General features: G+C 44.6%; 10 protein-coding genes across 17 annotated transcripts in view; 4 read left to right on the top strand and 6 right to left on the bottom strand.

The window, feature by feature from the left end:
- Nucleotides 1-2155: 2155 nt before the first annotated feature.
- LOC117401077 (leucine-rich repeat-containing protein 3-like) lies at nt 2156-9634 on the top strand. 2 transcript variants are annotated; one of them, XM_059013400.1, is made up of 2 exons: nt 2156-2419; nt 7532-9634. In XM_059013400.1, exon 2 carries the CDS (start codon nt 7602-7604, stop codon nt 8358-8360), a length of 759 nt encoding a protein of 252 aa, XP_058869383.1. In that variant the 5' UTR covers nt 2156-2419; nt 7532-7601; the 3' UTR covers nt 8361-9634. The 2 variants fall into 2 exon arrangements, with proteins under 2 accessions (XP_058869383.1, XP_034770202.2); XM_034914311.2 differs by lacking the exon at nt 2156-2419 and adding an exon at nt 2688-3668 and having other exon boundaries at nt 7532-9633.
- A 685-nt stretch (nt 9635-10319) lies between these two features.
- Nucleotides 10320-19013, bottom strand: LOC117966989 (aladin-like). 2 transcript variants are annotated; one of them, XM_059013386.1, is made up of 17 exons: nt 18916-19012; nt 18342-18468; nt 18119-18246; nt 17709-17764; nt 17110-17201; nt 16836-16882; nt 16555-16653; nt 16232-16375; nt 15991-16111; nt 15621-15745; nt 14991-15051; nt 14404-14494; nt 13901-13994; nt 12625-12692; nt 12324-12405; nt 11022-11106; nt 10320-10612 (listed from the first exon to the last, which is right to left on the bottom strand). In XM_059013386.1, exons 2-17 carry the CDS (start codon nt 18450-18452, stop codon nt 10460-10462), a joined length of 1557 nt encoding a protein of 518 aa, XP_058869369.1. In that variant the 5' UTR covers nt 18453-18468; nt 18916-19012; the 3' UTR covers nt 10320-10459. The 2 variants fall into 2 exon arrangements, with proteins under 2 accessions (XP_058869369.1, XP_058869370.1); XM_059013387.1 differs by lacking the exon at nt 11022-11106 and having other exon boundaries at nt 18916-19013.
- Nucleotides 19014-19421: 408 nt separating this feature from the next.
- On the bottom strand, nt 19422-28936 carry LOC131720853 (tigger transposable element-derived protein 4-like). Its single transcript, XM_059013044.1, has 3 exons — nt 28872-28936; nt 19700-20732; nt 19422-19430 (listed from the first exon to the last, which is right to left on the bottom strand). Exons 1-3 carry the CDS (start codon nt 28934-28936, stop codon nt 19422-19424), a joined length of 1107 nt encoding a protein of 368 aa, XP_058869027.1.
- On the top strand, nt 22021-46889 carry LOC117966950 (mitogen-activated protein kinase kinase kinase 12-like). 2 transcript variants are annotated; one of them, XM_059013016.1, is made up of 14 exons: nt 22021-22459; nt 32087-32596; nt 35102-35285; nt 35921-36112; nt 36481-36639; nt 39335-39493; nt 39816-39924; nt 40946-41055; nt 41538-41654; nt 41778-41915; nt 42292-42949; nt 43049-43116; nt 43475-43760; nt 44592-46889. In XM_059013016.1, exons 2-14 carry the CDS (start codon nt 32143-32145, stop codon nt 44688-44690), a joined length of 2733 nt encoding a protein of 910 aa, XP_058868999.1. In that variant the 5' UTR covers nt 22021-22459; nt 32087-32142; the 3' UTR covers nt 44691-46889. The 2 variants fall into 2 exon arrangements, with proteins under 2 accessions (XP_058868999.1, XP_058869000.1); XM_059013017.1 differs by lacking the exon at nt 22021-22459 and adding an exon at nt 30164-30450.
- Nucleotides 46890-47597: 708 nt separating this feature from the next.
- LOC117962554 (poly(rC)-binding protein 2) lies at nt 47598-58895 on the bottom strand. 2 transcript variants are annotated; one of them, XM_059013018.1, is made up of 12 exons: nt 58692-58895; nt 57315-57457; nt 56220-56243; nt 55960-55992; nt 55555-55671; nt 55074-55205; nt 54480-54614; nt 53830-53904; nt 52980-53021; nt 52135-52263; nt 50965-51134; nt 47598-48150 (listed from the first exon to the last, which is right to left on the bottom strand). In XM_059013018.1, exons 2-12 carry the CDS (start codon nt 57381-57383, stop codon nt 48114-48116), a joined length of 963 nt encoding a protein of 320 aa, XP_058869001.1. In that variant the 5' UTR covers nt 57384-57457; nt 58692-58895; the 3' UTR covers nt 47598-48113. The 2 variants fall into 2 exon arrangements, with proteins under 2 accessions (XP_058869001.1, XP_058869002.1); XM_059013019.1 differs by having other exon boundaries at nt 54486-54614.
- A 1128-nt stretch (nt 58896-60023) lies between these two features.
- On the bottom strand, nt 60024-63470 carry prr13 (proline rich 13). The gene is made up of 4 exons (XM_034914198.2): nt 63346-63470; nt 62285-62322; nt 60901-61373; nt 60024-60596 (listed from the first exon to the last, which is right to left on the bottom strand). Exons 2-4 carry the CDS (start codon nt 62301-62303, stop codon nt 60555-60557), a joined length of 534 nt encoding a protein of 177 aa, XP_034770089.2. The 5' UTR covers nt 62304-62322; nt 63346-63470; the 3' UTR covers nt 60024-60554.
- Nucleotides 63471-63877: 407 nt separating this feature from the next.
- Nucleotides 63878-71468, bottom strand: LOC117400940 (bone morphogenetic protein receptor type-2-like). 2 transcript variants are annotated; one of them, XM_059013415.1, is made up of 11 exons: nt 71292-71468; nt 70612-70776; nt 69967-70098; nt 68460-68579; nt 67650-67768; nt 67331-67552; nt 66040-66154; nt 65580-65725; nt 65143-65302; nt 64567-64703; nt 63878-64150 (listed from the first exon to the last, which is right to left on the bottom strand). In XM_059013415.1, exons 1-11 carry the CDS (start codon nt 71350-71352, stop codon nt 64049-64051), a joined length of 1479 nt encoding a protein of 492 aa, XP_058869398.1. In that variant the 5' UTR covers nt 71353-71468; the 3' UTR covers nt 63878-64048. The 2 variants fall into 2 exon arrangements, with proteins under 2 accessions (XP_058869398.1, XP_058869399.1); XM_059013416.1 differs by lacking the exon at nt 68460-68579.
- A 1244-nt stretch (nt 71469-72712) lies between these two features.
- LOC117967032 (cell division cycle-associated protein 7-like) lies at nt 72713-77201 on the top strand. Its single transcript, XM_059013020.1, has 9 exons — nt 72713-72791; nt 73486-73614; nt 74339-74605; nt 74899-74979; nt 75299-75466; nt 75965-76108; nt 76225-76374; nt 76489-76625; nt 77073-77201. Exons 1-9 carry the CDS (start codon nt 72762-72764, stop codon nt 77104-77106), a joined length of 1140 nt encoding a protein of 379 aa, XP_058869003.1. The 5' UTR covers nt 72713-72761; the 3' UTR covers nt 77107-77201.
- Nucleotides 77202-80563: 3362 nt separating this feature from the next.
- LOC117966968 (transcription factor Sp1-like) lies at nt 80564-89570 on the bottom strand. Of its 2 annotated transcripts, none has more exons than XM_034913951.2 (6): nt 89476-89570; nt 88783-88877; nt 87079-88474; nt 84566-84728; nt 83247-83443; nt 80564-82419 (listed from the first exon to the last, which is right to left on the bottom strand). In XM_034913951.2, the coding sequence occupies exons 1-6, from the start codon at nt 89480-89482 to the stop codon at nt 82097-82099; spliced, it is 2181 nt and encodes a 726-aa protein (XP_034769842.2). In that variant the 5' UTR covers nt 89483-89570; the 3' UTR covers nt 80564-82096. The 2 variants fall into 2 exon arrangements, with proteins under 2 accessions (XP_034769842.2, XP_034769843.2); XM_034913952.2 differs by lacking the exon at nt 89476-89570 and adding an exon at nt 88989-89238.
- An 18639-nt stretch (nt 89571-108209) lies between these two features.
- The window catches only part of LOC117966932 (transcription factor Sp7-like), a 9360-nt gene continuing 5204 nt past the window's right edge, over nt 108210-112365 (top strand). The window contains exon 1 of one of the 2 annotated variants that reach the window (XM_059013463.1): nt 108210-108354. In XM_059013463.1, the coding sequence (XP_058869446.1) occupies nt 108334-108354 (21 nt within the window). In that variant the 5' untranslated portion in view covers nt 108210-108333. Of the gene's footprint in view, nt 108502-112365 lie in introns of both variants that reach the window. The other variant, XM_059013464.1, reaches the window with a different exon arrangement.

Here is a 112365-nt window from a genome sequence, read left to right as displayed (position 1 = left end):
AATGACTATTTGTGTTCTAGTCTTTAGCACACATGCAATCCAGCCATGGGGTGTCCAATCCCGATCCTCTCCACCACCCCCATTGATTCACATGACCGTTCCTCACACACCCTGCTAAACTGTAGCGGAGTGTACTGTGCTTCAATACAAGAACTAGCATTTTTAAATGGTAAATGTGCCCTGCCAACAGCACCGATTTACTCATATGAGGTGGGACCGCTGACCCACAGAAATGCAGAGCGTTTATCCTAATGAATGACCGTGTCCCTATTACTAAACCCTCCATTACCGACTAGCATGGGGATTAAACACAGGCGGGATTACTTCTGTGAAACGTCTTGCGCCTGAGAGAGAGGCTTTTACACAGCCTGTACGATTTATCACCCCCTCCATACTCCCTAAGCTTGGCTGAAAAATCTGCTGTGTGGGTTTAATTGAAAAAATATTAGTCTGCAGCTTTATATTGAAAGAGCCACGTCAATGCCCCCCCCCCTCCCCTCCTGCAATGGGTTTATTTTTTCACATCGTGTTCTGGTAAGGTCTGACCTCATTTCTTTGTCTGTGCGCGCTGCAGGACCGTGCACAAGTCCACACGCATTCTAGAAGCCTTAGGCTTGCACGCAGGAAACAGTAGGTTGTCACGTTACTGAAGTTCTGTCCAGACATCACCCTGCCCTGCGGAGAATCCCAGGACTTGCTGGTGAGAACTGGGAAGCGGAACAGATAGTTACCGGCCTCTACGTGTAACTGGGCACCATGCAATTCAGCACAATCCCAGACAAGGCTAATAATATTATTATGAATGAGTCATTTAGCTGGCGCTTTTATCCAAAGCGATTTACAGAGACCAGGGGGTGAACTATGCATCATCAACAACTGCTGCTGCACAGTCACTATAGCACCTCGTTTGTTTTACGTCTCATCCGAAGGACGGAGCACAAAGAGGTGAAGTGACTTGCTCCGTGTCACACACAGCGAGTCAGTGGGATTTGAACCTCCTGGCACCAAGCCTCCTATAATAGAATTGCTAGTTGTCTAGACAACAGACCCTTGTCTTTAAATAAAGCGGTTTAACGTTTTTAATGGACCCGCTCCCCAACCTCCCTAAACGCAATAACCCAACAGCTCTGACCAGTACATACTGGCAGCACTGGTTCCGAGGGGCCTGTTCCCATCATGGTTTATCATCATTACAAAATAAATCAATAAAATACACTCCTACAGCAGCAGACTCCCTTCTCTTAATTCGTGTACAGCTCTCACACATTTAATTTGTGAAGTGGATAATCCAGGTAGAGTTTCGAATTGTACGCCCCTAGGGTTAGAGGGGGCGGTTTAAATTATTATTATTATTATTATTATTATTATTATTATTATTATTATTATTATTATTATTATTAATTTCTTAGCTTACACCGGTAGCAAATTCTGACGGAGAGCCATATTGTGACGGTACACAGGCCCAACAAGTTTCCACGTGTTTCATCAATCTTAAAAAAAAAAAAAAAAAAAACACTCACATCATTATCCGAACTACATTCAGAGAACTCTCTCTACAGTAATTGAAGCTAGCAACATTTTTAAACCTGCATTTTGTGATTTATTGATGTCTAATGATACCGCGACAAGGACAGATACAATTAGATAATTCAGCTTGATTAACGAGTGCGTGGAATGTGAGGGTAACGTTGTGAAAGATAATTAGAGTCATGTTGAGATTGAAGAATAAACCAAACTACTTCCACACGTCATTGATTTGAAACAGCCTTCAAAACATCAGTTCACGTCTGGCTAAATCAAACACGACTGGGTCTGCCTCATCCGATCAATTCCTCGATTCTACAACCAAGGACGATTACAAATAATAATAATAATAATAATAATAATAATAATAATAATAATAATAATAATAATAATAATAATAATAATAATAATAAAGTACATTTTGTATTATCAGAGGATTAGTAAGAGGGGGATTTTTGAGAGACAAATCGGATTGCAGTCTTAGATACTGTGTTGTATTATAATACCTTGTATTGAGTTGTATTCATGCACACATACAGAACGTATATAAGGTTCTAATGTGTGCACGGGCTGTTTAATATTCCATTCCATATGCTGTTCTGTTTGATTTTAATATAGTGCAATGCGCGAAGTGCTAAGGATTTGCATGGGAGTCTTAAAGATTAATATAATCTTCCGGGGACATTCAGAAATGCGGTTTGAAATTCTCTGGGCTCTGTTTTTTTTTTTCATAAAAGGCAGACACGCTCATTCTAACTAACGCAGCCCGCATAGCGCATATTAAAGCGGTATACAGATTAGGTGATGTGTCCGATATGCTCTACATGGAGTAAAGGATGCGGTCTGGCTGCGGCCGCGCTTACTCACGCCACAGCAAATCCATCAGTATTGACAGGTCTGTAAAACACAAGTCAGCGGCCTCTCTCACCATCCATATGAAAAATCGCCAGCAATTGATCCGATGCAGAAAGCTTAAGGTTCATTTCGTTGTGTATCGTCTTTAATGTGTGTTAAAATACACGTGATACTGGGATCACTTGCAGCAGTGGGAGGTTATAAGAAAAAAAAAACTCTGAGCTCTGTTATACTGCAGCAAAGGACAAAAGTGGACAGCTTTCTTTGTCTGTTTTGTTTAATTGTATTATTATTATTATTATTATTATTATTATTATTATTATTATTGCGATAACATTTTGTATTGCTGATGTTTATATATATATAACAATAAGCGTACTGGAAAAAAAGAGCTGTCTCTGCATTTTTTCAATCGGGATAGTACTAAGCGTGTCCGTCACAAACGGCACTGCGCACAGACAACATTCAGTTCAGAAGAGCCGCGTTTACTGAGAGAGCAGACAGACAGACAGACAGACAGACAGACAGACAGACAGACAGACAGCAACACCACAATCCGCTCGGAACCGAACCCCCGTCTCTCTCGCTTACAGGTTACGCAGGCACTCACAGCAACAAAACAAAATAACGTGTTCGGGTCCATTTAAACCCGAACACCCGGAGCGTCCCATCTGTACAGCTGGCGGGACGCGGAGACAAAAAAAATACATCTGCCTAAAAAATACACAGACGCGTCAAGCTCGTGTTTATTAAAAGGAGAACAACGCATTTTCTTTCGCGGTGGGAGTTAATCTGAAGACGACGCGACGGAGAAGCGTTTTGAAGGATTTATTGGACCAAGTTGCGCCTGTTTCTTTGTATTTTTTAATTTTTTGAAGCCCCCTAGACTCCAGGTGTGGATGGACTCGCCCTAATGTGCGGCTCTTCATAGAGCTGTTTTCACCCTGGCTGTACGGGAGCCGCTACCTGTCCGGTGCGCTGAGTTTCATTGAAGGGGTTCAGCGATATTAAACCCAGGTTTGGGTGACACCCACAGCGCGAAGGTGTCGGTAAAGCATAGACTCCGCAGAAAGTTGGCCACTTTTTAACCGTGTGCTTTTTTTAATCGTCTTGTTTTTCTTTCGAGATAAATGCATACGTACGTTTTGCAATCGCTTTGTTAACGTTTTAGTTTCCTAATAGCAGACTGTACAACTGCATTTAGTATTATTATCGTGTTTGTTCTTTAAATCTGGTCTCCCCCGTGGGCGCCTGTTGCAAGCAGTACACAGAGAATATATCTTCGACAGGTGAGTAAAAGTATTTTGCATTTTACACACACTTATATATGCTTTGTATTTGTCTGGATTACCACCAGTCTGCAATTTAAACGAGAGCGACAAGGCTACCTACAGTAGTGGACACGTCGCGCCATCACGTAGTATGGCACCGTCATTCAGGTATAGATGTCACACCTAACGTCGGCACTAGCATGCATCATTTCTGTTTCAATGGATGTTGGAGGCGAGAGTGTCAATCTAGGGGTCAAACTGCATCGTTACTCCCAGAAGGGTGTTTACTGGGAATCATGGTTTAGCCAGTAGCTGCACAGCGAGGACTTCCTAACTGCTCTGTCCCTTTTCTCTATACTGCAATAAAAAATAAAAAATAAAAAATTGTCTTTCCTCAGCCCTGCGTGCGGATGTAACCTGCTGGCCGCTGCCCTTCGCGGGGCTTCATGCCAGCAGTATAATGTGTACTGGGAATTTGAAACTCGCTTAAAACCGGTAGATTTTCCCACTGGTTACAACTCCTCTGTGGACTCGGACAACGGATAACCCCGTCTCAATGAAGAGATGTGTTATTATGAATTTAACATGATCATGACCCCTTTTTTATGGAGTCTGTCAAATACCTAGTTATTATTATTATTATTATTATTATTATTATTATTATTATTATTATTATTATTTTCTTAGCAGACGCCCTTACCCAGGGCGACTTAGTTACAAAATAATTAAAGAATTACAGTATAATTAAGAGCAAGATACAAAACACAATGACTTCAGTCCTAATAAGAGCGAATACAAAACACAGTACGATTTGATATCGGGGCAGCTCCAGAGCGGAGAACAGTGTTGATAGTTACACCAGGGTCAGATACGAGTGCAGGTGAAATACTAAACGCTACAGATTGGGTTCAGTGCAGGATTAAATACAGTGAAATAGGGAGCAGATAAGTGCAAGTTAAAGCGCATTAAAGGCAGCGTGCTATGCTGTCCAGTTATAGATCCTTCATTGGAATAATTATATATATTAATAATAATAATACTAAACGAGTATACAATAAATAAATATCAGTTAATAGATACAGAGACAAGCTGCGCTACCATAAAGCAGTCCAAACGAGTCAATTCAAGTTCAAAGAAATAACAAAGAAGGATTTGAAACAAAAAATACATTTGGGTAGCGCCTGCATAATATTTACATTTGAATCAAAATTCATATCCCTAAAATAAGAGGCGGCTCTAATTCCAGCGTTGTGTAAATTCGGAGTATGCATCTCATTCGCGAATTTCTTTATGATAAGACAATGCTGGTTAGGTACAGCGTAGGTAACTATCGCTTTAACATTGTGTTTGATTGGAAGCGATATATACAGGTTAGTGTGAAGGAGACGGTTCATTTGCACAGTAATTCTGCAGTACAGTATTCCTATGCTTGTACTGTGCATTAAGTATGCTTTGTCAGTGGTTTTTAAAATCTGCTTTACCATACCTCTCTGGTCTTTGCAATGCTTGCCTGTGCTTTTAGGCTTTGCTGTGGCTTTACTGTGGTCCACTAATATAAGGGAGAACAGTAATGCAATGCCTGTCTTGGTTTGCTCTCATGTCCAGCAGGGAAACCCATAAATTGCATTTCTTTTAGTTAATTCAAGAGAGACATGCTTCAATAATACATTTACATAGATTTTTGTGTGTGTTTATTTGATCTTGCTATGTATTTTGTAAGGGACCTTGCAAGACTCCTTGAGTCAGTTCAAGACGATACAAGCCGAAGATTATTGTCCTTCAGAGTTCATTTCTTGCTGCTATAAATATCTATCCATCATTAAAGATTTAGGTTGAGGATAAAACAAATCTAGGCGAGCTATTCCTTAATGTAATACACACCCGTTTTGAGTCAGCTAAAATCAACTATTTAATAAAACATACAGCTGATTCTACTTCAAAAAGAATCTTTGAGTCTCTTATGTGGGTGACCAGCGGCACTTCTCACACTTCAAACATAATGAGAAAGGCTGATGAAGAGACTTCATACAGAGCTGTCGATTCACTGTTCCAATTCTCTTTGGAGTTATAAGGCAGGGATAGAAGACTTCATTACCAGCGTCATTTAGAAAGCATTTGTTCCAGGAAAGCATTTAATAATCTCTCTCTCTCTCTCTCTCTCTCCCCAGAGGTGCAGCCCAGATGTCATTTCATTCAGTATCTGAGATGTAATGCACAGGGCTGGTTTTAAATCTGCATACCCAGCAGGAAGCTTTCAAACCTGGGGTAGACAGGGGAGGGGCGGTGGCTGGGGGACGCCTGTGCTCCGATAGTGTTTGTTAATCCTCCTTGCAGTGAAGACTCTTCAAATTCGAACAGTCCTTTGACACTTAGAATAGATTTTACATGCTGCTTAAGAAGGCTGTGTGCAATTATGATTTGTTTTGTTTTATGTAACTGCTCGAAATCTACAGCCTGTTTCAGACAGATTCCCTCTCGTGGTTTGCCATGTCACAGAACCCCTTGATGCAGTTTATTTGCTTGTAATTCAAGACAGTCTGCTTATTATGTGTGTGTGTGTGTGTGCAGAACATAATACAAAAGCATGCTGCCCCATTTCGTAGGATGGAGAAGCAATTCGACTCCCTTTAAACTAGCCAGCATCAAAAGGCGAACAAGAACACTCCGAAAGAGGAAGGGATTTTAGCCACTAAGATTAAAGACGTCAAAATTAAAACTGTATTTATTTCTATGCAGATCCGCGATAAAGTATGTGCTGCCTTTCGTAGGGAGAAGGTCCGTCTCTCAAACCCATTGCATAGCAGTTTGATCCGTTCCTGGTTTTGCCGGGAGCTTAATAAGACACACCTGAGCTTGTTACACCTATACACACTGTGGCTAATCAAGCTCATAGTAAAACCTGGAATGGGTGAAATTGCTATGCAATAGGAGTCTTATTTCTATCCCTGCTGTATACTGTGCTATATGCAATGATTGTGGAGTTTTTAACACAATTTAAGGGAGTGTTGTGTTTCACTGATTTGATGACAATCCAATTCAACACCCCTCCAGTCTGAGACTTTGCTAATTCATTTCTCCAGCGTCACTCCTGACTCTCTGTCTGTTCTATAACACTGAATCTCCACCCCACCCCCTCACTCTCTAAATTAAGCTCATACTTGGCACTTTTCTTTCTCGTTGGAAAGCTGTCATTTCCGACCCTGGCAGACGCTCCGAATCGCACTGCAGGCCGATAGCTATCTGCCGAGACACACAACACCCTTTCATTTCATATCTCATCTTCTCGTCCTCTTCATAGTCAAGCGGTCTTTACCAGCATTGCATTGCCCCAGTTAATGCAGCAAATCTACAGGGAGACGTTTCACATGCGAGAGGCAGGTGCTATCTGTGCTTCCAATTACGCGTCTCGTATAATTAACACGGCAACCGCACGCTAATGGATTTAAGAATGCAGTGCGAATGTAATTAAATGGGAGCTTCAGCAAAAAGAAACCCTGCCAGTCTTGTGTTAGCTGTGAATGGCTCATGTCCTGGCAATCGAGTGGAGAGGTGCATGGCGCTCTCTCTAATCCTGTCCCGGGGTAATCTGATTGAATCTCAATCCCAGCGGAGCCCGGGCATCGCCTTCCCAGGATTCGCCTGGCTTGTGAGGATTGATTAGGGTTAGATTGCAATCCTTAGTAAAATTAATAAACGTTTCACCTATGTGCCTTCCCTTGACTCAGATTTCTTACTTAGGCTACTTAAGCGTGTGCAGGAATGTAACAGAGTATGTAACAGAGTGTGTGGTTGGTTGTATAAAAATAAAAAAGTGATAAAAAATGCCCATAAAAGTAGCCCAAAAAAAAACCAAACCTGACTGTTGTTTTCATGTTGAACAGGTCCGCCGGTCAGTCTCGCCCCATGGGGGCTGTCTCGTAGACCCCCGAGCCACGCGGCTATGTTGAGGAGATGACCAGCCGCCAGCGAGCGCTCCCGCTGCTGCTGCTGCTGACGACGCTGTGCGGGCAGGGCTCCCTCTTGTGTCCGGCGGGCTGCCACTGCGCCTGGGACAGCGGGACAGTGAGCTGCACCAACGCCGGGCTGCAGGAGATCCCAGCCTCCATCCCGCGGGACACGGTCACGCTGCACCTGGACGGGAACCAGATCAGCACCGTGCGGGACGGGGCGTTCAAAAACCTGCCGCGCCTGCGCGAACTCGACCTGTCCCGCAACCGGATCGAGAGCCTCTCCCCGGGAGCCTTCAGGCACCTGAGCCCGGAGCTCAAGCTCCTGGACCTGTCTGACAACCAGCTGCAACTGGCCAGCAAGGAGGACCTGGGCCCCACGCGCGCCAAGACCCGCCTGCACCACAACCCCTGGCACTGCAGCTGCGCCCTGCAGGAGCTGATCGAGACGGTGAACCTGGATCCGGAGACGGTGAGCGGGATCGTGTGCGAGAGCTCGGCGCAGGGGCCCCAGCACTCCGGCCAGCCCCTGGTCAAGCTGCTGGACGAAGGGGTGAACTTCTGCAGCCTCCAGCGCAAGACGACCGACGTGGCCATGCTGGTGACAATGCTGGGCTGGTTCTCCATGGTCATCGCGTACGTGGTCTACTACGTGCGGCAGAACCAGGCCGAGGCCAGGAGACACCTGGAGTACCTGAAGAGCCTGCCCAGCCCGCTCAAGGAAGCCAGCGTGGAGGCAGACACGCTCAGCACGGGCCTGTGAGCCGGGGAGTGGGGCACCCAGCTGGCTTCACTACTTGCTCGTTCTTGGTTGACATTTGTTGTTCGGGATTTCCAAAACCAGCCATTTACCAGTCCCCTAAGAAAATCTAAAGCTGTGTTTTTTTCTGATTGGTATTTTAGGAAAACTGTTGACTGTTCGAGGACTTAAGTAGGACTAGCAAATATGTTGCCGTTGTTTAATTTACTGTCTGTGTAAGTTTAATATTTTTAAAAAATTTTTAGGGGAATTTGATTTACTCAATCGTGTAGCCTAATCAGATTAACAGGGCAGTGGAATTAAGGTCTGCCGCTGGTAAGACTATTAAAATACCAGCCCATTGCTAGCTCTGAAAGTAATAATAAATTTGGATTATAGGATGCGGTTGCTTAGCCCTGGGATAAGAACTGATTCGATTCTGTAGGATTCCCAGCAGCTAATTTCAACAACCTTGATTTCTGAATTATTTACGCTGTAATAAAATTTTTTTTTAAAAAAGTGCTGGTTTGGTTTAAATTTCAAACCGTTTCGTTTCTAGCCCCTAACGCTGCCAACGTATTGATGCGCAACTTTAGAAACTGAGCCGGGAGGCAGGCAGCACACCAGCAGTTTAACACCAGCCTGCCTGAGGTTCAGCAGCCGAGGCTTTATATATGTGTACGGGCGGTGGTGCGTTTCACTGCAGGTAACACTGGAGCCGTGGACTGGTCACTATCGGAGCTGTTTGAACGGAGGACCAGGTGTGTGTGGGATCTGTAACTAGAACTAAAACGCCACTGCAGTTCCCCAGTGTTTCCAGTTTACCAGTCTTTCTACACTTCCTTGAAGTGTATTAGCTACCCCGTAGCCCAGTGGTACCTTTGAGATCTAGTCAGCTCCAGTCCAGGTTTTACTCCAAACAGATTCTTATGTAGTTGAAGCTGCTAAGAGGCAATTAGTTCATTTACGACCTGGTTGGAATAAAGACCAGGACTGGAATAAATCTCAAGGGCCGGAGTCGAGTACCACAGTCATAGCCTTTTAAAATAATTCTCTACTCCTCCTCTCCGTCACTGACGTAGTTCAGGTTGCTAAAGGTTTACAAAACCTGATTAGCACCGAACTTAGATTTAATGTTTGAACGAGGCAGTCCGTGATTACCCCAAACCTTTTTTTAATAATAAAACTGTCCAAAATCTGTTCTTATTTTCCCCCACCCTCCTCTGGTGTCAATTTCCGTTTTTCAATTCCAATTCAATTTCCAATTTCTTTTTTTAAAATCAATTCCAGGTCCATTTTAATCAATTCCAAACACAGCACTGATCAAAACTGCAATTGGCAGTATTGTGTTAAAATGAGCTTCTCTGCCAATTAGTACGTCTCTAAAAAACATCAATTCTAATTCCAATTGGCATTGGGAATGGGTTTTAAAAAGGGATCGGAAACCGGAACTGACCCCAGCCCTGCTTGCTCTGCATTATCGGAGTGGCGGCTGGTTTTTCAGATCGAGGAGCAACACAATTGCAATTAAAATCTACACAGAATAAAATATATACAAAATGGTTATTTGGAGACCAGATCCCACGCTATCGTATAAAAATTCACAGGACTCAAACTTATTCACGCCCCCCCTCCCCCAACCAGACAGCTTTTCACAGCCTTTGTTAATGAGAAGTAACGAGCAACACATACACTGTCACCGACACAGGTTACAGGAACCACATGGCATTTTTGTAAGCGATAAAAAAACAGATTGGATGAAAAAAGCTGTTGTCTTTCAGTTAGACCCGACAGGGGAGCTGGCTGGAGTGTAGAAGACATTTCACATGATCTCACTGATATCACGATACGACATGGATCACTGTACACGTGACAGTCCTGATTGGTTACTTGAATGATGCATAATAAAGATCAAATGATCATTGATTGTGCTTTTGGACTCATGGGAGGGGACGAGGCAATTACAAAACTAGCAGTCAGAGATTATATATATTTTTTTACTATTGGTATTTTATTTATATTACAAAAAGAAAAAAAAAAAAGTACAAACACTCATCTCAAGAAAGAGACGGTATCTTTAATCCACGAAGTCTGTCTGTCTGTCCGCCCCTCTGTCTGTCTGTTCAGGAGCCCAGCTCGGAGAACAGCAGTCTCTCGCTGACCTCGGACCCCCGGGAGGGGTAGGGTACGGGGGGGCTGTACCCCAGACTGGGCCGAGGCACCCCGGCACTCACGAAGTAGAAGGGGATGTGAGAGATGCGCCCGTTACACCAGCACTGCAGAGACAAGGAGGGCAAGGCAGTGTCACCGGTGTGCATGTGCGGAGAACGCACGCACGCACATGCACACACACGCACACACACGCACACACACGCACACACACGCACGCACTCCAGCGCACACACTCCAGCGCACACACACAGGATTAAAGATCTGAAGCCGAGAGCCACATATCATTCTAGGCTTTCTGCACGTTTCTCAGTTTCTAGCAGTATTTAAATTTTTTTACATTTTTTACAGTCTTTTAAATACTACTTTAGGGAAACTGTTGTCTCTCCAAGCGCGTTAGACGTGAAATATTAATGCTGCCTTCAGCGATTTATACACCGTTTTCTCAACAGTGCAGTCCTTAAGGTTTTAAACGTTTAGGAAATGAAACGGAATCCGTCACCCCCCCCTACTTACCACGGTGAGCAGGGCTCCCTTCTGGAAGTGCGGGTGGAAGTGAATGAGATGGGGGTCAGCACCCTCCTCCCCCTGGACGAAACCGCTGTGAACACAGAGACACACGGCGTGGGCACTGGATACCCGGGCAGCAGACCATCCAACACCAGCTACCGGATCTCAACATCCAGCCCCTGCCAGCGAGGGCGTGAAGTAAGCGAGCCGCTCAGAGCCCACTTCACGGCACGCTCAGTTCCGCTCCCCCTGAGAGCGTTACAAACATAAATCTAAACCCAGGCGGGGGCGTTTTCAGTACGATCTGTATTCAGTCTAACTGGGACGGGGTTGGTTGTACACGAGTATGCTGTCTGTTCTATGAGGGGCAAAAGACAGGAAAGGAGGATGGAGAAAAAGATGGATTCTTTCTTAACACCAGGAAGCTTATTTCAAAGTGTCAGCTGCGAATCCAGGAGGAAGGGAATCTCTCAGCTGCTTTATCTCCGAGAAGCACTCAGGAGAGGGCTCTCATTTCAATAGACGTTGCTAATTCAAACAAAAAGGCCGTGTTTAAATGCATGTGTTCCTGATCTGTAATTAGAATCAGCGCAGAGCGCTGCAAATCACAGCTGTTAATTAGCGTCTCCACTTGTGAAAAAGTGACAGCTCCTGTGTTAATTAATCAAAAGGCCTGCTTTAGTTTATCTTTCCCCAAGCAAACTTCTCGTGATCAGAAGTTGAGGTCATGCACACAGACCTTTTAAATATCTTAAGCTTTGAATCTGTTAACAAAACAAAAAGGGTAGTGCAGACATAATTAAACCAACGAACGCACACACACACACACACACACACGCACCGACAGACCTCAATCTTATAATATTCACACAGTACCTGAAAGGTTATAATTGTCAGGCAGGCAGACAGACACAGTCGGTGCATTGGAGCCCCCATTTTTTTTAAACAAGGGTTCAAATAAAAGGTCATTTAGCCCCAGCGTTATGAAAATGAAACACCGAACAGGGCAGGTTTTAAATCAATTCCAGCACATCACTGATCAAAATTGAAACTGGCAGTACTGTGTTAAAACGAGTTTCTCATGGAGAGCAGCAACACAAGGACTTCAATCGAAGTCTCTGTTTGTCAGTCAATTAAACTGGCTTCAAATGAAAGCAGTCGAACAATTGTTGTGTCTCTGAAATAACCCCAAGCCTGGTCTCTACAGGGCATGTCTGCCGGTCAGTAAAATGTCAGAGAGGGTCCCAGTTTAATGATTTCATGGATGGTGGCGTTTAGATCAATTGTTAAGCTAATAAAGTTACATACCAGGGGAGCAGCTCGAAGATGGGGCTGGTGCGAGTTTTAAAAACCGCGATGATCGACCTGCTGTCTGACTTCTCAGGGTTTCCTAGCAACAAAAAAAAAAAAAAAAGATAAAGTCCATCCTAGATATTAAGAGCAGTTTTTTGGCTTGACACGGCACGACATGATTTGCAAGAATTTAAAAACAGGATTATTTACAAATCTGGTCGATCAAGTTTTTTTTTCGTGGATGGTTTGTTACCTTTAAGAAGTACAGTTTGGCCACCGCTTTATTTAGCACGGCCAAACGGTTAATGAGCATTACCTTTAAGCAGCACAGCTAGCCTCTCGCCTCTGGGGTCCCAAACTAGGGTCTGTATCTCACCTCCGACACTGCAACAGAGAGGCGACCTTGTCATTATCATCACTATCAGTATTATTAGTTTTATTATTACTGGTATTAAGACTGCTTTATACAGACAAGAGCTTTCCAGCTGGTTTACTGTAGGTCACAAGACTGAAGTATGACGCTATACTGGCAATAAGACTCCCATTGCATAGCGGTTTGATCCATTCCTGGTTTCACTGTAAGACACACCTGAGCTTGTTACCTGTACGTTGTGGCTTATCAAGCTCGTAGTAAAACCTGGAACGGGTGAAACTGCTCTGCAACGGGAGTCCCGTTTCCCTCTCTGCGATAAATATATATTTGATCGTGGTTAGACTTCAGAATGCTTGGTTTGGGCTGTCTGAGAAATGTTAAGCATGAGAAATGTTGAGTTTCAGCATGCAGCTGCGGCCCATCTGTAGAGCATCTCTCTGAAAACGTCTCGGCTGTCTGAATCTGATTTCACAAAGAATTCAATTCAGCGGCAGTCCCCTGGGGTTCGTTTGAAGAGAGGAAGCTGGACCACACAAACACAAGGAGACACACACACACGAACACAAACAGAAAGACACAAAGAGGCAGACACACACACACACACACAAGCAGACAGACAGACGCACGCACACACTCTAGAGATTATTATGAGATTCCTTTTAAGATGTAATTTAGAAAGCCAGCACTTGAAGTTTCAAGGTTCTTTCAAAACACTTTCTAACGAAAGGCTGGTGGCAGCAAATATGAAACCAGGCAAACGAGTCACGCAGAGAAATGGGAATTGGGTTCAGAGGAAAATATTCTGTGCCACGGCCATGCATGTTAATAACATACAGCATACAGCAGCCCCTTCTGCTCTCCAGCATTACTGCATCACAGCTTGCTATCTATGGTGTTATTGCTTTGTTTTATGTGATGAGTTAACAGCTAGCACACTTATATGTTAATTTGTTGTTGTTAATTGTCGGGTCAGTAGTTAGCTAACATATAGTCAACTAATTATAATAAATTTAAAATCCTGTTCAATGAAAATTGATATTTATTAACCATTTTCTTTTTAGCAATACTTGATTATTATTTTATATGGATGGTCCTGCAAAAATAAGTCATTCCTTATCAGCTGAAACTGCATTTACAGTACAACAGCACCACCTCGTGGAGAGAAGAGGATCTGCCACCTCAGGCTCAGAGATATCACGGTCTAGCTAGGCTGCTTCACCTGGTCTCTCCACTGCTGGTCTCAAAGGTGGTCTCCGACAGGTCAGCCACGATCACAGAGGACTTCGAATCCCCAGCCTGTCCGAGCAGCTCTCCTGAAACAGAGCGCGGGAATTTACAGTCACCTCCTTCCTCAGTGATAGCTAAACATACCAAATCTCATCTGTTCATATAGTGAGTCTTTATTATACAGGAGAAAGCAACTACACCCACATGCATACAGTGTGCATTTAGTACAGCTTAGCTTAGCACAGCACCCAACACCATGTGCTCTAGTGGTATGCTACAACCTAAATGAAACTCTGGAAAAAAATCGATGCAAGACCCTTAGCAGAAAACACATTCTCGGCTCAGCATTTAGTAAAATACTATGATGTTTTTTTTTCCATTGAACGTTGAACTTTCAAATATTTAAAATCTGCTTTAAGTGTTACGTTCGGCTGCCTGGGCAGAGAGGAGAGGAAAAGAGAGGGAAAGGGAGGAGGAGAGGAGAGGTGTGCTTACCGGGCGTGTTGGCGAAGGACAGGGCATAGATCACAGACTCCCCCTGTACAGAGAACAGCAGCCGACTCCCATCGGGGCTCCAGCAACCAGTCTGCACGGAAACACACAGACACCATCACACAGACACCGTCACACCACACAGACACCGTCACACCACACAGACACCATCACACTACACAGACACCGTCACACCACACAGACACCATCACACCACACAGACACCGTCACAGACACCATCACACAGACACCATCACACAGACACCATCACACCACACAGACACCATCACACCACACAGACACCGTCACACCACACAGACACCATCAAACCACAGACACCATCACGCTACACAGACACCATCACACCACACTGACACTGTCACACAGACACCATCACACTACACAGACACCGTCACACCACACAGACACCATCACACTACACAGACACCGTCACACCACACAGACACCATCACACCACACAGACACCGTCACAGACACCATCACACCACACAGACACCGTCACACAGACACCACCACACAGACACTGTCACACCACACAGACACCGTCACACAGACACTGTCACACCTACCTGGCAGCGTCCCGTCAGTGTGGGCCACCTCTCGCACGTCCACATGCTGGTCTCCCAGACCCTGAGAGAGAGAGAGAGGAGTCAAACATGGACAGAGACTCAGAGAACAGGGAGCTGAATCATCTTTTGTTTTTTTAAAAAAGGCTCAAGTGGTCTTACCCAGCCCTGAGAGCGTTTTAATACAAATCTGAAAAGGGCGTAACACAGTACCAAATGCCCTGGTTTTTATGAAGATGGTGCACTGGTTTGTATTTTCATCTTTGTAAACCACTGCAAAAAAATGAGAAATGAATATACAACAGCAAAATAGAAACTTCAGTAAATACTACATCTGCAGTCACCCTACCTGATCACGGCAGTGTAAACCACAAAGGAAATTTTAAACGAAGTTTAAATGTTTAATCTGTTAACCACAGATGTGCTGCCCGAATGCTGAGGCTGTGCAGAGATAGAAGACTCCCACTCCACAGCAGCTAGATCCATTCCTGGTTTTACTAGGAGTTTCAGAAGCACATCTGAGCTTACACTGCAGCTCATCAGGCTCGTATTAAAACCTGGAACGGGTGAAGCTGCTATGCAATAGGAGTCTTATTTCCCTCCCTGCTGTGGCTGTGGCTGAGGGGCGCTCACCTGAAGAGGGCTGATGGAGTGGCTGCCAGCACCCTGCTTCCATCGGGGGCCCAGGAGAGGAACGTGACACCCCCGCCTCCCACACGCTGCAGGGGAACACAGCTCTCCCCAGCCACGTCCCACACCTGCAGAGAGACGGGGACAGCAGGTAGATCATGGCTTTTGAGGAGTGTGATGGAGCAAGCCCAGGCAGAGCAGGCATGTAGCCCTGTCATGCATGACAGCCAGTAAACAATTTCTGAAAACGTTTTTTTCAGCTATTTTCAATATTTCATATACATGTCATATGGGGGGAAAAAAAAAAGACAAATTCAAGTCCTCCGTCTCTAAACTGGCAATACCCCTAAGAGAGGGTGGCAGCGTGGCTTACCATCATGGCAGTGTCCACGGGCGACGCGGAGAGCAGGATCGCTCCACTGGGTGACCAGGCGAGTGAGGTGACCGGGGAGTGGCCTGGCTGAGAGAGGACCTGGGCACAGCCGGAGGAGGGCCTGCGAGACAGGGACAGACAGACAGACATCAGTGCTGCCCAAGCAGCACAGCCAGAAGTGTTTCTGAAAGGCTACTGGAGAGCTGCTGCAGGAACAGGGAGGGATGGGGGGGGGTCTCACCGCGTGGAGAGGGAGGAGGGGTCGACGTGCCACACCAGCACGCAGTTCTGACACGCCACCGCCAGCGCAGAGGCACACAGCGGCTTCCAGGCCAGCGCTGACACGTTCCTCTGGAGACGGTGCTTCAGAGTGGGGGCTGTGGAGCTGAGAAGAGGGAAGAGCATCAGAAAACACAAAACATGACGATCCGTACTCAAAACGACTTCGGACAGGGTCCGGACCCCACTGCTTCAGATGAGCCTACAGTTTCTCTACCAAGCTTTTAAAATTAGTTTCCTGTATGTCTGGTAGCTGCATCTCTCCCCGCTGCTCCCTCTGCGTACCTCTTGGCGTTGTGCACTCGGACTGAGTCGTCCAGCAAAGCCACAGCGAACTTGTCCGTGTGGGGGTGCCAGGCCAGAGCACGCACCGAGCAGCCAGCCCTGGAAAAACACACAGGGGTCACACCGGCTGACACTTCCTAATCGCTCAAGCTTCAGCACTGAACACAGTGAAACTAACGTACTGGGAACCAGTCCCAAAACACTGCAACAGTTACTGCCCCTTACATGAATGCATGCAACAAACGCAGTACAGGTGAGCAAGCCTCCGAGATTAAACTTACCAGTCTGCAGCTTGGGAGAACTCAGCCACCATGTCCTCACTGCTGAGCTGGGGAGGGAGAGAGACGGACAGGTTAACATGCTTTCCCAGAGGTCATTCCAGTCCTGCACCCCCAAACCGGCACAGAATTCAATTCCAAGTTAACCCCTTCTCTCTCTTGGTATTGTAGTCCGATGGACTCTCTCACTGGAACACGTTATTTAGAGTCGTTTGAAGGATCAGACCCCTGCTGAATCTGCTCTGCAGTAATGCGAGTTTCAAACCATGCTACTCACAGTGAGGTGTGGAAACAGAGAGCCGTGCAATGAGGATACCCAGCGAAGGATGGCGAGGGAGCAGCACGCTCCCACCTTCATACACCTGGGAACTGGAAGGAGAGACAGACCGCACACACACACACATTATTATTATTATTATTATTATTATTATTATTATTATTATTATTCATTTAGCAGATGCTTTTATCCAAAGCGACTTAGAGACCAGAGGCTGAACTAAACATCACTACTGCTGCTGCAGAGTCACTTCCAATAGGACCTTGTTTGTTGTATGTCTCATCTGAAGGACGGAGCACAAGGAGGTTCAGTGACTTGCTCAGGGTCACACACAGGGAGTCAGTGGCTGAGCTGGGATTGAACCACTGGAGCAAGCCAGACATGAAAATAAAACTCCTGTTGCATAGCAGTTTCACCCATTCCCGGTTTTACTAGAAGCTTGAGTCTCCACAGTGTATAGGGGGACAAGCTCAGGTGTGTCTTATTAAGCTCATAGTAAAACCAGGGATGGATCAAACTGCTATGCAATGGGAGCTGTATTTCCATCCCTTGAGACAGCACTTGAATATTTTCCAGAAGAGACTGCGAACCACACTTACCTTCATCTGCAGAGTTGGCGATCTCATCCAGTAAGCCAGAGAGACCAGCGTCATGCCTGAAACAGACAGATGGAACTAGCTTTTTATTTTATTAGCATTCATTTGCTTATAGGGTTAGTAACGCCTGCACAGTTCCATTACCAAACGACACACAATGGAAAGGCAGGATTGTTATTTATTGCCACTCAGTGAACAGCTGTACAGCACAGGGGTAGCACAGCATGGGTCACAGAAACAAGACTCCTTTTACCCACTCCTGGTTTTAATATGTGCTTGATTCCAGATCTTTATCCACTGATGATGTGAAGACAGCTAGAAACCCTGCTGGATAGGGGCTCTCCAGGACCAGGCTTGGAGACCCCTGGTATAGCGGCTAGCTAGGGGTTAGGCTTAACGGTTGAAGCACTGACCAGGCATTGGCGCTCCTCATCCACAGGGTCTCCTGGTGGTGGATGAAGGCTGCCTTACTGCTGCTCTCCAGGCGGCTGTGAGGCTTGAGGGTCTCCTTCGGGATCAGCAGAGAAGGGGGGTCCCAGTCCTTCAACACCCAACACAGAGGAGCCGCGTTAGAGACAGAGAGCAGGGGTGGAGATAGGGTGGGTGTGTGTGTGTCCCATGCCCCTCAGTCCTCACCTGTCTCTGGTAGTTGTCCAGGCTTGTTGCGGACACCAGCTCGTTGTTGGATTCGTACAGAGTGATGTGTCCAGCGGGCAGCGGGGGAGGAAACAGCGATAGGGAACACATGGCTCTGACACGGGTCCTGAAGACAGCAAAAGAACCGCTAATATTATTATTAGAACAATCTGGAGATTTATATAGACCAAGCCCGGTCCTGGGGGACCCCCTGTGTCTGCTGGTTTTCATTCCAACTGAGCTCTCAATTATTACACTACACCCTGTGCGAGTGTCTATCGAATTGATCTATGACAAGTACTGTATATTCAAAATAAACGGTAGATAGGTTTAATATCATCGCATAATAAATAAGACGAACGATTAAGCAATTTTAGGACACTAACAGCACTGACGCAGAATTAAATGCGCAGTAGTTAATAAGACGTTTCTTTGTAGGTTGTGCATATTAATAATAATAATAATTATTATTATTATTTTGCTGTACACTGTCGCACAGCATTCATGCCCTAACCTGGTCTCGCTCAGCCCAGATACCGTTCCCCTGCCCCGGTTGGTTCTGAACCGAACTTACCGCCGACTCTCAGCTACTCCGCTCTCTCCGGTTGAATTGTGAGCAAGCCTGGGCTGCGTACGGCAGCTGGGAAGGGACAAGCCGGTCGGAACGTCGCCGGGTAAAGGAAGTTAGAATGTGACGTTGTCGAGTTCGCCATCTTCTGGACTGGAGACGTCACTGCACCTCGAATCCAGGTCCGAAGTTTCAAACCGCAGCACATCCCATGAAATGCATTATTCTTACACAGAGCAGCTGCGATTTGTAAGGATTATATTGCTGTTATACATGGCACAGAGTAATCAAATAACTTAATATGTGTTGAAATATATTTGACACAGATATATCGATACAGTTATAAATGTATCAAAGTGAACCAACACATTATTTGAATAGGTTATAAATGCATGAATACATACCGACAGATGAACTCGCTTTATATATAAACCGGGTTTCACGGTTGCCTATAACAGCATAGAAAATAACAACAAAGAAAACTAACGGTGAATTACACAGCCGTGTTTTATTTAGTCGTTCTGTACATATAAACACATGCATATAGTTTACTACAGGACAAATACGTTGTGTGCCATTAACTGCGAGGAACCCGTTTGTGTATCTAAAAAAAGGCTCGAGTTGTGGGCTGACGGGAGCTGTGAATGAAGCGTTGCACTGAAATCTCAACAACTTTTTTTTCAATCTTATTAAATAAAGCCCAGTCACTAAATTCATTCTGTCCAAGAAACTGCCGCAAAATCTCGAGTGCCCGCTGTGCTTCAGATGTGGATACAGCTGCTCCAGGTACTTCACCTTCCTCATCTGAGGCAGAAGCAGCAGACGGTTTACCCCCCACGACTTGCTCATCTTCCAACGGCTCAATGCATTCCGCATCGTTATCCGCCCCGGTGAAAGCACTGAGCTCATCCTCTGGAAACCGGTCTAGGACAATCGCTTCCTCCTTAATCACCGACGTCGGGCCGCCCTCTTTGGAAAAGCCAGCTGTGCGGAAGCAGTTAACGATGGTTTCACTTTGTACAGCGTCCCAGCTTTCCTTGATCAACAGCATAGTTGTAAACAGGTCTATTTTCCTTGCAAGCTCCGGTGCAGGCTGCACACCGTCCACCACATCCGTGCCAGCGAGACTCTTGGAAGCAATCAATCGACTGTAGTGTGCTTTTAGTGCGGGGATGACCCCCTGGTCACACGGCTGTATTGGAGCGCTTACATTTGCTGTCAGAATAATCAATTCAATGCTGTCAAGTTTGATCGCACGATGAGCAGGGCAGTTATCCACAAAGAGCGCGATATGGCGACGCTGGGCTTTGAGAGACGTGTCCCACTGTTTCAGCCACCGCTCGAAAATATACGATGTCATCCACGCGTTGGAGCTGTAAGTGTAAGAGATGGGCAGATTGCTAACTCCACGGAGACAACGGGGTTTGGGGGATTTTCCAATTAACAAAAGAGGCCTCTTTTCACCAGTCATGCTGCAGCAAACCAAGAGCGCAACCCGGTCTTCAATGTGCGCGGTTTTCTTGAAAGCGCGGGAACCACATGCCTGAGCACGATAATAAAGTCCGGTCTGGTCAGCACTGTACACATCGCCTGGCTGGTAGCGCTGAAGAACCGCAGGCAGTCCCTTTTCAACCCAGCTGTCCCCAGAAGAAACATCTGCACCTTTCTGCTCTCCCTGCGCTCTCTTCAACACAATCTCGTGGCGTTTCTTCCAACGATCAAGCCACCCGTTGGATGCCTTAAAGGCATCAACGTTCAGGTCAGCAGCAAACTCGACAGCTTTGTTTTTTAAGATGTTTCCGCTAACAGGTCGGTTGGAGGCTCTGGCGAATTGAAACCATCTCAACAGAGCTTTATCAACACCGGCTGCGTGACTGGAGCGTTGACGTTTTCGGTTGACATTTGAACTGCACTGTTGCAAAACAGTGTTTCGATTTTTGTAAATTTTGCTGACAGTAGACGGATTGATTGAGAAGTTTTTAGCCACCGCCGTAAACGACAGTGTTGGAGATGCTTCGCAGAGACGTATTATCTCTGTCTTTTGTTTGCTAGTTAAGTCAGTGCGCCTGCGAGACATTCTCGATGCTTGCAGATCACTGACGCTGTAGTTCTGGAACAGAACTGAACCCCGCTAAGACCCGCCCACGCAGCATTTGACAGGCTGCACAAAATGTCAGTTTATCAGCCGAGATGATTATTGGTTGTTAGTTGCGTTGGAAATGAATTCCGTCCCGTGGTTACTGCGTGAAGCCCACCCACGCAGAATTTGACAGGCTGCACGCAACGTGACAGTAAGCGGGTGTGAGAGAGGATATTAAGAGTGGTCATTTCTCAAAGAACCTGGGGAGTGGTTTTTGAAAAATGGTGATAATAAACGGGGTGTGATATTAGCGAGGAGATATGAAACGGGTTCATCTGTCTATTCTAAATAAGGTATTACTATCAATGTGCGGGCAAAATCTGAGAAAATATCCCCACAAAGATAGTAACTCCTGAAAAAAAACAGCTTTTTAAGAACTAAATATGCCTTAAAAAAAAGAAAGAAGTGCCTAAATATTTAGTTTGTTGTCGACTTTCACCCTGTGCGCAGTTTTAGTAAATAAAATATAGTGAGAGTCAATGAGAAGTCCCCACAAAAATAGGAATACAAACGTACGTGTTTGTGTGTGTGTGTGTGTGAGAGAGAGAGAGAGAGAGTGAATGACACTGACAATCTGTATCAAAATCACTCGTCTCAGAAATACACTGATCTATTATAGCACTTATATAGATAGATAGATAGATAGATAGATAGATAGATAAAACGTTGTCAACCTCTCTCTCTTTTTCTCTCTCTCTCTCTGTATGTATATATGAGTATAATTAAAATATTAAGCTTCTGTATTTTTATTAATATTTGTTAATATAATATTAAAAAATCGGAGCTGCTTTCATGGGATGTATATCAGATAAATACCCATGACACATTTAAACCCCTATTTTTAAATTGTGTATAGGTTTATTTTTAGAAGGCGTTTATCGATACTTTGTGTGCGTCAGTGATCCGGGGCCGTGATTCGACTGTAACGGAGACCGCTGTCCCTTTAAGAGAGAGGAGGGAGGACAGCGAGACCATTCACCGACTCCAGGGCGTGACTGCGGGTCGTGCGAGAAAAAAAACACACAGGAGCGGGGAATCATTTCTACAGCTGTACGTGCAAATCGAAAATACCGCAATTAAAAAAAAAATAAGAGAAGAGGGGAACAAGCATGAAAGGAGCGGTATTGTATTATTAAAATCTAACAAAACATCTGTGTGAAACAGGCGCTGTTGTGCCCGCTGCGCGAGTGTTGACACAGTGTACCGCCGCTGATTCTATCGGTAATATCATTAGCCAGATGGGGCTACAGCATTAATGGCTTGAGTCGGGGAAGGCTGTCCTCTCTTTCTCTTGTCTGTCTATCTCCCCGAAGAAAAGAAACCGCAGCCCAGGCTTGTAAGGGTCTGTGCATTGTGGGGCTGCAGCCTGCGTGCTCAGTGCAACCGAAACACGCGAAAATACTACAACAGGTAAGACCGCTATGAAGCTATAAATATACTGAACGCGTATAATAATGCATCTATGGAACAGTTAGCGTGTGTTCTGTGTTCGGTCTTATGCGGCTTTAGAGGGGCAATGTGGAAGATATGCTCTTTACAATGAAAATTAATCGAGATGCGAAATGCATGTAACGCGTACACCGCGAGTACTGTGTTAAAAAACAACGCGGTGTATTATTATTATTATTATTATTATTATTATTATTATAGAGATTTCGCGTGTGTGTTTGTGAATTGCTTGACGTGGGGCTGTGTGTGATGTGGAATTGTCTGTTGAATAGTGTCGTGTCGAGGCTTATCGATGCGCAAGCGTATTAATTTTGCGTTATGGATGAATGTATATATATATATATATATATATATATATATATATATATATATATATATATATATATATATATATATATATATTTGGTACAGTGTTTTCGGTTGTAAAGCTGTGTTTAACAGCGATAGGTGTTTTTATTAAATTGCTAAAATGTAACCACTAGAATTTGCCAGATTACGCCCCCAGTGCAGTGGACTCCTTATATAATGTGTTATATTCTTTGGAGATGTATGGCCGTCTTACTGGGTCTATTTATAAGCGTCATTATTCATGAACTTGGTAAATACGCTCTTGTTATAAGGAGAGTGTCATAAATCTGCGGAGTTATTAATATCGTAAAACAGACGAGGTAGGGCTTTTAAAACACAGGCACAAGCATGGAGATAGCGTGTAATCCTAAATACAAATCAACAACTTGCAGCATAGTCATGTACAAGAACCGTAAACACGCACGTGTAAGAATGAATGTGTTATAATGAACTCGCTCTGTCCTAAATCATACACGTTGCGCAGTTCATTTTTGGGGTTTTCGAGTGTGTTGGTAGATGTGTTAACTGAGATAGTTTTGCTTTTGGGAATGCGATCTGTTTTTAAATTGCAAACTGCAGTATCATCGTTTCTTGATACAAGAGCGGGCAGAGATCGATTAGCAACGTAAATGGAGCACACGTGACTTCTGACCTCTCACAGCAACGTTTCTTCGGGTGTCTGTTTATTTAACTGTTTAATACTCGAGCAAAATATGACTCAAATCGAACAGTCAATGTTTCTTCCCCACGTTCATATATATAATTTCGTTTCATTAAAGAAAATGTGCTTTATGACGTAGACTATCATACAAAACAACGTGAAGAATAAGTTCTATATAAATTGCAGAGTTGCTTGTACTTCAGGAAACTATACTGTGTGTTTTTTTAAAAGCATGACAGAATGTATTTGAAAGCACACGCTTAATACATCCCCTTGCCTTGTCCTGCAGCCAGCCCTTGTTTCATTCGTGCCTTGCAGAGATCTGTGCTGCCAAAATGCAACTGCTAACTGAGAAAGCGGCTCAAACTAACTCTGCTCTGAACTAATCACAGAGGTTATCCAACCCCAGCCTCACCTGAGCTTGGAGCTCTCCAAGTAAACAGCTACTGCGAGAGATCCAGCCAACCAGAACAATCCTCCTTTACCCGTTAGAAGCAGTCAGATCAGGCGCAGTTTGTTTGGACCTTAAACAGACTTAAACTTAGCACTGGGATACCTACTGTGCGAGCATAGCCCCTGAGCGTTTCCGTGCACTAGGTGGCGCTGTGGCCTGCGTCAGGTCACGGTCATTATTGATCAATGCATCTGCCCCTCTCCCCCCGACCCACAGGGTGATCGATACGTGTAGATTTGGAGCACATGCACTCTTAAGTGCTATGCGTTACACATATTGGCTCCATCAGCACTTGTCTTGAAACATAATTTGTTTTGATGTACCGGTCGTGTCATAGGGAAAGCAGAGCAAGACTCGCAGTCCTTTCTTGTGCATCTTATGGGCTCTGGGGACAGACGCTGTGCTGTCTATAGAGAGCTGCTTTGTAAAGAGATAGTGGGACATACTTTCAAAGATAGTCTCACTTCTGTTTCATTCTGAGAAATGAACAAACTGTATAGCGTGCTTAACAGACCTCATTATATTGTTTGGTTCATGAATAAAAAAATGGCTGTTTTTAATAGTTATCTATTATTTAATTGTTATAGTAGTATAGTGTTTGTGCTTTTAGTTCAGCTAAGTAATATTAAATAAATAGCAGGGATATTTTGCAGCATTCAACTCCTGAGTGCATCAAATCCCCCCTTTTTTAGAAACTTTGCTTAGCAAAGCGCTTTTAGGAATCTCGTTCTTTTGTGTTTGGCATTTCTGCTTTAGTCTTTTCAGTGAAAGGAATTAAAAAGGGGAGATGAGAGAAAGGGTCTGTGGATCAATAGAGCAGCACTCGAGCTAAGCAGGGGCTTAGATTACTGAACAGAACCAACAGCAAGGGCTCCTGAGTAAACTGATCTGGGCTGCAGGAGAGAGAGAGAGCCATTAGACCCCATTAGAGAGGCAAGAGCTGGCAGAGAGATCCCTGGAGGGGCTGAGAGGAGAGGAGAGGAGAGGGGAGGTCAGGAGGGAAGGGGGTGGTAAGGGGGAGTGTGTGTGAGTGGTGAGGGTAAAAAAACTGGAAGGGGGGGAGAGGAAAACAGAGTGGCGAGGAAGGAAAGGGAGAGCAGGGGGATGAGGGAGAGAAAGAGGAGTACGGAGGTCGTAATGGAGGAATCGAATAACACAAGGAAACCAAGACTATAAAACATAGAAGGCTGGTTTCACAGGCCCTAATCAGCACTAATCTTGGTCTACCTTACCTAAAGTAACATTGGACTGGTTTCACACTAATCTTTAGACCTAAGGTAGTCCCACGAAACCATTCTGGAGCAAACCAGTAAGAGGCTACGTGCGGTAAGGTTGTTAAGCTTATAAAGGGTAAGGGAATGACTGTGTTTTTGAAGCCTTGGATATGACTGTCTGTCTTTAAGCACACAGGGAGCTGTCTGTGGTGCTGAAGTTACCACAGTCACTAAAGGTTCTGACACAGGAGATGACAGCCTGAACCCTTTTCAGGGCAATTGTATTCTTAGGCGAAAGTTTTGTCATTGAAAAAAAAAAAATTGTTCAAGCATTTGTCTGCTAATAGGGATTCAGTTGCAAAGCAGTTTGAGATGAGATCATATGTGATTGACTCCTAGTAAAATCATATTGTACGTGCGTTTTAAATAGCTGGTGTAGATGTTCAATTAAAAAGCTAATTTTGCCTGGCCACCAAGGCGTATAATAAAGCATTTAGCACTGTGCTAAATTAACACCTGTTTAAAATGTATACCAACACGTTGATCTTAAACATATTCAAGCAAATGACTCCAGAGTTCAATTAAAGAATTCCTACATATACCAGAGTGGTTTACATGCTAGTTCTGAAACACTGCAAGTTTGATTTGTGCAAAAAAACGATGCAAACCTAGCTAGATGGAAGATACTTATTTTTTTGTTTAACTTCAGTTGTGTCTCATTAACAGTAATGGAATGGATCAAACTCCCCTGCAATGGGAGTCTTATTAACGACCATGTTTATATATTTAGTTTGATCCATAACTAGAAAAGATAAATATTATAAAATAGGAAAAATATATTTTTCTACAAAAAAAAGCGTTTCTGATTAAGAAAAATATTCTTGTTTTAGGGTTCTGGAATGGAGTAAAATCACAGTATAAAACTCTTAAATTCATATTTGATTGATTTAAAAACCCACAGTAACCTTGTCAATATCTGGAAAACACTGGCCTTATTTATCATTGATCAAACAGCTGCCTGGATATTATTAATATGCAAAGGAAGCACTGTAAATATTCAAAGGGTTGTCCTTGTTGTATATCTGTAATTGTTTTCCTGGCAGATCTCTTTCAGTTCCTGTGTCTCGGAACTGGTATCAGTGTGTTGCTGTAGTTGCAGGACTGGGAGGGAAGCAGCGTGGCTTAATGTTTAGAACTGAGGGACTGGGAGGTGGTATGTCTTAGAGTTTAGAGCGAAGGGATTGAAATGTATGGAAGCAGTGTGTTTTAGTGTTTAGCGCTGGGTGACTCGGATGGGCTGGGAGGGAGGGAGGGACGTACAGGGGTCTAGCTGTCAGAGCTGAGGGGCTGGGAGGAATGTACAAGGCTCTAGCTGTCAGAGCTGAGGGGCTGGGAGGGAGGGAGGGATGTACAGGGGTCTAGCTGTCAGAACTGAAGGGCTGGAAGGTTTTTTGACCAACAGGTTAGAGCTTAGGGTCTGAGAGTAAGAAACTAGAGCTGGAGGAAGGCAGTGTGGCCCTTGTAGCTACATTGAATCCACCGATAACGGGTTAGGGTTAGGGCTTTGATTCTGAGTAGGTCACATTGACAGCTAGTTGAAGTGCTAGGATCCCTGTGGTTCTGTCATCGCATGACTCATCCTCTCCTGGAGTGAGGTAGGGAAGGCAGCCTGTGATTGGCTGCCTGCGATCTCCCTCTCTCCCCTGATTGGCTGGGAGTGATGCAGTGGTGAGGATGGGGCTGTGATGCGATGTGTGTCTTTCAGATAAACTCCGAGACGCTCTGCTGCATTCTAAACGTGCCCTGCTTAACTCGGGAACAGCTGCCTCGTACGGGCATTCTTATCAAGGCATCTTCTGCAAGGGAGCCGTTTCAATATTAAGAACAGATTCAGTCATTACAAATATTGTCAATCCCAATACATATATGCTGGTGATCAAAAACATTGCTAACCAGGGCTTCAAAATCCGTAATGCAATATATTCCTACCTTTAGCAAAATTCTTACTGACCTCTCTGCAGACCAGGGGTGTATAGGAAAGATAGTTCCACTCTCAACACTGCAGAGCTGTATAGAGGGCAATAGGATAGAGATCTCAACACTGCAGAGCTGTATAGACCTGTATAGAGGTCTACAGGTAAGACAACAATCCAGTCACAGTGAATTCACATTTGCATTGCCCTCTTTTAATTCCATACCTGTATGTGAATGTATCCGTGCTGTGACTGCAGGGAGGGAAGGGTTAGTCCTCTCTGATCTGACACCTCTTCCTGGAAAGCGGATGGTGATGGAGAAGGGGGCGGGGCCAGGAGGCAGGGCTCCATTGCCTTGGAAACGGATTCACAGCGGCCCCAGAGAGTGAAGTCACAGGTTTAATATTAGACCCTTACTCCAGCCTGACTCACTGCCTCTCTCTCACACACTCACACCCGCACTGAATCCCAATGAAGGCTAACTATCACTGTGCATCTGAAACAATCTCTGTGCAAGATATAAACCGGACTCATTTCAATACCTGAACAAAGGGAGTTCTGAGACGAGAGACTGGGTGCAGCATGCAGGTCTAGGATGAGTTTCTAAATCTGTATAAACCGATACAAATGTGCAAGCTCTTACACCAAATGCAAACGCAAAACAGTTTGTAACGGGACAAAACGAGCAAGGAAGCGCCTTGCTCCAAGAAAGAAAACGTGATCATCATTCGATTCCCCCTGTTTAAAGAGAAAGTCATTTTCAAACCCCTTTTCAACCCTCCTGTAAATGTTATCACTGGCCACCCTGACCGCTGGGCTGTGGTTTTTTGTGTTTTCTTAATTTATATAGCTTTAACCCGTTGCTTCCTGCTAGCTTATATCACTTCCTGTGCGTCTTGGAGCTTGGAGCATCATTCTTAATTTATTATTATTATTATTATTATTATTACTTTATCATTTTTACTGCTTCTTTAGACTGTGTGCTCCTTTCTGTTTTAGCCAACAGGTAAAGCGCTTTGAGATACTGTGGGATGAAAGGGGCTATATAAAAAAAATCGACTGCCATTGAAATTGTGGCAACGTCACACCCGTTCGCCATTTCACCACTTTGATGTCATATGTGCTGGCAGGAGTTTACCTCGCTGGCTCGCAGTGTGTGTGTAGCGGCGGGGTACGTCTTTATAGCTACCTGTGGAGAATGTAAACTAACAGGGCACTCAACAAGATCTGGTTTCTAGTTCTCTGCACAGAATGCAGCAAACAGACCAGGAGAGAGAGCCGTAGTTGTTGAATCAAAGGTAATCACTTACACCTTAAAGGGGAACACTGTCCCATTATTTCCATTTTACAATCCTTTTATATCGTGTTGGAGATTGTGAGTGAGTGAGGGGGGGTCGGAACTTGGCGACGGAGTGGCTGGGGGAACCCTATAGATCCGGTATGATCTCACATCGGGATGCTAAATAAAGTGCTGTTTGCTTCCTCCCCCGGGACGCCCCCCCCCCACACACAGACCCCCCCCCTGCACCCCCCTCGGTTTCTGTGAATGAAACCTCTCAGACTGCCGAGCGCTCATGAGGTCATATCCGAAATCAGAGAAGCTCATTCCAAATTAGTGCCACTTAAAAAGAAATCATTTGTCGTTTGTGTGTGTGTGTGTGTGTGTGTGTGTGTGTGTGATGATGATGTCAGCTTCCTCCTGTTGGAAAGACAAGGAGATTACCTGATGCAGATGGATGGAGCCCATTCATATCCACACTGCATCAGGTTACCAGTGAAGAATGACATCCCTGTAGTGAACTGAAACAGAGAATAAAGAGAAACATTCCAGGTGAGCTAGTGCCTTCATCAGTGTTATTGAAACTAGAAGAGACCGAGTCAAGCAGACAGGCATTTCTAATGCTAGTGCCTTCATCAGTGTTATTGAAACTAGAAGAAACCGAGTCAAGCAGACAGGCGTTTCTAATGCTAGTGCCTTCATCAGTGTTATTGAAACTAGAAGAGACCGAGTCAAGCAGACAGGCATTTCTAATGCTAGTGCCTTCATCAGTGTTACTGAAACTAGAAGAGACCGAGTCAAGCAGACAGGCGTTTCTAATGCTAGTGCCTTCATCGGTGTTACTGAAACTAGAAGAAACCGAGTCAAGCAGACAGGCGTTTCTAATGCTAGTGCCTTCATCAGTGTTATTGAAACCAGAAGAAACCGAGTCAAGCAGACAGGCGTTTCTAATGCTAGCGCCTTCATCAGTGTTACTGAAACTAGAAGAAACCGAGTCAAGCAGACAGGCGTTTCTAATGCTAGCGCCTTCATCAGTGTTACTGAAACTAGAAGAAACCGAGTCAAGCAGACAGGGGTTTCTAATGCTAGTGCCTTCATCAGTGTTATTGAAACTAGAAGAAACCGAGTCAAGCAGACAGGCGTTTCTAATGCCAGTGCCTTCATCAGTGTTATTGAAACTAGAAGAAACCGAGTCAAGCAGACAGTGCTGTATTATACTTTGCTATGCTTTGATTGTGTGAATGAGGTCACTGCAGAATCTCTAGACCCACCATTCGATCGACCTTAAACCCTCTGATAAGACCCAGATCGAAGAGAGAACTATAGAAGGGGTCTCTAATCATAATCATGCAAGGAAGTTTCTGCACAGCAATTCAGCACAAGAACAGTGTGTAGCTTCGAAGCTGTCTAGTGGTTTAATCCTTATAAACCCATAGCCGTCTGTTTAGAGATATGAGATCAGAGGGATAAAGTCCATCAGATTAAACTGGGGGTGGAAGGGAGAGTAATTCACCTCCCGTTCCTGCTGCGTGTTTGAAGGATGACATCACTTATCAAACACACACACACACACACACACACTGCATATGCACAGTGTATGTAGACTGAAACGCGCTCGATTGGAATTACCTGCAGCACTAAGAACACTGGACAGCTCAACCTTCCCGATGCTCTGCCGTGATTGGCCGGCTCGCAAGCCCAAGGGGGGCGGGGCGGGTGTCTGTTGATTAATAAAAACTGGAGATTTGTCAGCGAGGCGGGGACTATGTGGCGAGTGAGCCCACTATAAAGCTTATAGCGCTGCAGGGACCCGACCGACACAACGGCAGAGGCTCGGAGCCAGATATCAAATATAGAGAGGGAAACACAAGAGATCAGGGTATAAAACAAATACATGCTAGTAATCGTCGCATGGTGGTCTTGGGAGATGGACTGAGGAGATACAACGGACATCGGGTCACTGTATTTGAAAATCTATATGCTTCAGATGGATAATTTTGCCTCAAAGTAGCCAGGAAAGCAGGTAAATAATCGCAATTGTCTTCTGTGTTAAAACGTGCATAGCACGGGTTATGTAAACGAATAAAACGGCATTCGTTTCTTGCAACACAATGTGTGTGCGTGACGATGCCAGCATACGGTCCACTGCTGCGATGCATTTTCAAAGGATGCCTTTCAATGCAATAAATGACACCTGCCCTGCTTCTAGAGAGAGAGCGAGAGCGAGAGCGAGAGAAATGGAGGCTTTATAACTCGACACCCACGTCCTGTATATATTAGGTAGAAAACGCTGATGCGGCAGTGACGGCGAGTCAAATTTACGATGGTCAGACTGCAGTAAAAACTAGAACTGGTTTTCTAGCGGCGTTTAACCCTGTAACTACCGATTCTGATACAGTGCTCTATATTATTCGTTTTTAAAGAAAGGACTAACAGGCGAGAGTTTATTTTTATAACGATTAAGAAGCTCTGAGAAGCCAGTCACATCTTGCTGTGCAATCTTACTGGTTCTAACACATACCATTGGGTAGGTGTTTCATGATAAAAATGTTCAATATGTAATTACTGAGCATTTATTAATTACAAATACATGCAAGCAGCTCCAAATAGCACAACCAGTGCCGGTGCCATCTCCGCACAGTGCTATATAGAATTCACTCAACACCAAGCATCTTTCATAATGGTAAACACTCACTAAGGTACGTTAGCATAAATAGCTGTTGAAAATACTTGCCATGTCAGAAGCATCGGGTTACTGTAAGAAACGTAATTGTGAAACACGTTAGGGTTCTTAAACAACTTCTGAAAACTCTGCGTTTTTACATCTGCGCCTCTGCAAATCTCTTCATGTTTATGACATCTCGTGATGCTAAACAGCACACTGAAGACCGAGGTTGTTCAGAGAAACGATATAAAGAAGCTGATCTCAAATTGAGCCTACCAACGCAGTACTGGGACAGAGTTTGGTGGCAGCACACTTTGATTACAAGGCATGTGTTTGCATTGCAGATTTCATGAGTCAAGGGCTTGTTTGTATTGATCAATGGGGGAATCCCTCATTTGCAATGCAGCTGTGTGTGTGTGTGTGTCTCGGTGTGTGTGTGTCTGTCTGTCTGTCTGTCTGTGTGTATCAGTGTGTGTGTCAGTGTATGTCTTTGTTTGTGTGTCTGTCTGTGTCTGTTGGGTTTATGATTTATTGTGTGGGCTTTAATGGGGACCTGCTTTGCCAGGATAACTGTCACAGACAGCTATGTTCGCTTCTGGTGTGGCAAATCTGTGCCCCAGTCTTAACATTAAAACATTTTGAACTTACATAGTTTTGCTTCTGGAGAGTTTGAATATGCCAAGGCAGTACTTCTATAAAACATACAAACAGTAGAATTGGCTGCATGTTGTATGCACAGGAATGATACCAATACATAGAATAAGAGGTGTTGGGATTTTGACAAATTTGTAACTGCGATTTCTTATGCTTGATATATATAATGTCATTTATAACCGCCCAGTGCTTCAAGAATGTAGGTTACAACCAGAACCAGGACAAACCTTCAAATAGGATAGCGAGAGTCTAAGCTGTCTTGTTGTGCTTTAAAGCACACAGTGATTCTAAACAGCGTGTGTATCAGTGCTAATGTTTCTTCCTCTCTGTCTCTCTGCAGACCCCCCACCCCTCTCATCCCGAACACAGCGGGCTCTCTCATGAGCACAGCCTCTAATGGCCTGCATCCACGAGCCCCGAGCCCCCTCTCCCTCCCTCTCCTGCTTTAGCTCCTCCCTGTCGGAGCCGCCGTTCCGCAGGCTGGACCCCGAGACTGCCCCCTGCACCCCCGAGAAGGATCTGACCCCCACCCAGTGTGTCCTGCGCAACGTGCTGCAAATGGAGCCTGGAGGGGCGGGGCAGTGCGGGGGCCACAGCCCCACCCCCAGCGACGAGCCCCCCGAGCACTTCGCCAACAGCGTGCTGAAGCTGCACGAGAACGAGGCTGGGGGCGGGGCGGAGGCGGGGCACCGCGCCGAGGGAGGGGCCGTGCGGGGCCAATCGGACGAGGGGAGGATTCAGTGTCAGTCCGGAGCCGGCTTCCTGGAGGGGCTGTTTGGCTGCCTCAAACCCGTCTGGACTATGATCGGGAAAGCTTACTCCACAGAGCACAAACAGCACCATCACCAGGGTAAGAGATCGGGAGAGGGGGCTGGAGATGAGGGGCTGGGAGGGAGGGACGGGGCTGGAGATGAGGGGCTGGGAGGGAGGGAGGGCTGGAGATGAGGGTCTGCGAGGGAGGGAGGGGTGGAGATGAGGGTCTGCGAGCTAAGGAGGGAGGGGGGTGGAGATGAGGGTCTGGGAGGGAGGGAGGGGTGGAGATGAGGGTCTGCGAGGGAGGGAGGGAGGGGTGGAGATGAGGGTCTGCGAGGGAGGGATGGGGGTGGAGATGAGGGTCTGGGAGCTAAGGAGGGAGGGGGGGTGGAGATGAGGGTCTGGGAGGGAGGGGTGGAGATGAGGGTCTGCAAGGGAGGGAGGGGTGGAGATGAGGGTCTGCGAGGGAGGGAGGGGTGGAGATGAGGGTCTGGGAGGGAGGGAGGGGTGGAGATGAGGGTCAGGGAGGGAAGGAGACAGTGTGGATGAGTGGGTAGAGATAAAGGACTGGGAGGGAGGGAGGGGTGGAGATGAGGGTCTGGGAGGGAGGGAGGGAGGGTTGGAGATGAGGGTCTGGGAGGGAGGGAGGGGTGGAGATGAGGGTCTGGGAGGGAGGGAGGGAGGGGTGGAGATGAGGGTCTGGGAGGGAGGGAGGGAGGGAGGGAGGGTTGGAGATGAGGGTCTGCGAGGGAGGGAGGGGTGGAGATGAGGGTCAGGGAGGGAAGGAGACAGTGTGGATGAGTGGGTAGAGATAAAGGACTGGGAGGGAGGGAGGGGTGGAGATGAGGGTCTGCGAGGGAGGGAGGGGTGGAGATGAGGGTCAGGGAGGGAAGGAGACAGTGTGGATGAGTGGGTAGAGATAAAGGACTGGGAGGGAGGAAGGTAGTATGACCTAGCACACCATTGGGAGGAGGGGGAAGAGGTGATCCTTCTGTTGAGTTTGAATATTAAAAGAAGTTTGAGACGAGGGACTGGGAGAGAGAAGGCAGCGTGGCCTAGTGGTTAGAGCTGAGGGACTGGGAGGTGGTGTGACCTGTCACACAGTTTGGGGGGGGGGGAGAAGTCAAGGCTTTTAATTTGTGTTTGGGCTCCTGAGCTGTACCTGAGCCTCGCTGTGCAGGTAGTAGCAGGAGTATAATAGATGTGTTTGGCTCGTGGAGTGATGTAGTGGCAGGCAGGCTTGTGGTCTGAAACCGCTGCTGTGAAACGTAAACAAGCTGACATTGTGAATTTCCATTATTTTGAAGCTTTGCCTGTGGATTTCTGTCATGACAGGAGTGCTGCCGTTATGACTAAAGCGGTCTTGTTGCTTGTCCGATTTTTGTACACACACACACACACACACACACACACACACACACACACACACACACACACACACACACACACACACAGATAGCCAGCCCGCCTGTCTCCCTGCCTGCCTGCCAGCCTGCCTGCCTGTCTCCCTGCCTCCCTGCCTGCCTGCTTGCTGTAACCCCGACACTAACAGCTCCTGTTCAGGTCTCAGGGGACAGACAGCCTAATGCTCATCATGTATAATTCATGTCCACGCACAGATCCTTGAATTCCCATCCCTCTCAGCTCGATTAACACAGCGGAGTCACAGCTCTGACGCACTCACAAATACAAAACACACACACACACACACATAAACACAAAATGCACGCACACACTGCAGACACACACACACACACAGTGACGCACAAACTGAAACACACTGTAAACTGTAAACACGCACTCAGAATCCAGCCCAATGTCTTTCAGTCCAGGCCTGAAGTGTGATTACAGGAAGTGGGGACTTTGCTTCAGGCTGATCGATACACAAACTATTTTAAGAAAAGTGCTTTAACCCCCTTTGATTCTGGATTATTCTAACCCATTACCTCTCCCTGCGATGCGGCACTGCATTATAATTAAGTGAACCCTTCAGCGTGTCCTACATCAGGTGTCTAGGCAAGGATTCAACGCTGTAATTAACTCTGGATTCCCTGCGGTGCTTTCCCTACAGCCAGGGATCCAGCCGTCCTGAATCTGTGCCCTGTAATCAGGCCAGGGGACTAGCTAACCCCCTCCCCTCCTCCTCCTCCTCCTCCTCCTCCTCCCTCTCCACGACTCGGCACTGAGTCCCAGCACCAAGCACAACAGCCCTAAGCAGGATTTACTGCCTAAGCGCATTCCACAAAGCAGATTACATCCTTCAGCACGACAGGAGCAGACTGCAGAGATGGAACCCAAGACAGCAAGCTGCAGTTACTGCAGGTCTAGACACCAGACAGCCCTCCACGGCTTACAGTGTTGTTATCAGAACACCATAGTTAAGAAGCATCTCGTTAACAGTCACTGTTGGAGCCTTTTTTTCTTTGTAAATTAGTCAGGTAGGTATGAAGCCAGTTCAAAGGAGAGCCCTTACAATATGTAGAAATAGTTCAAGTATATGTAACAAACGTTTGAACTGGAGAGGTCTCTGTCGGCGTGCTAGCATGAGCCTCGCTCTGGTGTACAGCCCTGTTTTGCTAGTGTCACCCTCTTACCTCTCCAGAGGAGTGGGAGGTCCCATTCGAGGAGATCTCTGATCTGCAGTGGGTCGGGAGCGGCGCGCAGGGCGCTGTGTTTTTGGGGAAGCTGCACGGCGAGGAGGTGGCTGTGAAGAAGGTCCGGGAGCTCAAGGAGACGGACATCAGGAACCTGCGCAAACTCAAGCACCCCAACATCATCACCTTCAGGTGAGTGCCCCCCGATCAGCTGACTGATCTCAGAACCGTGTCAAGTCCTTAAAGGATCCCAGTGTTTCTGCCATGACTGGGTAGCCCATTTATGGGAGGGGTGAGAAACCGCACTCTCTTAAACCACTCCTGCGTCGTTTCTTTAAAATAGTTTTTTAACATGATTTTGCCCTACTGTGCAAGGATGGAAATGAGCCTCCTGTTGCATAGCAGTTTCACCCATTCCAGGGTTTACTACCAGCTTGATCAGCCACAGTGTAACAAGATCAGGTGTGTGATTTAAACTCCTAGTAAAACCAGGAATGGATCAAGCTGCTATGCAATGGGAGTCTTATTTCCATCCCTGCCAACATGCTTTAAAAGAGGACCCAGAGTGCCGGATGGCTGTTGAAACAGTTTCTTAAATAATTTCATTGTTTAAAATGATTTCCCCACTTCAAACATTTCTAATACTCATAATCATTCAGAATGCCATTAAGCGATCGCCCTCTAAGCAAATAAACTGCAGTATTATTAACTATATAAATCTAACTGTTCCTTCTCTCCCCTCTTTCTCTCCCTCTCCCCTCTCCCCTCCCCTCTCCTATCCTCTCTCCTCTCCCCTCCTCCCTCTCCTCTCTCCTCCCCTCTCACAGGGGTGTGTGCACGCAGGCTCCCTGTTTCTGTCTCATCATGGAGTACTGTGCCCAGGGTCAGCTCTATGAGGTTATGCGAGCCGGGCGCAAGATCACTCCCTCCCTGCTGGTGGACTGGTCCATGGGCATCGCGGGGGGAATGAACTACCTTCACCTGCACAAGATCATCCACCGGGACCTCAAGTCCCCCAAGTAAGTCCGCCCCCGCCACCCCCACAGTCAGCATAGGTGGTACAGCCCGGCTGGATCTCCAAATAATACCGTCCTGAGACAGATACAGAAATATTATTCTGATACAAATGTTGTAAGTCACACCTCCATTAGTTGCAACTTGTTAAAGTCATTCACTTACCTGCATTTACCACCAGTAACAAAGTATGTTTTCTACTGCATACAGCTTTCCTTTGTGCAACTTGACTTCCGATCTCTTCTTTATCACATCGTAGTGAGGGGAGGATTGCTGTGGATAAATAAAGATTTTAATTGATTGAATGGTAATCTCAGGGGGCGGCCAGGGGAAACGCTCATTCGCTGTCTGTGTCTGTGTCTCGGTCTCTCAGCATGCTGATCACCTGTGATGACCTGGTGAAGATCTCGGACTTCGGCACCTCCAGAGTGCTCAGTGACAAAAGCACCAAGATGTCCTTCGCGGGTACGGTGGCCTGGATGGCTCCCGAGGTGATCCGCAATGAACCCGTCTCCGAGAAGGTGGACATCTGGTAAGAAGCTGGTCCAAGAGGGACAGGGGATCATGTCCAACTTCCTTTTGTTCCTTATAAAAGTTTACCACTGCAAAAGCACAGCAAAGTGTAACAGAGCACAGTGAAAGCATAGGGAGGCATTGTAAAGCACAGATAGGTATAGTAAAGCATAGGGGAGCATTGTAAAGCATAGGGAAGCATTGTAAAGCACAGAGAGGTCTGGTAAAGCATAGGGAAGCATTGCAAAGCACAGAGAGGTCTGGTAAAGCATAGGGAGGCATTGTAAAGCACAGAGAGGTCTGGTAAAGCATAGGGAAGCATTGTAAAGCACAGAGAGGTCTGGTAAAGCATAGGGAAGCATTGCAAAGCACAGAGAGGTCTGGTAAAGCATAGGGAGGCATTGTAAAGCACAGAGAGGTCTGGTAAAGCATAGGGAGGCATTGTAAAGCACAGAGAGGTCTGGTAAAGCATAGGGAAGCATTGTAAAGAACAGAGAGGTCTGGTAAAGCATAGGGAAGCATTGTAAAGCACAGAGAGGTATGGTAAAGCATAGGGAAGCATTGTAAAGCACAGAGAGGTCTGGTAAAGCATAGGGAAGCATTGTAAAGCACAGAGAGGTCTGGTAAAGCATAGGGAAGCATTGTAAAGCACAGAGAGGTATGGTAAAGCATAGGGAAGCATTGTAAAGCACAGAGAGGTCTGGTAAAGCATAGGGAAACATTGTAAAGCACAGAGAGGTCTGGTAAAGCATTGGTTTTTAAACTGCGGGCTGCTCTATCGCTTCTATCTTTATTGCAATTGGATTTTCTGCTTCAAAAACACTCAGGACAGGTCGTAAGGTGAAACCGCTGTGAATCGAAGTCACATGGACAACGTTTCAGCTGTGGCCTTCATGAAGCTATTAAGCCCTGTGACTCATCTGCTAAGACTTCATTTTAATCTGTTTACACAAGCACAGATTATGAAGATATTCAAACAGAATGCTCCCGGCCTGGGAAACCTCGACACACGCTTGTGTGTTTTTGTATGAGGGCATGGACTCCCATGCAGTGTAGACTTCCTATACTAAACTGCAGAGAGGCATGGGTGGAAATGGGGCTAAAGTAAATAGTCAGAATGTGTGTTTAAACATGACAGGGTCGTGTCTTCATAGGTATGTCGGATTCTTTTTACCTTGTGGGGTCTTTTGTGACCCCCTAAGCGCACACACGGACACATTTTGCGACATGTATATTTAATATACAGTTAAAGTATTAAGATACACCACTGTTTAGATCATTAAAATAGACCACAGAGACACACTGACAGAGACACACACACACAGAGAGACCGACACAGATACACGCACACCCAGGCAGAGGCACAGTACACACTCACACACAGACTCTCTGTGAGCAGTGGAGAGAGGCTGTGAATGAAATCTAATAAAGCACCCCCAGTTTAATTACCCGCTGAGTGCTTTTTTTCTCTAATGGAGCCTGTCACAGTAAGGCGGGCCGGGCCACGACAGAGGCACTAATTACCAGAGCTATCATTACATCGTTACTGCAGCTGCAGGCCTCGCTTTGGGGGTGATTAGCGCGTTGCCGTGGGGACCAGAGGTTAAGGTGACACGGAGACGGGCTGCTTGGTCGTGGAGGGGACCCCCAATCGAGAAAGGAGGTCCATCGAACCAGCCCACAGCTTCCTCCGAATGGGTTGACAAGCCAACTAAAGAAACTCGATTCAATTCCTCTCTACAAGAACTAAATAGGAGCCCGCAGTCTAAATAGTTTTATTCTAAGTCAATAGCTTGCGTCTTAGAAATGTCAGCAAAATGTATTAACTTATTATAAATCACAAAAATCAAGGTTGTAGTCACATGTTCTAAGCTGGAATTCGTAACGGCGATTGCTTGATTTTCATTGCTTGATTTATAATGTAACAGCATTTAGAAAGTAAAACTACCCTATAGACTTACTGACGCTGAATTTCGTATGAAGGAGCTTGCCTGCGGTTCAGCACGCACAGAGAAGTGGACTCAGACATGAGTGAACTGGAGCGATGTTTAATCCTGTACCATTCGCAAAGGGCTTTTCAAAACCCTGGAGCAAGATTAAAAATGGAAAAAAGCCCTGGACAAGTTAAGAGAGCCGCTGTCGCATTCTGTACTCAACAGCCCTGGGTCCTGAACTACAATAAAAAGAAAACATGTCATCACATACCACCTGGGTTTATAGTGCGAGAAACAGAACCTGGTTCAGAAAAGCTTCCTCGTTTACACAGCCTTAATGCACTCACAGCATTAGAGCAACACAGCTTGGGTCACCCCTGCCAAGGCTGGCACTTCCAGTCCTGGCTTTCTTTCCAACCCTGTTCTAAACAATTTAATTGAACCATCCAGACCCTAGAATAGTTATTGATCTCATTCTACCTGTTAAACCTGGGGTGGAATGGCCCTCCCAGACCGGGATTGGACACCTCTAGGTTAGAGACAAGGGAATTAGAGGGAGACGCTGTGGCTCTAGTGGTCAGAGCTGAGGGAGTGGGAAGGAAGGAAGCAGTGTGGCGTAGTGGTTTGAGCTGAGGGACTGGGAGGTTGGATGGAGGGAGCGAGGCAGGCAGTGTGGCGTAGCTGTTACCCCCCCACCAGTTAAAGATGTCTACTTTTTAATGCAGTCACTGCTGGTTTTTCCCCGGTGTATAGTTCACCCACCCTGGTCTCTCTCTGCAGGTCGTTCGGGGTGGTCCTGTGGGAGATGCTGACTGGCGAGGTCCCCTACAAGGACGTGGACTCCTCAGCCATCATCTGGGGCGTCGGGAACAACAGCCTGCAGCTGCCCATCCCAGAGAGCTGCCCTGACGGCTTCAAGATTCTTCTGCGACAGTGCTGGTGAGAACGGGCCAGGGGACATAACAGAAAGTGCTGTAGAATCACCTCCCAGGCAGCTCTCTCTCTCTCTCTCAGCAGCCAGAGCTGTCGAGGGCTTCAAAGTATTAGTGAAGGGTTTGTGATCCCAGTTAAGTAGAGAAACGGGTCTCCCCGACCGACACTGATTATAAAAGGAATCTTGCTCCAGAAGACAGCCTGGTTTACGGTTTAACGTCACACACAGCCATGGTTTAAAGTCTTGCAAGGCTGGCTGGTCCCGTGCTCTGGGACGCTGTTATAACTGGTTTCTCCGGGATCCGTTTTCCCGTTCTCCCTCCCCCAGGAACTGCAAGCCACGGAACCGCCCGTCGTTCCGGCAGATCCTGCTGCACCTGGACATCGCCTCTGCGGACTTGCTGTCCACCCCCCAAGAGACCTACTTCAAATCACAGGTGCGAGCCCCCGCACTGCCGGACACTAGCATGTTTATTTTTTGTATTTTCGATGGCCAGGCTTGTGTCACAATAGAGGCTTGGTCAGGCTTTGAATTCCAAGCACCACCCACTTGGAACCATCAATTATCCTCTCTGTATCATCAATGCTCAAAGGTCTAGGAGCTGCAAAAAGTGTGGATATACCCCAAGTCACTTTCCCATAGACAGGTTACCCACAGTAAAAGCATAGCAAAGTGTAACAGAGCACAGAGGTATGGTAAAGCATAGGCAAGCATTGTAAAGTGTATTAAAAATCAAACCATGGTAAATGAACCCTTCTAATAGTTTCCCCACAGTACAATCACAGCAAAGTGTAATAGAGCACATTGACAGCATGGTAAAGCCCAGAGAGGTATGGTAAAGCATTACAGCAAATCCTGCCAGTCCTGTATATGGGCTTGCCTCAGTTGTCCTTCTACTGGCCGGACGGCTCCCTCCTTTCCCTTTCTTGTTCCTCCTGATTAGATCTGATAACACAAATGAAAGCGAGCCTCCCTCCCCATCCCCTAATTGATTCCTCCTTGAGGCTGTGACGTCAATAGAGGTCCAGTGACCTGGGCAATTGATTGCTTTACTGGCAGTCTGAGAGAGAGAGAGAGAGGGGTTGGCGTTCTGGCAGACAAGCAGATACTTCCATTAGCTTAATCAACACCCCTCCCTCCCACCCCTATCAAGACTGATCCATGCTGGATGCAGTAAAAATTGAAGGTCACAGCGAGCTCTGAGCTGGCACGGTGCATTGAGAATGACCTTGTAGAGCACTTGAGAAATCCCTTTAATTCAGTTTCAAAAACCTTGATTTACACAAGCCTGCAGTTAATGCCCCGGTCTTCTGGCGCCCCCTACTGGAGAGGTGCAATAAGGTCACGTATCGGAGGGTTTCAGTGATTACTGATTAAGATGTACTGGCATTGTGATCAATGCCCCCTGGTTGATTTTCTCCGCACTGACGGCTGCCTTTACCCCGTCCCCTGCACAGGCGGAATGGCGCGAGGAGGTGAAGCAGCACTTTGAGAAGATCAAGTCCGAGGGGACGTGTCTGCACAGGCTGGACGAGGAACTCGTCAACCGGAGACGTGAGGAGCTGAGGTGAGCGAGAGAGAGCGCCGCCCTGCAGGGCTGGAGCAGTATCGCGACATACTATAAAAACTAAAATCAACTCTCTTTTTCTTGTATACAATCTATTTCTGCATACAGTGGTTTTGGGGATGGGTTGCATCATGTGTTTAACTCCTTAAGGTACACAAGAAATTGAGTGCTTTTTCAAATGGTTTCTTCTTAAAATACATGAACAAATGAAGTATCGCGAGGAGGAAACTGACCATTTGGATGACCAGATCCAACCCATATTTTAAACCCTGTTTCGTGCTCCTCATTTAAAAAATAAGACATTTAAAATAATTTTATTTGTGGGACACATATGTCCCTTGTACCTGACATTGGAAAATGACTCCCTCTCTGCTGTAGGAGAGAACATCGGCAGTGGTTTTCTGTGGGGACAGATGTCAGCTGTGATTTTGATCCGGACGGCCGCGTCTCACAGCGACAGTAACTCTCTTGTCTGTTGGCAGGCATGCGCTGGATATCCGTGAGCACTATGAGAGGAAGCTGGAGAGAGCCAACAACCTCTACATGGAGCTCAACGCAGTCATGCTGCAGCTCGAACTGAAAGAGAAAGAGCTGCACAGGTGAGACACACAGCCCTGGAGCGCTGCAGAGTGCAGGCTGGTGCTTATTAAGGTTCAGGGTAATGACGGCGCAGAGAGATGCAGTAGATTGATTGTTTGAACTCCGCTCCTGGTCTTTCGCAGACGGGAGCAGTCTATGGATAAGAAGCATCCCGGTCTGTTCAAACCTCACACCCCTCGCCCTGCTGGGCCGGCGAACTCCATGGACAAACTCATCAAGAAACGCAACGTGCCCCAAAAGCTACCGTCCCACAACAAGCGGTGAGACTGAAAACTGCCGTCTTCGCCGTGTTAAACATGATCAATATTACATCCATCAGTTAATTAAACAGTACAGTCGTTTATTCTCAGGAGCTACAGCGGGGGGACGGAAATAATGATCCCTCAATTGCACAGCAGTTTGATCCATTCCTGGTTTTACTATGAGTTTAAGACGACACTCCTGAGCTTGTTATCTATACACTGGGGCTGATCAAGCTGGTAGTAAAACCTGGAATGGGTGAAACCGCTATGCATCACACGCAAAAAAACATTGTATAAATGATGCCTATAATGCTCGATTTATGGGACACACTATGTTTTTGAGATGGTGTTTTGGAGCTATGGGTAAGCCACTCTCTCTCTCTCTCTCCTCCAGGCCGGACCTCTTGAAGTCAGAGGTCATCCTTCCGAAGCTCGACTCCTCAATGACTCAGGTGACCATCCCCGCCCATCCTAACAAGGGCTCAACCTCACCGGGCCGGTCGCGGAGGGGCAAGCCGCGTTACCGCAAGGCAGGCAAGGGCAGCAGCGGGGACCTGGCGGGACTGAAGGCTGCCCTCTCCCCTGCGCCCCTACCGGCCATGCACCTGGACCCCAGCGCCGCCCTCCGGGGGCTGCAGCACGACCTCCTGCTCAAGAAGATGTCCTCCTCCAGCCCTGACCTCATCTCCACTACCCTGGAGGCGGAGGGCAGGGCGAAAGGCGAGGCGGGCATGGACCGGGGCAGCCGTAGCGTCTCCGGAGGGCTGGGAGGGGCTGAGACCGAGGACCTCACGGAGACTCCGCCCCGCAGCGACACCCCCAGCGAAGACGCCGCCTCCATTCCGTTCTCCAGCAGCCCCGATTCACCCTGTGGGAGGGGAGGAGCCGCCGGGAGGGGCTCAGCGCTGGGGCAGCCACGCCCCCCGCAGGAGGGGGAGGAGAAAGAGGAGGGGCCTGGGGGCAGGCTGCCCAGGGGAGGGGCAGGGGGGAGTGGCCAGCCGCACCTCACACCGGCAGCTATCTTGTACCGGGCAGCTGTCACCAGGAAACAGGTAGAGCATTATTAAAATTATAATATTTCAACTGTCCGCACGAGAAACGTTTCTTTCTTACTAACGAGGCGGGCCTGATTGTTTTTTTCTTGTGAGCAGAAGCGTGGCGTCTCGTCCGAGGAGGAGGGAGAGGTGGACAGCGAGGTGGACATGCCACGGAGACAAAGGTATGTTTTCAGAACAATCCAGCCCCCTGCGTTAGTTAGATCACTGGGCTTGATTGTAATCTGGGTAGGATTGCATCCTGGGGTCCCGAGTGGCTCACATGTTAAAAGCACAGCCTTATAATTTTATTACAAATTGGCAAAGAACCAGTACAGCGCAGTTTTCATCACATAAACCCAAAACAGAAAACCACAGGCTGGTTTCACAGAGAGCGGTTAATATTGTAATCAAACCAGCCTTGGATGCCAGGAAACTGTTTAACGATCTCGAGCAGAAATACACTTTCTCGTAGAAAAACTGTCGCAGCAAATCAGAAATGTAAGAGTGACCCAAAGCTCTGACCGTGTCATGTGTCCACAGGCGGCCGGCAGCGGCGATGTCCAAGTGCCAGTCCCTGTCCACCTTCAGCTCGGAGAACCTGTCCGTGTCGGACGGGGAGGAGGGCAACACGAGCGACCACTCGCACAGCGGCACGCCCGACGTGGTCAGCACCAACACCGACGAGCGGCTAGACGACAAGTCCGACGACCTGCTGTCCCAGAGCTCCGAGATCCCCGTGGACATGCTGCTGCACTCCGACGGGCTGTCCGAGAAAGAGGCGGCCGTGAGGGAGGTCAAGACGCAGCTGAACGCCAACGTGCACGAGGTACTGGAGTCTCCCTGTTCCCATCTCCCTCCTCGACTGTCTCTGCACTGCTCCACTCCTCCCTCTGCCTCTCCCCTCGCCTCTCCCCTCGCTGCTCCACTCCTCCCTCTGCCTCTCCCCTCGCCGCTCCACTCCTCCCTCTGCCTCTCCCCTTGCTGCTCCACTCCTCCCGCTGCCTCTCCCCTCGCTGCTCCACTCCTCCCTCTGCCTCTCCCCTCGCCGCTCCATTCCTCCCTCTGCCTCTCCCCTCGCTGCTCCACTCCTCCCTCTGCCTCTCCCCTCGCTGCTCCACTCCTCCCTCTGCCTCTCCCCTCGCTGCTCCACTCCTCCTCCCTCTGCCTCTCCCCTCACCTCTCCCCTCGCTGCTCCACTCCTCCCTCTGCCTCTCCCCTCGCTGCTCCACTCCTCCCTCTGCCTCTCCCCTCACCTCTCCCCTCGCTGCTCCACTCCTCCCTCTGCCTCTCCCCTTGCTGCTCCACTCCTCCCTCTGCCTCTCCCCTCGCTGCTCCACCTGGAGCCCCACTCCTCCATTCCACTTCAGTAGCCTCTAAAGCTATAAATCTATATTTAATGTATCAACATGTTTCACTGACCCCTATGGCCACTAATCTTGGACTACCTAATGTTTTCTTACTAGCTCAGTGCTCAATCACGCCGAGACCAGATGTAAACGTTTTAAACTTTTGCGTAAACTTGTGTACAGTCTAAACAGCCAAACCTTTACAGCTATCCACACACCCCCCAGTCATCTCTCACGCTCTACAAGGCTCTAGGTAAGTTTTAAAAGCAGCTGGCTAACTGTGACTTTTGTCCCCCCCCCCCCCCCTACAGAACCCCCCTGTTTACGATGACTCGGACTGCGACAGCGCAGAGCTAGACAACTCAGGCAGTGCAGAGGCCAGCCATCCGTCCAGCACAGCCACATGGTGATCGCGAGGACCCCTGTGTACAGACACCCCCCCTCCCTCCCAAATCACACCCCAGGACCCTGCTAGGAGACCCTCCATCTCTCCCCTCTTCAATCCAGGAGCTTTATTTTAACATCAGTGGATTTATAAATGATCTGTTCTTTATTTTTTGATTGTATTTATTATTTACGCTGCCAACAAAAAAAATTCTTCCCTCTCATTTACAAAGTAACATCCTCACCCGTGCCAATTAACTACTCAGTCGTGCTAAATTCAGATATAAGCAACAAACCTTTCAACGAGAAGGAATCAGGCATTAGTTCATTTTGAAGCGTACTACCAAAAAATATATCTATGTACTAATAACTTCATCGACATGGTAGACGATTGTCAAGTTTTCCATGCACGAGAAAGCACTTAGTCAAAATAAGATTTGAATTGGATATTTTAAATGGGCCAGAGAATGGCTTGAAGCATTAAGACTGGCAAGAGCTTGTCCTGTTTTCTGCTCTCCTTCCAAATGGAAATTCAAATTAAAGCCTTTTGCTCTTCCGTTATTTTTTTTGGTGGCGAGCCTGATCGAACAACTTTGTATGTTTTTTTTTTTATTAGTATTTATTTATATGCTGTATTTATTATTTTAATATATATATATATATCAGGGATTAAGTTTACACCTTGTCGATTTTTAATTTTTGTAAATATTTCAGATGTTCTATTTAATGTCCTGACACTGTACATAACGACGCTGTATAACTGAAACACATTGGTGCTGACCACGTTGACTTAGAAAGGACCCTGCATGGCGGGCAGTATTCTGGAAGCTGAGACTTCGAGAGGTGGTCGTGTGTCCGACGGGCTGCAAAGCATTCACTGTTCAGCTAACTGCACTTGGAGTGAAAGCTCTCAGGCAGTGCTCTCAGCACAGGACTGCAGTTCACAGGGCCAGTCTTCTCTTACCTGCTGTCATAAGCGAAGTGATGCTACTGAGCTCCAAACCATTTGGGAAACGCATCCTCTCGCTCTCTCTCTGCTGATTGTATCAGTATGTATAGAAAATAACACCATGTAGATCCTCTTCAGACTATCATCCACTCTCCAGTATACCACATAATACTTCACGCATGCCCACGGCCACGGAGCTCTGGACAGGATAAAGGGTCTAAACTTTGCTGCTGACTATTACCAATGGAGTGGAATAGGCTGACAGCGATCAGTTCACATTCAAATTTAAACTAATGACTGCATAAAGACATCGAGCCCTTGATAACCTGTGTTTGGAAGAAATGTCCCGCTCAGTTTCAGGAGTTAAAAGTTTTGTCGTTTATTAAAATGCCCCCTTTTTTTTAATAAAATCAATTGGTTTGTCTTTTTTTTTTTTTTTTTTTTAAACAGAAATGCCAGATCAAAGATATCTAAAACCACAAGGGTCTATGAGATCGGGGTTTTGCTTACAAGTGACGGCTAAACTACTGAACTATTAAACTATTGACTATGGTTTTCACCTTTTAAATTACACCCTATGTAGGCTCACTTGTGCAGTTTTGCGAATTTTAAGGCAATTTTCCCACTTCAGGGATAAACTCAGACACATCTGATCTTGTTACCTATAGACTGTGGCTATGCTTAGATTAAAACCTGGAATGGATGAGATTACTATGCAATAGGAGTCTTCTTAGCATCCCTCTACTTTGCATCCATTTTCTTATACATATTTCGATGTTAACGCCATCTCAATCACATCTCGTAACATTTAACATACTAAAGGCATTAAAAATGGATGCAAAGGAGTCAGAAGACACCTTAAAAACAAGCAAAAACTGCACAAGCAAATAGAAACAAAAAGGAAATGGCACCAGACATGTGAATTCCTGAAAACAGACCTGGTGGTAGTTCCATTAGCAGCAAAACATACTCCGTACTACAACTGGCTTGCCACTTGTGTTGAAATTCCCATCTTCCATCCTCTTGTCTAAAAGCAGCAGCAGAGTTGACTGTAGCATCACACCCCAGCTCCGCTGCGGAATCCTGCCCGCTGAGCGCCGAGAGGAGGAGGCGCATGTATGACAGCTCCAACTTTACCCTGGAAAAGCCATACATCCCCCAGCCTCGTTTGAAAATGTACTCTTTTTATATATATACACACACCGCATCATGTATTGCACCTGTGTACTATAGGAAATGTATTTAAAAAAAAAAATTACATTTAATAAAATGCAGTCAGAACAGCGCCTGGATTCTTCATTATTTATTTAAAATGAAACACTTACAAGGTCTGCAACGGTCCTGAGATTTCACCTCTTGCACTTCACTGCCCTCTTGTGGTCTGCAGAGGGTGGTACCTCAAACTGCAGTGAGCCTGGATGCGTGATCCTCAACAGTTAAGCCACAGGCATGCACATATTAAATTACTCACTGGCCATGGTGATCTATCTCTTTTGTCATTTAATCGGTCTCTCTATTTCTCAATCTAAAAGAGGTTTATTTAGTTAACTATTTGGATTTTGGCTATCCTCTATTTTAGGTAAGGTGAGAGCGTTTCAGCCAACAGATTATTTTTATTGATTTATTTGATCAAAAGCACAGATTGCAATGCTGCTGTGTAAAAACACACACACAGTTCTGTGACTATAGTCTTGTCAAAACTTTCATCACACAAACAAATAAAACAGAAAGACCATTACTGGCCATACATTTTTTTTTTGGTTTAATTCACTGATAAAAACAAAGTTTAAAAAAAAAAAAAAAAAAAAAAAAAAAAAAAAAGACAGAACACAAAATATTCTATAATTTAGCATTTAAATATTTAGGAACTTTTGCTGTAGAATGATCCTAGAGAAAACTGACTGTTTTTTCTGACTGTTAAATAATTTTTTTCAGAGTATGAAATCTTATCCCCAGGTCATAATAAAAGGAGTTAGTCAAAATCTAAACATGGTAGTCTTTATTTTTTTTTTACAATGCTCACCACTGCAAGAACTGGGACAGTAAAACAAACTAACAGAAAAGCACAAAAAAAACCACATCAAATTCTGTCCAACTATTAATTCCTTTTATTTATTTTTTTTAATTATTTTTTGTATTTTTTTTTTTTTAGAAAAATCTGATATTACATAACTTTAATTTTTTTTTTTACACTACTCAGATTTTTCATTTCTACAATTATTTTATGGTGTAACAAACAATATGAACAAAATAAATTGGGGGAAGAGGTTTTTTTTTTTTTGAAAAAAAAAAGACATTAAAACTACTTAACAGATGCAGGGTAATTAAAAAGTTGAAAAGTTATGGGGATAGACAAAAAAAAAAAAAAAGTAACCAAAAATGTGGGCGTGAGCCTAATTAAAAAAATTATAACAATAATTAAAACTCTGGACAGCAGACTGTGGTGTTATCTACACTGACGGAAACGCAGACAGACAGGCGCGTGCTGAAGTGTGTGGAGTTAGTTGGTTCCCAATCCAGATGCTTCAGATGAAAGCCTAAAACAAAGACGACATTGGAGAGAGAAAATAAAAAAAAATAAAAAGGATTCAACACATCTGAGAACAAGATAGATGATCCACAGCCTCCATTAAGGGCATTAAAATAGGCCAAATAACATTACCATTCAAAAGATTTGATATTTCATAATCCACACTTTGCTTCAAGTCAAATTCTGGAATATAATTTTTTTCGTTGCCGAATATTAATTAAATACCGGACTATACAATGCATCACTTTCATGCCATTGCTATTCAATTTAAGATGAAAAGGTTTGATTTATTGCAAACTAGAAAGCCTGCGTCACTGGATATACACAGAAATATTATTTATTTGTGAATTAAACTCTTCGATTACACCCCACTGCTCTTCTACACCTCTGGAGTCCCGGGTTCAAATCTAGTGCCGCTCACAAATGAACCGACTTCAGTCTCGATGCACCCACAGCATGACCGTACGATCCTGTGATCACGAAACGCCACACAACACATCGGTCTCAAAGAGAGAAAGAGGGTGGAATTTGATCACGTGTGCTTCTCTGGTTTTTAGTCTCATTTATTCTGTGCTTTGATCTCTGTGTGCTGCTGATGAAGTTTGAACCGCACATGTTTTTATAGCGTTGTTCGTACATCGGAATAGTTTTTCACAATAGTCTCCACGTGTTACATCAGCAGCCGCCTAGCGTGACCCCTTATCAGTAAAGACTACAAAATGCAACATCAGGACAAACAAGCATGCCTTGTACTAAAGCTACAACACAAGCAAGACTCCAGTCCCCTTTATTAATAAAAAACAGACATGACAAGCACAGGTTAGTTTTTCCATTTTAATGGAACAAAGCATTGTTTTCAAGACAGCGGATAAATGCATTTTTTAAACGGTGTTGCACACTACTGTGAATCACTTGACATTAGTGTAGCTAGTTATATATGTGAGTGCGTTTAGTGTTTACAAACATGCTAGGATTTCTCATTTCGAGTGGCTGGCTTTTTCAAATACAATGTCAATGACTGGATATCATGCAAGTCGACGTGAACCACCCTCAATTCTGGTTCACTCTGGTATCCCATTTAAACAGGGGGCAGACTGCCTCCCACCTTGCCTCCCCAAGGAGCAGAGTTAGTAAGGAGAGAGCCTCCTCTTCTTGGAATTTGAGGCATGGTCAGAGACCCCCAGCTTGTCAGAGCCACTATCTGAGGTGGAGCCGTTAGGGCTCCTAGCACTGGAAACATTGAGTGCCAGCAAGGAGACTGGTTTCAAACCAAGCAGACTGGACACACAGACTGGGGTGCTGGGGAGCGGGGAGGAGGAGTCACAGGCAGAGGAAGAAAGGGGCCCAGGCGGAGGCAGGGAAGACAGGGTGATGGTGGCTGCAGAGGTGGAAGAGGAGGAACAGGAGGAAGAGGATGTGGAAGGAGAACAGAAGGGAGGAGCAGCAGCAGCACTAGTAGAGGAGGAGGGGGGCTGACAGAGGTTCATGCTGACGTGCTCAGGAATCGAGGAAGGTGGTTTAGAGGACTCTACACTGCAGAGAGACAGAAGGAGAGAGAGAAGAGGAATACACAGTAGGGCTGGGTTAGGGGTGGCAAGGTCATGGGGGTGGTAGGGACCTAATCTTGCAGGGGGGAAAAAAAATAAAATAAAAAACACAGAATGGAGAATTAGCAAGCTGTCATAAAGCTTACTGGCAGAAGCCTGGAAGATATACTGGACTAGGTTTTTTTTTTATATATATATATAATTTAGAAGAGGGTTGTCCAACACTCCCGTTCATGATTTGTTTCCTGGTCCTGCCAAGAAGGTTTATGGAGGACTGAAGTTAAGATGAGACTCACACAATTGCAGTGTCACAGCACTGACAGGGTTAAAAACTACACCCACAGGGAAAGCATGGCTTCTACGGGGGGGTGCAGCAATACAGCAGCCAACGATCACCAGACAAGAAAGGGACTTGGAGGCAGATTAATCTACACAGCAAGGAGGCATGCTTTGGTGCGGCACAGTTCAGATAAACCAAGACTAGGGTCTAGAAACTAAAACTGAGCCCTCGCGCGCAAAACACACTGTATGCATTCTGCTGTATCAGTTTGTCGGTGTACCACTGCAGGTTTCAAAAGCAAAAAAATAAATTAAAAAAAGGTGCAGTGTTACTTTTATTAGACTTCTGGACAAAGCACACGCAGTGAAATGACCCAGATGGATTCGTTTTTACCAGCAACAGCGAGAAGCAAATACAACACAGTGTGAGATCAGATATCTTAAAACCTCCCGGAAGCAAACAAGACTTTACCTGGCGTGGGGCCAACCAGTTATATACTGAAGAAAAAAAAAAAAAAGGTGGAAAGTGATCCAATAGCACCCAGCTGGATTCACAAATGAAGTCATTAAGCCTTAAAACATCCTGCTGGGTTTTTATAAATGCCAAAATGACATTCAGCTCCCTTTGGATGCGGATACCAGCCGACCAGAGACGAGCCAGCTGGCTTCAGAACGTGTCGGGCCAGCTCTGACACGTCGTGCTTTGCTTCGGGCTGCAGATATTTAAAAACCTGGCTGAAGCCAAACCTTGGACTGCAATACACCCAGTTTGTTTCATCCAGAAGCCTGATATGTATTTAGCACCTAGGATAAGACCTCACGGGCAGCTCAATAGAGATATCTCTGTGTGTGCACAGTTTGAACCATTCCAGGTTTTACCATCAGCCTAAGCTCACTGTAAAACCTAGGGTGACTCAAACTGCACTGCAGTGGTATAATTTCATCTCCAGGTGTTCGATTCCTCTAGTTTGGGCCCCCACCTCCCTCCCTCTTACCTGGCGTTGATGAGATACTCTGCTAGGCTGATGCTGGCCGGGGAGCCAGTGATGGTGACCTGCCTGTCGGAGGAGCCCTCCACCGGGTTGGCTATTTTGATCTGTGCCCCAGACATCTGCCGGATCTCGTTGATTTTGGCGCCTTGGCGGCCGATGATGCAGCCGATCAGCTGGAAAACAACGATAGAAATAAAGTGTCACCCCCCGCAAGACTAGAGGAATCTTATTTAATAGGACACAAGCCGGTCTTTAATAAGACTGCATCTATTCACGTTTTTAAAAATAAAGTGTCACCCCCCGCAAGACTAGAGGAATCTTATTTAATAGGACACAAGCCGGTCTTTAATAAGACTGCATCTATTCACGTTTTTAAAAATAAAGTGTCACCCCCCGCAAGACTAGAGGAATCTTATTTAATAGGACACAAGCCGGTCTTTAATAAGACTGCATCTATTCACGTTTTTAAAAATAAAGTGTCACCCCCCACAAGACTAGAGGAATTTTATTTAATAGGACACAAGCCGGTCTTTAATAAGACTGCATCTATTCACGTTTTTAAAAATAAAGTGTCACCCCCCACAAGACTAGAGGAATCTTATTTAATAGGACACAAGCCGGTCTTTAATAAGACTGCATCTATTCACGTTTTTAAAAATAAAGTGTCACCCCCCGCAAGACTAGAGGAATCTTATTTAATAGGACACAAGCCGGTCTTTAATAAGACTGCATCTATTCACGTTTTTAAAAATAAAGTGTCACCCCCCACAAGACTAGAGGAATTTTATTTAATAGGACACAAGCCGGTCTTTAATAAGACTGCATCTATTCACGTTTGTGGTAGAATGAAAATCGGCTTTCAACGTTCACTTGTTTGTAAGATTGCATTAATTCTGTTCAAGCTGTTACTGGAAAAAAAAAAATTATTTAAAGCAGAAAGACAATTGTGGGACTGAAGGTAAAGGATGCCCCAAGTCGTCTGCATCACAATTGCAGAAGAGGTTCTGTAGAAGCAAGTAAAAAATATATATACAAAGAAATCACCAGGAAGACTTTAGGAGTGATTATTTGTCATTACATTTACAAGGTTTCCTTACATCAGGGGGGTTATTTAAACCAGCAACCAAACATGGAATGCCACACCCCCCCCCCCCTCCCCCAGGGGACACTCACGTCGTTTGGAATGGTGAGCTCGTGAGAGCTGGCTTGGGCAGAGGCATCCATCCCTGTTGTGAAGCCGGTGCTGCTGGGAGCCAGAGGGAAGGGGCTCTGCTGCATGGCGAGCTGGTGCAGCTTCGTCAGCTGTGGAGAGAGCAGAGGATCAGCAAGGCACTGGAGAGCACACGGCACAGCCCTGCTCAAGACGCTTTGCAAGAGCAGCAGCAGGGGTCCGAGCCTCAGGAGAGGAAAACGCAAAGAAACGCAATACAATCCTCACGTTTAGTACAGTGGCCAGCACTCTTTGCTCATTTAAAAAAGTGGTTTTGAAATCTCAATGTAGGTCACGTTTCCTAGACTGGATTAACACTAATCTCTCATATTTTATGCCAGTCTCATTATGCAACAAGGTCTTGAGTATTACTTGGATGAATATCCCCAAGCTGTGGGTGTGTTTTTAGCAGAAAGGGACAGAGAAAGGGAGATTGAGAGAGGCCACAGGTTTGTTTATTTGCAAATGCAATAGGGGCTTTGAATGACAAAGTGCCGCGTTTAAGCCACTGATAACCAAGAGCTACTGTAAATGTGTCACAACCTGGAGAAGGCTAGTGGTTTAAAAAGCAGCGTGAAGAAAGAATATCAGGATACAAGCTAAACTGCAGACAAGAAACTACAGCTTTCATTCACTGAACAGAAAGCAAAGCAGATCTGCTACTGAGACGGTTGGCAATACATGGGCTGTATTATTTTTTTAATCAATTGGTTTGTTTAAATATAAAAAGGTTTCCACCCCTGCATCCGTCCACATTACTGAAGTCCTTTGGTAAAGGAAAATAAATAGAGAGGAGAGCAGCACTTACATCTGGCTGAGGAATGGCGTGCTGTCCTTGAACGGTATAAGCCTGCAAAAAAAAAAAAAAAAGAAAACGATCAGGAGAGTGGCTCAGCGCATGACCGCTTCACCCCTGCGTGCTTGCAGTCTGACACCTCCTGCCTGTGCCTATAAGGGTGGCTCCAGAGTCACGCGCCACACTCTCAATGCAGGCTGTTGTTTCCTTGCACTTGCTAAGTAACAGATAACACTGGCTTAGTATCGGCTGGTGCAATACTGTGGCTTTGTATCTTCACCAGTAACCCCCCCCCCCTGCATTAAATGCACTTGTCAGTTTAAAAGAAATTCCTGTGACATATGATCAAGAGAATAATGATTGATGATGTTTAATGCCATGAATGAAGTGTTAATAACTTAACTTACACAATCGCCATTTTAAAACAAATACAACACTCTGAGAATCTGATGGTGCTTGTCCAAAATGCAATGGATTCTTGGGAAGGCCAGATTAGACAGTTTGATTTCGTTTCCACCCACTCCTTTGCTATCTGAGACACAACAGGGTGTGGAATGCAGCTGCAGCACATTTTAGGAATCACGCAATGCGGGGGGGACAGAGAGAACCCCCCCCCCTTTTAAAGAGGGAGGGGGGTAGGGTATTGAGAAAGAAAACACAGTAGGAGAAAGAAAGAAAATAACTAACAAGACTTTAAAAAAAATAAATAAAAAAGGAGGAAATTTGGAATGGTTTCGCTTTGAATTAATTTTGGATTTACCAAACCTTTTGGGGGGGGGATCCACGTTTATTAACCCAAATCAATGTTGTTATCCCCACCTCTCTCTCTCTCGGATGAAACCAGAAGGGATAAAGAAAGTACCTGTCCACCAGCGAAGATGACCGGCGATCCGGACGGCTTGGGTCTGTACGGGATGGTGACCCCCTTAGGAGGAGACTAGGAGAGAGGAGAGAGAGAGAAAAATGAGAAGAAACTTTCCTATAGGAAAACCAGAGAGTGTTTAAATTAACGTTTAAAAAAAGCTTTACTATCGAAACTATAACAGATTAGAAACGTTGGTTACAAATCATAACACCTGCCCCAACAATGGCTATTGTACAAAATGGCTGCAACAAGCCTGTATGTGTGCAGTGTTTAATTTTACATGAAGAAAAGACTATGCAGTTGACAATTAACTGTTTAGAATTTTACCTACATTTTTAAAACTCTAAAATTAGCAGCATCCCTACTCAAGCGATGAAAACACTTTTTTGGACCAACATGCAAGCTGTAAATAAAACTGCACAGACACGTCTAATTGATGTGCAGCTAGTTTCACCGACCCACATTCACGCTAATCATGAACTACCAAGTAAAAATTAGGCTACCTTACTGAACGCAAGATTGGGTAGGTCAAGATTAGCTAGTTTTAATAGGAGGTCTGCAAAACCAGCCGCTGGAATTCTACGATAAAGTGTGTGTTCTAGTCATGTAGTGGAGAAATGTTAGAAAAAATAAAAAGGGTAACTCACACTCACCTCCAGCATGACCACGCAGACCTGCTTGACACACTCGATGATGGACTGCGAGGTGCCAGCGATGGTGATGGCGCGCTCGGTCGAATTGGGAAGCATGTCCCCTGCCACCTGCACCTGCGCACCAGTCGACTGAGGGGAGACACACACACACAAAAAAAATTACTGAACAGGCTTTTCTAAACTTATCTGCAGTTTCTTTAATAAAAATGGGGCAGCTTTAACAGAGTTGATTCTAAAAGGTGTTCCAAGAACGGGATGTTTTTTTCATTATCCGTTACTCATTATTATTATTTATTTCTTAGACGCCCTTATCCAGGGCGACTTACAATTGTTACAAGATATCACATTATTTTTACATACAATTCCCCATTTATACAGTTGGGTTTTTACTGGAGCAATCTAGGTAAAGTACCTTGCTCAAGGGTACAGCAGGAGTGTCCTCCACCTGGGATTGAACCCACAATCCTCCGGTCAAGAGTCCAGAGACCTGACCGCTACTCCACACTGCTGCCCATACCTCATAAGCTAATGCAACTTCTTTATGAATAAAAAGGACAGTGAGGTGTGCAGGAATGGCTGTGCACTTACCTCTCGTATCTCCTTGATCTTGCACCCGCCCTTCCCAATGAGCGAGCCACACTGACTGGCCGGGACCACGATGCGCAGGGTCACTGGAGGCCTGCTGGTGGCCGTGCTGTTGGTCATGGCGCTGCTGATGTCCTGGAGGTTACAGAGGAGAGGGCAACGGGTTCGAGTGATCAAAACACAATAATTAATTAACCGATGTGACTTGTTTTGGGGGCTGATTACAGTACAAAACCAACAAAAATATTAGGGTTCATTTCTGATTATAGGGTTCACTAATGTATTATGTATTGTTCCTCACTGTCTTGTAAAGCGCTTTGTGATGGTGGTCCACTATGAAAAGGCGCTGTATAAAATAAATATTGATTGATCTGAGGATTGGGTCATTTTTGAAACGGCTGGATATTTTAGATGCCTGGTATCGCTGCCTACCAAGGTTCACAGGTTCAAAGGTTATTCCCTGCACGCACACACGCACACACACCTCCTCCAGCTTTTCGATGATCATTGAGAAGGCTTTGAAGATGGAAGTGGTGGGTCCAGCGAGGGTGATAATCCTCTCTGGGCAATTCCCTTCAGAGATGTTAATGCGAGCACCACTCTGTGAAAGGGGAGGGGAAGGAAGGAAGGAAGGAAGGAAGGAAGGAAGGAAGGAAGGAAGGACACAGCTCTTAGTTCAACCGCTAAAATCTGCAATTTAGAATTACTCAAAGGTCGAACGCAAGGGTGTAACGAGTCACTTTCTTCACACGATACGGCATGCATTGCGTGCACTGTAATACTGCGAAGACCCAAAGCACAATTCTGCGCAGTTTTCCGAATGAAGAAGTGCGAGATGCAGTTAGTAAAAATACACTCTCCCTATCAAGTAATTAACACATCAACTCACCTCTTCTCGCATCTTCTTCACAGATTCTCCTTTCTAAAACAAGAAAAAAAAAAGTGGCATTTAATGACTGCGTCACCTCGACATCCCAATCTAGATATCCCACTGTGCTTAAAATGATTTGCCTCATTTTCTTTGTTACTATAATACAGTACAATGTGATTTCACGTTTCCCTGATTAGTGCTCTTCTGCGGCTATTTTAACCTACAGATCGTGACATTTCACAACAACCCTATAGCCCAGTTTATAAAACCACACTAACCTTGCCAATGATGCTTCCAACTTCCTAAAAAAAAAAAATCAATAAAAACAGTCAATTAGCATGTCGCGTGTGAAGGGTTAAGGAGACAGCAGAGCTTCATGTTAAGAACTTAGATCCCAGTGATAAGCCAGCGAGTGACTCTGTGCAGTAACACCTGCTCGGAGGCACTGAAGTGCACATCCTCTCTCGATGACTGAATTGCTCATCTCTGCTGGAGTGGCGTTGGGGGATTTCAGCCCTTTCTAAAAGGCTGACCTCGCCTTTCAAAAGACAAAGACTTGCCATTGTAATCTCACAGCCGTCTGGACTGAGAAACCGCGTTACTGCAAGCGTGGAGCAACTTGGGAGTAAAAGAAACTGGAAAGTATTTATAGAGTCAACATTCGTCACTGTCTGCTGTGTGTGAGGAGGCATTTTAAATGAAACAACCTACATAAAACACAGACATTATTACAATAGCAACTTTATGAACTGGGTGAAGATGTATGGTTTTATATAGGCAAGCAGTGTGGACTAGTGGTTAGGGCTCTGGACTCTTGACTCTTGACCGGAGGGTTGTGGGTTCGATCCCAGGTGGGGGACACTGCTGCTGTACCCTTGAGGTACTTGGATTGCTCCAGTAAAAACCCAACTGTATAAATGGGTAATTGTATGTAAAAATAGTGTAAAAAATAATGTGATATCTTGTAACAATTGTAAGTCGCCCTGGGTAAGGGCATCTGCTAAGAAATAAATAATTCAAATCAAGATTTTTTTTTTTATATATATATATATATATATATATATATATATATATATATATATATATGAAGGAGAATGAGAGAGAGAGATTTTTTTGTTTTGTTTTTTTAAAAAAAAGATCAGCAGTATTTTAGTTAATCAGCGTATTCCAATTCTTGGTAGCTGTATGTATGTATTTAATTTTTTTATCCATAACTAAAGACCTGATGGGAGCAAAGCCTCACAAAGGAATGGTCTTGGCAAGACCCCAGTTAAGATCTATATTATTTATAGATGCTCGTCAATTCTGCTTCCCTCCCCCAGCAGCCCAGCAGCCCAGCACCCCCCCCCCTCCCCCCCTCCCCCCTCCTTTACCTTGCCGTGCATCAGCAGTCTGATAGTGAGGGTGACATTGAGTCCGCCTTCAATCACATCAGAGTCCATGATGGAGCAGCTTCAGCTGGTGAGGGAGGTTCTGGAGAGTGGAGAACTGGCGTCTTTGGTCACAGGAATGGAATCTTTTGAAGCAGAGAATGAAGGACATTTAAAGATTAGAAATGCCACACACACGCAGCTGGGCAGAGACGTGCCGCTGCCAATGTATACAGACTCCACATCAAGCGCTGGCTGCCGGTGCATTTGGGAAAACAGGAGGAAGACGACTTCAAAAAAGTTGCACAAAAATAAATAAATAAAAAGGCTATGAAAAAATGCACGGCTGTATTTGCTTTAGCATTGGGGATTGGTCCGACATAAATACAATTTCTCTTGTATATCAAATATCACGTCATAGTTCTATGCAAATGCATGTGGAGATGCTGTAGACCGGAGTAGTGTTGTTTTGCGTCTCTAATTGCTCTGGTAGGCTGCTGACTACAAGGTTACATTCTTTAAAAAGGGACAAACAAAGCCTGGCAATTATTTTTTTTAACACGGTCTTAGTGCCGTCAGAATCGAAGGTCCACCACAAACAGTTTAAATTTGTCGGTATTATCAATGCTTTGTGGACGAAACTTTAAAAAGGACGTACAGATATTAAATTCAAATCATTAAAATGAAAGTTTAAAATCACAAAGGGGGGTGCTGTTAATGCGACTGCCAAGGCGTAGTTAATTAAATGCCCGGCAAAACAACAAGGCCTCGATTTAAACTGACTTCAGCAAACGCATTTCATTTAATGCGCTTGAGATCCGAGGGGGTTTTCATCTTCTCCGTTTCGAAAACAATCTGACCTACGCTTATTCATTACGAGAAAAATATTTTCTGCAGAGAAACAACTTTTCAAACGTATTTTTTTTTTTTGTACAGTTCCGTTTTAAAACGCACCCGAATTCCACACATTATAAAAATTAAAATGATTACAAAACATTATACAATACAAAATCGGGGGCCTGAACAAACAGCATCGTTTGGGCGGCGTGCATCGTTTGATGCCCTTTTCAGTTTGTTAAATTGTAACAATACAAAATAAATTAAAATGCACTGGTTACAAGACCAGAAACAAAAAAAGCAGCATGCAAGAAACGTGCACGCCGTTAAATACAAACACGTAACGTTTAAAAGACTAAAAACAAGGTGTCTTTTCATATTAAAATCGCATTTCGCCCGTCCTGTATTATTCCCCGCATTGCGAGCGTGTGTCTGCGCGGCCTACGACTCCCTACACAGACTAAAGCCTGTTCCTGCCGCGGCGCTCGCTTTCTTTCTAAACGGATTAAAAAAAAAACAAATAAAAAATGAAAACCCGCTTACTTGTTCCGTGTCCAGGGGGAGGGTAGGGTCTTGAGGGTAGAAGGGGAGAGGATCGGGTGGGTAAAAACCCAGGGGGAGAGTTTAAAAAGGAGTCGGGGAGAAGGGAAGAGAGACGATGAATGGTGTGCAGCTCTCTCTCTATCTCTCTCTCAAGCACAAAGACAACACTATACCATCCCTTTCAACTCTCAACTTTCAACCGACACTCCCACTCCCTTTTCAGCATTGCAACTGCGTAGAAAAACTATAAATAAGCCCTGACAATCCCCCACCAGGAGGGGGGAACGGGGTAATTTCGGTATAAAAAAAAAATAATATGACAGTAAATCTGTATTTAATCGTATTGGAAAAACTAGGCTAAACTGGCCAAGTACGTCACAGTTTATTATGAAAACGTTTTTTTGGTTTTCTTTTGTGAAATATAACAAATGGTAACTGGTTTAAATTCTAGTAAACAAGTCTATACACATGTGACCACTCGCATTACGTTAATAAGCGATTAGATAAAATCGTGTTGATGAAATCGCTTGTAGGCTTGTAACCGTGCTGGTCTAGTTTCTTATAGTCAGGCTTGCAATAAATTTAATAGTACACAGATATATGCACATACATAATGCTGACTATTGGTCAATTCAGTATTAGCTGTTTATTGTAGCGAGGGGATAAGCAGGTGGTTTACAGTACTGAAAGTGTAAGCGTGCGTTCAGACATAAGGGTTGTGAAAGAGAGGCTGGATCACATTTTTGACATTTACAGCATGATTTTCAAAAGGGGCAAAATAAGAACTAGGTTGCAAAGTGATTTCTAAAACCTGATTTGGGTCACTGAGTATTTTCAAAGGGTTTAGATGAAGTGGGTCGCGTATTCACTTTCAAAATATAAATCAAGTGACGTATATATATATATATATATATATATATATATATATATATATATATATATACTTTTTGCAGACAATGAACAATGTATCTATTTTTTTTGTTTGTTTTTGGTCAAGCAATAAATATGACACACAGATGTGTTATTTTATTGTTTGAACCTTTGCCTTCTGATACACGACGACACAGTTCTGTATAAAAATCTGTAGCTGTGCCTCTTTCGTCCCCACCACCATTATAAACCCTTGTACAGATTCTGAGATCACTCACAAGGCGTTCAGAAGTTATAAAGAAACAAACAATTGAAAAAAACTCAAGAATGCATGGCTGTGCATGCAGCTAGTGGTCGCATTTCTGAGAATATTTACCAGAAAAGCAAATTCTCATAACTCCTTGTGTAGGAAACTCTGTAAAGATGAGAGGAAGGAATAACGCACACACACGCACACTGCTGTGGGATGGCTACAGATCTCCTTTATTCATTCAGCAGGTCAGAAGTAAGCATCAAACAGCAATCACAGAAAGAAGACACCCTGTGTGTACGTGGTCATCTAAGCGGATATGGGTGGGTTCACCATATGACTCCAAATTCAGGCTCCCATCCCAATGCATTAATAATAATAATAATAATAATAATTATAATAATTATAATAATAATCCCACTTCATACTAAAAAAAAAAAACAATTCAGAAGTAGCTTAACACCCCCTCCCCCCCAAAAAAATACAAACTCGATGCTAATATCAAAACCACCTCTATAAAATTACACGGTAAGACAACCAGGGGTTAAAACAAAGCCCGTTACTGGGTGGGACAGCGCGCCCTGCTGGTTGGCAGCGATAGTGCAAGTCTGTGCTTGTTAATTTGCTCCTGCTCAACATGATTGGTGTTAGTTTCTCTGTGTTGTATAGTAAATAGATGATGCGTGCAGTTCAGTGTCGGCGCCTGTCTTCAGTAGATTCCTGGTTCTGTCCTTCTGTCCAGATCAGTCAGAATCGCTGCTGCTGCTGCTAGAGCTGGAGGAATGCTGCATGAAGAGACACAGAAAACAGTCAGGCTCCTTCCAGTGACAACTCAGTGGTATGGGACGGGGTGGTATGGTTTGGTATGGTGTGGCTTGGCATGTTATGGTATGGTTTGGTTTGGTATGGTGAGGTGTGGTGTGGCTTGGCATGTTATGGCATGTTATGGTATGGTATGGCTTGGCATGTTATGGTATGGCGTGGCTTGGCCTGGTATGGCGTGGCATGTTATGGTTTGGTATGGTTTGGTATGGTATGGCTTGGCTTGGCTTGGCATGTTATGGTACGGGATGGGGTATACACGCCTACCTTCCCATGTTTCCCATGTGGTCCATGCTTCCCATGCGGTCCATGCTTCCCATGCGGGCCATGCCCGTGTTTTCCATGCTTATGTTCCTTGTGAGCCTTTTTTTCCTTCTTCTTCTTCTTGTGGTGGTCATCCCCACATCCAGGGGGGTGTCCTGGGTGAATCCCTCCTGGGGGGCAGGGGTAGGGGGCTTGACCCCCAGGGTAGGTTGGAGGACAGGGCTGACCCCCAGGGTAAGCAGGAGGGCAGGGCTGACCTCCAGGGTAAGCGGGAGGGCAGGGCTGACCTCCAGGGTAAGCGGGAGGGCAGGGCTGACCCCCAGGGTAGGGTCCCGGGTAGGATCCAGGACCGGGGTAGGGGTGCTGACCTGGAATCCCAGGGGGGGGCATTGGACCCGGGCCTTGGGGGCATACCTGGGGAGGGTAGGCAGGGTTAGGGGGCATGGGACCCCCCGGGGGGCAGGCTCCTGGATGACCTGACAAAATAAAAAAAGAACCATTTGAAAGCTGATCCAAGCACGTATTGGTGTTTTAAACCTGTACAATTACAGCCTCCTCAAGTCAGAATACAATGTGCCTGTGTTCAGATGACACTGCGGTAGAAAAGTGCACGGGCTTGAATCTTATAAAAGAGCCAGTGCTGTAGACTCCAAGCTGACTTACAATCCAAACCATGCTATCATAATACAATACAACATGCGTTTTGATATAGCACCCTTCACCCCCTGGCATCCCAGAGCGCTGTACAGAGTTCAAAACAAGATAGCTCATATCTACAATACACTCCCAGCTACAACCAATTACATGCAAGCCCATTAAAAAAAAAAGCATGTTTTCAATTTAGACTTAAAATAATCCAGCGTTTTAACCTGCCTGATGATAACTGGAATACCACAAATAGCAAAAAGCTCAAGACTATTTTTTTGGAACAACTAAATGTTCCACACTTTCTGATCTCAAAAGAATGAAGAGGAATATACACAGTTAGTAGTTCACGGAGACAGGACGGCTCATGTCCACTGATTTATTACAGCAACTTTGAAATGAACTCGGTAAGTCACTCTCACTGGTAAGGAATGCAAGGATCGAACCACTGCAGCAGAACTGAGAAAGAACAGCTGAACAGCCTGCTGACAGCATCTGTATACAAACCAGTGTCTTTCAATATCACGATTCTGTGACGAGTGGGGCTTTATATTTCATCTGAAGGGTTGTTACTGATAACCTATCAAATGCAAACATCATGAACCTAAAACAAGGACTAGATGAGGCATGTCTAGTGCCCTGCAGATTCGGATCAATACAGCAAACAGATCATTGTGCCACACAGAGCCAGCCCCATCTGTTCAGATTAGCCTACTGAATGAGGTTCCTTTCATAAAAGTACCTTGATTGGGGTTCCACATTGCAGAACTGGTTTCCTTCCTAAAAATACAAGAACAATACACACACACACGAGTTAACAAGACTAGCGAAACCAGTTTGCAGTCCCACACCGCACCCAAGTAACCAATGCATACAGCAGTCAATATTTTCAGCACTAAGTTTCGTTAGGTTTTTATTTGATTGAACAGGTAATCTTTATTTTGAATGGAGTTACTTCTCTACAAAAAATACACCTTAACAGAACAGGCTATTCTACTAATACAGTGTGTAAAATGCTGCATCATACTACACAGTACTGTGGAATATTAATTAAAAAGGTCCCCGGTTCAAATCCCAGCTCAGCCACTGACTCATTGTGTGACCCTGAGCAAGTCACTTCACCTCCTTGTGCTCCGTCTTTCGGGTGAGATGTAATTGTAAGTGACTCTGCAGCTGATGCATAGTTCACACACCCTAGTCTCTGTAAGACGCCTTGGATAAAGGTGTCTGCTAAATAAACAAATAATAAAAAGGGAAGTTTTTTTTTTTTTTTTTTTTTTTAAAGCTACAGCTGTAGGTTTACCAATAAAAGTTACAGCTAAATATTTAGTTCGCTTTTTTTTTCAATTCTACTTTATAACAATACTTATGTCCGAGAAGTACGGCACTATTTTCGACTGACGCCATTTCCGTGGAATATATATATATATATATATATATATATATATATATATATATATATATATATATATATATATATATACAGAAAAATTGACAAATCCTTTTTTTTTACTGCAAAGAAAAAAATGGACAAACCCTTCCGTCCTACAGGAAATGTAATCATACAGTAATAATCCAACTGCAATAACTAACCGAATTTTTAATGGCCCTTCCCACTTTCAGCTTATATAATCATGACTTGCCACTGATATACAATCAAGCTGATTTAGTCTTTTAAAAGCTACTGATAAATGACCGATTACTGCTTGTTATATATATATATTAGTATACATGAGGTCAATGCACGTCTGGCATTAATATCGTTGTTTCTCGCCCGAATGTACCCCAGGCTGTTTTTCTTACCTTACTTTTACCGCAGCTTGCAGGTGAGCTTCGCAGCAATACTGAGCCCACTTGAACTGCAGCTGCCTGCTCTTCCGGAATCCTGCACTCTGGAGCCTGCAGGTTCCAAACCCACCCTTAGTGTGCTACTATTGGCTAGCGTCCTCAGCCCCGAGCGCCCATTGGATAAGCCAGCAGTGAATTCCAATGACGCACAAGACACGAGATAAGGGAGTGTTCGATTGTTTACTTTTCTTTATGGTCCTGTATGGAAAATATTCAAACTTTGTATCTTCTAATCAGAGAAACGCATGATGCAATTCACGAAGTGAAATCAAAGCTGAGGAAACGCCCCTTTCTTTGACATAATACAACAGTTTCAACTGTATAGGGCAAAAAACTGCGGTAGTTGTGGTATACACGTAATTATATAGTAACAACGCCGTGCATCTAAAAATATACATCTATGTATTATCTTTCATACTTTTTCTCTCAATTTTATCTTTACATTTATATACTATAGCGTACATCACACAAGCACTACAAAAATAACATAGTCAGTATATTTTATTGCACAATGGTATTACAGCACAGGCAGTACTCTAGAAAGCAGGGGTCCTTCAAACAGACAGTGGTGAGGGTATGGAATGGGTTAGCATGGGTTAACTAGCCACGTTCCTGAAGCTGAATCATTGGGATCCTGTGAAGTTATGAGCTCAGTCAGCTACACGGAGCTCAGCCTCTTCTCTGTGCAGGGCGCAGTCAGTCTGGCTTCAGGGTCATTATCCCAGCAGTGCTTCAGAATCTCCATCAAAGCGCCACAGCCCTGAGAGACACACACAAGCACACGCCCTTAGACCTCCGAAGCCGAGGGAACGCGAGGCCACTTTGTGGCTTGGAACTTGGTTTCAGGAGGAGATTAGGTTTCAGGCCACTGCACGGCACACCAGGGGAGACTTGAGGTTTGATACAGCAAAGTTGCCTCAAACTAGGTCTCCTGGAACCAGGTTTCAAGCCGCTGCTCCTGAGAGGCTTTGTGTGCTCCTAGAACCAGCACTCACCCTAACACTGATCCTAAACCTACCCCAGTGTTCCCTCGTCTTAAAGCTTGCAATGCCTGCTGGTTGCGAAGCCATGCACCAGTCACTTTGATTTCACTGTGCTTCACTACACTTTGCTTTGTTCACTCAGCAGGCCTTTCGAGGGGATAACCAGGGGTACAGGGCTAGGGGGAGGACTTGCCAGGGTGGTTCCTCTGCAGAGGTGAGTCAGCGCGGGCCGTTTTCTCCGCTCCGACACCAGCAGGATCAGTTCGTCTAGCGAGGGACTGGGACCCAGTTCAGCCTCGTAGGCAGGTCTGTACTCCGGTACTGGGGAGACTGGGAAGAGAAGGAAGAGCAGGATTAACTCCTCCCAACATGAATCTAGCCCTTCCTGGACTTTCCATTCGCTGTATACTGCAGGTCATGGAAGAAAGGTAAACCAAGATCATTTCACAACAGAGAGAGAGAGATCATTTCACAGCAGCATCTTACTGGTTGCAAAGCATGCCAGACTCTAGGGGAAGCAGCTGGTTGGTTGACAGAAAAGGTGGCATAGACGGGGCGCGGACCATTCCAGTCCACTCTCCAGGTGAAAGCGCAGGACTGAATCTGTAATCAAAGCCTGCAAACAGATCTCTTTAACCTCGTGTAGTACAGTTTTTCCGCTTGAACACATTTGAGACCGATGTAATAAATGGATGTGCTCGCAAGAAGTGAATCATTTCAGTAGAAGGCTAAGTGTGAGCTGTGCTGGCCAGCTGGCTTGGCTCCCTACCTGTCCAGAGGTCAGTGCATCTAGTGGTCATCTCCCAGACCAGCAGACCCAGCGAGTAGACATCCACCTGCCGCAAGGAGGATAAGGGGTCCCGGATATTTAAAGTGCCGTCCAGGATCTCGGGGGGCATGTAGCGAGGGGTCCCCACCTGCACACACACCTGCCAAAACCAACAAGAAACATCAGATCATTCAAAACAGCATTACACTGCGCTGTCATTACCAGCACCTTAATAATAATGAGCACTAGTCTAAACACTCCACTCTCAGCTCTGCAGCGCTGTCATTACCAGCACCTTAACTAATCTGCACTCTGCATTCTCAGCTCTCCAGTGATTTCAGTTCCCTGGACACTGATGGAGGCACCAGCCGAGCCACTGTGTGCATGATGCAGGTGATTGGGCTGCAGGGCTCAGAGGAGAAGCAGGGTTCTGGTACCTCCTGGGTGCGGAGTGGTCTTGGTCCAGGTCTCAGGTTGAGGGCGGTGGCTGAGCCGAAGTCACTCAGCGCACAGGTCCAGTCAGCCTTGACTAGCACGTTGTTACTGCTGAGGTCTCTGTGAGCCACGGCAGGCTTGTACACGCCTGTGGAAATGCAGGTATACAGAACAGCACGTCATGCCTGACTCATAGGACAGTGTCCTCCTGCATACATGACATTGTTCTGTGTGGAAAAGATTTGTCATAGCTGCAGAAGTTCAACTACTGGTTCAATCCCAGCTCAGCCACTGACTCACTGTGTGTGACCCTGAGACGTAAAACCTATTGGAAGTGACTCTGCAGCAGCTGTTGGTGATGAAGCATAGCCCACCCCCTGGTCTCTGTAAGTCGCTTTGGAGCGAAGCGACTGCTAAATGATTAAATAATAAGAATTGATTAATCGTTGCTTGTGCTCTCACCGTCCCTGTGGATCTCAGAGTGCAGGAAGGACAGGCCTTGGCACAGAGACAGGGCCAGCCGCACTGTCCCAGCCCAGTCGCTGCAGTGCTGAGACAGGAACGCACGTAGAGAGCCCTGGACAGGGGGACACAACAGCACAGGGGCAGCAATGACAGTCTCTTTAGACAGGGGGACACAACAGCACAGCGCCAGCAATGAGAGTCTCTTTAGACAGGGGGACACAACAGCAGAGCGCCAGCAATGAGAGTCTCTTTAGACAGGGGGACACAACAGCAGAGCGCCAGCAATGAGAGTCTCTTTAGACAGGGGGACACAACAGCACAGCGCCAGCAATGAGAGTCTCTTTAGACATTTCCACCAGCAATGAGAGTCTCTTTAGACAGGGGGACACAACAGCACAGCGCCAGCAATGAGAGTCTCTTTAGACAGGGGGACACAACAGCAGAGCGCCAGCAATGAGAGTCTCTTTAGACAGGGGGACACAACAGCACAGCGCCAGCAATGAGAGTCTCTTTAGACAGGGGGACACAACAGCACAGCGCCAGCAATGAGAGTCTCTTTAGACAGGGGGACACAACAGCACAGCGCCAGCAATGAGAGTCTCTTTAGGACAGGGGGACATTTCAAAATCTAACATGAAATACTGTACTACTATTATCACTTCCGGTAGACTTTTTGCAATATAATTTTATAGATTGTTTGATTACATCATGTAAAATAAAATATATAAACTATGTTGATATAGTTTTTTTTTTTTTGAGGCTAAACTTTGCTTTTGATTTTCAATTATAAATATATTCATTTTCAATCTTTCACGCTCGATAGGGTAAAAAAAAAAAAAGCCTTGGTGCAAGTACAGCGTCTGTCCACATGATGGCACTGTGTCGTAAATTAAAGTCTCAAATCCTCGTATGTTTACTGTGACTGTAATTTCCAATCTGAATGAACGAACTGCAATGCTAGGCGGCGCTCTCTGTGAATCCGCATTCCAAACACCTACAAGACTAGATCAAATACAGCAAATGCTACTTCCAATACCTACACTAATACTAACAGAATTATAATGCCACTGCTAATAACAGTAAAGGCAACACAAATAGGTGGATTCAATACCAAACATAAAGCGTCTGTATTATTTCTCCGCTACATGTGAGAGTTCATATACATAATGTGTCCTGCTTCAAATGGCTCAACCCTCAATGCTCAAGACTATGGAACAGAATTGCCCCACTAAGCAGAGCTAGAACCCGTGTCCCACAGCAGGGGAGCTGCTGCATTGTTTTCACTCACGTGTTGAGCCAGCTCCAGCACCAGCACCCTCGCCCCACTCTGCCCACTCTCTCCCTCCCCAAGGAAGCAGGTGATGCTCGGGTGCCTCAGCAGTGCCAGGCCGTACACCGTGCTCTCGTTGTCGTAGCACCGGCAGCACCCCGAGGGGTACAGTTTGAAAACCACGGGGACCCCCTCCAGGGAGCCCTTCCACAGCTCCGCGTAGCGCCCCCTGTTGATAACCTGAGGAAGCGCAGGATGGAACAGCTGTTAGCCAGCAAGGTTCTTTTACAGGTAGATAAGACCTCCCTGGAGTTCAGGGGTCAGAGTGCGGCTGTACCTGGTGCAGCTCCATGTTGGTGAGGTCAAGGCGAGGTGAGGTCAGGGAGGTAGGTGAGGTTGTTGCTTGGACCTTTTCAGTCTGAGGGAGGTCTTGCAGAGAAAGCTGGTGCGCCAACACTGACCATGGGAGAGAGAGAGAGAGAGAGAGAGAGAGAGAGAGAGAGAGAGAGAGAGTTATAATAATTATAATTTGATTGTATTATTAGAACGAGGGAGGGAGGGAGATGGATTGGAGGGCGAGAGGGAAAAGGGTACAACTTTAATAAATGAAGTACACTGAAGTGAAGAAGGCGCTAGCCAGTATGTTTGTCTAGGACACAGCTTCTTATGGCTTCACCTTAGAACTGATTTTATTTTGAAGAGACAGAGGAGGGGAGAGAGAGAGAGAGAGGGAGTAGGAGGGAGAGGGAGGGGGAGAGTGGTAGAAAGAAGGGAGAATTTTTTTCTGAAATGCCAAGGTCAGTTCGTTAGGGTGGGGGAGTGTGCCGTTCAGAAAAAGTAGCGGTTTGTCATTGCAACAGCCTCTCCTCTCCTCTCCTCTCTCTCTCTCCTTATCTCTCTGAGATTGTGAGCTGAACAGACAGTTGAGCCTGAAACAGGTGCTTGATAGTGGCATTATTGCCCAACTACCTCACAAGAGCTGGAGTTTTCCAAATCAAAGAGGAGAGGGTTTGAGACACAGCCTGGGCTCCAATCGGGGTGCAATGGGTTAATGTTCATGCACTAGACCGGCCTTTCTACTCTGGAGGCCTGGGTTCGAACTGGGGCAATTTTCTAGGGTACAATAATCATGATGAGGGAAACGCACGTCTCCTGCGGCTGTCTCTCCACTTCCAGGCACCGGTCAGGAGGCAAAGCAGGGGCACCCCCACAGTCAGGACCCAGGCCAGGGGAGCCAGTCTGCTCCCCTCTCCTCTCTCAGCACCCTCTGAAACAGAGAAACAGCAATGCCAGTAATCTTGGGGGGGGGGAGTCTGCACAGCTGGCTAGATGAAATGTTTTGCCCAGCTAAAAATACTTCCATTTCAAAATGTCTAATTTGTCAGTTTTTCTGTAGGTATATGGCAAACTACAAAGTGGTGTGTAATTCAATATCTTAATGTAACATTATTCAGCAGGTTTCAATCAGCTTTATGAAACAAAATTAGTTCATTCTGTAGGCTGATGCAAAACTTTTGGCCAGAGCTGTATGTGTATATATATATTATATATATATATATATATATATATATATATATATATATATATATATATATATATATATATGGAATGCCATTGACGGGGCAAAAGGTAGCCACAGTATAAAGAGCTGTATTATAATGGGGGATTACTGCAGCAAAGTAATCTGGGACGCAGCCCAAGCAAACAAATTAAAACTTCAAGGGATCTGGGGGCGCAAGATTCCTGAGTCCTCCCTGAACGCGCCTCCAATTAGAAAGCGGACCTGCGCCATCGGCACACATCTGCAAAGCTAATTGCAACGCTGGTTAGTTCTGCGGAGGTCAGACCGATCAGTCTGATGGAACAGCGCATCAGATCTGCAAGGAAAGAACCCAGAACTAGAGGTGCAACATCTCACGAGCCTCTGGCTCCAAAACTAGGACTCGAAGCCCAGTCTGCGGTAAGGAGGGGAGGCTGTGCAAGCTGGACAGGGAGATAAAGAGTGAAAAAAGGAAAGCAGTTTTTAATGAAGTCCCACAGCTGTGCTGGCTGTTTACTTGCGGTTACACCGGACTGGAAAACACGATCCTCGCTCGTCAAAGTTTCACTTGACCATGGTTTGCCAAGAGTTTTAATATGCTTTACCCTACCTCTCTCTGGGCTTACTGGTGGGTTGAGTAAAAGCCAGTTAAAAAAAACAAAATAAAACGCACCCAGTAGCTTTTAACTGACAGATACCACAGATTGGAACCCAGGTCTCTGGAGAAAGCTGAAACGCTAGTCGAATGCATTAACATTAACCCACTGTGCCACCGAGCCCCCCAGATTGGTACCCAGGCCTCCGGAGAAAGGTGAAAGGAGGCTGTGTGGTCCAGTGGTTAAAGAAAAGGGCTTGTAACCAGGAGGTCCCCGGTTCAAATCCCACCTCAGCTCATTGTGTGACCCTGAGCAAGTCACTTAACCTCCTTGTGCTCCGTCTTTCGGGTGAGACGTAGTTGTAAGTGACTCTGCAGCTGATGCATAGTTCACACACCCTAGTCTCTGTGAGTCGCCTTGGATAAAGGCGTCTGCTAAATAAACAAATAATAATAGTCCCATGCATTAAGATGAACCCACTACTACGCCACCCCCCTCCTCGATTGGAGCCCACTCACCAGCATCCTGGCTCCACGCGACATGGGAGTTGCAGAGGTCCGAGCTGCAGACGCAGGAGGTGTAGTTTCCTCTTCTCAAGGGTCCCAAGAGGCAGAGCAGGTCAGTGCAGCTGCCCTGAATGACGCTGCAGCCTTTTAAACAGGGGAGAAACATGCAACAGAGAAGCAGCAAACTCAATCTCCAGCGTGCTGGTCAGCAGATGTTATCCGTATTAAAAGATAATACCCTTTAAAGTAGCGTGACTGTATGACTCTGTGTACACCAGGACAGAACGGGACAGTTCAGACTTTTCAACTCCCCCAATGTATACTGGGAAATGTAGTCCTGCTGTGAAAGGCACCCGAGACAGGTAAAACGCACCAGAACTGTCCTAGTGTACACAAGGTCATCTGGTAACCCCAACAAAGATAAGACATGAGGCTCCCATTGCACAGCAGTTTGATCCATTCCTGGTTTTAATATGCGTTAATAAGGGACTGGGTTAACTTAGCTAGCTGCATAGGTGAAACTTGAAAGGAATACATCTTGACACACTATAGGAATGAGATCCGGACTGTGATTCAGTGAGGTGTGTTTCCATCCTTGCTGTGTTACAGCGCATTGTTCTTTATGAGCGGTACCCCCGGCCCGCCCCGCAGCTCTACCTTGTGTCGTGATGTTTGTGTTGTTGTTTAAGAGATGGACAGCAGCGATGCAGCAGTCAGTGCGGGCGCAGTGTTGCACCGTCCCGTTCACATTGCCGATCTCGACAACAGCCCTGTGGTCCGGAGATCCTATCGAGTAAACGCATTTCCTTCCATCGGTCAATCCTGCTCCACGATTAAAAACAGGGGTGAAAAAAAACGTCATTGCTTCTGTGGTTTTGATTTCTTGTGCATATGAAATCAAACCACTGGAACTGAAAATGATCAAATTGTCAGTGATTGTCTAAGTGAACTGATGACTTTAAAGTTGTTTAAGATGCCTAATTAAAAGCACAAAGCGCTCTAACATTTTCACACGCCAGTGTCTATTGTTTCTACCGATTACTGGCTAGTAATTGACATTCTCACACCCAGAGGTGTTCATGCAGGTCGGTATATAAAGGCTAGAAATAAAATATCTTGAGGTGGAATTGCTGGAAAATAACAAGTCTACCGCACTGTGTTTAAGTTTCGTTCTGCACAGAAGGGCTTGTGTCCGAAACGTACTGAAATAAATCATTTAACCCTTCTCTCTCTCTCTCTCTCTCTCTCTCTCTCTCTCTCTCTCTCTCTCTCTCTCTCTCTCTCTCTCTCTCTCTCTCTCTCTCTCTCTCTCTCTCTCTCTCTCTCAAGTCACTCACCGGTTCCTGCAAGGGCCACAATGAGAATCAATCGGAGCGCGTCTGACAGCCGTCTCGTCATGGCTATGCTGTGGTTCTGCACAGGCTGTACTGTGGTCGTGCTACATTGGCAGCGCTGGCTTTGTCAAGTGAAACTCCAGTAGCAAACCAGAGGGAGGCTCTCTGGACCTAATTGCTAACGCCCCTGACGAATAAAAGACAAGTTTACCTGAAAATGCAATGTAGTGTTTTTTTTTTTTGTTTTTTTTTAACACGTCTGGCGTTTGGATGCGCTTTCAGGTGTAATCCATACGCGAAATGTAGGACATATCTTAGTTTTGAAACGAGATCCGTCAGTGCTGATGTTAGAAAATGAGAAACAATTCTAAGAGTTTGGGGAGTTCTGAAGAAACCTTCTATTTAGTTGTGCTTAAAACATATACTGAATAATAGAACGCTTTAAAAAAAATAATTCCACAATATTCTTAATTATGATATAGCAAGTCCAATTAAAACACACATGTATGAAAAACAATAATAAATATATTTAACCAACGTTTGCATTTATTTATTCATGCATTTTTTTTCTTTATTAATGTAAATCATAATGGAGTTGTTACAAACACGGTCTTTATCAAAAGCGCTCCTTCAAAACAGTCCTTGTGAAATTGGGCCCCCCTTTTCAGAACAGAAAATAAAGTCTCTTCCCGAAACCCAGCTGTGCTTTGCAAACAGCAGATGCAATCACGCGCGCGCAGTGTTCCCTCTCTGCAATGCTGATGACGTGGGGTTCTGTGAGAGCGCGGGGGAGCGCGTGTTCACACCCGTGAAGAAGGATGAAGAATTCTCACACATAGCAAACAAAGCGGGCGGGAGCAGTGAAAATGCACATGCAATTATTATTATTATTATTATTATTATTAATATTATTACCCCCCCCCCCCCCCCCCCCTCAAATCAAAAAAGACCAAACAATTGGCAGCTTATCACAAAGTTTTAACTCGTTAGATATTTAAGAGCCGAAGTTATTCTGACGTCAGCATCTTTCTATCAGCATAATTTGTATACATATAATAATATCGCAAACATGTTCCTGCTAAGAGAACATACGTACCCCCCAAACGATAAATATTCAAAGCGATAGACAAAATATAACACATATATATGAGTTGAAATATCCAGCCTATATACACATCATTAAATATAAAACTAGGCTTTCTAATCCATAATAAACGATACTTCTATTTCAAAATGAACTTGCCCCCGCTGAATAAAAACGTTGCTTCGCGCTGTGCAGGACGGAGGCTCTCACCTTGTCCTCCTTTGAATTGACAGAGAGCTGTTCCAGATCGGGTATTGGCTTGTAATTGGAGCCTCTATGACGTCATTAAGGTTGTTGATTGGCCCGAAGCGGGTTAAATACCCCACTTGGAGGATGCTGCAATCGAGGCTGGCTGTATTACAGTAAGTAGAACCGAAGACCGCGTGATCATGGGACCGGGACCGGGACAAGAACATGAGGTATTTAAATAGTCATGAATTCAAACATTCTTTAGCGACTACTAGGAATGCAACTACTTTTGATGGTTTAATTTTCCACGATAGCCCCCTCCCTCCCCCCCCAGGTATAATTGCCTAAATCTTTGTCCTCTGGTTTGTGTCAAGTGGCATTAGTAACAATAATTGGATGCCCATAATTAATCAACACGGTCTGCAACGAAGTAATTTACAGGCTTATAAACCAATAAGGTGACTTAATTGATTTATGGTCAGTTAAACGGTTAATGTGTGTTTTATAGCGATATCCGAAATGCTCTGCACTGCTATCGACTCCATCATTTTTACCTTCTTTAGGAATTCACACATATAGTGTAAAATTCGCCCTCTGGCGGTGGTTTAGGGAACCGCTTTGAGAATTATAACATTGGCTTGGACAAACTTGATAACCCAGCGAAGTTCATGCGTGTGCCTGCCCGGGTGCGCCACCTTACATACCCAAGCGCTGCTCCCGACGGATCTTCGCAACGATACATCTTTCAAAAGCCACAGGCTAGTGGACAGCAACATACATGCACGTGAAGTGATGCTGTGAAGTTCAAAAACGACCCTCGCCCTGTTTCTTTGCAAGTCATTGTGCGCACACACGCTAGGTCTGTAAACAGCCCGGTGGCTTCCTTCTGTGGTAACAATCTGTATTTTTTTGTCGTTCTGACAGGAGTATAGATTGGGCATGGACAGTCTTTCCATGGAACTGGCTGCTATTTTCGTGGAAGACTCTGACGACGAGAACAATAAGACTTTCTACGGGTTTTCTGAAGCCGAGCTGAGCGGTTCGGATTACCAGGTAAGCAGCGTTGAATCGGCGCACAGAGACTCTCAAACTAGACTCGACAAGATGCTGCAACGTTGATTTTATTTTATTAAATATTCTAAACAAGGCTGGGCTCAATTGCTGTTCGATTCCAATTCCTTTTGAAGGAATTGATATATTAGACGTAATTGTTGTGGTTGTTCAGCTACTTTCATTTGAAGCCAATGTAATCGACTACCAGTGACTTCAATTGAAGTAATTTGCCACTGTGAAGCTAATTGACAGAATGCTGCCAACAGAGCAATGCTGTGTTGGAACTGACTAACAGGGAATGGGAATTTGAATTGGGAATGGATTTTAAAAAGGGTTTGACCCCAATCCTGATTGGGGATGTCCATTTTGAGTGTAAACAAACTGGACTGTCAACAAAGCTGTCCTCCCTTTCATAAGAGTACACGCAGATACATTGGTTAGTTTAGCAAACTGACTGCAGTGAATATCAATCAGGAACTTAACACTTTTTTTGATATGGGACTTGACTTGCAATACAGCCCCCCTCCAGCAGGTGGTGTGTGTGTATGTTGCAAGGTTTTAAACCCTATTTTAAAAGCATGTGTGCACATGCATACATACAATATTGGCTGGTAGGTTGCACTAAATTAGTTTGTCATGTGACCCCCTGGATTTGGTAAGCTCAACTTGTCCTCTTCTTGGTGGACAGAGTCCCACAGCCCAGTCTCTCTCTGTCTCTCTGCAGTCAAGCTCCGACAATGACAGTGAGGGCCCGGGACGCTTGCAGAATCAGGATGATGGTCCTCCACGCCGCTTCAACCTCAAGGTGGCGCTGCGACTGCCAGCTCGCAGGCTGAAGGAGGAGGAGGATGAGGAGAAGGAGAACCGCCCTCCTCCTCATCCCCACGCTCCCGACCCCGTGATGAGTCACTCCGACTCGGACTCAGACCAGGAGTCCCACCGTGGCTTCCTGGAGAAGAGAGCCATGAACATCAAGGCTAACAAAGCCATGGTGAGACTGGGGGGCTGGGTGACCACGTGTAGGGTGACTCTGTGTGCACCAGGACAGTCTGGGATCGCTATGCATTCTGTTAAGATTTACCTGTGTAGATGCCTTTTCACAGCAGGACTACACTTACCAGAATGCATTGGGGTGTGGGAGCGCTAACCGTGTGCAGCCATGTTCATTTTAACTCCTTGCAATGCATTCTGGTAACTGTAGTCCTGCTTCTCTTGAAGAGGAAGGTACCCAAGACAGGTATATTGTAGTAGGTGGTTTTTTTTTTATTTATTTTTTTTCCCCAGCTTGCTCAGTTGATGGCAGACCTTCACAAGATGCCAGGATTGATGATCCCTCCCAAGCCTGCAGCACGGGGCTCTCCCAGCGTGAGTACGCTTGTGCCTTGCAGCCTATATGTCAGTTCTTGCCTCTTCTAGTACTGCTGTTAAGTCATGTGTGTAATTTGGGGCGGCCTTCTCTATTGGTGGATGCAAGGATTTCTTTCAAGTTGAGATCAGAGTGGCTTGTCACTTCACATGCCTTTTCGTCTCAAACAAAAGTGCAGTGGTCAAACTAGTGCATCTGATGAGACATCTCCAATCTTGCAATAACAGCAAATGAGCTGAAATCAGTACAATTTACCTCCCCATGTTTCTGTGCCATCTGTTTTTAATGTGCTGATCTCAACCCTGCTTCCCCGTGCAGAAGCCGAAGCGAGCCCCACGGTCCTCGATGGCCGGGCAGGGGGGCGCGAGGAGGAACCCCGAGAGAACGTCCCGCAGACACACCCGCTCCATGGGCTGCATGGACAGGACCCCCTCCCCCGACGAGCAGAGCGGTCTGCAGCGCAGCATTGAGGATGAGCTGCTGGAGGTGAGGGGTGGGGGTAGCACGGGGGATGACACACCTGTCACAGCAGCATGGGTTGCCAAAATCACAATTGCAATGATGTTTTCTTCAGTTACAATTCTGCAGCAGTGTTTACAATTGTGTTAAAGTTATTAACAGCTACACCCGTTTAACATGCTTACTGTACAAATGCAGAAAGCTACTACAACGTCATTCAGGAAACTGATTTTATGGCTGCAAGTTTTGCATCACCGTCTAGAACGAACTGCTTCATAGTCGAATGAAACCTGCTGAATGATGTCACGTTGGCATATTGAGTTCATACTGCTTTGTAGTTGTATGCTTTCTTTGATTTACATGATAAATAAGAGCTAAATTGTTTATATATTGTCTCAATCTTAATTCTAGGTGGTGCAACACTTTAGGCCATAGCTGTACATTACTCCTGTGGGTAGCTTGTTTTGGGGTTGTTTTTTTGAGGGGCTCCCTTCTCTAACCCTGTGTTTTTTGTGGGGCGCTCAGGTGAGGGGGCCCCCCCGGCAGCGTCGTGCCCCCCACCCCAGCACTGCGATCCCACACGTGATCCGGGCGGTTGAGGACGTCACTGAGGAGGAGCTGGGGATGATCGCAGTCAACGGAGCGGAGAAGACCTACAACCGAGCCACCGTGAGTACGGACGAGAGCTCGGAGACACGCAGCACAAGAGACACGCTGATCTCTGAAGCGGAGGGAACAGGAAGCTTCTCTTTTTCACTCCCTCGTCTCCCTCTCTCTCTCTGCAGGGCTCCACGTGTCACCAGTGCCGACAGAAGACCATTGACACCAAAACGAGCTGCAGGAACCCAGAGTGCCGCGGGGTGCAGGGCCAGTTCTGCGGGCCGTGTCTGCGCAACCGATACGGGGAGGAGGTCCGGGATGCACTGCTCAACCCTGTGAGTGTGTGTCTCCTCCTTCTGTCGGGTGTTGTTGCTATTATGGGTCGATGACTGACTATCTGAAGTGTGCGTTTCAATCCTTCTCTCCCCCCCCCCCCCCCCCCCCTGCAGTCCTGGCATTGCCCACCGTGCCGAGGGATCTGTAACTGCAGCTTCTGCCGGCAGAGGGACGGACGCTGCCCCACTGGCATCCTGTTCCCCCTGGCGCAGTACCACGGATTCACGGACGTGCATTCCTATCTCATCAGGTCTGTCAACACTACATAGTTTTCCCTCCCCCTGTTGATTTAGCTAGACCTAGTGCTCTGATCTAGGAAGGACCCTGGGAGACTTTGCTTTTGTCTGCTGGAGACGGATGGCTGTAATGTTTTTAATTGCTTGCCATCAATTCTAGAATGCAGTCCCGAGTCGGACTGCCACATTTACACATTTAATGTGGAGGAGCTTGGTGGGTGGGGTGCTATATATTTGGCAGACTCCTTTTATCCAAGGCGACTTGCAGGGTAGTAAAGGGTTACAATGCAAGCCCAATATTTAATCCATTGCAGTTTTACAGAGCACAAATACTATAATATAATGTAAACTAGGATGCAACAAGTTTTGGATTATAAGTTGTGTCTACAATAGCAGTGCAAGGATAGCACAGGATGATACAATGTCAGTGTATCTAACATGCATGTCTGTGTTTTACATAGCCTTTGCAACAAAAACAAAACTGAAGATCTCTAAATGGGTGAGAAGAACGGAGATCGTAAAGAAAAGGATTGTTGGACGCTGGATATAGCCCGCGAGAGTTTAAATAATAATTAAATTATGTAAGAAACCGAATTGCGTCTGCTTAGAACTCTTACGTCATTGCACTGTAGTTGCGCCTTCAGAACTGATGGGGGCAGTAAAGTACACAAAGTAGATGTCAGTGTCTCTGCAATGCACTGTAATGTGTAATTGGACAGGTCAATGTTTTAGTTTCCCAGTTGTGTAAAACTTTTTTTTTTTTTTTTTTTAAATTGTGCATTTGCTTTGTGTAATAAAATTTGTTTTATACCATACAGGTCTGTATCTGGTCATTTAATTTAACCTTGCCTGGTATTTAATACTTTGGGGATGTCCTTTTTAGAAAACATCACAATGTAATGGCTCAATCTGGGGCAATTTCACTAAATAAACAACCTATTTTAGCACAAATAAATGCCCTAAACTCTTATTTTAAGGATGTCACCTTTTATTTAAATGTTACAAAAGTGAAAAGCCAGGTGTCTCGTGTTAAACATCATATTTACAGATTCCAGAGAGGTTACATACAGTATAAAATACACACCCACACTATACATACTCCCTTTGATAGAATCCATTTAGGACATAATACCCCCCCCCCCACAATAAGAAACATGAACACACTAGCCTGTTTTTCAAGCAGGAGACGGACTAGGATTCTGTGCTGTGAATCTGCATCAGCCAATTGTGAAAGTGTTTGTATTCTCTGCTATTGAACCCGTTCAGTCCTGGTCTTAACACCGTATGTTAGCGCATGCTGTCGGAAATCACGTTGGAACGTCACGGGACTCCTCTGTCCATGTCTGAGGTAGTGTATTTATTTAAAATCCCGTTCTGTATACTCAAAGGAGAGTTCCTCCTTCAGGTTGACAGATTATTCAGGACCCACATGTGCTGAATGAAGGTTTAAATACATATTCTGTAAACATTTTAACAAAATCAGGGTTTGATTTGATAAACCACAGCTGGATTTTATTAGAGCATTTTACAGCACTGGACAATCACCCTGAATTTAGTTTTAAGAGGCAAGCCACGGATGCAGATGAAATTCAGTGTGAATCGCCCGTGTTGCGAAATCCTCCAATCAAACCAGCTGTGGCCGATTCCAGCAGCGTCAAGGCTGATCAGGGTCCATGTGGTCAACCTATACAATTCTAGTTGGTCTGAGGACTCTGTCAAGAGATGTTAAAAAGGTCTGTCCCTGTGAAAAAGCAGCATTACTACTATTGATTTCAATGTTGATGAAACCTGAAACTCCACAGAACCTTTTCTGACCCGACCCCAGAGATCAGAACAGAGTGGACCCCCAGCGCACTCCACAAGACAAAGAAACAACACTCTGCATTGTTTTACCAGGATCACACACAACCACAGTGTAAAAAAACAACACTCTCTCAACCCTGGCTTGCAATATGAATCTTACTTCCTCATTACCATTACCAGACATGTCAGCAATGCCTTGGCATTTCACCTCTCTGACGGGGCTCGGCTTAGCTACACACGAGACAAATCAATAAATAAACACGCCCCTAATCGATTTTAGCAAGACAAGCCTGGAGCGTGAAGTGAAACCTGATTCAATGTGCTCTAACTTAAACCCCCACCAGGAGTGATCCTCTGGCAGTACTGTCTTTTAATAGGTGCTCCTTAAAAACACCACTGCAGCGGAAATGTTGTTGGAGAACACGGCAATAACCACCATTACATTATACAGACCCCCCCAACCTTATCTGTTTTTTGCTCTTTCCTAGTATCAAAAGCCCACTCCTTCAACAGTCCTATACAGCACAGGTCTCACATGCTTCAAAGTTAATAGCTGGTCAAACAAAGACACACCTGCTCGTTTGGCAAACTACCAAAGAACAAGCAGCTTCAAAATCAATTATTACTTTCTTTTTATTTCCTTATTTTTCATTGTCCCTTTACCTTTTTATGCTGTGTGCAACCATTCAGAGTCCTGTTTGTTACAATTACAACAGGTAAGGTGCTCAGAAGCTGCTCTCCATGCTAGCTGCCTGCCCTCTATACATGCATCAGAGGCTGGATCAGACTAAACGTCTCTAACATAGCAACAGCCAGCACCACCCACTGCTCTGCCACTTGGGAAAGAAGTGTGATTTAGTTTTACTGGCAATACACAAGGTGTACACTAGATGGTGCTGCTGCTGCCTTCTGATAAAGACACTTTTGCTGGTCTAGCCTGTGCTACACATATCAATGGCAGAGAGGGGGAAATACAAAAAAAAGCAGCAGCTATGGTTAGGAGTGACAAGATGTTTCTTTCTTTAAACCCGGAGCGCTTTTGAGTAGTTGTACATCTCATAGAAATGAGAGCAGGTAAAAATGCATTGTGATTGCAAAATGCACACACAAAAATAAAAAAAGGACCTAATTGTCCAGGAGAATCTGGAGGTCTATTACCAGCCTATCACCAAGTCATTTCCAGCAGGGTCGGGCTCAATGACTGTGTTTCAACTTCAATTCCATTTTAAAATCAATACCTTTGAAGGAATTGGAATTGATATTTCAGAGAAACAACAACTGTTGCGATTGGCTTCAAATGAAAGCAGTGCCACACTTTAATTGAATAACGAAGTGACATGTTGCCACTGTGAGAAGCTAATTTTGACAGAAGACTGCACATTGCAGTTTCTGAGCAGCGATGTGTTGGAATTGATTAAAATGGGGGAACAGGAATTGGAATTGATTTTAGAAAGGCATTGGAATTGAAAGACAGGAATTGACCTCGAATCTTGATTTTTTGACCTTACCCATAACTTCACAACACTCTGGAGGTTAAGCTGTAACAAACTTTGCTATGACACTACTTTTAACCCAAACATGTCATTATGACTGAGCAGTGATAGGAGTTATCTGATCAACGTGTGCCCTGCGTGGAGCAGGGAAATCACCTGGGATTGCAACCACCACAGTCCTTAAACAAACTAACAAACTTAATATTTTCAGAATTAATCCTGGACAGCAGTTCAACGCAGGCCGATTCCCCAGTGCTGTACAGTTCTGAGTAAATCAAGTGCTTCTGGGCCATATTTTCACAGCATTTGCTCCATTCTTCAAAATTAACTAATCTACTTTTTGAAAGGCGATAAGTTTTTTTCAAATGTTACAAACTGAAAAACAAAAAAAAAACACACAGTGAGAGCCCAAGTGGACTTGGAATATATAAAAACGAAGTTGGGTCTAGTTTTGGAAAACGAGCAGACTTTTTAAAAGACTGGAGTAAACGCTTTGAAAATACGGTCCTTAGTTTCTTGACCTTATTAATTGGAGAAATTGAGCCAAGAAATAAATAAAAAATAAAATAAAATTTAAAAAAGGGGACTTGGAACACAATTATAGCTTACTGTCAACCCCCCCACCCCTTTCCCCCCCAACCCCCAAATCATCCAGATTTTAAGAGTGTTACAATTATTTAATATAAGTTCTCCTTACAAAACAAAGTTTCTCATCCAAAAATAGCAATTTTAAAAAAAAAACATTTCTAAAGGATTACATATCAAAAAACCTGCAATACGCATGAATAAAAAACGTGGGTTCTGACAACAATGATGTGTCTGAAGGTACATCGATGAACCAGGAATAAATACAACGAGCAACCAGGAGAGGGAAATAAATAAAAAATCAAACAGACCTGATTGGAAAAAAACTAAGCAAAAACGTACGCCTTTATCTAGAGCAGAACTGCTTCCTTTTTTAAAAGCAGGTATTCCCTCAACTCACAATGCAGCGATGAGGTCATCTACCCACTGCAGCGCAGTCCGAGACTGCACAAGGTTTTACTGCGAGAAATTTCCGTTTGAGACACTCCAGGTTTTACTGTGATTCGAACACCTAGAACAGGCAACGCCGAGATTGAGTGGAGCCCAGTTTAAGCGCGTTGCGTGTAAAAACAGGAATGGCTCAAACAGCTCTGCAGTGGGAGTCTTTTTTTTCAGCTCCTGGACTGCTCAACTGCAATAGTTGCAGTTTACTTCTCTGTGTGTGTTTGTGTCTGTTTAAAGAAACAGGTTTGTAAATGACACACAATGCAGTCAAAAAAAAAATAATCAATCTACAAATTATACTTTTAAACTAAAACCGGGGTATTTTTCCAGATAATTCTCATCTTAGTGATTAAGCTTAATCTTGGTCGCATGAGGAAAAAAAATAAAACAGGTTTAATAATTTCAGGTATGATACACACACATATATCTATATATATAAAAATACAGAGTAAGGCATTCGTATGATCGTATGATTGACCATCCTATATTATGAATCTTCTATATTTATTAAAAAAAAAAAGAACAAAATAGTTTGCATTGATAGTATAGTGTATCAAGGCTTGATGGCTTTCAGTGTACCTATATTTAATAATGATAGCAATACAAAAAAATAACAACAAAGGATAAAAAATAATAATTTTGTAGAATGTCTGATCAACAGGATTTTCGCTGTTCTGGTCACGGCTTGAGTCTGAGTCCTTGTCCTGCTGTCGTCTCTTTTTTTAGAGAGAGTGAGAAAGAGAGAAAATTATAAAGAGAGAGAGAGAGAGAGAGAGAGAGAGAGAGAGGAGAGGATTTGTGTTCAAGTCTTGGGTTGCTGTGGTCGTTGAATCCCATTCTCTATTAAAAAAAAAAAAATCTCCAAGGCGCGTCACAGAGCAGTCTGTCTACACATCACGCCAGATCAAAGGCGGTTCACAAAAGTGTTTTTTTTAAAAAAGGGACCAGCGTCGTGGCTTAGTACAGGGCTGTACCAAACAGATTGCTGATACAGGGAGACACTGCGCTTGGTTTGGGCTGCAGGGAACAGACAGGGAAAACAAGTCCAGAACAGGTTAAACCCATCCACCACCACCACCACCACCACCTCCTGTCTTTACTCTTTAAAACTATGTACAGCCTGAGCGCGCCCCTCTCTCCCCACCCCCTCTCCCCTGTCCTCAGTACCCGTTGCCACTGAGGTTAATGGAATGCAGGTCCGTAACTTGCATGACGTTGATTCCGCTGCTGGCGAGGCGGGCGATGCCCTCCGGAGACAGTGTCTCCATGGTGATGAGTGCGTGCTGGTCTGAGGCCACGCCCCCCTCCTGGGCGGAGCCTGCATCGATGGCGATGGAGAGGGCAGGGCTGCAGTCGCCAGTCGCCGCGGCCCCTCCCCCGTTCCCGGTTCCTTTCTTGTTCTGGTGCGTCTTGATGTGCTTGGAGAGATGATCGCTCCTCATGAAGCGCTTGGGACACTCGGGGCAGGAGAACTTCTTTTCACCTGCGTGGGGTGAGGGAGGGAGATAGAGAGAAATACATTAGAGGCTGTGGGTGAGAATAAAGATTCGCAAAACTAAATAACGTAACGAGCTTTAGAGAAAGTGAAGCAGAACAAAGGATTCGACTCGTGACGCTTTCAGTCTACCAATAAGGAAGTATTTTTTTTTTTTTTTTAAATCATATAGGAATATACAGTTTCCCCAGTTAGTACACTGTAAAGACTGAAGGCAAAACTAGATGAAGCCTTTGTGTGCTTGACTTTTTAGTTTCTTACAGTTTTAAACTGCTTACTTAATTAGTATTTTTTAATCCACTAATATGTGGTAATAAAATGCCAGAAACCAGTCTCCTTCCACACATGCTCTGAGCTGATCCAAACAGCCCTGCTAATTCGTCTAATTAATTAAGTACCTGCTGCAGGAAATTTAAGGGAAAAAAGCTTTTTTTTTTTTATTTAGCACAAGCCTGACTGCTGGGCACGGCCGTTTAGGATTGCAGAATTCCTGCAGGACTAACTTCCATGCTATTATTATTATTATTATTATTATTAGTCATTTAGCAGACACTTATTAAAAGCAACTACGCATCAACAACTGCTGCTGCTGCTGCAGAGTCACTTGCAACAGGACCTCGGTTTTACATCGCATCCGAAGGATGGAGCACAAGGCGGTTAAGTGACTTGCACAGGGAGTCAGTGGCTGAGCAGGGATTTAAACCCGGGAACCTCCTGGTACCAAGCCCCTTTCTCTAACCACTGGACGCCCAAGCCTCCCACACCGATACCGCTGCTTGAACAGGAGCCTCGTGGTGCGGCGCGCGCAGACTGACCCGTGTGCGTTCTCTTGTGTCTCTGCAGCTCGTCCGAGCGGGTGAAGCGCTTCCCGCAGAACTGCCAGGAGCAGACGAAGGGGCGCTCGCCCGTGTGCCAGCGCAGGTGAGCCCGCAGGTGAGAGGTCTTCCCGTACACCTTCATGCAGCCCGGGATGTGGCAGATGTGCTGTTTCTTCTTGCCCGGATCGCTGCTCCTGGACAGGAGGCACAAACAGAACAAAACATGTTGACGCCATAACCCAGGGGTGCTCAAACTAAGGGTTGGGACACCCTAGCAGGGGTCTCCCACCCTGGTCCTGGACTGCCCCAGTCCTGCAGGCTTTCTAGGTGTCTTTACATCATCAGTGGATAAAGGAACACCTGTTAATCTGGACTAATTAACCCAATAATTGGTTCAATTACGTAACAGATCAAAAACCAGCAGACCCTGCAGCTCTCCAGGGCCAGGGTTGGAGACCCCTGCCCTAGGGGGATGAGGGTTTAAGTGGGCGGTCACTCACGTCACAAGCAGACCATCTCAGTTACCTACACCTACAGCTACGGCCAAAGGTTTTGCATCACCCTATAGAATAAACTCATTTTGCTTCATAAAGTCGGATGAAACCTGCCGAATAATGTTACGCTAACATATTGAAAATTACATACCGCTTTGTAGTTTTGCATATGCTAAAAATGGAAAACTGGCAAATTGAGTAACGTGACATTTTGAAACCTAACATGAAATACTACTGTACTACTGTTATGGTTTCCGGTAGACACCTGCGATGTAGTTTCTAGGTTTACAGTATGTTACATAAAATATTAATTTTCCAAATTAATGTCTCAATCCTGAAACTCTAGGTGATGTGAAGCTTTTGGCCACAGCTGTACAGTGAATACGTCTACCACAATGAAGAGTTTTATAGCTATGGATAGCAAAATACATTTAAAACAAGCTTAAACCATGCACCAGGTTTTGAATCCAATCTGCTTGCAAATGTTTTCCCAAGTCTGCTAAATGATACTCGCCCAAAAAACTGCAACAGGAGAACCTAAACTCTGTGAACACTGTCAGAAGCTTTTAAACTGAACAGCTTGGCCCAACATTGACGAGAATACCCATGAAATAACTCTCTCTACCAGGGATGGCAATAAGACTCCTATTGCATAGCAGTTTAACCCGTTCCAGGTTTTACTACCAGCTTGATCAGCCACAGTGTAACAAGCTCAGGTGTGTCTTATTAAACTCACAGTAAAACCAGGAATGGATCAGTCTGCTATGCAGTAGGAGTCGTACTTCCAGCCCTGCTCTGTTTGTAAGCATGTTGTGTGCGTACCTGCCCTCGCCGTCCTTACAGTAGGGGCAAGTGCAGGCCTCCCTGCGTAGTCTGCGTTGCCCAGGCTGCTGTCCCGGGCTGCTCTCCCCTCCCTCCTCCATCGCTGTGCTGTCATCCAGACTGTCTCCCCCCGCTCCCTGCAAACCCAGCTGAGACTGGTCCCCTACACACACACAAAAACATTTAGTTAAATTAAACTTCATACAATACAACACAGGTGTAATACAGGGCTCTTCGTGCTAAGAATTTGGACTTGTGGTGTGTTTTTCGAATTTAAAATGCAATTCTGTATCCAGGGTTTTTTTTTATAAAGTAACGCACAAAGAGACGATGATTTTAACCAATTTTTGGAATCCGCAGTAGACTGGCGTTCTGCGATCAAGGTGTTGGAAGAAAGGGAATAAGCAGATCTTGAAGAGAAGAAAGCCCAACACCATGAAGGACTCTGTGTAGGTCAGTAAGGATGATCACTTCAGGGCACATGCAACTGTAAAACGCTGCCTCGTCACAAAGCTAAAAGAGTTAACTTTATGCACAAGCTCTTCTCTATAAAATGCCTTTTTAACCTCAAAATGTGTCTTTTAAAAAAGGTGGCCACTGAATGCTTTATTTTTCTCTTCAACAGAGCGCTCTAGTGCCCTTTTAAAAATGCTGCAGTCATCGTTATGACAATAAGCTGTAAAGCCGGCAGACTTGCAAGAACAGGTATCCAGACTCAACTACCTGGAGGGCAAAGATCAAATCAATCAAGCAGTCTGTAAACCTGGAAATACTGAAGCATGGGTTTTTACAAAAAAAGACAAAAGGGTTTGATGAACTGCACTTAGAAAACTGCATTAAATTAAATTAAATGCTTTTTTTTATTATTGCAGGCTTAAAAATAAGTGGAGGAAACTTTGGAGCCGAGTCTGGTAAGCATTAGATCCACAGGATGAGTTGAAGCTACACGCCCCACCCCCCCCTCACACACACACACACAGAGGGCAGGCAGGCGCCTCCCTTGAAGGGTGGACTCAGGTTACAGCCCTGCATTGTTATAGAGAACAGTCTGCTCCAGACTGACTGGATGCAAGCAGCACAGAGCAATCTGCACAGCCTGCTACAAACTAGAAAAACCTGTCAATCCACCAGAACAGGACAACAACCCGACACTACAAGACCTTTACAGAAATTACACAGACAGGCCGGGTTCCCTTTGCACTGCTAGTTTTCCAAACAGATCTATATGTTTATTAGATGATTAGGTCGTGTTTCTGCATCCTACATGCTGCTGTCTGTCACGACTTTTACATTTTTTATTTGGAAATTTTAAAAACAGCTTGCGTGAGCTAATATAGAGTTCGAGAAGTTGCCCTGCCGAAACCTTTTTGGGAAAATTAAAAATATAAAATCATACGCATTATTAAACAGATAGGAAACTCGACGTGGTACATGCGGTGACTGGAGGTGCTACACGTAAGACGAGACGTTTAATAAAATTATCATTATTATTGTGTTTTGGCAAAAGGCAAAGCTTTGATTGAGGTGCATTTAGCATTCAAGATTCAGGTGAAGGAACTTCCAGATGGTTTCAGACCCCTGATACAATTAAATCGATGCATGTTACACCCTGTCTATAGCATTGAAAAACCGGGCTTCTGTGCTGATCACCTTGGAGATAAGCCCACCTCGGGTTTCATTAAGAGTTTGTTGTTGAGGGAATCTCCTTAGATTGCATCAACCACCCTTTTTTTTTTAGGGATAATACCGGGATAACCAGGGATAGGTGCCTGATGCAATCTTGAGTGATTCCCCATCGAGCCCCTGTTTGTGTGAAACCAAGTTCTTGCGCAAGTTGCAGAGGGTTTGCTTTGGCAGCGTTTCATTTGGCACGCAGCGGACGGGAAGTGAAACAAAAAAAAAAAAAACGGCAATCCTACTGGGAAATAAAGCAAAATGACGGCCACTGTAGAGCTCTAAATAAAACCGTTCTTACCTCTAATGATCAAATGAACTGAATCTACACTGTTTGTAGTGTTGATGATAGGCACACCCTTAGCAAGACGTCAGAGTGGGCTTACTGGCTGCTCTAACCCTGAGTGGGTGAAAACCAGCTTGTATCTGACACAGCACCCTGTACATATATATATATATATATATATATATATATATATATATATATATATATATATATATATATATATATATATATATATATATTAAATATAAATAATTACAGTATAACTAATCTTAGTCTGGTGTCATTTCCATCCCATACAAGCCCTATCTGATCGGATGCATTAACATCAGGGTCGGTCAAGTATTTATTATTAAAAGGAAGTATTCTGTTTCATTTTCAAAACTTTAGGGTTGAGCATTTCTAAAACTTTAGATTAAAAAAAACAAATAAAAAAATAGGGAATTTTTTTAAACCCAAATCAGAAAACGCTATGGAGACTCACCCCATTCTTAATGCGGACGAGACTACACTGTGCACAGCGTGTGCGTGTCCAGCAGAAAAGACTGACCCTTACCTGCGGTGTTGGCGATGGTGATGGGCACGCCCTGGAGCTGGTGCATCTGGATGCCGGCGTTGCCCAGCGTGTTCAGGTTGATGGTCTGCAGGCCCTGCATGCCGGAGAGCTGCGAGGCGTTGAGCGTGACTGTGCCTCCGGAGCTCTGCCCCAGGGCCTGCATGGGGGCCAGGGTGATCGTCTGGGTCCCGGCCGTGTTCGGCATCTGCAGGGTCTGCCAGCTCACCTGGCCATTGGGGCCCACGGTCCGCAGCAAGATGGGGCCGGTGTTGGGCAGGGTCTGGATCTGGAGTCCCTGCAGGGCGTCCTGGGAGATGGTCTGGGTGGCGAAAGCCTGGCCGGCCGGGATGGTCTGGAGACCTCCTTGGATCAGCTGTGGCTGGATCAGAATTTGCTGCTGCTGCTGCTGCTGCTGCTGCTGCTGCTGCTGCTGCTGCTGAGATTGAGAGTCTCTGTTGTCTTGCGGGCAAGGCTGGATGTGAACAGTGCCGGCGGTCCCCGCATTCTGGAATCCTGTCCCGCCGCTGCCGGAACGCTGAGGCGTGGACTGCTGAGCGCTTGCCACGGTGGTGAAGCTGGCCAGGCTGTTGCTGGCTTGGGTGGTGGTGCCCAGGGATCCAGAGCTAGTGAAATACACCCCTCCGGAACTGGAGGTCGGCTGCTGCTGCTGGTGTACCGTGGTCACCGCGCCGGTCTCCGCCACGGTCTGCCCGGATCCGGCACTGGCGACCGGTACCAGCGTGATGTTCCCGTTGAGCGCCATGGGCATGTTGGCCAGGAACTGGGCCGGGCTCTGCAGGAGGTTGCTGCCGATGCCCAGGTTCTGCAAGGGCACGGCCTGCTGGAGGAGACCCCCGGGCATGGTGATGATGTTCTGCCCGGCCGCATTGCCCCCGCCCCGGCCGGTGGTGATGATCTGCTGGCCACCGCCCTGCGACACCAACTGGAACTGCCCCGAGGCGTCCTGCTGGACGTTGATGCCCTGCGCCGGGGACGCGAACTGCAGCTGCTGCCCGTCGACTGTCTGGAACTGGGGGATGACCTGGTACTGAATGTTGGGCATCACGCTGGTCAGGCTGGCCAACACCTGCTGGCCCTGGATCCCAGGGGCTGAGGACAGGACATACTGCTGCCCGCCCGTCATCACCTGCCGGGTCTTGCCAGCATCTCCGCCGCTTTGGCTGACAGTGGTGATGGTGGCAGCTCCAGAGCTGGATACTGAAGAGGCAGCGGGGATAATCTGCCAGCCGTTGGCCGTTTGCGTTATCTGTGCTGTGCTCAGGTCTATCTGTTGCTCGGATGAGACTTGCTGCTGCTGCTGCTGCGCATTCTCGTTTGGAGATTCAATCCGGCTGCATGTGGCTGCCAGCAAAGCCAGTGGAGACGGCTGTGACTCCTGTAAAAAAAAACACACACGTACAAAAGGAGGGAGGGGTTACTTCAAAAGGAGGACAGGCCGTCTGCCGGCCTCAGCCCACTGAGGGCAGTGCAAACCGATTCTAGAGAGCAGGGCTTACCCAAGAACATCAACTCCCAGTGCGTGTGTGTGTGGTGGTGTTATTATTTTTTTTCGCGAGTTGAAATAGCATGTGTGCAAAAGCGGCAGCAGTCGAGACAACAAACCCGGCTCTCGCTTGATTTCCCACCCTCGAAAAAAAAAAAAAAATCATCTTACTGTGTCCGAGATAAACGAGAACACTTTACCTGGCCGTTGTTAGCGTTCCTTTTCTGCAGGAAGCCGTTGCCGCCGATGTCGACTAAAGCAGCCATGTCCTCTTGCTGCTGCTGCTGATCTTGATCTGAAAAATAATAACAAAAAGAAGCTAGGAAGTATTGAAAATGTTAGTCGGGGTGTAATCTTAGCGCAGTCGAAATGCAAAAGTTGTGAGTTGTTTTTTTTTTTTACTTACAAAACTGTTGAGCAGAACGGCGATCTTAAACTAGCTACTGTAAACGCGGCGACTGCTCGTTACACGAATGACTCGTGTTGGCTTATTATTATCTTTACACGATAAACAACTTAAGTATTTATTTATTTTCTTTTGTTCTCAAACATATGCCTCGCTGGAACTTGGAAGGAAATATCGTAATATAAAACTTCGACACGATACACAAACACGCTATGAAAGCGGCCATTCCTGTAAAGTTTACCAGCATATATACATTATATATATATATATATATATATACAAAACTTAGGCACGTAATAATTATGCAGTTTGGTTTAAGTCTAGCAAAACAGAGAAAGTCACTGGGCAAAGTAAGTGACTCCGACCTCGCTGCTTTTAAAAGCGAGTGTCGCCTTTGTTAAAATGCCCCCGTTTTCCCTGTTAAGTATCTATTTTCGCGTAGAGTTATCTTTTAAAGCGTGTTTTATTTCTTTCTTTCCTCTCTTACCACTCATTTCAGTGACGGGCGGAGTTTCGCTACAGTTTCTCGAGGGCTGACTCCAACTTTGGAGACGGGGCAACCAAACTGCACAGCGAGGCCGCGGAGGGCGGGATCGACGCCCCTGCCGGCGAATCGGGTGCCGAGTTGGCGCGGGGAGGGCCAATAGGGGCGGTCGGAGGGGGAGGGGGGAGGGGCAGTGGCGGGGCCTGATTCGCCGCCGCGTTCGGCGTGGGTTTGGAATGTTGGACGTGATTGACGTTTTGCAGCTCCAATCCGGGAGTTTTGTTTTGACCGTGTGGCCAACGATAGCCAATGAGGATGACAGTAGGGGGTTGGTATTTGGGTGGGGTCAGCTCGGGGTAGGTTGTACCCTCCCCAGCTCGGGGGTTTCTTTTTGGCGGAAAAGGCGCCATTATTAAGAGTTGTAGTTATATTATTAAGAGTTGTAGTTATGTTGTCTTTTTAAATGCTGTTGTTTCCCACCTTTACAGAAATATGCGTGTGTGTGTATAGATATGAATATATAAGATTCATTCCAGCAGGGCGTTTGATGGCGTTTGGTTGTGGCATCACGCCATTTTGTTTTATTATTTTTTTAAAATTATTTATTTATTTATTTATTTATTTATTTATTTATTTATTTTTTGCCATTTTTACCCCCCCCCCCCCCCCCGTCCAAATGTAAATGTTTGCACATGTTTTCTTTTAAATAAAGACTTGCATTAATGTATTTATTTACAAATCTATTTATTTATTATTGCATTATTATCAATGTTTTCAGTTTCGTTATATATATATATATATATATATATATATATATATATATATATATATATATATATATTGACGTTTGCTGTTTTGCCCTGTGATTTATTACCCCATATAAATCAAATGCCGTTGGACTATGCCTACTGTAGCCTATAAACTCGAATAATACAGTGCGATTGACTTCGTGTCGATGTTATCTGAAGGGAACACGGTGTTATAAAAGCAGTCAATGCTGTGCTGTCGCAGCCGGTTTGCCTTGGTATTTAATTCAACATTGTATTTAAATACACACCATTTAAGGGTGCCAAAAAGGGTCCAGACTACAGACCCTGGGTGGGTTGCGGAACCTACTGAGACCACTGCGTGTAAATCACAACAGTGAGAATATAATATATATATATATATATATATATATATATATATATATATATATATATATATATATATATATATATATATATATATATATATAATATATATTCATATTATGTAGTGCTGTGGTCCCAGCGGTGGTGTAAATAGCATGTGACACCAACAATTTTTGATGTCTGAATCACATTGTGAAATAAAGAGGCTGCACTATATACCGACAAACCCCAAAGCAGTAATAACCAAAACATACACATTCAAACAGATCTACAGCAAATGCACAACTTGCGGACTGACAGCAAAACGGCTGACGCAAAAACGACACGTTGGCTGACTGTGACATGCAAAATATATATTTTTTTTACCACAATAACAACAAGAAGAAAAAAAAATACAGAACTACAGGCCTGACGCCACTGCTTCCGTTAACTGGGGAGGCCGTGGGGAGCAGACGGGCCAGGACTGAAACCGCAAAAGACACTTGTTTGAACAGAAAAAAAAGAGTGTAGTTTTACAGCGGTTTCATTGCTGAGAACCTGTGAATGAGGCTGGAACCGTGAGAGAGAAGGAGGGAGGAGAGGGAGGAGATGGGAGGGGAGGGGTACTGTTTTGCATGGCTTTGATTCACAAAATCACCCACCAGCCCCTCCCTTTTCAGAGGAAGGCTGGCAGACAGACGGATGGGAGGCTGTGGGGGAGGGGAGAAGGGGGAGGGGGGGTTTCATAGCACATGCCAGCTCGCATGTAAACAGTGGACACCCAGTCTGGGTGGAGTTCCAGCATAGGGGCTTCTGCAGCCCAGCCTCCCGGGCCCCTGGCGGGGAGGGAAGACAGCGACACCAGGGGAGATTCACACAGATCCCCTGCCGCCTGTCCTGAAGTCGACCACTTCGCATGCAAACTAAATAAGAACATCTTTGCCAGGGTGACTTTCCTTTTGTGTGGCTGTCAATACACAGAGAAGGCGTGGGGGCGCTTATTAATGTAAATGACCCTTAACTGATCAACCGAGCTGTTAAACTCACAGCAACTTAACAGAGCTCAACAAAAACTGCGATACAAACCGAATGATTACAAAAATATACAGGGACAGAAAAAAAAATGAAACAAGTTACTTTTTAAAACTTAATTTCTTCGTTTCAGAAGCTTGCACGCTGAAACACAAGTACTTACGATTGAACCTAATAACGATACATAACGCTATAAATGTTGATGCATTAATTCCTTCTCAAAACCCAGATTGTCCTTTTGACATTCTGCTTTTTGTTGTATTAAAAAATGTATTAACATCTATATAACATGAATGGAAAAAGCAAGGGAAAACATTACTGGTGAACTGACTTACTATAAAAACGCTTCTGTTTTGAATGAGCACAGTTGAGGCTATGTTTATCTGTACAGTGAAATTTAGCCTAAAAAATACGCGTTTGCTGACATCTAGTGGCCGAATGGTGATAACGCACATCCAGGCATCTAATGCTGCGAAAGCTCTGGTGGGTCGTTTTATTTCCTGTGTCGCCATGGTTTTAGAATAGGGATGTGGAACCACGTTCTAAATTCGTTCTAAGAATTTTACAGTAAAGGAAGGAACGTTAAAGTAGTTTCAGATGACACGTTCTTGTCTTGAAACGACGTGTTTTAAAGATGCATGCCTTATAAGGGATGACGTTAGTAAAAGCACAGCCAAGTGTAATAAAAGCACAGTGAATGCATAGTTTGTTTGTTTTTTAATAGTAAACCAAGGTGTGGTAAATGCTTATGCTAAACTATGATGAATGCATATATATGTTAATTGGACAATCAGATCTGCGTGTTCAAACTGAAATTTAAAAAACAAACAAAAAAAAAACACCCAAGCCAGAGAAGGAGATCAGAACTTTATCATTAAATACATCCAATCCGGTAGATAATTCCGAATGCATTTGTTTATTCTCTGATGGGAAGCCCCGGGCTCTTGCGGTGGGTCTACAAACACACAGAAGCTAGATCATCAGTCTGGGGCTTGCCAGGAATCTGCTATAGATGACTGATCCAACAAACTGCAACGGAACGGCACTTCCAATTAACACCTCGCTTTCGGGGATGCTTGATTAAGCGAGAGATCTGCTGAAGTAACCCCCCCTGCATTAAAACTCATGCTGCTGCTGTCTCTCTGGATCCGGGGAGCTAAGGGTTAAGCGTCATGGAATCCGAGGAGACTCGGGCAGGAATCGATCCAAACCAAGGTGAATCACACACCCGTCACTTCTCTTCAAACGCTCACTCGATCTGGGGGTCGGATTTGTCGGATTTCCCATATTTCAAATCTCAATTTTTTCCAAACGGCGAAGGAGGCAGATTGAGGTTGGCGCAGTCTAAGCAGAGCATGATGCCGTGGAAAGTTAATGCGGGGGTGATTTGAGAATCACAGTGAAGTAATTCCACACTAATGGACGCTAATGGTCTTTGGCTCCTCCGCCTGGACTGTCCCCTCAAAGTACTGGGCTGTGCGTCTTTGAGAAACTTCACATATACAGAACGTGCTTGTGTATTTCTACACGGCGCTTGTGACGTGTATCAGTGAAGGGGCAATAGCCGTATTGCAGATCAATCACTGCTGAAGGTGGAACGCAGATGATGACATCACAATGGCGTTATCACGTATGGAGTAGGTGATAAACTGCAGGTAATACACGGCTTAACACGTGATAGCACGTTTTTTTTTATCACATGACGCAAGTGGTCTAAATGCCCAAAAGCCACGGCCAATCGTCTTAAAAAGAAAAGAAAAAATGTTACCCTTCTTTTTTTTTTCTAAAAAATGGAAATTAAAAATCAAACTCAATATGCTGTGCTAGCTGTGGTCCAGTTTTTAAAGTCCAGGGCTTCTGCGTGCGACTCTGAGCGAGTCACTTCACCTCCTTGTGCTCCGTCCTGCGGATGAGATGTTAAATCAATGTCCTATTGGAAGTGACTCTGCATATAATGCACAGTTCACAGCCTGTCTATGTAAAGCGCTTTGTGATGGTGGTCCACTATGAAAGGCGCTATATAAAAATAAATATGTTATTATATGTAATACTGTCTATACGGGCAGCAGTGTGGAGTAGTACGGGCAGCAGTGTGGAGTAGTGGTTAGGGCTCTGGACTCTTGACCGGAGGGTTGTGGGTTCAATCCCCAGTGGGGGACACTGCTGTTGTACCCTTGAGCAAGGTACTTTACCTAGATTGCTCCAGTAAAAACCCAACTGTATAAATGGGTAATTGTATGTAAAAATAATGTGATATCTGTATAATGTGAAATAATGTATAATGTGATATCTGTATAATGTGAAATAATGTATAATGTGATATCTTGTAACAATTGTAAGTCGCCCTGGATAAGGGCGTCTGCTAAGAAATAAATAATAAAATAATAATAATATACAGTGATAAATGTTACAGACACTCTCACCAGAACCTTACCAGAACCACACCGGCCACGCCTGTTTAAAATGAGCAGCGGTTTAAACACTCCACTCTCAGCTCTGCAGCGCTGTCATTACCAGCACCTTCATAATAATGAGCACTAGTATACACACTCCACTCTCAGCTCTGCAGCGCTGTCATTACCAGCACCTTCATAATAATGAGCACTAGTCTAAACACTCCATTCTCAGCTCTCCAGCGCTGTCATTACCAGCACCTTCATAATAATGAGCACTAGTCTAAACACTCCACTCTCAGCTCTGCAGCGCTGTCACCGCGCATTTTAATGAGCTCTAAACACTCCGGTGACACTCCCCTGATCTGTAGTTTATAACAAAGTAACTTCATAGCACAGAACCAGATTGGAAGCCCTGGGCAGTTTGGGTTTTTAATGATAAGTATCAGTACGGCAAGTTCAAGGGAAACGGAGAGAGGAGAGATTTATTAAAACAAGCTCAAAGAAAAAAGAGAAATGTGTTGAGGATGAGGTGCCACGGGGGGGTTAATTCACTGTGCCGGTCGAAATGTGTTTCAACTATCAGCCTTTGATTAAAGAGAGGGGGAACGGTCCGGGACGGAATTGCAGACAGACAGATAGCAGGCAGGCAGGCAGGCAGGGGGTATTCGGGTCTGGATTGAGGCGCGCTCCCTGTCGCGCTCTCTCACCAGCGTCACCGTCCCTCACCGTTTAATAGCACGACATTCATTAAACAACAACCGCGAAAAAAAAACACAGAAAAGTTGTAAGCTGCTGATATTACAGTAACTCTGAGAATTCCGCCTCGCTAGTTTACAGTCTGTGCTGTAATTAGGCGCAGTGCTCCTGCGACCGCTGTGCTTAATGAAAAACAGACTGACAACGCGCAGGATACCACCGGGCCCTTACTGATGCACAGCGGTAAAAAGAGAGGGAAGAGCGGGAGGGAGCGGTAGAGAGGTTTAAGGTCTTGCGTCTTCATGGTTGTCCCTTTGGTGCCTGTCTTATCGGCGTTTACTGTAGTAATACATTTGCTAAATTAACTAACATAACTCGCAAAATTGCGTTCTCTGCGTTCTAAAAAGCGCACTATACCTTCTACTCCGGAGCAGGTAAAAACGCATTGCCGGGGACTCAGCCTTGAACCCTGGGAGACCCAATGGAGTTTAGCCGGGGGTGTGATGAGAGAGGGAGGGAGTGAGGGAGGCTCGATTTGGATGGAAGGGGAGGGGTGGGGAGGGGGGGGGGGAGGTCATGATTGAAACCGCATTCAGCTCGTGTAATTGGGCTGAGGGCAGTCAGCGCTCCGCGGTTTGCCTTTTAAGAGCTAGAAGTCGGCATTTCAGAGGGAAATAAGACAAGGAGATTATTGAGAGAGATTGAAAACACATGCCGCCCTGAGATACTTTCATTACCGACCAGTCAAAGCCACTTAAAAAAAATAACCACCGCAGCATGATAGATGGAGGTACCGTGGATAGAAAAGATAGACGGAGCTCACAGTGAAAATCGCTTAATAGAATCACCTCTGATGCAAGTTCCCCACAGCAAAAGCTTATCAAAGTGTAACACAGCACTGTGAAAGCATGCAAGTACAGTCAAGCATCGTGTCGAGCAGAGAAGTATGGTAAAGCATAGGAAATGCAAACGTATAGCCAAGAGAAAAAAAAGCGCGAGAGAAACTGCAAAACGACCTTATGGACATTTACATACACGGGTTACATGAATCAACAATACTGTGAACAGAATGAGCATCTCACTTATCGTTCAAAACCAATACGAAAAACAGATCCGTTTACTGAAGCGCTTGTTGATCAAGCTGAAGGTATTGTAAGCGAGATCTTACTCGTTTTCAGCGTGTTTGGAGGTGTCACTGTAAAATACCCACATACCAGCTGGACTTGCAGCATTGCATTGCACATAAAAGTTATCCTGTGCACATGACTGCCTGCATTGTGATATCTTATAGCGGTGCTATAGACAGACGCCAGCCTTGAGCTAAATCAATCTTCGAGGGGAGCGGGTGTGTAGAGGGGGAGTCGCGGTCTCATTAACCCCGCGCAGGATGGATTCCCGGCGGCTTGCTCTCCTCGCCGCAGCGTCTTTGATGAGGGAACAGCCACAGACTGATTCTCTGGCACATGAGGCAGAGGGATGCGGGGAGGAGAGGAGAGGGGTAGAGGGAGGCCGTCTCTGAGGGGGTTTTTTTTGTCTTGATACAGAAGTGCTTGGTTTCTAGCTTCTTTTTTTGTGGCTGCAACTTGAGCCTTCGAAGAGCCGGATCGTCTCATGTGGCTTTCTTTCATTCATTCTTTCTTTCTTTCTTTCTTTCTTTCTTTCTTTCTTTCTTTCTTTCTTTCCAGTACTCCATCTTTAGATTTATACAGCACAGAAGCACTTAAAGGCACAAAAGAATACAAATGTAAAACAAACATTCAGTATTTTTTTTATTGATACACACGCACGCACGCACGCACGCACGCACGCACGCACACACACCGGGTAATCCTACACTGAGAGAATGACTGGACTCTCACTGCATGACTGACACACTGACAGAATGACTGGACACCGCTCCTATTCAGAAGTTAAACCGCTGCTGTCGCAGCTCCTCTTGTCCACAGCTGGCAGAAATGATGGAAACGCTTATGGACAAATACACAAAAGACAACCCAGACTCGGAAATAAAGACCCACTGCCAGGCCCCTTTATTGAACCAGAACCCGGATTGTTCTCAGTGGCGCTGGTCGGGTGTCAGCCTCTAATTTGCTGTGTAGCGGCAGATCATAAAACCCACCTTATTTGAAAAGTCGCGTTGTGGGTTTTTATATGATATTCTTGAAGAGGGGGGGTGGGGGGTGGGGGGGTACTCTTGAGAACGTTTCATGCCAGAATCGCACGTCACCAGGCGGGATTGATTAGGCTCGGGCAGCGGGAGTCGCGCGTTTATTTATTTTGTTTGGATAAACTGGCTGAGGGTTTGAAAACACCCCCCGGCTCCTGTGAACTCAAACCCCAACCCAGCGACGACACCCCGAACGCAAACAGCAGCTGCTGTGAATTGAAACGCCGGGATAGCGCCCCGACCCCTTAGCCCCGTGCTCAATACGATCTTTATTCAACTACTCTCAACATTGGCTAATCCATTCCTTATCTCGTTAAAAAGAAGTGAACTTTGGGAATTTCTATCAGTGTGTGTGGATCCCCTGAATGGAATGATATTGTTACAGTACACCACAACCATGGCTATATATGGTGATACTTGAAATGTATTTGCTTACGATTGTAAGTCGCCCTGGATAAGGGCGTCTGCTAAGAAATAAATAATAATAATAATATTTATATATATATATATATATATATATATATATATATATATATATATATATATATATATATATATATATATATATAGTGATTCTTGGCATCATGGAGCCTTATTTAAACCACCAGCAGCCACAGTGGATACCCAGAGGGTTTAGTGGGGCTGCACTTATGAGATTCCTTTACATCGCATGGAAAAAAGTATCTAATTGAAAGATTGATCTGGTTTATAGTTATCATTCCTGGTTAGGCGACCAAGCTTGGGTTTCCTAATTTAGAAATGGCTTATCCAAACAGAAAAGCACACATAAAAAAACAAAGAAAACAGCGCCATACAGCAGCAATAACATTGGCGCTGAACTCCGAAACTCTCGATACAGTTTTATACCTAAACACCTTCGCGTTGCTTTGTGTTCTGTTTCTTAGATATACTAAAAGAAAATGCCACATTGTGCCTATCAAGGGTTAATCTCCCTGGGTTCAGAGGGGCGTCGCCTCCCGGAGCTGCTTCATAAATGTCCTGGCTGAGTCTGCTTCATTATTCGGAGCTCTTCCCTGTAAATGTGATAATTACAGGCTTTCCTGAAGCAAGCAGTGGGGACACAATGTTCAGGCACTCTGCAGAAGCAGCCGAGGAGCTGTATCCGAGAGGGGCTGTCAGCAGGGATTAGATGCAAAGGATTGGGAGCATTTCTTTCGTACAAAACTTTCACACACTCTTAAAGTGCAACTTGAACTGCCCGAGTGTCTGAAATCTAATACATGAGGTATCCCTCTTCGTGCTTAGAGGTGTAGAGGCAGGTCGTCAATGGAGGTCGTCAAGTCGTCAAGTCACAACCACAGACGGAGTGCGGCGACCAGGAGCTTGCGGGTTCGAATCCCGGTAGAGTGGAGTTGGCAACTGGCGTTGATTCACGTCATTGGTTACTCTGGTCCCTGTTCAATCAATCAATCGATCTTTATTTTAACAAGAAGAAAATCCATAATACTTTAAATACAGTGAAATGCACAATACGTGCTATACATTAAAAAAAAACAATGCATAATACATGAAATACAGTGGACAGTGCAGAATACATGATAGTAGCATAATACATGAAATAGTAGCAGCAACACAGCCGCTAATAGCAGATATCAGACTTAAAGAGCATTGAAAGTAAGATAACTATTCACAAAACATGAAGGGGTTTTTCTGAACAGTCTCTTTGATTAGACAGCGCTTTAAAATACGGGAAGCAACTTCTAAACCTTCCTTAAACAGTCTGTAAAGCTGAGTGAAAAGACCCCCTTTCTGGAGCCCTGTGGTCCCAATGCTGTGTGTCCGATGCTGATACCGCGCGTGTTTGAAGCTTACAGCACAGAACCCCTTGTGACTGAACCCCACTGTACAGCTCTGGCCAAAAGTTTTGCACCCCCCTATAGAATAAACTCATTTTGCTTCATAAAGTCTGCATGCAGTAATACAATTCAAAAGAAACCTTCGTTTCATTCAGATTGGTGCCTTTGCCAGTCGTGAACTCCCCGCTTCGGAGGGTAGGAGGGGGTATTTCACAGCCCCTGTACGATAATCTGTAAACCGTGACCCTCACACCCATAGCACCTCGGGTTCTGATGCTGCGTGTGTGTTGTTTGTGTGTGTGTGTGTGTGTGTGTGTGTGTGTATGTGTGTGTGTGTGTGTGTGTCAGTGTGTGTCAGTGTGTGTGGGGGGCCTCCTGGTTTTTGGTCAGGACGTCTGGAGCCCTTGGGCGCTGGCACAGGCGCGGGCGTTCGGGAGGGGCCCCCAGTCTCAGTCCGCAGGGCCACGCCCACACGTCCATTAAGGTCAAGGCTCTCGGAGGCTCTGCTTTTAGAGCAGCCCACCACAGGCTGTGGCTGCAGGGAGTGAGCTCCCCTCAAACTGGGCTCGTTCTGAACTCCAGCGCTTTGTCTTCAAGAAGGAAGAAAACAAATAAAATACATAAAAGCATCCTCTGCACAAATATATTTTTTTATACTTTTGCAGACATCTATATAGTCCAGTGCAAAAAAGAAATGTAAGCAATGCACCAGTATATATACATTAAATAAATCATTTAAGAACCACAGCTCTCTCAGCTCTACTTGCTCAGAACCCTATAAAATGTGTTTTTCTTAAATAAACCACACGTGCATTTAAAGCCACATCATTATGGACGAGCAGGGGAAAAATGTATAAATAGAAAGGACGCTATGTATAGTGGAGAGGGCACCGGAGAATGAGCCTTTTTTTCGGAGAGAAACCACATAACTTCAGGAGTTTATCTCCCCCAAAAATATAAACCGGCGTTGATAAAAAAAAAAAAATATTAAAAGAATATTCAGACTCGTTTTCTTCTTTAAAGCAAATAAAAATGACCTTTTTTTTTACATGTTTTATGTCGTTTGGCGGGGTGAACCTCTTGCCGGGTCTTCGCTGTGAATGACAATTTGTTCTCAATTGACTCAGCTGCATAAATAAATCGATTGATCGATTGATTTTCAACCAGCGTCGGTTTTAAACCCTGTTCAGAGAATAGTTTGTTCCATTAAGGCATTAAAATCTCCAACAGCTTTAAATACAACCGCGCTGATTGGATCAGCACCCCGAACCCTGATCCGTCAAAGCTGGATTTTGTTTAGAGTATTTTACAGCACTATGTCATATCGTGGCGTGGGTTTAACTCCTCAGCTTAGTATTAATAATAATACAGGAGAGCTTTCTATTGACTTGACTAACACATGAAAGAGAGATTCATATTGTTTCAGCTGGCCTTGTTTTGAGAATTTTAAATCATGAGTTCGAGAACTTCCCCTGCTCTAACTATGAAAGAAAACGAAACTTATATGCATTATTATAAAATATAGATCTGAAACTTAACAGGGTAAAATTGTGCACACAGTGACAGTATATTATTATTATTATTTAAATACTAATATTTAATAAAGTGAAGTGAACTTTGCACTAGAGAAAAAGCTTAATTTATACACGAATTATTTCTTAAATTATAAACATATCTCGATATAATTTGATATTCATTAAAATAAAATATCAATAACAATATTTGCTGTATTTAGAATGCGTGTTTAAAACAACTCATAACTCATAGGTTATAGTTTAGTGAAAAGGGCCCGCTATCTGAGAATATAATATAAAAGGTCACTGAGGATATATCAGATACCTGTCTATTCATTCTTCCACATGGGGGATAAATAAGGCTGCTGGTGTCTGGAGACGAATGCACGCGGGGGCCAGTGCGCAAATTAGGAGGGAGAAGAAGGACGGGGTCCCGATCTTTTCTGTAGCAACTAATACTTAATAAATCAAGTCAGTTTGCGGTCTTTTTAATCTTTCCTAAGAACAGCCCCTTATCCGAACAGCCCCTTGTTACCCTGCCCTGCTGTGTGCTCTTCTGCCCTGTTTGCAAAGAAAATGCGCTTTTCAGCCCTCAGTCTCTGGGATTTATAGAACAGTGCAGTGATGCAGGTTTTATACTCGCCTGCATTTCAACTGCGATGCAACTTGGTACAGACATTCCTCATTGCAAACATTTTAGGACTGTCTTTTTTTTGTATTTTTTAATCTTGCAAAAACCTGCGGTCTTGCAGAATTTGTTTGCAGTCGGAGTGTGCCATTGCATTCATCCCCCGCCCCCTCGCCACCTAAAAGAGATATTTGTGCCTATTTAATTCCCTAAACGTTTGCAGAGCCCCTGTAATGCAAACTGCAGTAAGTACACGATAGCCTGGGCAGCCACTCGTCCTGTTTAATTACAGAGTCGTTCTCAGGGAAACCACTTGAAATCCAAGTGCCTATGCAAGTAAAAGACGCATAGAGGGCAATTTGAGAAAATTGGATAATGAACTGTCTACTGAATAGAAGTGAGTGGTGCGCGATGACTCTCTGGGGGAGGGGGGGGGAGAGAGAGAGAGAGAGAGAGAGAGAGAGAGAGAGAGAGAGAGAGAGAGAGAGAGAGAGAGAGAGAGAGAGATGGCAAAAAGTAGGTTTCTTGGTAAAAAGGAATGAAACAAGACGAAAACTCTTTTTTTTTGAGTGGGGGAGAGAGATATAGCTCGCCTGAAACCAGTCCGAGCAAAACTTTTGAGGAAACTATTAAAACTGGCGTGATCTCTAATTAAAGCTCCATCGTGCTGTGAGGTTGCGGTTGGCTGCAGAGCTGCGGCCCTTGTAATGTCTGCGGGGACTCCCGGAATAGAGGCTAATTTACCTGCGGTGGGAGAGTTCTGATGTGTGTTCGCATTGCTAGGACAGCCCTCTTTGCAGAGTTTGATAACACACTGCATTGAAACATTCAGACAAGCAACTTCACATCCCTTAGAAAACATTACGAGAGTGAGCAAGTATACCTTCCTTCTCCCTACTCAGAGACAGTGCGACCATTTCATTTCCGGACATGACACACAGACTCAGACCCTTTAAGTCTGCCAAGTTAGTCGTTCTTTCGTCTTTCTTCTTTCTCAGTGAAGTTATAGAAAAGTGAACCCCGCTTTGCTAATCCCCCGTGGTAAGGTCCTTCGGCTCTTGCAGTGCAGCGTCTTCGATTAAGCTATTACAAGGCAGCCCGTGTCTCCGAGGGGGTGTGTGCTTGGTTCACGTGGCTGGTTCCTGGACAGTTTGTTTGAAAAGAGAAGACGCGCAATGCCACATCCATCGGCTCCCTGAAACCCTAATTGTGTAAGTGGAGGGTGGAGCGCTGCTCCGAGCAGCCCTTGCTCTGTTTGATGCGGTTTTGCATCCGAAGCGCGCCGAGCGATTATGAGGTACCAGTGCGCAGGTCTGCGAGCCATCGTGCCCTGCCACTGTTTAGATGCGGGTCTTGTCAGGGCTTTCATTTCAACTGCAAGTTCAAACCCATGAAAGGGGCGCCAATGGGCGCGAATCTATTTCTTAACGAGACTCCTTCAAGAGAAACTGACCTCCTTCTTGCATGGTAACCCCTTCAGCGCCGCGGGACACAGGGGTGTCCCTCTGCAGGGTTTCGGTGGACTTGATTCCTTCTAGCTGAAGTGGGAGTGAAGACACTGTGACAGACACTGTTCTGCGTGTCGTGTAGCCAGCAAGCCCTATTCACAGTGGACTGGGTTTTTTAAAGGATTGCTGTGCATGTTTTAATGAATTAAATCCAGTTTGCAGTTCATGAACCCTTTTTTGCAGATGTTTTAGAGAGGGTTAGAAAGTTTATAGTCATTTTGCAAAGCGCTGTTCAACATAAGTTCATTAAACACGCTTCCAAAGACTTAAAGAAATCCTTAAAAACAGTTCTTAAATCAATAGGGCCACTTTCTGGCTAATTCAAAGTGTAATTAAACTGGTCAATCCTTTAAATGTGTTTCGTTGACTCTCAACTCCTAGTCAATCATCCGGGAAATGACTTTTGTGAAGATTTTTTTGTGTATAAACAGATACAAAATAAACATATTATTCAGCTTGTCGTCAACAGTCAATAACCCCAAATAAACCCCAATTAAAATAAAACACGGTACTACTCTGCGTGCTTCCTGCAGCGCACGCACCGCTGCCTGCCTGCCAGTCAAGCTGACATGACCTCATAAAGGTAACCAATCACACCCTAAAAGGGAGTCAATATTCAGAACGTTGGCACTTCCCTCATACAGAACAGAGTCTGTGAAGGGGATTTCCGATTGGAACGGCACCTTCTTTCTTTCTTTCTTTCTTTCTTTCTTTCTTTCTTTCTTTCTTTCTTTCTGTCCACATGCCTGGCGGGAGCGTGCTCTTGCGGCGTTGTCGTGTGTCGTTTTTTTTTTTTTTTTTTTTAGTTTGCTCTCCCCTTCAGACTGGCTTTAAATTTAGGTCATTTGGAGATCAGACTTCTAAATATACTCCCAGTTTCCTTTCGGGCTAGACTCAGACCATCCCGGCTGCTCCCCTGCCTTGTAATTGAGAAAAAAAAGGACAAAATTACATGTTTATTTTTGACAAACAATTTAATTTTTTTTTTATCCTCTTGTTGCTAGACGCCCGCAAGCCATTAAAGTCGAGAGACAGAAGCTTGGATGAGGATCCCTTTTAACCTGCGAAGTCCTGCCAAGGTGGTTTCTGCGCACAGACCGAGGACACTGCACTAAGACCAAAGAATATCTGTTATTATGGTTTGTTTATGTGTCCTGCAGAACTTCCCTTGCTGAGATGTGCAGTACATATACAAACCCCTCTCCTTCTCTGATGCAGTCTTTGTTCACTACCTGCTCTGTATTGCGGCTGATTGACAACTTTTTGAGAAGTCCTCTGCAACCGTCATCTTCCCATACGCAGTCAATCAGTCCCACCACACACACACTGAGTTTGAATGCCTTAGTACACGTAAATAGATCATATTTAATCGACATGGCAAACACAAGATTTGTGGCGAAGGAGGGTCAACCGAATAATACACCGAAGTTTGATCTTCAGTCTCGAGCCCGACCAGTAGTCTGATATTAAAGTAAGGACATTTATAATACTGCAAATTATAATAATAATCATGCAAATAACAGGAGGCTGTGTGGTCCGGTGGTTAAAGAAAAGGGCTTGTAACTAGGTCCCCGGTTCAAATCCCACCTCACTCTCTGTGTGACTCTGAGCAAGTCGCTGCACCTCCTTGTGCTCCGTCTTTCGGGCGAGGCGTTATTGTAAGTGATTCTGCAGCTGATGCATAGTTCACATAGTCTCTGTAAACCGCTGTGGATTTCTTTCTCATTGAAGCAATCGCTGGTTTCTGTGGCTTATATAGCTCACGCAGAGCTACAGAGATCGTCATTATTAAATTCGCTCAAATGAATGCGATGCAAAGCCGTCCGAGGTTTTGAAAGCACATTCTACCAGTCATTGAATAATAATAATAACAAAAACTACTGTGGAAAAAGAAAGACATATAACTGGGCTATATTTTCAAAGAATATGTTTAATTAACTCCTGTTGATTTTACAACACTAGAACCAAACAACTAAGATATATATATATTTGAAATGCTCTTGCGTATTTGCGCGGTGTTGTGTATTTGGTAACATTCCCCTTTGAAAAAATCTGAGTTCATTAAACGATGGTTGAAACGTTCTGAAAATAAAGCCCATTTAGTATTGTAAGCTTTTGGCACGATAGCCCGGTTTTGTAAAAATTCTAAATTGGAATTTAAAAAATTAGCTGATGGGTGCATGTATAGAGACTTTGAAAAAAATGTGAGTTATTCCTTTGGAATTTTGAAATTAAAGTTTTTTGTTTGTTTGGTTGGCTGTTTGTTTTTTGCACACAAACGAGCAATAAATACCAGCTTTAAATTAAAAGTTTTTATTTTTTAAAAACTTTCAACCCAGTTGCTGCGTGCGGGCAGCAGTGTGGAGTACTGGTTAGGGCTCTGGACTCTTGACCGGAGGATCGTGGGTTCAATCCCAGGTGGGGACACTGCTGCTGTACCCTTGAGCAAGGTACTTTACCTAGATTGCTTCAGTAAAAACCCAACTGTATAAATGGGTAATTGTATGTAAAAATAATGTGATATCTTGTAACAATTGTAAGTCGCCCTGGATAAGGGCGTCTGCTAAGAAATAAATAATAATTGTACCTTGTTAATATGTAATTATAATGCATGCATTTTTTTTCTTCAAAGTTATGGCAGGACAACTTCTCGAACTCTATAGAGTTCGCACAAACTGTTTGAAAAGTTCCAAAAAAAATGTAATTTCAAAACCGTGATCAAATGGGGTTAATGAATCAAATCTACAAGAAAAAGAAAAATCGTCTGCATTAAAAAACATTGGGCCAAGATCATAAATCATTTCTATAAAGAAAACGTTATCGTGAAAGCTTTAGATAACTACCTATAACTGTTATGACACAACAGCTCCCGGATGCACCTTTATTGATTATTGCTAGTAGCATTTCAGTTTTATTTAGTGCAGACTTAACATATCTATGAAAAAAAAAGTGTTCTTGCATTAACCCGTTAAGTACCAATTGAATTAACACAAGCTGTATGTGAGTCATTAGTTACCAAGCATTCTAAAGCATGCAATCTATGAAGTGTAGAATGCGTATTTATAATATAGATCCACAGCGTCCTATTCTGAGGACAGGCAAGTCAGACTTGCCGGTAATCAGAGCAGTGAAATTTCATGCCGGCTATGAAGCTCAAAATAGAGAAAATGGAGATTCATCAGCACTGAGAAGAGGGGGGAAAAAATAAAGAAATTGGTCATTTTTTTATGCTTCAGTTTCTTACTTTATAGTGAGGCGTCATACCAGCATCTGAAATTCGCAGAATTAAGTTAGTTAGACTTAACATCAGCGGTTAACAACATGAGAGTTCGTTATCATAACAATACAGTTAAAGAGAAAATTATAATAACAGGGAAATGGCACATAATGGGTTAAAAAAAAACGGATACAAAATGTGCTGCAATTGAATTCAGCCTCACGGGGAATATCATGAGAATGCAGTTTTGCAGAAGTGGCTGGCTTGTGAAAAGGGTTTGAAATGATTCCACATGGATATCATAGTTTTACAACAATAAACATCCTGAATATTTTTTTTTTTTTTCAAGAACCTTTAATGTAGATTCCCAACACAAGGTGTTTCTGCAGCGCGAGTGAGTGTAGCGACACACTACAGCAGATTTTCATAAACACCTCATATCCAGGTCCAGAATCCTCCCTACTGGAGTTTCACAACGCGAATGAGACGTACTGAAATTCTTTATTCTTACTGGGGGCAGAACGTTGGGCTTCGTGTGGAACTCTGACGTACTGTTTAGAACCCAGTACAGTCATTACTACAGAACCCCAACAGACCCACGTGTTCCTCAAGGCTATGAATGGGTTTATTTTTTGCCTCCAAGTATCGCAAAACACTTCCAACTGTTCAGCGTCCGTTAATGTCTGCTGGTGCTTTAATTAATGGGTTTTTTTTTTTTAAAAAAAAGACATCAAATTTTGTATTTATTTATTTTTATTTTTGAGCAGTTACTTTCTGGTGTAATTTAGACTTTAAAAAAAAGAGCAGAAAATGGAGATTTTAATTTTATTATTTGTTTAGAAGTTTTAAAAATTCTCCAGTCTGTATTTTTAGATTTGTTGACTTCCTTCATATAAAATTGAATAATTTTAAACATCAGTGGACGCAATCTGATTTTAAAGTAATTGAAAAATGCAAGATGAGGTTTAACCCACGTAATAAAAACTCCAACTGAAACCGCAAACTTAATCTCCTTAATTTCATATGATTTATAAGGAGCGTTTTTTCTTTATCCCCTCTGTAATCGATTTTCTTTTCCTAAACTGTGTACCGTATAAATTACATTTAAATGCGCTTCGTAATTCAGAAAATATGCTGGCTTTCCAATACATAGTTTTATTATGCTTGTAGACCCTGTTCACCAAAAATGTCTTTCCTCTGATAACTTTTTTTTCCTGGAACCCTTATTTCGTTAAGATTCTAGAATCTTTCTACTGCTCATATAGACATATATAGAGTTTGAATAAACTGTGTTGAAATGTAACCCGGGCCTATACACGTTACATGATCTGTGTGTCTTTCTTTAGGTGACATCAACTAAAACGTAACATGCTGTTCTAGAACAAACGGCTCTATTATTATTATTATTATTATTATTATTATTATTATTATTATTATTATTATTATTATTATTATTTATTTCTTAGCAGACGCCCTTGTCCAGGGCGACTTACAATCGTAAGCAAATACATTTCAAGTGTTACAATACAAGTAATACAATAAGAGCAAGAAATACAATAACTTTTGTTCAAGTGTGACAAACCACAATTCAATAATACAGCAGATAATAGTGATAGTTACATCAGGATATGATTAAATAGTGATAGTTACATCAGGATGTGATTAAATACAAAGTACTACAGGTTAAACACTTGGCAGATTACAGTATTCTGAAGTACAGGATTAAATGCAGTAAAATAGGGGGCAGATAAGAGCAAAATAAAGCACATTTACATGAAGGGTGATAGTGTCCCAGGATACAAACATTAGAACAAGTAAGGATTATTCTAGAACCATTCCCAATTTCAAAATCAAGATTAAAAAATATTTGTTTGATAAAACATGTAGGATTATTATTATTATTATTATTATTATTATTATTATTATTATTATTATTATTATTATTATTATTATTAAATGTACAGCGCTTTGAGGCTATATCTGGTCCCACTTTAAAGGTAACACGATCGGTGTCAATTGCAACCCAAACTGTGTTCACCCGAGTTTTTATCGATTGTGATAACACGTGTTTTTGTTTTGTTTTGATTGTTTTTGTCAGTGTTGTTTGTAAATGAGTAATAATCACGATAAATGCATAGTAATGTGTATTGTGTCCGGCTCTGCCTATTAAATCATTCAAATTAGCAAGAGGGGAAACGGATACAGGAATATTCATAACACGTGTGGCTGTTGTCTCATATACATATAACCCAATCCTACAGCAGTGTGGAGTAGTGGTTAGGGCTCTGGACTCTTGACCGGAGGGGTCGTGGGTTCAATCGCAGGAGGGGGGACACTGCTGCTGTACCCTTGAGCAAGGTACTTTCCCTAGATTGTTCCAGTAAAAACCCAACTGTTGAGCAAGGTACCTATTTAAAAGTCTCTCTCTCTCTGTTATCCTCCTCTCTCTCTCCCTCTCCCGATCTTTTTTTCCATCCTTAAATTCCGCGAAACCCCCCGAAGGAACTAAGTTGTAAATCTGAAATTGTTTTTTTTTTAGTTTTTTTTTTTTAGCGTCTCTCTTTCCTTCCTCGTTGTTTATTGGTCCTTGTCGGCACTTCAAAGAGCCCCGACCCTACAATTAGGGGGCGGGTCCTTCGCTGCTCCTCAAGTCTCCGGGCTCGTGTCACAGAAGTTCCACAGGTTCCAGGACCTTTTATGCGGGTGCAACTCGGTTTCATCTACAGAATACAAATACAAAGAAATAAATTCAAAAGTTTGGACTTAACTCAGGGATGGCAGCATCGATACTGGAGGTACGGTACGGCAATGCTAAAATATATTAAGATATGAATACATCTCTGATATATCTAAAGCCTGTTTTGTAAGACTTTATGACCTTCAGCGCAACACGGGCTAGTTTTAAAGACCAGAGATTTAACTGAAGAAGACCCGCTTTGTAGGTGAGTTTGGTGGAAGCGTAAAGAAAAAGTCGTGCGAACGACATAGAAAAATTCTAATTAAACCAGAATATTATTTATGAATGAACTCTAGAGTGTGATCATAAATGTGTATCTGTTGCAGGTTACAACATATCGTCCATTTGTATATACATTATCTCGCAGTGTGGTGATATTTAAAAGCGCAGCGAGGTTGTCTTTGCTGTGTGTATATATATATATATATATATATATATATATATATATATATATATATATATATATATATATATATAATGTATATCTGTAACTTACTGTATATTGGGGAGCAGCATGCATTTACCCTTGAGAATACCTAGCAACCCACGGATTCCCTTTTTCTTAATAAGTAAAATCTGCTCTCTAAATAAAGTTGGTCTTAGCTCTTTTTCAAATGCGCCCCGCAGACGGGTCTAGTTTATAGACAGCGTGCACAGCAGCACAGCATCGGAAGTTCAGTTTTCTTTTTCCAGGGTTGTTTGGGAAATCCCAGCACAGCAAAGTCAAGCAGCTGCCTCCTAACATCTTCCTGCTGCAGATCACACCTCGCCTCTCATTGATTTAGTCAGGAGATCGCCTGAAAACATTTTAAACGTGTAATGTCAACACCAGCACTTTATTCTGCTCCCGCAGCGTCTAGCAATCATGTCGATGAAACGAGCTCGCGTTGCCCTGCGGGGCACACAAGGTAATTCTGTTAACGCTATTGTCTGTATACACCTGGTTGCTCAGGTGATGCGTTCTTCTCTAAGCCGATACCATTAAACCATTGTTGGGCAATTTGTGAACAGCCCCGGGAGCTGCACTGGGTAATAACAGCTATGGCCAAAAGTTTTGCATCACCTAGAATTTTACGATTGAGGCACTGAAAATATATATATATATATATAGATCTTTTATGTAACATACTGTAATTAAACAAACTACAGTACAGTGCAGTTTTCTGTTTTAGTATATGCCAAAGCGGTATGTAATTCAATATGTTAGCGTAACATTATTCAGCAGGTTTCATCCGATCTTATGAAGCAACATGAGTTCATTCTATAGGGTGATGATGCTAAACTTTATCCACAGCACTAGACTACACTCTATACTTTAAACGGGGTGTACATAAATATTTCAATGGATGACTAGTCCCAAAACCTAATTTGTCTTTAAAGTAATAATTAACCTACAGTTCGGCTTCTCAAAAATATCAAAAAATATGTTAAATATATATTTTTCTGTAATAGTTATAGAAAATGTGAACAATAGGCTCGGCCTATTGGAGATGCATTCTAATATATTCTGTAGACTTATCACACTATCTATGCCATACTCTGTGTTTATAATATATTGAACATATAAGTGGGATTAGATAGATAGATAGATAGATAGATAGATAGATAGATAGATAGATAGATAGATAGATAGATAGATAGATAGATAGATAGATAGATCTATTTCAGGGCCACGATTTGGATGTATAATTTATTCTAGGTATAATATGCAGCATATAGAAATATGTGTTATAGAAATATGTGTTTGTATTACTTGTACTGTAACACTTGAAATGTATTTGCTTACGAGTGTAAGTCGCCCTGGATAAGGGCGTCTGCTAAGAAATAAATAATAATAATAATAATAATAATAATAATAATAATAGAGGTAAGGGTTGACTGGAAAGTGAATAGATATTCCATTGAGTTTCACATCCTGATTTGATTGTTGTAAAATTCTGTTCATATTTAAGTTGAGAGGGTGTGTTTTTTTTATATGTAATATTGATGTATTGCGAAAAACCCGTAATTCTGTCACTACTGGTGTAAAGAAAACACTGACAGTTAAAAGTAAACTATTACTGTATATTATTACTGAGTTATACCTTTGATAAACAGAACAAGACGAATAGAAGTCAGAATGCTGTTCTATCTAATGTTTCAATCTCAGTATGCTCGTTTTGAGTCACAAGGATATTGATACAGTTAGGCAATATGTTCACAGGAACAATCTATAATACAGCAGCTATTAACCATATGTGAGAGAGAGAGAGAGAGAGAGAGAGAGAGAGAGAGAGAGAGAGAGAGAGAGAGAGAGAGAGAGAGAGAGAGAGAGAGAGAGAGAGAGAGAGAGAGAGGTCTGCTTTTAATTTCAGGGCCATGTAGGTTCAAATATTGTTTGTGGGTTTGGGAGCTGGGTTTTCTGAGTCCATGAAGGGGAATCTGTTCGTGTCATGATTTCGACTGCAGCGTGATTTCATGCTCCGTTAATATCGCGCGTGGCAGCGTACCCATCGCTGGGTCCGGCGCCGAGTCAACCACAAAGAGCTATAATACAGCCGAGGACAGCGATTTATACATTTGAAACAACACACGCTTTCAAGAAATAAATACACTGGAACCGGACACCCCTTATTCCATAGTATCACTGTGGTACCATCTCTAATAAAAAGCATATATCTATGTCTATAGCCTATACACGCACGCACACACGCACACACGCAAACACACACACACACGCACAGACAGACAGACAGACAGACACGCACGCACGCACGCACGCACACACAGACAGACACGCACGCACGCACGCACGCACGCAAACACAGACAGACAGACAGACACGCACGCACGCAAACACAGACAGACAGACAGACACGCACGCACGCAAACACAGACAGACAGACACGCACACACACAGACAGACAGACAGACACGCACGCACGCACGCATCGCTTTAAGCGGTTGATTCAATTGTGTTGGTCGTGCAGTAATGGCTTCTCTATCTAGTTAACACTACATTTGAGCCCCATTGTAGGGATAGCTTCACCTCGGCAGGGTCTTCATGATCTCTAGGCGGGTGGACAGTACACAGTAAAGAGGGTTTTTTCCCCGCTGATGCAGTCCTTGTTAGCGGTCTGGCTGCGGCAGATTTCTGTTTGCCATGGTTTTGATTAACTTAATTAATGCCCCAGTTCCCGTTCTGTAGTTTTATGTGTAAGAGCATTAAGATGATTGCGGTGGCCGCTGAAATTAAAACGCGCTGTTGGTAATTTTTATTATGAGAGTGATTAAATACTGTATACTGACAATTAGGAACATCTAAACACTTGGACGCAAGATCTAAACACACAGCACATCGAGCACGCATCGGCGTTTCCTTTGGCGTTGCTTGATCAATGAGATAGTAAACTCTATTATTACACTGTCTTGGAATACACGGGACCCCGGGCGTTCTAGAACAGAATACGGTTCCATTGGGTCCTTTCTAGAACTCTGGTTTTGTATGGATTCTGTAAGGTACAGAAGATAGTTCTGTATAGGCCTAATTGGTTCAACATAAGCCCAGGAAGAAATGCATATAATTTCAGAGTTTGTGTTGGGATATACATATATATATATATATATAACTAATTTCAAAATATTAATAATTGAACCCATGAAATTGATTAATTAGGTCCTGTATTAAAATAATAAATATATCTCAAATGTAACGCAAATTTATGAATGCATCTCATCCAGTTCTGCATTGGTCCCCATTGCAGTATGAAATATTTAGTCAAACTGCACAAGAAAGGATAGCGAAAGGATACATATTTTTAAGTGAGTCCAAGTTTAAAATAAGTTGTATTTCTTGCACGAAGAAGCATCTTAGCGTCCTCCTGAATTGGCAAGCCGGTATACTGGAAGGGGATGGGGTGACTAAACGCTGGCTCTCACGGTGTCGAAGTTCAGATTGGGGGAAATAACTTCAAATCACAAAGTTGTGAAGTTAGGAAGAACTTCTTTTTTTTTGCCTTGCATGCGTACCTTCATTTGGGAAAATGGACATGTGTTTTGTCAAAAGACTCCTACCTTGTGTCCTTTTGGA

Source organism: Acipenser ruthenus, chromosome 45 (genome assembly GCF_902713425.1).
Source record: "Acipenser ruthenus chromosome 45, fAciRut3.2 maternal haplotype, whole genome shotgun sequence".
Taxonomy (NCBI): Eukaryota; Metazoa; Chordata; class Actinopteri; order Acipenseriformes; family Acipenseridae; genus Acipenser; species Acipenser ruthenus.
Note: the sequence above shows the minus strand (reverse complement) of the source record. Positions and strands in the feature narration are given on the sequence as shown.

What these genes read in the sequence shown, in the direction of transcription:
- LOC117401077 (XM_059013400.1), top strand. Translation starts at nt 7,602, where the DNA reads ATGACCAGCCGCCAGCGAGCGCTCCCGCTGCTGCTGCTGCTGACGACG.
- LOC117966989 (XM_059013386.1), bottom strand. Translation starts at nt 18,452, where the DNA reads ATGTGTTCCCTATCGCTGTTTCCTCCCCCGCTGCCCGCTGGACACATC. An exon ending in CCCTCCTCCCTCTCCACGCG is followed by an intron (nt 16,112 to 16,231) that starts GTGAGACCCCCC and finishes CCTGTCTCGCAG; the next exon opens with GCCCTCCTCCGGCTGTGCCC. An exon ending in ACTCCATCAGCCCTCTTCAG is followed by an intron (nt 15,052 to 15,620) that starts GTGAGCGCCCCT and finishes TCTCTCTCTCAG; the next exon opens with GGTCTGGGAGACCAGCATGT.
- LOC131720853 (XM_059013044.1), bottom strand. Translation starts at nt 28,936, where the DNA reads ATGTCATTCTTCACTGGTAACCTGATGCAGTGTGGATATGAATGGGCT. An exon ending in GCTCCATCCATCTGCATCAG is followed by an intron (nt 20,733 to 28,871) that starts GTAATCTCCTTG and finishes TCAATTCGCCAG; the next exon opens with AGCCTCCAACCGACCTGTTA.
- LOC117966950 (XM_059013016.1), top strand. Translation starts at nt 32,143, where the DNA reads ATGGCCTGCATCCACGAGCCCCGAGCCCCCTCTCCCTCCCTCTCCTGC. An exon ending in CGGAGACGTGAGGAGCTGAG is followed by an intron (nt 41,056 to 41,537) that starts GTGAGCGAGAGA and finishes GTCTGTTGGCAG; the next exon opens with GCATGCGCTGGATATCCGTG. An exon ending in CTACCGTCCCACAACAAGCG is followed by an intron (nt 41,916 to 42,291) that starts GTGAGACTGAAA and finishes TCTCTCCTCCAG; the next exon opens with GCCGGACCTCTTGAAGTCAG.
- LOC117962554 (XM_059013018.1), bottom strand. Translation starts at nt 57,383, where the DNA reads ATGGACTCTGATGTGATTGAAGGCGGACTCAATGTCACCCTCACTATC. An exon ending in TCATCTTCGCTGGTGGACAG is followed by an intron (nt 53,022 to 53,829) that starts GTACTTTCTTTA and finishes TTTTTTTTGCAG; the next exon opens with GCTTATACCGTTCAAGGACA. An exon ending in GAGTATCTCATCAACGCCAG is followed by an intron (nt 48,151 to 50,964) that starts GTAAGAGGGAGG and finishes TCTTTGTTTTAG; the next exon opens with GCTTTCATCTGAAGCATCTG.
- prr13 (XM_034914198.2), bottom strand. An exon ending in CACATGGGAAACATGGGAAG is followed by an intron (nt 60,597 to 60,900) that starts GTAGGCGTGTAT and finishes CTCTTCATGCAG; the next exon opens with CATTCCTCCAGCTCTAGCAG.
- LOC117400940 (XM_059013415.1), bottom strand. Translation starts at nt 71,352, where the DNA reads ATGACGAGACGGCTGTCAGACGCGCTCCGATTGATTCTCATTGTGGCC. An exon ending in CGCGTGGAGCCAGGATGCTG is followed by an intron (nt 68,580 to 69,966) that starts GTGAGTGGGCTC and finishes TCTCTGTTTCAG; the next exon opens with AGGGTGCTGAGAGAGGAGAG. An exon ending in ATGCACTGACCTCTGGACAG is followed by an intron (nt 64,704 to 65,142) that starts GTAGGGAGCCAA and finishes TTCTCTTCCCAG; the next exon opens with TCTCCCCAGTACCGGAGTAC.
- LOC117967032 (XM_059013020.1), top strand. Translation starts at nt 72,762, where the DNA reads ATGGGACCGGGACCGGGACAAGAACATGAG. An exon ending in GACCGGGACAAGAACATGAG is followed by an intron (nt 72,792 to 73,485) that starts GTATTTAAATAG and finishes TCGTTCTGACAG; the next exon opens with GAGTATAGATTGGGCATGGA. An exon ending in TTGAGGATGAGCTGCTGGAG is followed by an intron (nt 75,467 to 75,964) that starts GTGAGGGGTGGG and finishes TGGGGCGCTCAG; the next exon opens with GTGAGGGGGCCCCCCCGGCA.
- LOC117966968 (XM_034913951.2), bottom strand. An exon ending in CACCATCGCCAACACCGCAG is followed by an intron (nt 84,729 to 87,078) that starts GTAAGGGTCAGT and finishes GTGTGTGTGTAG; the next exon opens with GGGACCAGTCTCAGCTGGGT. An exon ending in TGTAAGGACGGCGAGGGCAG is followed by an intron (nt 83,444 to 84,565) that starts GTACGCACACAA and finishes CCTCCTGTCCAG; the next exon opens with GAGCAGCGATCCGGGCAAGA.